The 144,179-nt window shown below is 39.4% G+C and overlaps 3 protein-coding genes and 1 long non-coding RNA gene across 4 annotated transcripts; all 4 read right to left on the bottom strand.

Annotated features, from left to right (window-relative positions):
- Positions 1-8,434: 8,434 nt before the first annotated feature.
- Positions 8,435-46,654, bottom strand: LOC145787483 (activin receptor type-2A-like). The gene is made up of 13 exons (XM_082599233.1): positions 46,514-46,654; positions 46,065-46,122; positions 44,369-44,632; positions 43,832-43,939; positions 43,132-43,195; positions 21,579-21,653; positions 20,433-20,528; positions 19,933-19,982; positions 14,738-14,892; positions 13,643-13,754; positions 13,035-13,177; positions 10,882-11,038; positions 8,435-9,924 (listed from the first exon to the last, which is right to left on the bottom strand). Exons 1-13 carry the CDS (start codon positions 46,643-46,645, stop codon positions 9,608-9,610), a joined length of 1,731 nt encoding a protein of 576 aa, XP_082455359.1. The 5' UTR covers positions 46,646-46,654; the 3' UTR covers positions 8,435-9,607.
- Positions 46,655-53,468: 6,814 nt separating this feature from the next.
- Positions 53,469-70,282, bottom strand: LOC145787567 (uncharacterized). Its single transcript, XM_082599334.1, has 12 exons — positions 70,197-70,282; positions 65,349-65,456; positions 64,765-64,931; positions 63,416-63,999; positions 62,118-62,317; positions 61,493-61,658; positions 60,701-60,900; positions 58,153-58,254; positions 57,601-57,733; positions 57,147-57,336; positions 56,165-56,318; positions 53,469-54,770 (listed from the first exon to the last, which is right to left on the bottom strand). Exons 2-12 carry the CDS (start codon positions 65,370-65,372, stop codon positions 54,546-54,548), a joined length of 2,145 nt encoding a protein of 714 aa, XP_082455460.1. The 5' UTR covers positions 65,373-65,456; positions 70,197-70,282; the 3' UTR covers positions 53,469-54,545.
- A 5,527-nt stretch (positions 70,283-75,809) lies between these two features.
- LOC145787835 (C-type lectin mannose-binding isoform-like) lies at positions 75,810-97,521 on the bottom strand. The gene is made up of 3 exons (XM_082599671.1): positions 97,246-97,521; positions 92,896-93,052; positions 75,810-76,430 (listed from the first exon to the last, which is right to left on the bottom strand). Exons 1-3 carry the CDS (start codon positions 97,505-97,507, stop codon positions 76,175-76,177), a joined length of 675 nt encoding a protein of 224 aa, XP_082455797.1. The 5' UTR covers positions 97,508-97,521; the 3' UTR covers positions 75,810-76,174.
- Positions 97,522-98,802: 1,281 nt separating this feature from the next.
- On the bottom strand, positions 98,803-103,829 carry LOC145787345 (uncharacterized). Its single transcript, XR_014291388.1, has 3 exons — positions 103,723-103,829; positions 100,692-100,813; positions 98,803-98,937 (listed from the first exon to the last, which is right to left on the bottom strand). It is a non-coding gene; the product is annotated as an uncharacterized LOC145787345 (long non-coding RNA).
- Positions 103,830-144,179: the final 40,350 nt, after the last annotated feature.

The following is a 144,179-nucleotide window of genomic DNA, read 5'->3' as shown; positions in this document are numbered from 1 at the left end:
GGTTAATTATGTCTTGACATACGCCTAACCAGGCATTAGCATGAGTACGTCGGTTTATAATAAACTATCGACAGCAGTTGATATAATTCAACTTCTTCTTTATCATTACAACAACTAAAATCAATATTGTAAGCATTCTCCAATTGCGCTATGTGTCTTTGGCGTGGGCAAACAACAGCTGTGATTATTGTCCAACAATAACCGAGAAGACGATCATGGTCATTCAAAGTTATAACCATTCATCTTCTGTGATTAGACACCAATTGAAATAAATATCTTTACATAGACAAACCATAAGACACTTCAGCAGCAATTAAACGCAAACGAGTGTAAAGTTTGTTGGTCAATTTCTGCGCAAGTAGGAATTATAAGAAGTCTAACCAAAGTTTTTAAACATCACAGAGAAACGATGCTTTATGGAGGGAGTCACTGACTTTCTTTTGTTGAAAGGTCGCAGTTATTTGAAGGCTATAATGGTACGCCATTGTACATAAATAAACAATGCATTAAATAAAAAGTTTGTGTGACTTTTGACAAATTTATAGCTCAAGTTTAAAACCACAAGTCAGTACGATTGTTGGTTCGGCAAGTGAGTTATTTTTTTCAACTGAAGAAAAGCAAATAGCAAAATTTTTTCTTACTATCAGCTGGTTTTCTAGAGTTGTACGCAGAAGACATATGCGAAATGCGTATTGTATTCGTATATTTAGTTGCCTGTGGAGCTTTTGGTCAAACAACCCAAAGTTTACAACACAAGAGCAAGATTAATGCGTCACTGACTGGCAATAGAACAGATGTAACAACCGATACCCCTTTTGGTTCCGCAGTTTCTCTTCCTTGTAAATATGCTCCAGGTTTAAAAGTTGGAAACTCATCAGAGGTCCTAAAGTGCTGCGAGTTAGTCGTTAAACAACAAAGAAAAAGATGGTACACAGGGCAAGTATACCTGACGTATTTTCTTGAGACTTTAAAAGGTTGGGAGTGCCCTCAGTTTGAAGAACAATGCACAAACAGAACGTATGACTTCACTCCATTGGACAGTTTGATATATGACCGATTCTGTAACGCAACAAACCTGCTGAAAACTTGCGGACACAGAATTTTGCCTTTTGTCCAAAATTCCAATATTCCTGTTTCAGTTCGCCAAATTGAAGCTGCGTCTGGAGAAATTGAAAGTTCAAATCTATGGAGGAGTTTGACTTTTTCGGCAAATTTTTCTTTCGAAGACCAAACAAGAGATATTTGTGTTCAAGTGGCGTTATACGATAATCGACGCACAGGTTTCGGAAACTATCAAGAAATCATACAAGTTCAAATACCTTTCTGCTCATTCCTCAAATGTGGCTATGGATCAGAAGTTTTGACAGAATGGGAAATTTCGACATGGACTTGTATGCCAATAAGGTAAGTGGTGTTTGACCATCAGGTTGGTTTTAAATCTTTATCCTCGGACTGACAAAGCCTTGATAGGTTATTTTTGGTAGTTTCGCATTCTTGTAGAGGATTTTGATCCAGGGCCGGTTACCGAGATTGGCAAACTAAAGTTTTCCGATTGTTGAAGTGTTGTGGCCGGGGAATTATTCCATTCACTAGGTGTCGTTGAATGGAGACTAGTCCTGAAATGCGTTACTCAAGCGCACACCCCGAGAGTCAAACCAGCGCCTCGTGATCTTGAGCCGGGCGCGTATCCACTAAGCTAACGGGGCGGGAAGCAACTTCATTAAATAACATTTAAAAGTTACGTTTAGTGTAAATGAGAGAAAAGTTCCAATTAACAACTGTAGGTTGTATAAAAACGTAACGTTACTCTTATATTCTCTTGCACGTTTTTGTGAACTGCATGATGTCCATTGTCATAGACAACTTGCCATCGGACTGAGAGAACTTTTTAGAAAATTTCATTTTAGTGGTTTTGTAGAGGGTTTTGTGGCTATAAGTGATTTGCGTACCCAATAGTTTTACTAGAATATCTTTGAATTTTCAACCCATGGCCGCCTAAAGATACGGCCTGATTTGTCACATTTTGCAGAAATTTCTAGGTTTTTCTAACTTAGGACGAACGTTTAAATGATTTTTTTTCTAAAAATTACATTTTTACGCTTTCTTTATTATTTTCTCCAGACGACACAATAGGTTTTAACATTTTCACATGTTGATAAACAAAGAAAATTTGATTTCGAGGATTTTAGTCAGACTGTTAATTTTCAATAACAGTCTGATTTTGCGTTTTTCAACTTACCGTTTCTCATTTGCTACTGCTTCCCCACAGTGGCGCCGGCAGGGGGGGGGCAGGCGGGGCAGCTGCCCCCCCAATGTTTTGGGCATCATCTTTTTTTTTTTTTATTAATAGCCTACATATTAATATTTTTTTTTAATATTTGGATCCCAACCTCAAGTAAGTCAACTCAAGTTCAAAGGGGGGGGGGGGGGGGGGAGGTAAAAGCTCTCTCTTTAAAAAAAAGTATGGAAAACTGTAAAACCTTGATGACTAAATTGTACAGTAGATAAAAAGATTTTCTACAGAAGCAAAGATATAGACTTTTTAAAGTTTTAACTAACATCACATTGATGTAGAAAAATAACAACCTGTTAAATTTTTGATACCTCAAACTCCCATGACTTCTTCCGCGCACATTTTGGCATTGGTTGCTTGCAATGATTCTTTCACTTAAACAAAACGTTTTGTTTCAGCAGTTTTGAGTTGTTCGATTCTTTAGTTGTAAAGGAGACTCAATTTCTCCAATATTTATCATTTATGTTTCTTCTTTAATCTCAGCAGAGTGTAAAACTTGTAAAAGTTTTTCATCCATACGACGTCATGAATGAAATTATATCTCAAATCGGCGTAATGACGTGACATCATCTAAAGATTTTACCGAGTAATAAATTAACAAATTCGATCGTCAAAAGTGGTTTGGTGGTGGTAAATATTACGTAATGAAAAAAATGTGATAAGGTTGGAAGACATTACGTCATGTATTTTCAATACAAATATGAAGTTTAAAATTTATTCTTTTGTTCATAGTCGTAATCCACCTTCAAAGCGGTACTACAAAGAACAATTTTCGATAAGGGGGGCATCAAGAATAAGTCGACATGACTTTTAACCCTTAGAAGGTTGGGCTCCTGGAGTCTTGCTCAGTTTGGGAGGGGGGCTGTCAATTCTTCTTATGCTTTAGGAGTGATATCTCTGTTATTTTGGCACGGTTTCAAAATTTGGGATTCACTTTGTAAAATTATTCACGCTGAGCATATCCGAAAATTAAAACTATGTGAATTTTAGAACTGCTCATATACGTTGAAATGTTGAGGTCACTTATGAGTGTAATTTGTAGCGTGAGTTTACACATTATTTTTTGGTAGAGTAATGAAGAACGTGCATAGTAATGTTGTGATTAATTTTTTTTACATTATTTTACATACAGCCAATGCCCTTTACGCTGTTAAACAGTTAGGATTAACGAGACATGGGCCAAATTAATTACTTTCATCCAGCTGATGGGAAAATGTTTTACAATAGAATATGAAATATTTCAGAGGATGTGCTGAGAAATGCCTTATATCTTTCAATTTATAACCTTTATTCGCTCAAAATTTCAGCTCAATAGAGGTGAATAAAAGTTAGGAAAAGTCAAGAAATCTCGTAGTCGCAGCCTCAGTGGTTTTAGAGATACAACTGTTGATACAAAAAAGTTGAATTGGCAGCCCCCCCCCAACCTTCAAAGGGTTTGCATTGAGTCAACAGATCGATACCTTAAGGTTTACGTCAGCTCCGGAGATCAGTAAAATATAAGGTTGTCATTTTCAGTGCAACAAGACCATTGATTGATTGGTTTAGTGAGGATTCGTAGTCCCATTGCTTTCGTTTTGAGTGATCATACTGATTTTCAATTTATTCCCACAAGACGTTACGTAATGAAAAAATATATAACTAAGGTTGGAAGACATTACGTCATGTCTTTTCAATTCAAAATGAAGTTTAAAATTTATTCTTTTGTTCATAGTCGTAATCCTCCTTCAAAGCGGTAATACAAAGCACAATTTTTGATAAGGGGGCATCAAGAATATGTCGACATGACTTTTAAGGTTTACGTCAGCTCAGGAGATCAGTAAAATATAAGGTTCTCATTATCGTGATTGTAAGCCGCGGGAAATTTTTTCTCTAAAAAACAGATTTCCGGGAAGCTAAATATTTTTTCCAGCCCTGGTAAAAAACAAGAGAAATTAAATAATATACCTCTGTCTTGCACCAGTGGCGTAGCCAAGGGAGGAGGGTTCGGGGGTTTCAACCTTTCAAATTGAATTTACGGATGTTAATACATTGTTTACAAGAAAATTTTTAGCCTATGATGTAATTTCTCGTCAAACTGTGCAAGGATGCAAGCCATCTGCAACTGCTGAGATCGCTTGTTCGATCTAGATTAACATCTAAACAGCTATTCGTTATACAAAACTTGAATATATCAGAAATAGCCTAAAGTAACTTCATTGTCTCAAAGCTTTTTGTTTGACACTCATCAAGATGTATGACCTCTATGACGTTACATTTTCTAAACTTTGGGTTGACTTCAAAGCATAAAAGTTAGTGACTTACCGGAATAAGATCGTTTTTTGAATCAACCAAGGAGAAAATTGATAAATAATAAAACTGTAATAATCTCGCAAAAAAAGCAATCAACCTATGTCTCTAAAACAAAGTTTGCCTAATTTTAAACGAAACTGCATTAAAAGAGCGAGTTTTGCCAATACCAAACATTCAAATATCTCAGTCTGAAATTAGCAACAAGAAAACATAGAGACTTAGCTTTATTTCCGAAAAATGCCGAAGAAAACATGATCTTATCCTTTTGCTATGCCACCGGACAGCACCATTTTACAGAAATATTCATACCCACAATTTTGTTGAAAATGCTCTCAGAATGCACCAAACTGAAAGTAATTTTTCAAAATTTTCTGGGGGAGGCCCCCCAGACCCCCCGCCGCTAAGTGTCGCCTTCGGCGAACACGCCATCAGGCTTCGCCCGCCGGCTGTCAACACCCCCCCTTTCAAAATTTTTGACAATGCTATTGTCTTGCACTGTCAATATTTTGCCCCTCCAATGTTGAAGGTCTGGCGGCGCCACTGCTTCCCCAAGGCAACAAAAAAGTTTTATGTCATTAGGAAACCGCAAAAAGTAAAAACATTTCAAAAAATGTCAGTCAAGCACTAGCAGGAGCTGTAATCAAAATCTGCAAAATGTGACAAATCAGGCCGCATCTCCAGGTGGCCATGTTCAACCCTATTAGTGACTTGACTGGCTGAATAGTGGTTCAAATACTTGTCTGACTGAGCGTTTTCAAAATTAATCAAAGCGATTTGTCATCAATTTGCTAAAGCAGCAGTACAAGTGGCTGCACTATTTGAAAATTTAGATTATTATTAACCAAACTTAGGATACAACCGAAAAAAGAATTTTTTTAAGTATTGCACTAAGTATTTGATACAGAATATTTTTCTCAACTACTTAGTTTAACTTCTTAACTTCTGCAAACTTGTTTCTTTTCGAGCGGTAAGCTCCATAAACAACCTCGGACCTAACCCATGTTTATAAACACCATGGCATTGATGAATGACGATTTAACAAGAAGGCGCTTTGGAAAAATTTTGTTTAGGGTTGAAAAAAATTTGGATACTCTTCTAGTTTTGCCAAGGAGGCCTTGAGTTTGTACTTTTTTAGCTAATTATAAATATAAATTTACAGAATATTCAACAACAGACACATTGTAAAACGTACCTGCACTTAGCCCGGCATGTCACGTTTTCGAAAGTTCCTTTTATCTGATATTACTAAAGTCCTACATTACAGGTGCCGAGTCAACAATCTCATTGCTGCGATTGCCATCGCGTTTTTGAGCATCAGTGTCATCATCTCAAATCTCACCGTTCTTTATGTTCTTGCTACATTTAAGAACCTTCGAAACAGTCAAGCTTACTACAAAGCATCATTAGCATTAGCGGATTTACTGGTCGGAGCAATTGTTCTCCCTTCATTTTTTGTAAACATTGGACGGATATTCTTCACTCGCTACAAATTAGATGAAATAGAAACAGTGCAAGGTTACATGGTCAATGCCACAAATGGCACTGAAGTATGGGAAATTGTCTCTGTTGACGTACGAGGTCCTGGAGCAAGATTTCCAGACCAATTTTCGAACACTTATATAAATATATTGGGGTTTGTGACCACTGTGTCTTTGTTTGTTTCATTGTATACTCTCATGATGGCAAGCTTTGACAGGTTTTGGGCCATTTCAAGACCGATGAAGTTCATTCAAAGCAATTCGAAGCGAGTGGCGAAACAGGTTTGCATTTTCCTGTGGGTCTTAGCCATTGCAATCGCTACTTGTCCATTTTTTATTCCTGGTATGAAATACGGGTTGATATCCTCTGTCATGGTATTTTTTGTTGGGCTTTCGGCTTTGGTACTTTATGCTGTGGTTATTTTAATTCCTCTTCTTGTTGTGTGGGGGACAACAATTGCAATTTTATACATTTGCAAAAAGCAAAGTCTCCGAAGACAACAGATGACAGGTCGGGCAGCTAGTAAATTAATGCACTTGCGTGAATTGCACTTGACCAAGACTCTAACAGTGATGGTAATGGTGTTTTCCCTCAGTCTTTTACCGTGCATCATCGTGCTCGTCCTTCCTCTCTTCACTTACGCTTACAGTTTGGAAGATCTTGATCAAGCGGAATCAGAAGCGTTCATATCTGCCGAATACGCAACAGCTATCATTTTAATGAGCAACAGTTTTTGGAACTGCATAATTTACAGTTTGCGACACAAAGATTTCAACGAGGCTTCAAAGGAATCGTACAGAAAACTGCTTCAAAAACTCGGCTTGCACCATGCATTCAGCAGACTGCACAACTATCAACTCCCGCAAAAATTCAGGCGAACAATCTCCACCACTCCGGTCACCCAAGAAGCATAGAAAATCTGGTATAGGGTTACAGTAAATTGATACAATTTTTAAAATTAAATAAGATCAAGATGTAACCGTGGAAAGAATTAATGGAAATTGGGCGAAAATAACAGACGTTGAAAGAGAACGTATTGCATGAAAATTACGCAAAACGTAAAAGGCAAGAAATAAAGAAAAGCATTTAAAACATTTTGAAGCTTAGGCTACAGCTAATTAGAAAAATTCAATGTTCTTTTTTCATTGTTTCAAAAAGTTTAATCTCTCTTGTCGGTTACTGTCACAAGGATTGTAGCCTACTGATTGTTGTTTACACCGATTGCTAGTGTTATGCTGAATTATAGTTTATGTAGGCCTATACGAAATATAACTTTAGATTTGATCATTTGATTCATTGTCGTACAGTTCTCCTTTCACATTTATGGATTCTCATTGCAACATACCCTACCCAGGACGATTGGTAGGAAAAGGGAAGGCCTTTGCTCAACAGTGGGCTAACACAAGCTAAAAATGATGATGATTGCAACATTCTGTAATTGCTGAGAGGTTGAATGCTTTTCGACCAATAAATCATCAAGCTTTTACACAAAAAGCAACAAAGCGTTTCTACTTATCTCAAAATTTTCTGTATTAAAGCAACTTTCTTATCGTCAAACTGGAATGTCCGTCTCTACTGTATTGCGCAATCAGTTAAACGCTTGATTTTATCAATGAAAAAAGCAGCATAAACAAGAAATTGTAGTTTTATACTCGGGGTCTGCACTTGAGTACGTGCGTAACTCACTTCTAGAACAGATCTCTAGTTAGCGGCACCTAATAGATGGAATCTCACAAACAACAACAAAAGAAAATTCACTCTGTCAATCTGGGTGACTGCGCCTGGGTCAGTGGTTCAAAGCCTCTACAAGTAGGCGGAGCTGCAAGGTTTTAAAATCTATAGAAGCTTATTCTTAGTCCGAGGATAAGATTTCCGCAATAAATACGAAATCATTCCTTACAATGTTTAAACATATCTTCAACTTTCTTATGCTATTTCCTACCACTTAGCATGCGGTAGACTATTGTTGTGTAAGTCTGTTTTTTAGTAAAACTGATTGTTTGAATGCTGCGTTACTTGTGAGTTTATTTTTGTTACCTTAATGTAATTTGTTGTGAGAAAGGTGCAAAATAAAATAATTCTTGTTGTCATTACCAGTCTAACATAACAATGCCATTATGTTCATCTAATATCCATTTAGCAGCGCTGGTTCAACTCTCGTGGTATGCGCTTGAGCAACTCATTTCAAAGAAGTTTTTCACTCGGCTTAACCTAGTCCTAGTGAATGAAATAATATACCGTACAAACCATAAAACTTCGGAACTAAGTTGTTTGTACCGCAAGAAAGCTGATTAAGTAAGATTCCTCGTAATATTTGTAACCTGTGTAGACTACTTGGTAATGGCAAGGGCAGCCATATGTTCTTTACATACGTTCAATTACAAAAAGTTTTACTGTAAAACGTCACACGGAAAATACAGAATTTAAATCAGCCACAATGTAAAAACTACATAGATTACGAGGTTAAATTAAGCTTTCCTAAAACAAAAGAGTTTTCAAACATAATTAACCTACAGCCTACGTTTTAAATTTTTCAACAGCAAAACAAATAGTAGGTTATAAGCTAAGTCTTTGCTTTTAAAGATTAAATCATTCCAAGCACAATAGAATATTTCCAAAGCAAATTAACCTTTCAATTATATCAACTGTAACTCTGATAATCCAGACAAATACAAAAAAAGCTAAATTAGCTTAACAAAACACCTTAAAAAACACCGGGAAAACACGAACAAATAACATTGTTTAAAGAAATATAAAGCCATTTGTCTCTTTAAAAAGAAAAATACAGTAAACTTAGTAGACTACATATCTACATCTGTGAAGTTTGCATTATTATTAGTGTATTATTATCATTAGTGACCCAACTGAAATTTTGAATCAAAGCCAATAGTTTGTTGCCCCTACGGCATGAAATATTGTAACTTTCTTCATGATAATCTTTAAACTCGTGGCTTGTGGTCAGGAACTCCATCCGATCCAGCGTTACGAAAGTCTGCAGCAAGTGCAAGTGGTCAAACGCACCCCTCAAGATTAAGCGGCGCTGACTCTGCTCTTGGAGTGTGCGCTTAAGCAACGCATTTCAAGTACTGTTATGAATTCAGCGCCAAATAGTGGATGGATTAGCTCACCGAAAACAACACTTCAACAACTTTAGAAACTTCACTCTCCTTCTCAGTGACCTGCCCTGCGTCAGTGGTTCAAAGCCTCTACAAGTGTGCGAAACTGCCACAAAATAACCTATCAAAGGCTTTGTCAGTTTGAAGACAAAGATTCAAAATCAACCAAACCATATACAAATCACGTAAACCTATTAGCTTTATATTAGAAACGATAGGCTACAATACTCTACTGTATGGATTGCAAAGTTGAATGAAACAAGTTATTAGAAACAGTTTAAACAGGCAAACGATAGCATTTGGGGATCCTTACGCTGTTGGCTCATGTATCATAAGTCATAACAAACACAATTCGAAGGAATAAATCTGTTTATAAATCTCAGTTATCGAAAGTTTCATGTAGCTATTCTTTGTTTTTAGCAGACAGATATCACGTTATAGTTTGTTCTATAAAAGCTGTTTTCAAGTGTTTTTTTGCTAAAGAAGCAATCCGCTCACAAACGCAGGAAGCCGAAAGCCGTGTATCTTCATCTTTGTCCCAGCATTGTGAAATCACAGTAACAATACTTTGAGTAAATGGGTCATGGGTTTTTGATGCCGGATTGCTAAATTCAGTTTCATTTTCTTCCTCAAGAAAATGAAATTTTGGCCGACGTTTCGCGAAAACGACGTAATCGATGAGTTCTGAAGTGTTGCTGACATTATTTTGGTATGGAAGTGTGTGAGATGGAAGAGTTGTGTTTGAACCTACAATAAAAACAACCTTAAACCTTTAGTATTAATCCAAAACAGTGATGCACCAAAGGGGTAAAAGCTAAAAAATGGCTAATTTTAAAGCTGTAGAGTTAGATGGTTAATATTTATTTAAAACGCTTATCTGTAGAACTTATAGCAGCAGACACCAAATAAAATTTTTCAATAGCCTATGAACCTAGATTAAATAAGATGTTATCCTAATTCAGTCAGTAAGAACTTCAACGCAGGACGTCAAGATGAGAAAAATACCAAGTCTGGCATGCTCACCATCAAGAAACATCTTCGATATGAAAAAGTTTCAAAAAATTTTATCCTGCTGTTTGGTATAGGTTAGGTAGAGATTTATACCTGGTCGAGGTGGAACTAACACGGCGCACATAATTATCCTACAATTCTAACCTGCTTGAATTACAGGTTAATTTTATAGAATAAACATGACGACGTCCGCCCTGTTAGCTTGGTGGTTACCCCCCCCCCCCCCGACTTAAAACCAAGCGGCGCTGGTTCGTCTCTCAGGTGCGCGCTTGAGCAACGCATTTCAAAACTGCTCTCCATTTAGCGGCACTTAGTGGATGGATTAGCTCACCGACAACAACGCTTCAACAATCGGAAAACTTTTTGTTCTGTCAATCTCGGTAACCGGCCCTGCACCAAAGCCACAGGTATGCGAAACTACCAGGAATAACCTATCAAGGCTTTGTCAGTTCGAAGATAAATATTCAAAACCAACCAAACCAGGAGTTCCCAGAAAAAGGTTGCTTGCAGAAGTCGAAGTCGCAACATTATATATTATAATCGCAATATTCCTTATTGACGATTCGCTTTTGTAGCCTAAAAGTCATAAACCATTGTAATTATGCAAGATGCTCGATGACAGGATATTCTGTCCACCATTCGACGTAAAGTAGACCATTCTAGATTCAGACTCAATGCTATAATTTAACTTACGATAAAAATAGGAACATCTACTTGTCATTTCCCACATGACAAGTGACATGGAATAAACATCAGCTTGCTTCAGAGAATTGCTGAGATGATTCAAGTCTATGGATAAGTTTAAGACTTCAGGAGCGATGTAAAATGGAGTACCCACTGCTTTTACATGCTGCAAAAAATAACCACTATAAACACAATGAATGTTACGATCAAAGTACGAGTTTCTATCCAAAGTTACGTAGAGCGAAGACTACTGTAGAAAGCCTTTCATCATCGATTAAGACCTACATCAATCTTCCCTAATTTGTACAACTGTATACCAATGATAGTTCCAGGTATACGTGTCTTATTTTCAAACCTTGTGAAACTATTTTATTTTACTAGATCACTGGATGCTATGGATCGTTAGCCCAAGTCTATTCGCTATGTTAATACAGGTACGTAGCCACGGGGGCCTGGAGAAGAAGTCACCCCAACATATTATCTTGCCTCCCCCCAAAAAATAAGTTTTAATGCTACTACAACGTTTTAATGACATACAAATACAACATAGTATTACATGTTGAATGACGTTTCATAAACGTTTAGCTGCATTCAGTTATAATTTTAAACGAACTCTTTGTTTTAATAATTCAAATGTTTGCTCCCCAACAGTTTTTATGCCCCCTAAAACTTTCTTTGTAGCTACGTCAGTGTCCTATGACGTATTCTACTCAGAAATAGAAAAATCCGGGTTGGGTACCGGTGCTGAGAACTTGGTTTTCACAAAGAAAGTTATTTGCAAGCTTAGGTTCAAGCTCATTAGGGGAAGGGAAGGTAATTTGATACACTTTTAACATTTTTGCCTGTTAACTGAAAATTACGTGTCACAAACTATTGATTTTTAGCTGAAATGAAAGTCTGATCCCTTACACACTTTTTAAAAACATTTTCACTTTTCTATTTTTGTTACTTTTTTTTTAATTTAAATTTTAAAAACGTTACTCAAATGTATCAATTTACCTTCCATGGAAGGTAAATTGATACACCCGGAAGGTAATTTGAGACAGTAAAACTAATACAGAAATCCCCTTTGACAGCAAAGCAATAAATGAAAATTTAAAATGTGGTTGGCGTGCTTGGGTGCAAGGACGACTATTGAGGCCTATGTATGCGGCGAAGCTTCTGCAGCGGGATGGACATGGGAAGGATCATTGGCTGGAGTTCTTATTCAAGGGGGGTGCTTTGCACTTTTCTCATTTTTTGAAAGCAGATAGCGTGTAGGCCTACGAAAGCCCATATAATAGTTGTTTCCCAAAGTAGCAGGTCTTGTTAATGAAGAATAACTTATTTAAATCAACTAGATCAATAACAACATTTATTACAGTCACAAAAAGAATTTACTATACTGTATCAATTTACCTTCTCCACATGTATCAATTTACCTTTTTCAAAAAAAGTTATAAAATTCTGATTTTTGTATGCTTGGATGCACATTGCAGAAAAAACGTGACATGCCCTTGAAGCCTTATCAATGAACTGTCAAATGAGTTAGGTTTTATCTTTCAGGAACTTTTCTTTAATTTTCCAGACGAAAATAACCATGAGTTAAAATTTTTACAAAAATACTCAAAAAACACACTTTTACAATTTTATGCCATAAAAGCACGAGTTAGCTGCATGGTGCAATTTTTGTAGGCATTATTTTCACAGATCTTCCACCTAATGACAATATTTTTGACTAATATTTTTTGTACATTTCTGTAGGGGGGGTGTATCAAATTACCTTCCGTATCAAATTACCTTCCCTTCCCCTATTTATGATTTGTTGCAATTTTGACTTCGGTGATTCAATATTGCTTTCATGAAAGTCCTTTTCATAACAATTTGAAGTTTTGTGACCGGCAATTTTTTCTGCAGTTAAGAATTGTAGCAGTTTTTTTCAGTCTATTATCATTCTAATTCATATATATGAGCTTTTTGACAATGAACTAGTGAAGAGAAAGCAATCTTTTTTTATAAGTGCAAATCAATGGAATTTTTTTCACGTTTAGTAGCAAACAATAAATTTTTCAAATTCAAGCTGGCAGCCCTGGTAGTAATTCCTAGAAAGATTTAAGACGAGTCCAAACTTGGTTGATTATATCCTCGTTATAGTAGGCTAGCCAATACTGTCCATAACCTACCGCAGCGTTTACGTCAGAAATCGTATTCGGTTCGAATAGCATTGTTGAAGTTCCGAAATCGGCTGCAACTAGTGTCAAATCGCCACGAAGCAGCATATTGGCGCTACAGATGTCACGGTGAACAATGCATTCTTTGTAAGGCTCTGAAAAACATATCACAAATGCATTTCAACCAAGAACAAAGGCGACTGCATTGGTATGAAATGGGCCAGCATTTTTTCAAATTGTTACATAGCCCTGCTCTGTTGTAGCTACTAATTGATGTAGAATTTTACTTGAGATTAATCTGTATGGAGGATCATAAACTATAACTTAGTTAAAACAATGCATGCCTATCAAGCTAAACGGCGAGATAGCTAGTAAACTTTCGCAATTTGCAAATTATGATTTCACCTTTTTGGCAGTTCTTTTTTTTTGGTTTTTACAACTTGCATGAAATGGCATACCACTCGTCAAAATTTGTTAGGAAAACTTTGCTAAAAGATGATATACGATTGAAGTAATTAGGGCTTACTGATGATTGAGTAATGAGTAGCCATGTTTTTTATTAGATCCTTACCAAGAGATGTGTAGCCTATAGCGAAAATAGAAGAAAAACGTAATGTTACCTGTTCCATCGAATGAATGCAAAAACGCTATTGCAGAAGCCAGATCTCTTGCGAATGACAGAAACTGCGCTTGATCAAATGTGTTTTGATCCAAATAGTCTCTTAAAGATCCCTAAAATCAATAACACTTTAAGATGTTGCGTACGTTCACAAAGAAATCCTTCTTGTTTGGAATCAAACTTTAAACATCATGACCTAGGCTGCAGTATTATAGGGTTATTGTATAGCCGGGTGGTGAGAGCCATGGTTTGACGTCCGAAAGACACTCGGTTCGACACCGCCAAAAATGATGTAGCTTTGTCTTTGACAAGACAATTTAAAGGCACGTTGTCGATTGTGGAGTGGTGCTCCTTCGACAATATAGCCCTTGATTTTTCTCTCATTATTATGAACAGCACGCTTGTCTAGAGACAATTGCTTAAGACCCTTCTTAAGGCTATGGCCTGCAGAACCGAACAGTAATTTTTATAAAAAAGGTGGACACACTTTTGATGAATCTACAATCTTGCCCATCAACAACTAATCTACGTATTGTTCTGCATCGTTCTGATAATTCACACATTAAATCATTACATTAGCCTACTTAAATTTAGCGAGGAACTTTTAGCAGCAACTAAACGCAATAAAGACCATCTGGTTTGACCCAATTAGATATACTGTAGAACTAACATGACTGAAAACCTGATCCAAAAAGAGGATTAAACCCAATTCCGTCAGCAATGTGGTTCCCATATTTGTTGTGGTGACACATAATTTTTCTAAAAAAAACAACTTTTGTTTAATCTTTATCCTCGGACTGATAAAGCTTTTTTGAGAGTTTAATCCTGGCAGTTTCGCATACTTGTACAGGATTTGAACCACTGACGCAGGCTCGGTCAACGAGAATGACAGAGTGAAGTTTCCGCTTGTTGTTGAAGTGTTGTTGTCGGAGAATTATTTCATCCACTTAGTGCTGCTGAATGGAGAGCAGTCCGGAAATGCGTTGCTCAAGCGCACACCCCGAGAGTCGAACCAGCGCCGCTTAATCTTAAATCGATCGAGTAACCACTGAGCTAACGGGGAGGACAACACAACAAACTTCAAAGTTTAGCTTACATTTGTACAATACTCCATGAAAAATCCAATCGTATTTGGTGTGGTGCTGCTACCAAAGTATTTCACAATGTTGACATGATTTGAGTGAGAAAGCACTTGCAGAATCTTGATTTCATTGTTGATTGCATTTTTGCTTTCGTTGTCTTCTTTTGACACTAAATGAAAACTTTTCATGAAAACCACAACAAAAACAAGTAATAGATTATGCAGAAAAAACATAAAAGTTTACTTTATCTGGAGTAGATCTCCTCCAACTCTAATAGATTAGTACAAAGATTAAAATTAGGTTAAGTGACTGGAGTAACCCGAGTGTGATTGTTTTTTGACGACGTAGTAAGAAAACAATTACGTCTAGTAAGAAAACAATTACGTCTGTGGTATTTACGTCTTGACAACGTCTGGAATTTGTGTTTGGTAGTTACGTCATCTGCTGCTTGATTAAGAAGCGCGATGCCTCTATGTTTGAAACTATATGTTACAGTAGAAGTTTGTGTTGTATGCCTACTACGTTACCTATTGCTATTAGTTTGTCTTTAGTTCTTATTGTTTTGTGTTTCTATATTTCAGTGAATAAAAGCCTCAATTGGTTATTAAATGTTTTATCTCAATTTTATTCACTTGTATTAATGGACAAATTGCTGCGACCCAACAGGCTGGAGATCCTTCCAGAGGATCCCGAAGCAAAGAAAATATACGATCACTGGAAAAAAACTTTTGAAACTTTTCTAACTGCGGTTGAAAGAAACGAAGGAAATCCAGAAAACATCGACAAGCTGGGGTTACTAGCAAACTCACTCTCACATAGAACCTACGCCTTCATCGCAGATACAGGTACCTACGTCGCAGCAAAGACAGCGCTCGACAATGCTTATCATCAAAAGAAAAATGTTGTGTTTGCTAGACATTTGTTAATGACCAGAGTTCAAAATCCTGAAGAGACCATCGATGAATACATTCACGCAATACGTCAACTAGCAAGAGAATGCGAATTTGAAAATGTAGACGCCGAGACCTACAAAGACGAAATTACAAGAGATGCTTTTATTAATGGCATCAACTCCAATACAATTCGACAGAGATTACTTGAAGAGCAAAAATTGGATTTACCAACTGCCATTAGAAAAGCTCAAATGCTGGACCAAGCCAAAAAACACTCAAATTCTTATTTAACTAATTCACCCCAGCGTGCATCATCCATTTCTAACCAATCCAGCAGCGATGTGAAAACGGCAACAATGAAACCTACAGTTTCTAACGGATGCGCAAAGCGCAAGTGTTTTTTTTGTGGAGGTAGTCTCCATGCTGGTGGCAGATACTTCTGTCCAGCGAAAGACAAGCTTTGCAATACTTGTGGCAAGATCGGACATTTTCAACGGGTTTGCCAAAACAACCTTCTGAAAGCAGCCGCAATACCATTTGCAGGCCACAAGTCCCCACTTGACGATGACAAAACAGCTAATGATGATGCTGAAAAATCTCACTTGTATTCTGTTCTTGGTACAGTCCCAGAATGTTTAAACAAAACTACACTACGTACACAAATAAAAGGGGTGGATTTCGATTGCTTGCTGGATACAGGTGCATCCGACAACTTCATGAGTGCCAAAGCTGCAAAATTTATTAAACTGCAACCTCAAGGCAAGCCATCTAAAGTTTCAATGGCTTCGGACCAACTGACTGCACAAGTGCTGGGGACAGTGTGTACAGACGTCAAACTTCAAGACAGAAAGTATGCCAACGTCGTCTTTGGAGTAGTACCAAAACTTTGTGCCGACATTATACTAGGCCAAGGTTTCCTCAACCAGCATGAAGAAGTTGTGTTCAAACTTGATGGATCACAAAGAAAGTTAGTCATCGGAGACACTTACTGCGGAGTATCTGCCTCAAACATGGAATCTCCTCGTTTATTCCAAAGTTTGGAACCTAACTCCAAGCCCATCGCTACTAAGTCTCGGAATTTCAATCAAGAAGATCGTAAATTCATCCGGGAGGAGGTAAGCAAACTTTTGTCCGAGAAAATTATCGAACCTTCGTATTCACTTTGGCGAAAGCAAGTGCTGGTTGCAAGAGATGGACGACATAAACCAAGAATGGTTGTCGACTATTCACAAACTATAAATAGATTTACGTTACTTGATGCTTATCCGCTTCCTAAAATAAGTGAACAAATTGCGAAAATCGCAGAAGGATCTGTGTTTAGCACTTTAGATTTAAAATTCGCCTATTATCAAATTTCGCTTTGTCCTGCTGACCGTCCATTTACGGCTTTTGAAGCCGAAGGAAAATTATTTCAATTCACGCGCTTACCATTTGGTGTTACTAACGGTGTGTCGTTTTTTCAACGAATTGTTGACAAACTGATCGAAAAGCATAATTTGACTGACACCTATGCCCAGGTTTTTTTTTAAGGTTTGGTTTGGGTGACCGCTAAGTAGTTTTAAGAGACCGCAAGTGTTTCATTTAAATACCAAAAAATAGCCATATTTGCTTAAGACATAGCGAGAAACAACCATTACTTTTCTACTGTAGTTGCAAGTCCACATTTTGGAAAACCGCTGGAGAAATTTGGGGGACCGTTTCGGTCCCCCAAAACACCTTAAAAAAACACTGCCTATGCCTATCTTGATAATATAACTGTGTGTGGCAATGATCGAGCAGATCATGACGCGAAATTAAACGCCTTGTTTGCTGCAGCTAAAGCCGAGGGCTTAACTTTTAATGAATCGAAATGTGTTTTTGCTCGTAATGAGATTGACTTACTGGGTTATAGACTTTCACACCGCAAAATCAAACCTGACCCCGAACGCCTTAAACCCTTGCTCGAACTTACCTTGCCGAAATCTAAACCGGAATTACAACGGGTTTGGGGAATGTTTTCTTGCTATGCCAAATGGGTACCTGATTTCTCTGAAAAGGTTAGACCTTTAGTACAATCCAAACTATCATCTTCTTTTCCTCTACCCCCTGACGCTATTAAAAGTTTCGAAACTTTACGTGAGGGTCTTGCATCTGCTTGCCTCACCAGTGTCAAAGAAGGAATTCCATTTGTAGTGGAGTGCGACGCTTCGGAGCATACCTTAGCTGCCACTTTAAATCAGGGAGGGCAACCTGTTGCCTTTCACTATAGAACATTTTCTCGTTGCGAAGCAAACTATTCAACTGTAGAAAAAGAAGCTTCGGCTATCATGGATGCGGTTAGAAAGTGGAGCCATTTATTACATGGCCGCAAGTTTACACTTCTGACAGATCAAAGGGCCGTTTCCTTCATGTTTGACCCAAAACGACTAGGTAAAATTAAAAACAACAAAATCCAGCTGTGGCGTGCCGAATTGGGAAATTTCGATTACGACATCTTGCATCGACCCGGTAAGAGCAATCTAGTTCCAGATGCGTTATCCAGAGCGTGTACACTATCTTCTAACTCGCCCGATCTTACCAAAATCCATGAAAAACTTGGGCACCCTGGCATTTCACGTTTGTCCCATTTCATTCGCACCAAAAATCTGCCCTTTTCTATGGAAGATGTCAAAAATGTTTGTTTGCACTGCAAAGCCTGCGCTGAATTAAAACTTCGATTTTATCGTAAATCACCCGAATTGTTGATTAAATCGATGAGACCATGGGAAAGACTCAGCATTGACTTTAAAGGACCCCTCGATGGCAGGAATAAGTATATGTTGATTGTTGTTGATGAGCATAGTCGCTATCTTTTCGCATTTGCATGTAAAGACATGACTTCGCCCACTGTTATTCGATGCCTTGGTCAACTCTTTTCTTTATTTGGTCATCCCTTGTATATCCACAGCGACCGAGGCTCTTCATTCATGTCTCAAGATCTCAAGCAATATCTTTTAGACAGAGGAATTGCGAGTAGCCGGAGTACACTATACCATCCTACCGGCAACTCTCAATGTGAAAGAATTAATCAAACTGTTTGGAGAACTGTCAAACTCTTTTTAAGAACGTATGGACAGCCCGAGAGCTGCTGGGAGGCAGTCCTACCCGAAGCTCTACGCAGTACGATCGCAGTACGATCTCTCTTATGCACTGCAACCAACACCACACCCCACGAACGATTTCTGGGGTTTAGTCGTCGAAGTATGTTCGGTCAATCTCTTCCTAGCTGGCTTATCCAGCCAGGACCAGTCCTACTCCGACGTTTTGTCCGAAATAAAAGCGATCCGCTTGTGGAAGAGGTCGAGCAATTGGACGCAAACCCAAGTTTCGCCCATGTGCGATTTCCCAACGGTCGAGAATCTTCCGTCTCAACCAACGATCTTGCCCCAACACCTAGAAATGGATCAAACAATGATAACATTTCTACTCCTTCTGAATCTCCCTTTCAAACTCCACTCACACAACAAAATCTTACATCAGAACCTCCATGTACAAAACGAAACCCTTCAACAGAAACCGCAGGTACAGAGCAAAATCTTACACCGGATATTGATACAGATGCTCATACTTCTTAAGAAACTAATCATGAAATGACTGAATCTCCCTTAACCATTTCTACACACCCGAGACGTTCTTCTAGAGTAACTAGACCACCTGAAAGATATGGTCACAATATATACGACGTTTGAGGTGCCTGTAGGTAATGCATTTATTTATCGTGTAAGAAATGTATCTGTTTGTTATTGTATCGTTTTGTTATTGTTTTATTCGAAGATGATGTTCCGAATATGAAGGAGGGAAGAATGTGGTATTTACGTCTTGACAACGTCTGGAATTTGTGTTTGGTAGTTACGTCATCTGCTGCTTGATTAGGAAGCGCGATGCCTCTGGCACCGCAAGCAACCTTTCCTTTCAACTGCTTTGCCAGAGCGTCGCAGTCTTATGTTTGAAACTATATGTTACAGTAGAAGTTTGTGTTGTATGCCTACTACGTTACCTATTGCTATTAGTTTGTCTTTAGTTCTTATTGTTTTGTGTTTCTATATTTCAGTGAACAAAAGCCTCAATTGGTTATTAAATGTTTCATCTCATAACCCGAGTGTGATTGTTTTTTGACGACGTAGTAAGATAACAATTTAAAACACAGGACTATCACAAACTTGAAAGATACTAGCTAATATTTTGTAGTGATTATATCGATAAAAAATGTAGAAATTCCCAATTAAAAAACAAAGTCACTTTCATTATAGGCTGAAAATTAGCAATCTAAAAAAATGTATAAAAATTAGGTCTAATACCTTTCAAGCAAAATCGTCTGGACACCTTGTCTTCTACAGCATATATCAATCTGCAATGTCATACATAAATGGCATAAATAACTGTACCGGTCGTTGAAATCTTATAACGTCATACGGTACGAGAGGTCTACATATAAATAAACATGGATAATGGATATATTGAAGCATCTTCTGTAATGCAATGTTTCATAACTCAGAAGGACTTTACACAACTGCTTTAAAAAAGCTTTTCGAAAATAAAAAAAGCTTCATTTCGTACTTTTTATCTTTGAAATTTTATTTTTATTTTTGAAAATTATTTGAACCACCCTGATTTCTTCGATGTTTTTGCCTAACTAATATTCCACAAAATCTTTTTGCATGATCATTATTATTAACTTTATCGTAGCTTTGCGACATTACACTTTTATCCAACGAAGTAGGCCAGCACTATGTAATTTTTCGGCTGCATTTTTTTCTTGGCGTGCAAGTAAATCAGTTAAAGAATAACTCAAGCTTACCCAAATCTTCCTTTGACTTTCAATTGATTAGCATCGCAGATCAAGTTAAAAATGTCGCTGAAATCTTCGGAAAAGGTGCTTTGTGATCGCTTGTCGCTGCAAAAACAACTGTCGATGAATAAAATTACCACAGAGGTTGAGAGGCTAATTTTGGCCAGGTACCAATAACATTTCCGCCCCTTAATACAGGACACCGCTAAAAAAAAATTTTTAAACAGACGTAAAGGGGAGAATACCAGTAAAATCATCGAAGAAAATGTCAGCTATCTCCACAAAGCAAGAGACACCCCCAAAATAGCACAAACTTGAGAAAATGCATTATAGAAAGCATTAAAACATGTGGTGCTTGTTCATCTTCTAAAGCCTCTTGGAGATGTTCTGGTCCCGAAAGTCATCCTAAGTCCAGAACCAAAAGTAGCCCTGTAACTCTCTGCCTACGTTATTGGAAATAATTGAGATGTTCACGCTTTACCGACCATTTCTTAAGGAAGTAACTTGGATATCAAGTCTCATTATGGTTGACACAGTTCCTGGAAGTTAATTTAGCAAATACAGGCCTACTATTTTTTAATATTAACGATCAGGCTTTAATTCATTAGCACTAAGCGAAGCTTACATCCGAACTGTAGATTTTTAATCATCAATTACGTGATCGGGACGCGAGTAAGCTATCATGCTCTTTCCATCTTGTCATAAGAACCGTTGTTATTAGAAGAAAGCATATCAGTTTGTATACAAAAAGACTTCGGACAACTTTTTCGAGCCCTCTTACTTTATGCAGCTGATTGAGGGACAGGGTTGTTTTACTTGATAAAACAACTTTAGTTCTCAGCAGCTGTTTAAAGGGCTTATGACCAAACTTCTTCACTCTTCCATTAAATCAGCTACTGACTTATAACACACGCACCCTTTTTCCGTTGGTTAGGTTAATGTAAATGTAGTTGAATGCGCAAATCAAACAAGAACATCTTGTCAAAACCGAAAAAAGTGCATTTTTCTCACTTTTGGAAGAGCACATGACCAAGTGCGCCACTAGATCCGTCGCTGATTATGGCAACATTTGGCTACGAAAAATAACAACTCTTCATTTTCTGGAAATATAAATATCCCTTTGGTCTAAAATCACATGGCCATCCACATCCTTACCTGTCACAGTCAGATGAAACACAAAGCAAATCGTGTTCCCTTATTTCATCGGAGTCATGGTAGTCGGCCGGTTTCCTGAATTATAAAGACAAATGCTTTACACGACAACTTACTATTACAAAGTTGGGTTAGTCCTGCATTGAACCAAAATTGTGAAAACTAGAAGCCTACCGGTAGGTTGTAAAACTTTTCGAATTACAATTTTGAAAAAAACAAAAAAAAACATGACAGTATATTTATACAAGCCCATATTTTCAAGTGGCTAACAGCCATAAACGTTGACTTCAACAACGTATTTTTTTTTTCTCGCGCAACGCTCAGAGTTCAAGATGGATACCACTACATCTTGCAGGTTTACAAATTGTCCATATGGAATGGATTTGTTTCCTGTCTCATCATTAGTGCGTCCGCTCCGGGAGCCGTCCACACACCCAAACACTCAGCAGGCACACCATACTTACATGGAAGATACCTACCAGGTAGGAGAGGGACTCACTACGACCGAAGGGACCCACCGCGGTAGATGGTAATCTGTGGATGTAAATGTTTGGTTAGTGGCTGCCTCAAGCTGATCTGCCTGTCTCAACTTTCCTCTTGCTGATCTTGGAGCAGTCTAGGAGATGGCGGGTCAAGCTCAAGAACTAGCGCGTTTTGGTAGAGAGTTAATTTTAATTTTATTTGTAATTGTTTATGTGTGTGTATCTTCTTGTTGCCCGCTTGAAGAAGGGCACCTGCTTGTGGGAAACGGGCCACTGCAGTCTGACACCTCATTTGTCGGAGATGCCAGAGAGGAGCGGCCAGAGAGAGGGTAGCTTTCGCTGACCCCAGAGTCGTCTTGGAATGGGCCGCTGCAATCCTGTCATCCCAGAGCGAGTGGGACAACGGAGAGGGACGGTTAAAGATCTCCCGCTGCAATCACTCTTCCGGCATCAGGCCGTTGTAGATGAGTGAGAGGGACGGGTTAAAGGTGGGTTGTTACGCCCTTGGCTGTCTAAGCTTCTTCAAAGATGATCTACGACCGTACTGTGCTAGTGAGATCCACCGCTGCAATCAGTCATCCCTACCACCAAGGACGACTGAGAGGGCGGTTGAAGAGTGGATCTCGACTGGTTCTTCTGACCGTAGGAGGAGGTTTGGAAGGAGTAGAAATGTCAGATGACAAAGGAATGTTATGCTTTTGTGTTATGTTTTTCGTTTTTGTCATGATGACCCACAGGGCTTGGATGGTGGACCGTTTTGTGTCCTGTATATATGTGTCGCCTATGTCCAGAGATATCTTCTTTTGGATGATGGTGTGCTTGGCGACATTCATCATGGTCAAAAGAATCGGGTTGTTCTTCTGTCCGTCAGGGATTTGGTTGTAGAGGATCATGTCTTTTGTTATCTCCATGTCTTCTTTGGTTAGGCCAAGATATTGTTGTTTCAGGCGCTCCCATATTCCTAGTGCAAAAGAGCATTTGGTGAGGACGTGAGCAACATTGTCTTCTGGTTTTCTGCAGAATTTGCAATTTGTTATTCTGTCAGAATGTGTTGATCTATTAAAGTCTCCCCATTTGTATCCTCCATGTGCAATCCGAAAGGACATGGAGGATAGGTGAGGTGGAAGGAGGAGTTTGATTCCCTTGTTTTTCAAGAGGATCTCATTCCAAGGAATCTTCTTTCCGTTTTGATCAATCTTGTCAATTTTCTTTTCATTTTGCGTTTTCAGATTGATGTAGATATTTTTGTAGGAAGTATTTTCCCAGTCGTGTTTCAAGCCTTTGAGTTTGCAAAAGGACTTGAAGATGTCCGCATACATTTCGTTTGGAATTGGGGCATGCGGAATGCTGTTGGAGAACAGATGAGGATTAATGTGTCTCATTCTGTAACTCAAATTGAACATGGCCCATTCGTGCCAGATTTCGGTGGTGTCTTCTAGTGAGAAGAGGTGACGAATTCTGTCTATGCGACTAGTTTGGAATTTTGATTGGATGTCCACCATGTTGATGCCTCCATCTTTGACAGGAGGAAGTGTTTTGCTTCTCTGGAGCTGTTCGAATGGTGAAGGATACCAGAGGAAGTTGAAAAGGATTTTGTTGAGTTCTTTGATGTGTTGTTGTGTTGGCATCAGGACTCTACTCAGATGCAGAGTGACGGGTACCAAGAGAGTGTTGATGATGGAGATCTTTCCATAGAGGGAGAGTCTTCTTGGTTTGTGGATGTTGGCGATCGTTTGAGTTTTTTTGATGGCGGTCTGCCAGTTCATCTTGTCAAGTTCTGTTTTGTTTGTTCCTAGCCAGATGCCCAGGATCTTGACGTTGTTCAAGATCGCAGCTTCTGGAAAGAGCTGTTGAGCTTTTTGGGCCAGATCAGGTTTGGACGCCAGGATCTGGGTCTTTCCCTGGTTCACTTTCTGGCCGGACATCGTCTGGTAGATGGCTAGTTCTTTGTTGATTTCCTTGAGAGATGGAATGTCTCTTGTGATGAATGTGGTGTCGTCCGCATATTGCTGGATTTTGATTGTCAGCTTAGAAAAGCGAAAACCGTTGATCAGATGGTTTTTCTCTATGCGTCGGGTGAGAACGTCAGCACAGATTATGAAATAGAGCATGCTGAGGGGACAACCCTGTCGTATGCCCCTTTTAACGTTTATTCGTTTTGTTAAAGCTCCATTGATTTCTATCTTGCTTTTTGTTTTGTGGTAAACTAATGACAGGTAATTCATCATTATTGGTTTTACTCCGAGTTTCTTCAAGATTCCATAGAGGAAGGAGTGACTAACTCTATCGAAAGCTTTTTCAAAGTCAGTTATCATGACGTACAAGTCCCTGTGCTGTGTTTGAGAAGCTTCCAGGGCAGCTTGTATATTCATTGTAACATGCTCTATTCTGCGGTTTGGCAGTCCACATTTCTGATTCGGACAAATCAGGTTTGTGATCATGGGTGTGAGTCTGTTGGAGAGGATTTTGCTCAAGATCTTGTAGTCTGTGTTGAGCAGAGAGATCGGTCTCCAATTTTTGAGCTTTTCTTTTTCACCTTTTTTAAAGATTAACTTCACTTTTGCTTCTCTCATTGAGGGAGTCATTGTTTTTCTCAAGTAGCAATTTGTAAGCATCTCTAGAATGTCGTGTTTCAGGAAATGCCAGCATTTTTGGTAGAGTAATGAGCCGAGACCATCTGATCCAGGTGCAGAATCCTTGTTAAGAGAATCGATGGCGGTTTTTACTTCTTTGAGACTGATCAGCTGTTCCGCTTGTTCAGCTGCGTCTTCCTCAATTTTGGCCTCTCCAAGAATGTTTAAATAGTTGTTTTGTTCTTGAGAGTTTATGTTGTCTTTTACACCCCATAGGGAGTGGTAGAAGCTGTGTACTTCTTTGAGAATGTCTTCTTTCTTGGTGAGTGTTGTGTTATTTGCGTCGTGTATCTCAGTGATAGAGCTACTTTTACAATTTTGTTCCTCTGCTTTGAAGAAGCTTTTAGATGGCTCTTCATCGCTAGTTGGGATAGTTCTGGATCTGATTTGCGATCCGACTGCTTTATAATCGTAGAAGTTGTTGATTTTCTCCAAGAATTCCGGGCGACGATCTTCCAGGACGTGGTCTGGATGAGCGTCCAGAGTGTGGAGCATATTTTTCGCTTGATTGTAATCTTCTCTACGCTTGAGTGCGACATCTTGCGAGAGTTCGATCAGTCGATGATGAACTGTTTTATTTTGATCAACGACGCACGAGTACAAAATAATTGACACGGCGAGAAGAACACAATAAACATAGCCAGGTCAGAGACTTTAAAGAACCGGCCTGCCACGCCCCGTGGAGGCGGGGAGCGGCGTGATTATGGGGTGGCGATGCACCCGGAAGGAAAATCCACCAGCTTAGGTCGCGGGGGCCAGGCTGGGGAGTCTAGGTACCTGTGGAAGGAAAGTGTGGATCGAGATTTTTGTGCGACTCGTCCGCAAAAGTTAGAATGGCGGAACGGGCCAGGGAGACGGGATTTGCTTTCTGCAAACGCAAAAAGGTCAGCTCACGACGGGCCGGGCGACAGAAGTTTTATAAAGCCAGGCAGCGCCCACGTCTCCATCACGTGACCGTAACACAGGTACGTTTGACTCCTATACCCGGTCTGCCCGTAGGCAGAGCGGATAAACTTTGGGGTCTCCCACGAGGAAGAGAAGCTTAGCTACAAGGACGATTTGAATACTCGTGGGAGACGAAAATTATTTAAAATCTGGAGCAAAGGCTCAATTAATTGGTGTAAAAAAAAAAAAGATGGTAAGTGGGAATATATTGTATGCTTTACCTACCGAAAAAGTGTTGACGTTGAACCAACGAGCACGGATGTGCACTGGCCAGACGTTGAGGCAGGTTCGCCCAGATGGGTCGGGGGGACTAGCGATCGAAGCGTAGTTATGACTAGGCTACGTTACCAGGAAAAATATAGAATAGTGGGATGAAACTTTGGAGGTTGCATCGAGTTGATCGGGAAATCATGATTATCGATGAGTTAAAAGCAACGCGAGGTTGATCCGAGCGGGAAAGAGCAGCATATCGGGAGAAGGTAGTGTGTGATAATCTAAAATATTGAAATATGAAAATACAGATCCAGTGTTGTTAATGATATTACGTCATTGATGATGATATGAGTCCATTCACGATATGCAATATATACTTAATTCATATATTGCTATTTTATTTTATTGATGATGATTGTATTCTTGATGATGAACTGTTTTATTTTGGTCAACGACGCACGAGTACAAAATAATTGACACGGCGAGAAGAACACAATAAACATAGCCAGGTCAGAGACTTTAAAGAACCGGCCTGCCACGCCCCGTGGAGGCGGGGAGCGGCGTGATTATGGGGTGGCGATGCACCCGGAAGGGAAGTCCACCAGCTTAGGTCGCGGGGGCCAGGCTGGGGAGTCTAGGTACCTGTGGAAGGAAAGTGTGGATCGAGATTTTTGTGCGACTCGTCCGCAAAAGTTAGAATGGCGGAACGGGCCAGGGAGACGGGATTTGCTTTCTGCAAACGCAAAAAGGTCAGCTCACGACGGGCCGGGCGACAGAAGTTTTATAAAGCCAGGCAGCGCCCACGTCTCCATCACGTGACCGTAACACAGGTACGTTTGACTCCTATACCCGGTCTGCCCGTAGGCAGAGCGGATAAACTTTGGGGTCTCCCACGAGGAAGAGAAGCTTAGCTACAAGGACGATTTGAATACTCGTGGGAGACGAAAATTATTTAAAATCTGGAGCAAAGGCTCAATTAATTGGTGTAAAAAAAAAAAAGATGGTAAGTGGGAATATATTGTATGCTTTACCTACCGAAAAAGTGTTGACGTTGAACCAACGAGCACGGATGTGCACTGGCCAGACGTTGAGGCAGGTTCGCCCAGATGGGTCGGGGGGACTAGCGATCGAAGCGTAGTTATGACTAGGCTACGTTACCAGGAAAAATATAGAATAGTGGGATGAAACTTTGGAGGTTGCATCGAGTTGATCGGGAAATCATGATTATCGATGAGTTAAAAGCAACGCGAGGTTGATCCGAGCGGGAAAGAGCAGCATATCGGGAGAAGGTAGTGTGTGATAATCTAAAATATTGAAATATGAAAATACAGATCCAGTGTTGTTAATGATATTACGTCATTGATGATGATATGAGTCCATTCACGATATGCAATATATACTTAATTCATATATTGCTATTTTATTTTATTGATGATGATTGTATTCTTGATGATGAACTGTTTTATTTTGGTCAACGACGCACGAGTACAAAATAATTGACACGGCGAGAAGAACACAATAAACATAGCCAGGTCAGAGACTTTAAAGAACCGGCCTGCCACGCCCCGTGGAGGCGGGGAGCGGCGTGATTATGGGGTGGCGATGCACCCGGAAGGGAAGTCCACCAGCTTAGGTCGCGGGGGCCAGGCTGGGGAGTCTAGGTACCTGTGGAAGGAAAGTGTGGATCGAGATTTTTGTGCGACTCGTCCGCAAAAGTTAGAATGGCGGAACGGGCCAGGGAGACGGGATTTGCTTTCTGCAAACGCAAAAAGGTCAGCTCACGACGGGCCGGGCGACAGAAGTTTTATAAAGCCAGGCAGCGCCCACGTCTCCATCACGTGACCGTAACACAGGTACGTTTGACTCCTATACCCGGTCTGCCCGTAGGCAGAGCGGATAAACTTTGGGGTCTCCCACGAGGAAGAGAAGCTTAGCTACAAGGACGATTTGAATACTCGTGGGAGACGAAAATTATTTAAAATCTGGAGCAAAGGCTCAATTAATTGGTGTAAAAAAAAAGATGGTAAGTGGGAATATATTGTATGCTTTACCTACCGAAAAAGTGTTGACGTTGAACCAACGAGCACGGATGTGCACTGGCCAGACGTTGAGGCAGGTTCGCCCAGATGGGTCGGGGGGACTAGCGATCGAAGCGTAGATATGACTAGGCTACGTTACCAGGAAAAATATATAATAGTGGGATGAAACTTTGGAGGTTGCATCGAGTTGATCGGGAAATCATGATTATCGATGAGTTAAAAGCAACGCGAGGTTGATCCGAGCGGGAAAGAGCAGCATATCGGGAGAAGGTAGTGTGTGATAATCTAAAATATTGAAATATGAAAATACAGATCCAGTGTTGTTAATGATATTACGTCATTGATGATGATATGAGTCCATTCACGATATGCAATATATACTTAATTCATATATTGCTATTTTATTTTATTGATGATGATTGTATTCTTCATTGAGCTGCAGCATGCTGATGAAACGACAATTGTTTACAGGTAAATTGATAATGAAACAATGGATTTAACATACTATGACGTCACACAATTACTGGCGGGTTTTGAGGTTTGCTGTCTTGCGCGCTCGGATGCTTACTGCAGAGCTTCTGCTGTTGGGGAATTGAGCTTCTGATCGCTGGAATCGTCTTTTCTATGACGTAGCCCCTCCACGAGTGAGCCCGGCGTTCCAAGCTTTCCAGACACGGAGGGAACCTTCGATTGAGAGGGAGGCCACTTTTCTAGCCACCTCTGCTACCCCACGAGCAGGAACACCCAAGGCCGCCAAAGCCCGAGAGCTCAACGGAGCATAGCTCCCGAGGGAGCCTACGACGAACGGAAGTGACAGGACGTCCCTGCAAGGGCGCTTCCTGTCTTCCAATATGTTTACACATAACTCGCCGTACTTGTCGTGTTTCCTGTCGGCGGCTTTTCGAAGGGAATCCGCGCCGTAATCGAACGGGCAAGTGACGTCACATACAACCGTGACACCGTCAGGGCGTTGCAGGACAATGTCAGGGCGCAGATCAGCACCGCCCGCTTCCACGTGTTGTGGAACCGTACTATCTATGGTAAGCAAGGGTTGCCATTCGGCAGGTACATGCTTCACGATCTCCCACAATACCGAATTGTGTCGTTCCGTGACAACAGGCATCACGGTAGGGCAGTGATTCAATATATGAGGGAGAGTCTCTTCCGCTTTCCCACACGCGCGACATATGGCAGGTTTATATGGGTGGCCATGGCTTGGTTTTGATTTCAAGGGAAGTAGGTTTAGGCGGGCTTTATAAGCAAATGCACGGTTCGCGTGATCCAGGAGCTCCGGTCGCCGAGTCCAAGAATTCGAAAATCCGGACAGACAGTGGGCACTGACCGTCTTGCCTTGGTCAGGTTTGGATTCCCACTGTCTCCTCCACCACAAGTCATTGTGTTGGTGGAGGGTCGGAACCACTTTTTTTCTTAGGGGAGGGGTGATTTTGGAGCTCCCCGCGGTCAACTCGAGACCGCCATCCGGGCGTGCGGACCAACGTACATTTAGACGACGGGTAGCCGCCGGGACGCGGCCCCACAAGCTTTCGCCTGTTGGGCACGGTCGAGAACGGGCACCTTCAGGTGGGGGGTCCTTATTCAAGTAACTGGCTAGCTGGCACGGGGTAGGATCTGGAGTGCCGAACCTCAGACTGGCACAACGCCTAAGCTGCCCGAAAGCGATGGCAGAGACACGGTCGTCAGGAGACGTCAGCATCTTGAAGGCCTGGGCTATCAAAAGCGTGTCGCTTTCGCGACACAGATTCAACACACCAAAGCCCCCCAATGCAGGCTTACAGTAAAAGAAAGCGCTGCACGCCCACCTGGGAAGACGCCACGCCACCTTCAAACACTGCAATACCAGTCGATCGAGCTTCAGAAGCTCATACTGTCTGAAGCGCCGCACTCGCAGATGGTATGACGCGGACGGAAGAATGATAGAATTAAGTGCCAGAAGTTTCTGGCTTGGAGTAAGGAAAGATTTCATTAAAGAGGAAATGTGTTTCTCCAGGGTGGAGATGAAAGGTTGGGTAAGGGACGCATCCGAGGCGTAACCGGTTCGAGCGCCAAGATATTTGTACGTTTCGCCTTTGGGGATGACTCGGATTTCCTCCCCGGCTAGGGAGAAAGGTTCCGGGTCGACCCGCAGACGAGACGCCGACGCCTTCCTATAGGATAAGGTGCCACACTTGCGTGGGTTGAACCGTAGCCCGGACCAGGAAGAGAAGGGATCAGTAGTAGATAAGAGGGAGATCATCTGCTCGCGATCGGAAGAAACGAGACAGATGTCGTCCGCATATGCCATACAACGTACTTTGACGTCTTCTTTAGCAGGAAGGTTGTAGCCGCAATCCGTTTTGTCACGGACGCCCCTGAGGAGCACCTCGATGACCAAATTGAATAGCAGCCCAGACAATGGGCAGCCCTGACGGACTCCACGCCCCACAGGGATACGGTCGGTTTCACCATTGCCACAGCGGACGGTGCAGGTGTTAGCGACGTATATGTCGGAGATGCACTCAATAAGGTCTGTGGGGGCGTCGAAATGACGCAGGACCTCGGCTATGCATTCGTGCCGGACACTGCCAAAGGCGTTTCGAATGTCCAGAAACGCAACCGACACAGGCCTTTTGCGTGACTGTGCATCCGAGAGGATGGTGTCGAGCATGAACACATGCTCGTAAACGCCCTCCGTGGGCATGAATCCCTTTTGCTCTCGGCTGATAACATTCCCCTCCACCGCCCATCGCTGCAGGCGTCGGGCCAATACGGCGGCGTAAATCTTATATATGTTTCGGCAGATGGAGATGGGCCGCCAGTTGCTGACGTCGTGCAGATCACCCTCAGGGTCTTTGCATATGAGTGTGATCCTGCTGGTTCTCCACTGGTCCGGTACACGACGGTTGATCCGGCAGGTCTCGAAAAGGCTGGCCAAGAGTCCCCCTCTTGGGTCCAGGGTCTTCCAGAAACCGTAGGACAATCCGTCAGAACCAGGGGCGGAACCGACATCAAGCGACTGGAGGACCGCCTCCACCTCCCGGGCCGTAATGGGACCTTCACCGTCATCGATGAGGGAGAGGTTTACATTGCCATACTCGTAACGGTGGGCGTTCATCCACTCAGGCATCTGCGAGCAACTCCCAGCTTTAGGAGCGGCCATGTCACGTCGAAATCTCTCCTCAATTTCTTGAGGGGGAATTTCGCAGTGAAGGTCGCAGTTTTTTCCTTCAACGATCCGACGGACCGTTCCCTTCGCATCCCGCGAGAAGGCGGCTCGCAACTCCACTCCCCTACGATATCGGGCTCCGTTCCCGCGCGAACCCCCGCCGTCCGACCGAGGAGAACCCCCGTTCGAACGACGGCGAGCCGCGCGAGCCCGGGCGCCACGATTGAAGCGTGGTTTGCGAGGACGTGTCCTCTTGGGCGGCGAAGTGCCAGCGGTCCACTCTTCCAATTCAATGCAGAACTGGTCGAAATTTATGCCACCCGCTAAAGTAAGGTTCACTAAACTGCAAAGAGCCCGCCTGGAGCTCTTCGTCTTACTTTCCCTGACCGGTTCAACAGGGTCTTGGATGGATCGTTGAGTGTTGGGTGTGATGGACATCCCTGGGGTAGTCTGTGGGAGTCCGGGGTCATGCATGGCTTGGTTGCATGCCATGGTGTCGCTTCGGGGTCGAGTCAAGGTTTGGGAAGAGATAGTGGAATGGAATTCATTGTGGGTGGTTTGGGTAGGTGGGGTAAAGGGTCGGGCTTCGGCAGACGGCGTCGAGGTACAGGATTGTATAGGGCAGATGGAAACAGGATTAAAAGATAAGGAGGAGTGAGATTGGTAGTGTTGGAGAGACTTGGAAGAAGAGGTCTGCATGGGCGGCTTGGAAGAGCTGATTGAGTCCCCAGCTTCAGCTCCGGTGGTAGCCGTCCGAGGCAGAGAAGATGGGCGCGAAGCCGGCTTGGATAAACCGAGCGAGTCCACTGCCACGGCTCCGGTGGAGGTCGGCTTGCGTAGAGGTGCATATAGAAAAGGATTCGCACTGACAGTAGGGCCGTAACCGTTCGTGGTTGGGCTATCAGGCGAGGAAGTGGAGGAAGAGGAAAGAGATTTGCTGTTCGACGAGTCGGACGAGTCGGAAGAGTCCCCACTTTCCGACCCAGGTCCGGCCGAAGACAGGCGAGGAAGAAACAGCACATCTAGATCAGGCAAGCTGTCAGCATCAGCTGGGCTGAGCGAAGTCTTGCCTGAATGGGATAGAACAGTACGGAAAAGTTCTGGTATAAAGTCAGGTGGGGGGGGCAAAGTGGAAGTGCTTTCCAGGTCTTGGCGCCAGAAGACTTGAGAGCGGATGACAGAGGAAGAGGAAGGAAGGGATGACCCCTCGACCGATGCGCCTGCAGTCGAGGGCCGGCGCCTTTCATGCCTAACAACAGAGGCGTAGGAAGGCCCAGGCTTGGTCATCATAGGGGGCCTGGTTTGGCTCTCCGACGGCGTCGGGTCATTGCTCGGCCAGGGAAGGCAGGTTGGCAATTGAAGGCCCTTGGGGCAGGATCGCCAGTGCTCTAAGGCCCCATCCAGCTTGTAAGCTCGAGGGAGAACACGGCAGCACCTGCTACAGGTGATCAGGAACTCGGCGCGCGAACCATGGAATGCTCGCATATGGTCCTGATACGCCTGCACATCTCGGTAAGGTCGAGATGCCCTCCTGCAAGTGGAGAAAGGACAGAGAAGGGGGAATAGATTGGGGAGGGTGAGGCGAATAGGGCAGACGGACTGCAGTCTATTCGACCTCAGATATAGTGGAGCTGACTCGTGGCATGCGACAGGTAAGCCACTGTGTGGTGTGGGATCACGGATCGGACACTCGTCGCCACGACGAAGCAACGAGTTCGTGAAAGCAATAGAGTCTACCGGTGAGGCTTCACCATCTGGGTTGAGTGGGACTGAGTGCCCACTCACAGGAACCTGCTTCCTCGTCGGCCAGCCTAAACTAGTGGACTCAGCAGACGGGGAGGTAAAATCAACACCGGCCAGGTTATCTTGAAAAGTCTTTGAACCTGTGCGACTTAAATGGCGTGACATATTCAGTAGAAAATGTATAAATATAATATATAAAAAGTTGGTTAAGTTTAAGATGTTTCGGAATTTACAGCGACAGCTCAAAGTTTAGAAATTGAAAGTAACGGATTACAAAAACAAAGAACTACTGGCGGATTACAAGAGGGTTGAATCAGAGGTTACTACTTAAAATTTGATAATTATTTTTTTTTTACATAGACTCAACGTTACTAAATGCAATTAGAATTAGGCTTTGAATATCAGTTAATTACGGTACTGCAAATAAGTTTGATGAGCTAGGAGGTTAAAAAATGCTTTGAGAACAATTGACTAAAAAGTCAATTGTGACGTCACTACTGAAAACTTAAACCAACAAATAGGGTGACCCTTTGATTTGAAGTACGATTAGTTAGGATCGATATAAATAATTGTTCAAAAGACTTTAAAGATAAAGAGAGGATTATTGTTCAAATTATACGGTATAGAATATTAACAAGATAAGGTTATGATTCAAGTGAACACTTCAAGGAGAAAGGAAGTTATGGAAGATGCGTGTTTCAGATGCAAGAAAAGGAAGATTTGGCAGACAACTGGCAACACTAGATTACCAATGCAGGAGTTTGAATGCCGAGATTTCGAAAATTAACTGAACAAGGGTGTTTAAATTGGGTAAAAAAAGGATTTTCGGATGGATTTATTATTGCAATAGAGGCACAAGTCTACGAATTAATTAATTTAAGTAGCAAGATACTAACTGATTAGAATTAAGGTTAAAAATGAAACAACAAAGTGAAATGGAAAAATAGGCTAGGAATTAATTTAAAACTCGATAAAGCTAAATTTAGGTTAAATAATGAACATATAGCAATTACTGTAGTATACAATTAACACGACATCAATAATTACAGTTTTATATGATTCCTTTCTTGTGAAATGTTTTTCCTTTTCTTCTTAAACCTTGTTCTTCGGGGGAAAAGATAGGGATACCAAGCCCGGGCTGGAATTGCAGATCCCAGGGTTTGATTGGGGTGGAAATAGTTAACTAGGATGGGGGTGGGGATAAAAAAAAAAGGGGGGGGTTTTCAGAACAACTCACTTTTTCTTTAAATTCTTTCTTTTCTTGACTGAGATTTGGAACTAAGCATCCGCACGACAGAACGGTGATCTGAATCTAACTTTAAGCTTTCTTTGTAGCCTTTTCTTTATTTATTTCAGCACTTTCGCAATAAATCACCTGGCTCACTTACTAATCTCTTCACTTTTTCTTTAAATTCTTTCTTTAGTCTCCTCAGTTTTCTTCTTTTCTTGACTGAGATTTGGAACTAAGCATCCGCACGACAGAACAGCAAAAGAAGAAAATGTTGTTATGATCCTGATATATTTTGTTACATTTGTGGATGCTTCATGTTGAAGTCTCAACAATGCAATATTACCACGTTTGTAAAAAAGGCATAGGCTATCTTGCTTACTTTAACACTTTGCTCCTCAAAGGGAGGCCAGATTTGGCCCCCCCTCATATTTCCTTTAATTATTTGAAGCACAGTAACGCCATGCACTTGGTTTTTCTTGACTTTTCCTAAAATTGCCAGGCGGATCTGATGATATTAAATTTGATGCTAAAAGTTGTGTAGTTTTCTTGTAAATTCAAGATTTTGGTGAATTTTTGCTATTTCTAGCTAACTTCCAGCAAAGCGTGAAATGGATTACATTGCGATGACAAGCCATAAGCTCATAATTGCTTCGTGCATCGATATGCGCGAGCAGAGAGAAGCATCCTCTTGCTTTCTTTTGTTTGGTTTGACCTCAATAATACAAAGCGCGTTATTTCTTATGCTACAAAGAAAAGCCAGTGATCGCAAAGCTGTTAATTAAAAACAATAATAGCAAACGTTTTTTGCGTTATCAGCTCTACAAAGAAGAATAGCAATCCACGATCAAAATAGTAGGCTATGGAGGCCACAAACTATTCAAAACAGTTGTTTCAAGCAGATAATATTCATTGACGAATAAAAAACGTTACAATAAGAAATCTTCTCTTGGATAAAGACACGAAAACCTGGTTTCGAAATAAACGTTCTATGGAAATGCTCTCATTGACAAAACTTGCAATTGAGGAAATGTATCACTGCAAATGCTTTTGGGAGAAGCCGGAGAAATAGCGTTTTTGCAAATAGTAATTGTGTGATACACTCAAAATTATGAGATAGGCTCCATTTACACGTAGCAGCTAACTCGATGGCGTCCCTTCACTGCTTTATGTCGCCTACTTGTTGTTATGTCTTGTATTTTTGTTTCACAGTGCACTGTGTTTTGTTCCAAAGAGCGCAAAATAAAGATGATAATGCCTCATCTACATTACAAAATATTTTGTAATGTAGGCCTACAAACAAAATGTACAATGTACACAATGTACATTACAAAATATTTTGTACTGTAGACGAGGCATAAAGTTAGGCGTCACATAAGACAAACAACAAATCAACTTTCTTCATCATTGATTCAACATCTGAATACGTTGCGCCAATGTATAAGAGGCCGGCTATTGTGAAAACCCGCCATTTATAAACGATCCGATTATACCAAAAGTGGGACAAACTAGTGGATCAAAGAATGAATAAACAATGCTGAGAAAACTAAATCTAAATGACGAACAATACCGATGTCTTCATTTATCTTGGAAAAATGCTGCCTAAACTCATCAACAAAAAATACCGTAAATAACGGCAAGGATCCCGAAAGCAGAATTTGCTCGACTTTGGCATGAATTTAGTCAGACATCTACAGTAATAATTCCACACATACAATAACGGGCTCTCAACTGCTGTAAGATAACACAATGGTTCTGGGCGATTTGTGTAACAGTTTAGGGGAAGACACTACTTGAAATGATGCACCACACAAAAGATTTTCAATGAAGACTGAGTCTAAAAACCGATGTGGATTGTGCTGCACAATAACTTCAAGTTCAGGACAGACAAGGCACAAAAATATCACGATAAAAATAAAGACCTTGTGGGAAATTTTCGAGAATCATAACACGATGCAAATACCATAAACGCTTAGTTTGCATGCTGCTCTAAGCTGGCCGGCAACCACAAAGGTAGACAATACAGGCAGTTTATAATTCGATAACAGCGCAATAAACATTATAAATACGTAAACCGACAATTTTCTTTTACAAACGTTTTACGTCTAATAGTAAATTTTTCCCCAACAATTTTTTGTGAAGCACTTGCAAACCACGGTTTTGTAAAATAATTCATCATTACTATTTTTTACTTCTCGGATATTGTAAAACGTCATCAGCAAAATCACAAAAAAAATTTCATTACTTCAATGTAGTAGGCCTAAGAATTTTTTATAGAATTGTAGCCACGTTGTTTCAACAAAGAAGCCATTTTTTAGCAATATAAAGTTATAGAAAATAATTTGCAATCATGCAAATGGTTGGAAAGAATCTAGGAAGTCTTCTCACAATCTGGCACAAAATGATTATGTTTATTGTATCTCTGTAAAATGTTTTACGACAAACTTTGAAGCTTCGTTATAATCATTTTTATCTTTGAAGTCAAAAGTTATTTTTTTTTTGGCCAGAAACATAATCACTGCCTTGCTGATGTTGTCGCTTTTACGCGTATTTTTAGTGCTTCAAACAATAAGGACCCAGTCAGCAATCCAGTCCTTTTACATTGATTCAACATTTGTAAACGTTAAATTTATGTAGATTTGCTGACTGTGGGTTATTTTACATTTCCTTTGTTTACGCACGTTCCTCAATTCGCTGTTGCATTATTTCGACGCTGGCGGACTAAAAATGTATTTTCAAATTGATTGACACAATCTTCAATAAAAAGTGAGCTTCGAACTTAGCTTTGTTGATGTAAATGCTGTATTTTTTGTGGATGTAATTTATGAGTCATGTTTATAAACACCCGTAAGCGAAATGACTTATGATGTGGCCTGCATGATATTTGTGATGCGACTTGACACAAATCCACAATTTCAAAAGCACCTAATTTGAACTTAGAGATTTCAGATAATTTCAACAACTTGTTCAATTGTCTTCTCTCTACTAAAAATATTCATACTACAAACTCAATTGTAGACCTAAAATACACAAACGAAGATGTAAACAGCTATTCAAGCAGGCTAAGGTGTTACTTATGAGAAATTTGGTTCCATAAAACTAGAAGCTAGCCATGAGTTTCGGAATGCATTAGTTTAGGATAAAAATGTAAGACAACAAACGCAGTTTTTTTTTTTCAAATTCGTGTAACAATGATACTCTGATTGTAACTATTTTAGAATCAGTGAGTAGCTTACAATAAGATTTGCTCGCAAGTCGTAAATTCTAATCAATGCAATGATTCGGCACACCGCACACACACTTCGTGCGTTCGATCCAGGTCTTTGTTATTTAGAAGTTTGCATGAAATCGGATTAGCACGGTAATTAAGTAGCGGCAAGTTAAATCAAAATTGTCGTTTTTGGGTACCTTTGCAAAAATTGAAATATCAAGTTTAACATATAAAATTTTAAAATAATGACTTTTCAAACTTATAGACAAATGATTTGCTTTCACACCAGTGCAACTTCTGTTGAAATAGCATCAGCGGATAACACGTAACAGCTGATTGAATTTGATCCAAAAACGGCCCCCCCTTGAGCAGTTAACTTCCAAAAAAACGTTGAAAAGCAAAGGGTTAAAGTCAAGTTGGGGGACCAGGACAAAAGCTGGGCTCCTCATAAAGTGTGCAAGACCTGCGCAGCATGCTGATGAAACGACAATTGTTTACAGGTAACATTTTCTTGCCTTGATCCCACCTTATAAGCATGTCTTGTGGTTCTATTTGTGGTACGTTTATAGTCCAATTTTCCCAAGCCGTTTCGAGCTCTGTTATGACGTGAGCATATTCTAATATGCTGTTATTGATTTTGTATGAATATTCACCCCATTTGATGTGTTGTTGATATTGGAGATGAATTATTGGTAATGTGCAGTGGTCTGATGATGTGAAGTATTCATGTTTAATGTTATGATAATTTTCAAGTGTATGTTCATTTATGTATATTCTATCTATCCTGGTCTTACTGTTGTGGTTTTGGCGCGTGAACAGTCTTTTGTATGGATGTTCTTGTCTGAATATGTCTATCAGTTGGTTATGACGTATTAATGTTCTAAGTGCTGTTTTATCCGGTGTAGTGAAGAAAAATTGCGGCTTAGCAGTGTCTAATGGATCAAGTATCACGTTAAAATCACCAAGTAAGACCACATGTTGATGTTCATATTCCAGCATAGCCTCGGAGAGCAGTTCAAAACATGACTTTCTCTCTCCGATGCTCTGCGGAAGGTATGCATTGAATATGTTTATGTTATTTTTACCACATTTGATGTTGAGGTGATGTATTCGATTTTGTACTATGGTGTGATGTGTGATTTCGGACCTGTCGTGTATGTCCTTCTTTACGATGAACATTGTCCCTGCATAGAAGGGGGTTCTATCAGGTTCTATGTTGGTGTATGTTGTATAATTGTTATGTTGTGCCCACGTCTCAAGTTGATCGGTGGGGATTCTGTGTGTTTCTTGTATTGCCAGTACAGAGAGTCTGTGAGATGTAAAGAAGTTTTTGACATCTCGCAATTTCTTGGATATTCCGTTGATGTTCATTGAGCCAACCTTGAGGTTGCCCAGTCCGGCGTCCGAATCGTCACTCTCCGTATCTGCGAACATGATTATAGATAGAAAAAGCAGCAGGTTAAAGTTTAAGAAGTTGGACTAGACCGTGTAGTTGGCTGGGACGCCGTCTGAGTCCGTGAGCTCACCCACCGAACTGAAGACATTTCGATAGGGAGGAGAGGTCCCGGTCAGTTCAGCCCGCGTAGACTCTCTCGAAGAAACGGACTCCGAGTCAGTTGACGAGTTGTCATTGTCAACTGAGACCGGCGCATCCTTGGAGCTGGCGTGGGATGCGTCGTGGTCTCTGGGATTCGTCGTCCTGGGAGATGCTGGTTGGGCAATCGATCTCCGCTTTAGCAAGGGTTCTTTTGGAGTCGATGTCTTGGACTCTGTGTTGGACATGGGCTTATCCACTATCTCAGTATCTGATGAGAAGATGCTGCGCATGGAGGTTTTGGGGTTGTGTTTACCTCCTTTGCCCACGGTGATAAAGCCATCGTCGCTCGTGGGGGGGTTCTTTCTCTTCCTACTCTTTTCCCGGAACTTTTCTCTTGCATTGCAACCAGGTTTGTGTCGGCCTGTTGATCGGCATACATGACAGGCGAGCTGCTGCCTGGTTGGCGACGAATCTGACACATACGTTTTTCTTGGTCTGGATGCAGCAAAACGCGGTCTGGACTTCTCGGCCTGTCTTGCAAGGAAAGCGGCCTCTGATCTTTGGCAGAAGAGTTCGTTGCTTCTGTTTATGGATTCTCTCGAGCGTCCCTGTTTCCTGGGTTGTCTAGGCGCCCGGTCACGGGGTGGATCAGTTTTGGACGCCCCGTCTCGATGTGGATTGGCCTGGGTCTTCTTCGGTTTTGTGGGGTACTTTGATGTTAAATGGCCCCGGGCTTTGCAGATCTGACACAGTGGCAAATGTCCCTCTCCAGGCTTGGTGATGGATATCCACTCACCAAACATCTGCACTTTCTCTGGGATGTTAGCGAGTTTAGTGTTCTGCAGGTACACATGCAGAAACTCGTTGCAGATGGTGGGGTGCTGCCAGGGCCGGATTTACCAATAGGCTAGGCAGGCTGAAGCCTAGGGCCTCAACGTCCAGGGGCCTCAAAATTCGGTTTCGAAGTTTGTAATTCTTTTAAAAACTTGACAAGTTTAAACCCTACCATATAGGCTATATCAAGCTTTTTAGAGTAGAAAATTCTATACACAACTGGTTTGACAGACTTTCTAAGCGAAATTAGAGATGAGTTTGACGAGTTTGATCAGCAAGCAAAAGCAACCTTGCCGAATATTAACTACAGAGCTGTCACTAGGAGACAAAGAAATGCACCTGACACTTTAAGCGAACTCTCTTCAAAGAAAAGATTTAAAATAAATTCGTTTATCCCTATGCTCGACGCACTTGAAGCCAATTTAAGAAGAAGAGCTAATGTGTACAGTGACATTCAGGCCCGTAGCCAGCCGGGGGCCAGGGGGGCCTCGCCCCCCCCCCCCCCTGAAAAAAATTTCGCCCCCCCATGGCAAAATCCCAACATTCTCGAGCAACAGCTACAATTATAATGATTAGCAGATATTGCTACATTTGGATCTAGCACTGCCGTTTGTGAGTGTGGATTCTCAGTATTAACAAGGGTTGACGCTCCCACCAGCGACTAGACGGAGCATGTTACAACCAAGACAGGCAAACTTGGTGCTTATGGCCTTTGAACATTCTGTATCGAAATCTATCGATTTAGACTTGTTTGTGAGACGGTTTGGATCCAAACATCCGCGATTGCAGTAGACTAGCTCACGCAGTGGCGTAGCCAAGGGGGGGAGGGGGGGTTACAACGCTCCCCCTTTGGCAAGCGTGTGACGTCACGATATTTAAAATGATGCTTTCAGTCTCTATGTCTGTAAAACAAAGTTTGCCTAATTTTAAACGAAACTGCACTAAAAGAGCGAGTTTTGCCAATATCAAATATCTCAGCCAAGAATTAGCAACAAGAAAACACAGAGACTTAGCTTTATTACCGAAAAATGCCCAAGAAAACATTATCTTATCCTTTTGCTATGGCACCGGACAGAACCATTTTACAGTAATATTCATACCCAAATTTTTGTTGAAAATGCTCTCAGAATGCATCAAATTCAAAGTAATTTTTCAAAATTTTCTGAGGGGGCCCCCCAGACCCCCCACCGCTGGGTGTCGACGTCGGGCTTCGCCCGCTGGCCGTTAAAACCCCCACCTTTCAAAATTCCAGGCTACGCTACTGAGCTCACGGGTGTATAGGCGGAATGTAATCATATATATCAAAATCCTCGGCACTAGCTTCTTCGAGCCAGTTAAAGTTTTTGCTCATAACAAGCATAGCCTACCACTCTTTATACAACAAGTTACGTTGGTCATTGTAATATGGTTGCCGTCATTTAACCAGCAGATAAAATAAGAGACCAGTGTTGGCCTTAACACTAATCTGATATATTGCAATTTTTGTGGATACCGGTATTCAAGAGTTTAAAATGCTAAAATCATTTAAATTTTTTTGGCCCCCTCTTGCTCTGCGGTCTGGCTACGGCCCTGGTGACATTGCAGAAATGTTCCTCTTTCTTGGTACCGGTAATCAAAAAGCAACTAAGGTAGAAATTGTACGAGGCGTAGAACTTTTAAGGAAGCGTATCCGGAAGATGTTGAACCGAAACTTACTGATGAACTTCTACATTTTCATTTGTACGTGAGACAAACACAAAACCAAGGGCTTACCGGCACAGAAGAGCAATCTATTTCCTTGTCTCATGGAGACCTTTATGAAATTATGTGCAAGGAAAAAATTAACACTGCCTTTTCTAATGTGGAAGCAATATTAAGACTGTCTCTAAGCTTAATGGTCACTAACTGCTCAGGAGAGAGGTCTTTCTCAAGGCTTAAAAGTCAAAAGCATCAAAAATAAACTGAGATCGACAATGTCTCAAGAAAGGTTGTCCGCACTGACCATTTTGTGCATTGAGAGTGACAAACTTAAACAGATAAATTTTGATGAACTTTTGCATGATTTTGCTTTGACGAAAGCTAGAAAAAAAATGTGGTAGGCTAGTCTTACTCTATTTGATGGCTGTAACTATTTCTTATGTCCTCGTAAATAAACTTTACAATTATTGTAACGGTTGTTTGATTAAAGAAATAAAATTAAAAGCAAAACTGCCTTAACTAAATTTTTATTCTTTTAATTAGCCTACAAATTTGCACCCATGAATGCGGAAAATAAAAAGAACGAAGAGTTTAATGCACTCATATTTTTAACATTAAGCGATGACATGTGATGTTGTTTAGAGAGAAATTCTGAGCTCAAAAATAGGAAGGGGCCTCACAAATGGAATAGCCTAGGGCCTCTCATGGTCTAAATCCGGCCCTGGGTGCTGCTTGTGTTTACCTTTAACCATCTGGTAAACATTTCCCCAGTTTGCTTGGCAAGCAAACTCATTAATTAAATCCAGATGCCACTCGTCCGGCACTGGATATAATGTGATCACGTCGCATGGTGGCATAGGGCGCCATACTTTGATCACGTAACCTACTTCCTTGTGTGTATAGGTCACGGGTGACTGATGGTCTAGCGCCAGCTGTTCCATCAGCACGGATTTGGTTTCATTCTCAGAAGCTGAGAATGTAACGGTGAAAATGTGCTGCCGCAGGCTTTTGGCACGCACAGCTTTTAGCTCCTTTCCATACTTTGCAAGGAAGCCATCTTGCATGAAGAAACCAATGAAAGTGCTTACATCAAGCCAGGACTGGCTGGATGCTTGCACAACCAAGGTTCTTTGATATTTAAACTCGTTGGCCTTAGAGTCGCCCATGAGTATAGCTGGTGTTTAGTTTATGTTATTTTAAATATAAAGAATTAACAAAGACTTACCAAAGTCCAAGCTTTTCAAGTTTTAAATTTTCCTTCTGAAGGAAAATTTAGCTAAATTCTGTCTTGACCACACCCTAAAAGATGGTCACGTACTGTCTAGACTCGCTGTAGCTAACTGACTATTCTCACCTGACCTATCTACGTGGCAATCAGCTAATTCCCTTAAGGGGAATGGGCTGACTCCAAAAGAAATCTAGGGAGGGAAAAAAAGCTAACTACTCGCCTAGATCAGTGGTTCCCAGCAAGGGGGGCCACTGATCTAGCTGACTTAGGCTATTTTCTAAACTTTCTAGTTATTTATTTATCTAGCTAACTTTTAAAAAAAATCTAAAAAGGCTAGCAAAAGTAGGGCAGATAGCGCTCTCACTCGCTCGCTCTAGCGAGGAAAGCAAAAAGTATTCGGTTGATCGCTTTTTGGCAGCACTGTTTCCAATGCTACCACGTCACAAAATCGTTCGAACTTTGAATAAGGCTCGTGAGACTTACCTTATTCAAATAGTAGGCCTATAGCCAAAAAATTAAGTAGGTCTATGTGTGAATCAATGGCATTATAATTTTCACCGAGATATTGCCGGTTTACCAGTTTATGGTTGAGTTGTAGCATTACAAACAACGACTAAACTCACTTGCACAAAAAGCGACCAATAAATTTCCGTGGAGAGTTGATGAACAACTGCCGGGCGAAGCGATCTGTGAAGAAATGGAAGTAGACAAGTCAGAACAGAGAAAAGGTAAAAATGTAAAATAACATTTTTTACAGAGTCTTGGCGATACACAGAATCACATGCTTGAAGCCGGACCTGAAGATTGGCTTCTTTGTATTTTGATGTGACCTAGTCTTCCAATGCTAGGCCTACGTACAAACATGGCCACGACATAGCAAATTAGCCTACATTTCAGAACTAAAACGAATTTCTGCGCCTGTTATACATCCCGACCAATTGTTTACAACAACATTTTCATGGAAAAAGCACTTGCGCTTGCGACAAACACACATAAAAAATTACTATTTTGATATGTTTGTAAAATCAACAAACGTTGAAATGATGGAAAAGTTCGACTTTGCTGCCTGGTCCTTATTATGTTTATAAAGATGCCACTAAAAACGTATAACAGAGGCAACGCATAACGAAAGTGTAGTTCACACGGAAACCAAATGCGCATTTTAGTATTTCTTGGTATTTTCAAACGTTATCCGTAAACGTTATCCGGAGTTTGGTGATAATCACAAAAATGTGCCTGTGGCTTGTGGGTTTATGGCCAAACCGCTGTAAAAATACCTTAATTTAGCAAAACAACTCTCTTAACTGAATCTACTTGATTTACCTTTGCACATGCAAAGTATCCCAAATAGAATAATCAAGAAAAGTGTGACACCAAACAGTACGGAGAGAAGAAGTAGAGTTTGATTCAAAGCAAAGTCTGATTCAGTTCCTGAAAAAGAAATTTCAATATTGTCATTAGTTACTCGTCTCATTACCGGTACGGTATAGGGATTCTGGAAAATCCTCAAATCCCAATATAGCAATCATTCTCTTGAATGAATGATCAACTGATATTGATGTCTTTTATCCTTTGTTCTAGCTGCTCGCTTTTGAGAGGGTTGCAGATGATAAATTAGGTTCTAAGATTTGGAAATTATGTGATGCAAGCAAAGAAATGAAAATCCAGAACATAACACAGCCAGGTTCGAAAACAAATAAAAATTAAGTTCTAGAGCTTTCTTCAGTATTCTTTGTTTTGTTCTGCAACACTTTCTTCTGGAACAAAAAAAATTCAGTTGCTTTGTGAACTGTTATATTGTCCAGCATTTATTTCTTATTAAACGAGTATATTAATGTTTAAATTTTTTTTAACAGTTACCTTTTGGTGTTACACTATCGTGGAACAGGAAAGATTCGAGCATTGTCGGTGTGGTACTAGGCTGAGAAACTGAACGCTTTACTTTTGGAATGAGGTTTTCCTTGCCATTGCAAAGGTTTCCAGTGCAGGTACAAAAATTTGTATACATGTGACAGTCTTTTATTTCGAATTTTTCAAGACCCAACACGTTGTGGTAATGTGATTGGCATTTATCCTCCAAAAATTCTTTAGGATCTACGTGTGGTGTCGGAAAGGATTGACATCCTACAAATTCAAAGTAAAAAAAAAACTAGATTAGGTTTAGTATCCAATATCAAGCCAATCAAAATTTTTCCACATGTTTGAGATAAAACAAAAAGTTTTCAGTCAGAATTACAGTTGGCTGATTTACTGAGGTTCATAGTGGGGAACCACAATAATAGTAAATAAATACTCCGGGAGATACTTAGTTTCGAGCCTCCAAAAGACCGAGAAATGGCATGTAGCCGACTTTTTCTCTTTTTGTATAGTTTTTAGTGTCGCTTTGTCCGCCCACTCACATATCGTTGACATAACCAGCTGCATATGGTAGCCTACATCTGTTTTTCAACAGTGGATTTCAAAGATACAAACTTTTTCATGGGCCCCACAAAAATAAAGAAAATATTTCAAATTTTCTAAGTAAACTCATCAATTACTAAACTGGTTGACTACTAAATTAACCTCTTTTAGTGTTAATAGAGGTATGAGGTGAAATGTGCCCTATTGACTACAAGGAAAGATGGAGATATATTGAACAGATTTTAAAAATATTCCTCAAAGATCATTAAAATTTATTTCATTGTTAAAACTCTTCTATTGTCATGAAACAAATCATTTGAAGCTCAACTAAAATTTTAAAGCAAACCTTCCAACTTTAGTTTCCACAGTCCACAGACATATTGGTTTAATATCATTCAGTTAAGTAGCCTAAGTCAAATGCACGAAGTTTGATTTTTTAGCAAAGACATCATTAGACACAAAAAGCAACCAAACCCATGGAAAATGTGCAACAATTTGCAGTTTTCCAAACTAATTGCTTCGAGACTTTAACTTTGGCATTGTTCATTTTCTCTTTAGCTTCGTTAAAACTCTGACCTCCCTTCAATTTGCTTTTCTAGATTTGCTACATGGTGCAGCTAAAAAGTGTTGGCATAATTAAGCAAAGTGTGATTAATTGATTAATTGTGAAAATCTTTATTCGAGAACTGCGAAAGCGTCTTTCTCGAGCTCAACCTAGGCAGTTCCGCATATTTGCAAAGGATTTGAACCACCAGCTCAGGTCTGGTCATCGAGATTGAAAAAGTAAAGTTTCCGCTGTTATTAGAGTGGTGTTGTCTGTGAAGTATTCAATCTACAGTGCTACATAATAAATGGAAAACAGTTTAAATGCGTTTTTCACGCGGACACCCAGAGAGCCAAGTCTGAGCCGCTTGATCTTGCAGTTTCTTCATAGACAAAGTTGGGCGCTTAAAACAATTGAGCTTTTCGGGCGACATTCAATGTGAAACATGAGGTCTATTTTTTCCATTGTGTTACTGAGAACGACACAGACTGAACCTGCTAGTTTAGGGACATTTGTTGGCTTAACTACAGCTATGCTGATGAACCAGTTATGTTAACCGGGTTGTTTGTTTTGATATGTGCTTTAAGATTTTTGTTTCAGAACGTATCTTACCTTGCTCGTAAATATCTGTTATCCTATCCTTTGCAACTTTCCAGCTGGCTATGCAATACTAAAAATAAAAATAAAAGTTGTCGATTAGTTTGTTTTTCTCCATTGCGCCTAGTGGGAGTGGGTTTGATTCCTGGCTTGGCATTAAAAACGGCTTTAAAAATTAGATTGGTCTACCGAATGCCATCCTTTCTAAATAACGCAATGAGTAGGCTAGTCTACAACAGTAGACTAGTAATGGACATATAGGCTACGTCTAATGTAATCATCCAAGCAGCAACATAAAATAAAAAAGAATGGTTTCAAAAAGGCGTTAATGGTTGTTCTAGAATGTAGAGCGACGATCGACAAATGGCATGATTTTATTAAATTTGAATTTTTTAAAAACTTTTCCAAACATTGACTTAGACCTATTATCTAAATTCTAAACCAATTGGGATTCACAATCTTACCTTTTCGTCATCACCACAGGTTACTTTTACTGGATTGCCTCCATATTTTGAATGCCAGCATACGAGGTTCGTGCCATTATTTTTAATTTCTGATCCGTTTTTGCCGAGATCAAGATTGTTATTCTCAGTCATGACGCTTAAGGGGAGAGGGTGCGGCCGGTTTATTGCTCTATGAACTATGATCAGATTTTTAAAAAGAAAAACTAAAATACTGAAAGGGGAAAGAAGAAGTCTAATGAGTATCCATTTTTTAATATTCGTCATGGAAGACAAGCTGTCGTTATAAATTACTGCTGGCAAATGCAATACTTGCAGAGATAGGCAAGATCAGATCAAGATCACCAAGAATACGTGATCGTGAAGATTAAGATCACCCAAAAGTGTAATCTTGAAAATCAAAATCGTGATCTTGAAGATCAAGATCGTGATCTTGAAGATCAAGATCACTTTCAAGATCACTTTTTGGGGTACCGTAGAAAACAAAATTAAAAACAAATTAAAAACTATGCAAAAAGGGATAGCATCTGTTTACACATTTTATGTATTATTTTTTTATTCTTAGCCTATATCTTAAACAATTCTAAGTCTGGTTGGTTCACTGCAGTCTGCAATAAGCCACTTCACATGACCAAAGTCGACTAGAGTCCATTTTTTGGCATCGCCAACCTAAACTTTTCAAACGTTTAATATTGGATCAACGAAAGCGAACAAATTTTTAGAATTCACAAAACAGAAATGTAAACAAATTTTAGTCATTTCTTCTCATGTGTTGATATACAGTCGTATGCTGGTTACCACACAAAGCTTTTTCAATTTTGAAATGGCAACACTAACCAAACTCATTGAGATTTCAAATCAACTTTTATTAGACGCATGAGTCATATTAATAGTGACTAAATGGTAGTAATTACCACTAATTAGGCTACTTTGTACAGTACCAGTTCAAAAAAATGTCTCTATAATATATAGTAGGTCAACTGAAATTCCAAAGTGACTTTGATCTTATTTACTTTCAAGATCAAGATCACACAAAAAAAAGTGATCTTAAATCAAGATCAAGATCACTTGTGATCGTTAAGATCAAGATCACGCCTATCTTTGAATACTTGAATTACCAGTCACAAAGTGCAAAACTTTCCAAGCCTCAGTTTTGTTTTTAGACCAGTCACCTGCAATTAATTGGTTTTCTGGCTCAAAACGTTTTGCTCAACTGAAGTGAAGCGATTTTGAAAGCTTTCGTATAAAATTTCGATGCATTGCAGGTTTTAAATTCAATTGAAATTTCCTTGACCTCAATAAGTAACTTGTAATTTTGTGGCAGATAATTCTGATTCTGTAAATAGGCTTAGGCGAGGCTTACTGTTAGGTCCGGCAGTGCTTTTACAAAAGCATCGATATTTGGAAGTAGGCTACTGCATTTATCAGTGACATCTATTTAATATCTTCGCAAAAGACATTGTAAATCTGACAAAAGTTATGAATGACACACGCCTGACCAACGCATTACCAGTGCTAGGGAAGTTATAGCCTACCTTGCATGCAAAGAATAATCACTGTTGAAAGATAATATTGTTTCGTTGAATAGGAAGAACTTGCCACTTATGAAGTAGGCTAAGAGTGTAGGACTGAATAAAAACCATTCTGGTAGATTATCCCCATTTGGTTGAGCGGCCTCATTTGTGCATAAAGAAATTGAAAGATCAAGCAGCACTCGTTCGACTCTGGGGATGTGCACTGGAACAACTCATTTTAAAAATAGATTTTCATTTAGCGGAACATAGTGGATGGATGAATTCACAGACAACAAGAGGAAACTTCACTCTGTCAATCTTGGTGACCGGCCTTGCGTCAGTGGTTCAAAGCCTCCACAAGTTGGCAAAACCGCCAGGATTAAATTCACAAAGAAGCCAATTTAAGAATAAAAATTTTCACAAATAAAAACTAAAAGCATGAACACTTCCACTAAAAACTTTCCATGCTTTCTGGATTAGCCTAACAAATCAGGTTGCTATTTTTCTCTGTCATCCTTCAATGATCGAGGCATACCAAGAAAAGTGCAAAGTCTTAGGCTTAATTTAACTACGGTATTTTACAACACAATTCATGCAAAATATGCTACTGTCAAAAATAGTAACCCTTGGTTTGTAAGTGAAAAAACAGAAGCTTAATTCTGTTATGGTCTAAGTTATAATACCGCATTGGTGTGCGCAAATGTAATAGAAATATACATTGATTATTTGTCAGATATGGCTATATAAAATTAATCAAATTAGCTTATAGAAAACCTTTGTTTAAAACATGCAATTTATCTGCTGTTCATTCTGGCTAATGGTTGACCCGGTGATTAGAGCTACCGATAGACCGACAGACAGTACTAAGTGCGACTTCTTGATGCAGTGCGAAGCTTATATACCGTCTTTCGATCATGCAGAGAACGACTGATATCCTTATATTTGAATTACGAGCAAGCGCAAAATAATTAAATCGTTGATCGTTGTTTCAGAAAGAAAATCTCTGTTTTTGTTGCAAAAAGAAAGGGCTTGTGGGAAAGCTATTGCTAGTTCGTGCAATAAATGACACCTTGCAAAAATATATCAATACAGGTCATGCGCTTAAGTATGAACGTGACCTTAACACAGACGGTACCAGTCAGAGAAGGATCCAAACTTGAAGTTTTTGCTTACTTGTCCGAAAAACCGCGATATCAAAGAATTCTAAGATTTTCGAATGCTCATCAAAACAGACTCGTGCTCTTTCGAGGTTTCTGATAACGAGTTGCAAATATTTGATATTTATTGCCATTAAACTAATGATGGATAATCTGAACAAGTCCACACTCATTCTGCCAGACTATGTTGACTTTCTTGCAGCAAAATGAGCCAAGAGCAACAAAGTCCAAATTGCAAATCATGCAAGTTGATTGTCAAGCTCAATCGCATCAATTTGCAGCTTGTCGCTTAAACATTAACTAAGTAACAGTGATAGAGATGTACCGATATATCGGTATCGGCATCGGTATCGGTGATATCGGCCATTTTTTGAGTATCGGTATCGGCATCGGTATCGGCAAAATTTGGCCGATACTGTGGCCGATACTAAACATGTAAAAAAAGGCGTTTGCTGCGGATTTTCTGCGGAAGCAAAGATATAGATTTTTTAAAGTAGTAACTAACGTCACATTGAAGTAGAAAAATAACAACTTGTTCAAATTTTTGATACCTCACAGTCCCATGATTCCCATCATGCAGTCCCATCATGCGCGCACCTTTTGGCATTGTTTGCTTACAGTGATTCTTTCACTCAAACAAAACGTTTTGTTTCAGCAGTTTTGCGTTGTTCGATTCTTAAGTTGTGAAGGAGACTCAATTTCTCCAATATTTATCATTTGTGTTTTTTTTTCTTACTTTCAGCAGAGGATAAAACCAGGCCAAGACTACCCAGGTGGCGAGAATGTGTAGTTTTGCATCGTTTTTGCGTTGCTGGACGTTTGAGGGACCCGTGTGGCTTGGTTGTTTTTTGGTGGGCTGGTTCTGTCAGTTTGTGATTTGGTTTCCGCCTTTCGTTGTGGTGAACTCACCAGGCTTGAGCAACGTTGTGGCGGAGTGGGTGGGCTCGGGGTGGGGCGGTGGGACTGCAAATCTTCACTGAACTAATCAATAAGTAGTCTTGTTGCGCCTGGGATGGCGGCCTCATTGTGGGGGGGGGAGTGTCCTTCCCTGCTGTCGGCACGGGGCTGGGCGCTCACTGGTGCGGCGGGCTGTTGCGATTCGCCGGCCATAACGGTGTAGCTTCCACGCTAGCCATTTAGACCATCCAATCAACTATATGTTTCTCGGCAGCCGTTTTGTAACAAGAATTGAAATGGCTAGTGTGGAAGCTGCACCGTTGTGGTTGGCGGGTCGCGGCAGCTCACTGTGCTGGTGAGTGCTCAGCCTTGTGCTGGTGGCCGGGGGGGGACGCTCCTTTCTTCGCAATGAGGTTGTCATCTTGGGCACAACAAGACCATTTTGATTGGTTTGGTGAGGATTCGTGGTCCCATTGCTTTCTTTTTGAGCCTACTTATTCTGCCGTGACATTGTTTTGGCTTGGTGAGTTTATTGCGGCTAAGGGTGGAAGTTGAATCGCCGACTGGTGGAGCCGGCTTGCTGGGAGCAGCCGAGTTGCACGGGTTTTTTGAGCATTTGGCGGGGTGGAAGCGATGCAGAATTGTGCATTTTTGCTACCTGGGTAGTCTTGGCCTGGCAAAAGCTTTTCAACCAAACGACAAGCGCCCTTAGGTTGCACATTACTTGTCGAATAGTTTTTTGTGCGACTACACAAATCACTTGGTTTACATTTTACATCTTATTATTAATTATGATAGCCTATTTGGAGAGTTTGCGCAAACACTTTATTAATTTTTTAGAAACCCCAATTATGATGTAATGTTTCTTTCCTTATACCCCAATCATCAATTACGGTGGCCTTTCATTACTAAAACCTACTATTATGACACAACAATGCGGTTGAGATTGGATTCTTGAATCTTTAATAAATTATGCCAATTCAAAGCTTTTTTTAATAGTTTTATACAAATAAGGTAAAACTTAGCATTTGATATAATTCCTTGCAAATACCAAAATTGCTTCTTTTTGTAACATCAAAGTATCGGCCAAAATATCGGTATCAGTATCGGTATCGGCCTAAAAAAGTGATATCGGTATCGGGATCGGTATCGGCCAAAATATTGGTATCGGTACATCTCTAAACAGTGACATAAAAAATAAAAGCTGTGACTCTTGTAAAGCTTTTCTGTAGCTCAGCTCTTCTGAGGTAAACATGTTAATCTAGATCAGTGGTTCTTAACCTTTACTAACCTGCCGATTGCCGAACCCTTACGCTAATCTGCAAGGTTTCGTCGAACCCCAAATTTTCGCCGAATCACAAAAAAAAAGAATCTACCACATTTAGTAATAAGACTTCTGTTGTTGTTTTCCTGAGACCAATAGTGAGATTCGAGGCTTTGTCTCGGAAACAGCAATTCTCATGTCACTTTCGTATGCAAAGCCGGTTTCGTTTTTCTGTTTTAACATTCACAAGAATAGAAAACGCAAGCTCGCATAAATGAATGGTTACGAATGGCTTGAGAACTTCAAGGGCAACTTTTGTAATAAGAGGATAACTTTCAATTTGTTGGCATCAAAACGTTTAAAGATTTGTTGTATTGAAGTTTCTTTTTTGCACCTCGTTTTCCTTGAAGCTCGATAATGTCAACCAAGTATGGACTGTTTATATCTGCTGTTGCAGTATCATAAGCAAATGGTTGACGTAGGCTTATCCAGTAACCATGCTGGATATCGCGTTTGCTCAGGAAAGTAGTAGTAGTAGGCTATTGAGTTCCATCAATCAATCATTTTATTTTTTGTCATTGACGCGTCCGGAACGAAAACGATACTACTAACTACAATACAATAGTCGATATAGACCTACCAGCACGTTGATAAACGGAAAAGGTGACAAAACCTTGAAAGTTAGCAAAGCCGTAGCCCACAGCACATAATTCATTGATCACTTTCTTTTTTGGCAGACATGTTACGCTAAAGTTAAACAACCGATGAACATAATAAACAACATATTATGCCTGGCGCATGAAATGAATACTGTTAGAAGCGTGCTGTCTTCGTGCTTACTTTTATCATTCTTTGTTATTAAATATGTTACTTTAAAAAAAGTGTGGTAATCATGAGCCTTTCTTTTTTCTAGCATAAATATCTATGTCTTAATACAGTGAAGAAAAAAATGTAGGCCTACCGGTCCGATACTAACTGATGGCTGACTACTGAACACTACCGCCAGTCAATACAAAGCCTTAATCAAACCTGCCTACAAAAAGGCACAAATGCAGTAAAGTAAGCGTAGGCTAAAAAAATTTCTTGGATTTCCTTACAAAAAAGAATTTCCTTAAAAATTGAAAATAGAACTAACATGCAAAAAGCAAACGTGACGAAATTCATGTTTTGAAAAAATCAAGTTTTTCTTACCGATTGTTTTTACAATGTTACGTAATAATATTTGCATTCTGTGTTACATGCAGATGGCACCATTACATCACGCGTCAAACACACAGATGTTTATTAACCATCACGTATACCGTAATACACGTATACCGTATCAAGTTTCGGCTGGACAATATTTTCCAAAAATATTCGCTGATATACCATTCAGTAGGACGTGTGTTAATGTTTCAGAGGACGTTCGCGCCGAACCCCTGAAATAGTTTCGTCGAACCCCAGGGGTTCGATCGAACCCTGGTTAAGAACCACTGATCTAGATCTAGATTACTATTATTGTCGATACGTAACCACCAAACTACAACGCTCTATAAAATACTCTGGCGCAAAATTTTGGAATGATATTTAGGAATAGATATTTGCAAATTCTCCTCCGCAACTTTTAAAAGAATGTACAAAAAGAAAATTATTGACACATATTAGGCAAATGCTAAATTACTAATCAGACTTGCAATTGTAATATAGGCTACGTTGGCCTACCTAAATTTTTAATTTCTTATCCACTTGAACAGCTTCACTGTTATTTATTTATTTTTATACATTTCTCTCAATTAGCCAATTATAATTATTATCATTGATGAGCTTAGGGGTGGCTGCTTGACTTGAAGAGGTCACTTCGCAGCCTCCCGCTGCTGTGATGCTATTATCATTTTCTTTTTTTAATTGTGTATTAAGATGTTGCTATTTTGCTTTCAAGTAGGCTACTATTTTTGACTAGTTTTTTTGCTTTTGACCCTTGCTGACTTCAAATTATCGAACATACTTTTATACATTGATCAATATTGATACATTGATAAATAGTCTTCCACTTATCTAAACCTTTTACCTATCCTCTTTCGACAAAGTCTAGATCTTAATTTACTTAATTCACTTACCAGATTTTCCAAACTGAATTATTAACCTCTGAAATATTTTTTATACAGTCATCATACAGTACAACAGAACGTACAAGGCCGTAGCGATAGCAATGTAGCACAGAGACCTTTACGTTATCACAAGGAGTGAATTGTAATGTAGTCGGCTGATAGACTAAACGAAATAGTTTACAAATTCATTTTCACATAACTGTGCAACAACACATCGCCCATTAATTCACTTTCAACTATCGCCATGAGGCCTACAAGAGATGTTGGTAAACCGATTTGCTGTAGGTTGCAACAAAAATGGCTTACCACACAAGAAAACAAAATTGATTGAAATTAAATGGGCAAAATATATTTTATCAAATTAAAGAAATGAGAAAAATCTACAATATCTACAAAAGCAAAAAAAGAAAGAAATGCCCAGCACTAAGGGTCAGACCTTTACCACAAACATGAAAGACTGACATGCTACCATCTCAGGCGACGTGATTTTAATTGAACGTATACAATGTAAATCCGAAAATGTCAATCCTCGTAAGACTTTTATATACGGTAGCGATATGGCTTCCGTAAAGCCACCTAAATGCACATTTTAAGATAAGGAAATCTGGTGTCGGTAAGGGCCTCTGCTATTTGATAGCTTTCGTAGTTCCAGTATTATTTGTGAAGAAAAGATACGGGTAAGGGCATGCTCGTGATCTGTTGGTAAGTGGCTTTCAAAGCCAGAAAAGTATATTTCCGTATTTAATTTTCAGATTTTAGAGTTTTTTCAGTGAAAATCTTAGCAAAAAGTCAGCCATTTTATCAAAGGATTAAGGCAAACAGTTTCACTGAACAAGTTGGTAAGCAGCCTATCACAGTTCTCTATCCTGGTAGCGAGGTATTTTAGGAAAGTAGCAGCAAGTTTACAACATTTGTCTCAAAACATATCCGCGTATCCAAGTTTTAAACAATCGTGGCCCTCGACCTGAAAAGTTTTCTTACCCCTGGTTAAGGTCGCCTCCTCGGTAGGTTGTCATTTTGTTTGAAGCGTGACAATAATCTTTTAAAGCCCTTAGATAAACTTATGTTTCTCAACTTTTTCAATGCAATGGACAATAACATTAGTTGTACTATAGCTTAATAATTACTGAAATAAAAAAAAACAAACAAACAAGCTGACAATGCATGAAGTGAGAATACATGACAACTGCCACAACCATTTTCTCTATCCCGAGCGTCCGGTTTTGTTTCTTTATTGTCATTCCCAATAGTTTCCACATTGTTCTTGTTCCACGCCTCGTTCTCCCTTGACACTTTCACATTCGGAAACATGGCATTGTATAGTAGGGCCACTATTGCACCCTTGAAAGCATAAAATGAGTTATAAAACTAGTTTTTCTTGCAAAGTATAAGCAGCAACGGCATTCCACCAATGTTTTGCTGAAAGTAAAATATGTACACTCTTTCCAAGCTCTCTTAATTTAAAATTCATAAAAAGCTGTGTTAGGAAGATTCAATCATATTTATGTGCAAGTTTTGCGTGGGAAAATAGAGCTATTAAGTTTTCAGAATATGAAACATGGCTTGAAGTTTTCATTGGTGGTGCAAAAAGATAATAAAGATTCTCTGAAATTTATGGTTTTTTACGAAGCTTAGAAAACAGATCGCGCAACGAAAAAGACACGCTTTTGAAACATATGCCGTAATTTTTTTTACATTTTGTAATAAATTTATTTTAGAAATGAAATTCCTTTTGTTTTAATAGCTTAAAGGCAAAGTGGAAATTATTGATACTAAGATTAAATTCTGCATATTAAACAGCTGCGCGTATCTTCTGTGGTTTGAAATATGGGAGTACATTGCTGCTACAACAGGAAGGCTGTTTATTGCATATATGCCTTTTTGTACTCTAATCATTTTCTCTGGTATTGTTCCAAAGAATAAATATCTTTCTGTTGGTTTTGAAGTAATGACCTTACAAGTTTTGAAACCGCCACTGCGCAGTTCAAGATAAAACTGATATTCAACAGCTGCATCATTATCTGTTTTCCCATGAAACAACTTGCAGAACATGAAACCGTTTATCTTCAAATCGAATAGTTTCATTTCCAAACAAAAAAGAAAATTTCAAATGAGCCAAAAGAGCAGCCGACCGCGTAAGATCAAAATATAAATTTGATTGTTTTCCAGCAAGCCAACGTTCACCAACGTTTAACTTGACTAAAAAGCAAACTTTAAAGCTTCGGTTAAAAAGGCTTGCGTCATTTTATGACAGCACAATGTTGTCGAGCAAATATTCTCCCCTTGGCGAAACTTAAATGAGGTTGATGTTGACTTTCATGTTTGGTTATGTCCTTGAACTTGTTTTAGAATTTAGATAAACACAATCAGCTTGTTTGCGACGCAATATTTGCGACGCAATAGTGGTAGCTGCTGCTGTTGACTTAACAATGCAACAAGCTGTTGTTTGTTTGCTGTCTACTGGGTTGCATCGAAGGCACGTTTAAAAGCCCTCATCAATTTGTTTAATCGTGTCATTGTTTTTCAAGAAAGAAATTCGCTTTTACGATTTCCACTCTCCCTCTAAATTAGCTGACTAGGATAGTCAGTTAAGATTTTATCAAGTTTGTCTTTGAGCAAAAAGTTGACAGTTTTTATCATAAAATTCCTATTAAGCAAAAGAATGTAAAATATATAAAACTAATTAAAATATCCTTTCGTTGAAATGGCTCGCCAGTTTTTTATACTCAGCTAACCTGGAATCCAGCGTTATAATCCATGGCAACCTCTGTTTGCTTGTATAGCTTTCGTATGTCTTTGTATTTGTCCTTCTCGTCTGGCCCCCCCACCAGTGCACCCTCAATAATATGTGGGTTTGGCTTCTCTGAATGCAACAAGTTGGATCCACAGCTAAAACAACAAACAAATAAATAAAAGTCGTAAACGATATTAACTCTTCTTTCCTACTTTTCATTATACTTTTTACATTCTTTGTCTTTGCTAGTCAGCTGAGCCTGACCCACTTACAAAGCAAGGGAAATCGAAGGAATGAACAACAATTATCTAGACTAGACACTAAACAATATTTTGCATAAATTAGAAAAAGTAAAAATTGTGTTGAGAAAACAAAAGCAAAAGTATCAGTTGTCCACTTGTTAGCAAATCTGAAAAAAAAAATGCTGCAACACTACTTTTTTTCATCAAGAACAACCCAGACAGCAAAATCCATCACTTTTACATTGATGTCATGTCTTTAAAAATAGCGGATTTTGCTGTCTGGCGAGGCAATCTCTTGCGTCATTTTCCTAAATCACTTATACGTCTATCTACTTCATGCTGCAACAATTTCAATTGTTTAAGACAAAAATATTTCGTAAATACTTGACGCAAAATGTTTTTTTGGATTTTTTTTTGTGTCCATTAAAAAGGAACGTTTTTTAAATATTTTTGAGTGTTCACAAGAAGAGATTTTAAAATTTTGAAATATTTTGTTTGTCACAAAACTCGTGGTCTTATTTCGTTTCAAATTAGCTCCTTTATGAGTTGGTTTTGTTTCGATTAGAAGAAATACATTTTGAACATCTTTAACAATTATCACCCGGAAGGTATGAACATAACTACAACATCAATGCTTTGTTGGCATTGGCTTTTTTGCCTAGATTTAGCTTATTTTACAACTCATATCTTTATGGCGATACTTCCAATACATATCAAAACTGATGATATAGGGCTACCTACCTCTGTGGCCGTGGAGGACACGAAGCGGCCCGATGATGGGGTTGTTTGGGAAAGTTTTTTCCAAAACCCACGACGTAACTTCTACCGGAATCCCCCAACATGTAGTGTATCTGCCTTTTTGCCCAATTTCTGTTTCTGATGGCATCAATGCCTTGCTCTGCTGCCATCAAGCAAACAAAGGCAGAATTACCTAAAAATAAGTTTTAGGTAAAATGCCACCTGGGATAAGATATTCAAATAGCACAAAAATTTAGTTGTAACTGCATTATCGCAAACAATTGGCATCCCGGAATGTCGAAAGATTTCGTTATAGCGTTTTTCTATTATGCCGTAGAAAGGATTTAGTCACAAAAATGAGCTTTTTTAGTTTATTTCACATTTTTTCATATTTCATGTTTGAAATTTATCATGGTGTTGTAAAAGAGCCAGTATCCCTGGAAGAGCAAGCACTTACTTGCGTAGCGCAAGGGACTCCATTTTGCAAGGTAAACTAGACCACGCGGTGTCCGAGCCACTCTTGAGGATCGAAGTGCATTGCAGTAAGTTTTCACAGTAGCTTTATAACTTCGAGTGTATGTGGTAGATATCTGAAAGATATCTTGTTTAGATTTGTCCATATTTTTGCTGTGATGGTGTATTATTCTTTAGTAGCCTATTTCTTCTAAAAATATTTTTCTTATAGGCTTGAAAAGGGCTGTATGACTAGCCGAAAACGTCAGCTTATTGCTTTTGTTTTTTGTTTTTATAATGTTAAATGTAGTGTTGTTGCTGGGTTATATCTGTTTATATTTAAAAGAGCCGTCAAAAAAGATACCTTCACGAAGTGCTTGCTTTATTTTACCACTAGCCTAAGCTAAGTTAAAAATTAACACGATCGATTGGAAGATATTGAATGCAGTAGCCTATTGCAAAATAGCCAAACCAAACCAGCCACATTGACAAACAAGGATGATTGTAACAGTATTCACTTCGAGAATAAAGATTCAAAACCAACCAACCCACGTACTTGAGCCAACAGCATTTGTAGTCCAGCTCTTTTATCATCCCACGAGAATCTGAGATGCTTCGGGAAAATGAACAATGCCCAGTTTTGATACTGACCTTCTGCCTAAATAATTAACGTCAGCTAATTTGTTGCATTGTTTAGTATTTTATAGTTTGCAATGCGGATGTGGCGCTATAGATATGTTGTTATTATTATCATTTTTATTTTTTCTTAAAAATAATTTTATAATAATAATAATAATGCTTGCTTTTATGTAGCGCTGTATCTATAGAAGAATGCGTTGCTCCTCAGCGCTTTACAAAGCAGGCAGCATCAATGCAGCTGTATAGAGGCACAACTGAGTACATCATGAAAAAAACAACACAGTCTGTAAAAACACAGTCTGTATTGCTAGTTTGATTTTTTTTAAATAATTACTATAATCATAACACAATTTTATTCATCAAGAAAATCAAATAAAAAAACTACGTTCTTCTAATTTTCGTTTTCAACGAGAAGCAATGTTCTCGTTACACAATTGCTGAATGGATGCAGCAAAAAATGTCGATACAGTGCTTTAGCTGCATCCTTGGCGTAATCGAGTAAGAAAATGTGGGCGTGGGTTGTGGGTTGTGCCACTTTGTTAAACCAATGTTGCAAACGTACTTCAATGTTTTGTGTACAATAACTGTGTGAAACCTCTACAGCAGTTGTTCTCAGCCGGGATCCCTGGGACCACGGGGTCCGTGAAAGTTTCCGAGTTTGCAGCATTATTGATAAATTACGAAATTTAAAACTTAGTTGTGCTTTATTTGTGTAGGCCTCCTACAGTTTTTCGCAAACTGTAGCTTGCGTCGCACACACAGGTGCGTTCTTTAAAATTTTAAAGGAAAGGACATTGCGAAAAGGTTTGGTTTCCTAACGAAAATCTTTTTATAAGGCTATGTCAGCTATGTAACTAAGTTCAACTTAATTCTTTGAGACAGCGGATTGTTGATGAATGCTTAACTTTGAAATGCAAACGTTTAGTTTGTCAGCAATCTATCACCACTCACGGTTTTTTTCCATGACTGTGATTACAACGAAATATTGATTACAAATGAAAAAAGGGAAAAGTTCTTTGTAACGGTCGTAAAAATTCTATTAATTTCGATAAAATTTATAGAAAAACAGCAATTCTGTCAATAGATTCCTGATTTTTGATCCTGTGTACCAACATATAGGTCATACCGATCTATATACACAGACCTTGACAACGTGCGAAGTGGAGGCCTGACTGAAGGCCGATGTAATTTCGATTTTGAAATATAAGCTAAATTTACTTTATATGCCTTTGAAATTTTTGACAATCCAGATTGCCAAAGTGTGATAATTGAATTTAAAATCACTACAAAACTCCTAATTTTACGTTAAAAAATGACAACTTTTTTCCAATTACCAGTGTTGCCAGACGTTTTTCGGATTTTCAGCACAATAAGGGCCAAAATTTAGTTCGTTGTTTAAATGGTAAGAATAGCTCAAAAGCAACTCAAAATCACACAAAACATACACAAAGGCTATATTTACTAACTAATACTCAGATTATCGACTTATATTAGCAATTTTGGCTACTAACAGATCGGTCTTCAGTCAAATTTTGAGCTGCACGTTGTCATGGCCTGTGTATAAAGGTCACCATGATATAGGCCTAGCTCATAACATAACGTCGTCAATGTCATCACTTGTCATAAGTGCCTCGTGAGTTTAGCAAATTGTTTTAAGTGTATTGCTTCAAAACTTTTGAAATATTTGATTCGATTATGAGAGACGATACACCAAAGTTTCTGATAATTCTTTTTAGGGATTTGCGATCGCTTTGAAGGCACCAAAAGGGGTCCGCCAAGACAAAAAGGTTAAGAAACACTGCCCTATAGTCTACAAGAGTATTCATATAGCCGTAAAATCTTTGATTAGTTTTGATACTCAAAATGTAATTTTATTTTCTACCGCAGTGGTTGTAACCAGTGAGCTATGGCCCAGCGATGGGCCATGGCGCAATTTCTAGTGGGCCACAAAGCTTGACAGAATGAAAGCAATATAAAGTTTCAATAGAACACTTTAAACTCAAGACGGCTTTAAAAACGAACGTAACATGAAGTGACAGCAGTGCTGGTCGGATCAGGTTATGAAATATCTATCATAGGGGTCACTCCAAAATTCATTTTTGAGTTATTTTATGATAATTGATTAATGTAACATCAAAAATGTTGTTTTAACTTAGCTAGTTTTGGCCAAAAGATGATAGTGAAAATCGAAAAGAAGATGATAGTAGCTTCACGAAATGCCGAGTTAGGCTACTTCATTCAAGGATAAGACAAAAGAGGTCAGTGTGTTATTTGCTGCTGTGATTGGAGCAATGAATCATTACGACCATCCAAATTGAAAAATCATTTAAAAAATCATTCATAACATTAACATGCTCAAGAGCCACCAAGGGCCATTTTGTTTAGTTTTATTGGGTCACAAACAAATATAAGGTAAAAACCACTGTGATGTAATTGCATACTGCTGATCTAAACTTGCAACGTACAGCTTTGATAAATTGCTCTTCGCCTGTTGCTCTGTAAAGCCATGCGGAAGCCCAAGCGATTTCATCTTTGAAACTTGTAGATTTGTAAAATTTTTCAGCTTTCTTGATCGACAAATGATATTTTTGTTGAAAGTTTTTTGCAAAAATGTAAATTTCATTCGCATGTCGAACTAATTCCCCAACATAAGGGGTGACGCGACCTGCAAAATTAGAACAAATTTTAATGCTGTGAGTTAAAATAGAAATACCATCCACGGTACAATACTATTTGAGATTACTTTTAGTAGGTTAGAACGTTGCAACAACTAAACGCAAAACAGGAATGAGAACAAAAAGCATGAAGACGAAGCGTTAAATTCTAAATTGTAACAAGTGAGTTAGTGGTCGATGAGCAAAAATTTAAGCTATCCAGTAACGTAGCTATAACCTGGACAACCACTTTATCTGGCCCAGATCTGGTAAAGATTTGGTCAGACTCGTACCCGATCTGGTAAAGATTTGGACCAGATAAAGTGATTGTCTAGGTAGAAAGCTAAATATACGGGGGCAAAAGCAACTGTTAGAGGTGCGAACATTTTATATTTGAAACAAAGAGTTTGTTTAAACATTTAGTTATTGAAAGCAGCCAAACCCTTATGAAACGTCATTCAACATGTAACGCAAAGTCATTAAAACGTTATAATAGCATTAAACCCATTTTTTTTGGGGGAGGGCAAGATAAAATTTTGGGGGAGGGCGATTGCTCTCACAATCCTCCTACCGTGGCTACAGCCCTGTATCAGCCTACAATACCATTTGCAGCTTTTCGCATAGCAACCGCTACAGCCGATAGAGCAGCTGACGTTTCTCCAGCGAGGTCTGATCCTGGTCGCTTTTTATTGATTGTGTAAGCTGGTCGTCTGTTAAGGATCGCTTCGGGCCTGTCCCATATTCTGTGCTCAGCCTCCGGGTCCCCAACCTTTTCAACAAATATCATTATTGGCAAGGAATTCCAGCCAAAAAAATGGTATCTTTTACATTATGTTCAAAGTTAATGGCAAACATGACAGTACAAAACACCTTTTGAAGTAAACATGACTTAAAAAATGCCTGCTTGTCCTTTCTACACACAGTTCTTCACCAACTTCACATTCCTTAGAATCATTAAGATCACCAGCACATAGCTAGAAAAAAATTTTAAACGGCAAAAGCAACTTTTGAGCGGCAAATGTCATTCAACATGAATTATAATGGTATTAAAACGTGTAGTAGCATTAAACATATTTTTTTGAGGATGACAAGATAAAATTTTGAGGAGATAATTTCCCCCCTTTTAAGCCCTGGATGGAAACATCCCTGCTTCAGCATGCTTGTACTGTATAGATACTAATAAACCCATGAGAACTAAAATAAGTGAAAAATTTGTTTACAAACTAACTTGTCCATAGAGTTCATACGGCGACACATGAGCCTTCATGAAATAGTCTGCCCCCCATCGAAGTGCATCCAAAGCATACGTTAGCTCCCCAGCTGCTTCATATGCATCCCAATATTCCGCAACACCCCATGCTAACATTGTGACACTGAATGCCATGGGGAATCCGAACTTCACGTAGTCTCCAGCATCGTAATAACCTCCTGCAAGTGTACATTGTGGCTGCATAACATGGTTGAGTTTTCTTAGCCGCTCACCCACACAAAATACAGTAATTTGTTGTAAATAGTTGAACTGTTTGAGCCGAAATTGTTATTTGAAACAAAACGAAGGGAATCAAAAATCAAAGTTTTTTTTATGCTCAATGGTTGTAAATCTAAATCAAGAATCTCAAACTCAAATTGCTTTGAGGGCCAAACGAACACTTGCAAATCAAACCGAGGGCCGCAATACACAATAAGAAATCAATCAACAAATAACGCGGTTAGAACGCAATAAAAATGTGGTATATAGTCTAAGAACACACCAAGAACGTTTGATAGCAAATAAAAGGCCTACAGTAGTAAGAACAAAGAGATGGAAAAACACAGTACAAACGCAAAAAAACGCAAACGAAAAAGAAAAACTCAAAAAAACGCCAACGAAACGACGGACCTGGAGAGTAAAAGCCTTGCAGCAAGGAACTTTCAAAAGCACAGAACAAACTAAATCCTCAAAGAACTGACTTCAGCAAATATCAAGATTACTGATGACGACACAATAAGTGATTAGGCAATGTGATTGTGATGTAACAATATGAGTTTCTGGCACGCAATAAAATGGCGCGATAGTGGTGCTAAAAAGTCGTGTGAGGTTTGATGCGCATTTTCAGATTGTTTGAGCAATTTTAGAGTGCATTTTACTTTTCTAAATTTATAAAAACAATATTTAAGTTACTGTAATTGTTAATTATTTCAAAATTTAAAAATGCATCGCGGGCCGCACTAAAAGTTTGAGACCCTCGATCTAATTCATGTTTCTTTTCTTTTTAGAAATGAAACGAAAAAAAACAACTTTGCGTCGAAATGAAGAAAAATATTTCGAAATGTCTTTGTTTCAAACAAGCTTATGGTTGCAATAACAAACCAATCTGAAAGGCCAAAATTAAGGATTAAAGAGACTAAGGAAATCACAAAATTAGACCTATTCCAACACAAAAACCAAATGAATGGCTTTCTACACATAAAGCCTATATAGTATATAATGATGTGGCTGAAATCACTTAGTCTTAAAAGTATTAGTATGTACATTGTACAAGCTACCTGTGAGATCTTCTCCATTTTCTCCTCGATCGTTCAAAGCAGAGCTCACCGTCCATTCAATTCTTTTATTAGAAGGAAGTTTTCCAGACCTTTGTGCTTCGTAAAACAGCAGCGATTTGTGGAGTACAGTTTTATAATCATATTTTGTCGTAACATTTTGTATAGGGATAGGTTTTTTCTTGGTAGTCGTCGGTGGCACACTGGTAGATTTTACATTGACAGTCGGTTTTGAAAAAGGTTTTTGCGTTGAGCTAGTAGATTGTTTAGAAAGTTTCGTGCTTTGATTTATATTATCCATTGCCTCAGAATTATTTTTGTTTGTAGAATTAAAACTGGAATTGCTTCCCTTGTTAAGCATTTCGTTATTGTTGTTGATTTCTTGATTTCTGCGGTTAATCTCTTCATTAGTCATATTCAAGTTGAAATAACTATTCTCTTGACTCCTCGTTTGGTTGCTGATGGTTCCAGGAACTTCTTTGTCATCTTCATCATCTTGATACCCTTCTACTAAGTCATTTGTGAAGTCAATACGATTTGGGATATTTGAATCTGCTGGGCTGACTGGTTGGTTAATTCCTAAAATGCTGGGCAGAAAAAAGATCAACAGTTCTTTATATTGTTTCATGCATCTAAATGTTAGATACAATTTACAGCGTTACACAACACTAGATGTGGTGATGCACACTTTCTTTTACTTCACTTCTTGTTTTCGCCACATCAACTTTCAAAGTTGTGGAGGCAAACTTTTTGGTACTAGTGATTTAGCCTAATAAGCGACAAAAGAATCCAACGAGGCACTCCTTCATAACATGTTTCAGCAATGTCCAGGTTTCAAATGAACTTAATGACCTTTGTAGTGGTGACACAAAGCTTTGCTCGGCTGTTGTTTGATGTTTTGTGTACAACTCAAACCTTCGGGTGTATACGACCCACCAAGAATTAAATATTTCATGTGGAGTAGCGATAACTGTGTTGATAAATTACCATCTTCTACGTTTATAGACAAACCATACAGATGTATTCTTGCCGCGACAACAAATTGATTTTTGACGTAGAATATCGGCTGTAGATCATGTCTCCCTTGCTTTGCGGTTATGACAATAATATTTTAATGCCTTTTATCCATAGCTATAGTAGCTACTGTGATTATGTAAGCAAGTCCATTGCACAACCAACTTAAAGTCCTAGTTAAAGCAAGCACGAGGTAAATCAATGAAACAATAATAACCAACAATAACATCAATAAATTGTGTTTTTGTATCTGCAAGTTGTGCCTGAAGGAATCGAATTTCAGCTTATATTTCATTTCAATACAGCTAAGCAGTTTAGCTTACATATGAAAACAATACCTGTTCAGTACAAACACAATATCTGTGGTAGAGACTGTAACTGGGGGAGAGGTAGGTTTAGCCCGCGGTCGTGGGGGGGTATAGATTAATCTGTTTTGGAAGATGATGGTCACTGGTGGTGGTTTTGGCTTAACGACGTCTGGAAGATAGTGTCCTATAAATTCAAACTGAAAAACATCGGAATTACGTTGTAGCAACATCTTAGCTATAAGATGCATATGCTTGGCCTATGTGTAAAACATATTTTTTTATGCAGTAATCTGAGTTCAATAGAAAATACGTTGTAGGCTTCTTTAGAGATAATGGTCACAATATTTATCCTAATACTATTGCAGTAGGCCTACTTTGGTTATGTTAAGTTGCAGTGATGAGTGACAGTGTTACCTATATAGCTTAGGCTGTCAAGGAAACCACATTAGCCAATTGGTACAGATAATAGAGAATGGTAACTTTTAAGTTATCGCTCGTATTTAAGATAAGCTTAGTGATGACAATATGGAATTAGGCTATATAGGCTTTTTACAATCATATTGCAGGCTACTTATTAATTTCATGTTATAATTATAAACAGTAGGTTACCCCACCTGAAATCTACTGAATTTAAACATTTTTCCGTTGTATGATGTATTAGTTACAATATAATCACTTCGAGACTCGTCTACATCAGTATTTTGCAGAATTCCTGACCAGCACTGAAAAGAAAATTATCATGTCGTCAGCACATTTCAGGGACAGGTAACATTTTTTCAAATAGGGGGTAATCTGGAAAAATAAAAATTTTACAACGATTTGACAGGTTGCAATAACTTGCTACACCCCAATTTATTATGAACGCAATTGATTGAAAGAACAACGAAATCGCAAAACTGGAACAGCCATTACTTTTACAGAGTTTGTTTTGAAATCTACTCAACTTATTTTGGGGATGTCTGTACTGCATACTTTATCAACTGCTGTGCATTGTTTTTATTTGATGCAGTAGGACCTACCCTGGGACTTTCACATTCTTGTAAGTTTAAACTAAAGTTGTTTTGATTATATTTTATTGAATTGCTCACTGTATGTAGGCTGTGCCGGTTTTTGGGGCGTGAAAACCGTGCGATCGCACGGCCCGCAAATTAGGGGGCCCGCAATTTACTCGGGAAATGCAGTAATTTTTGTCTTGCAGTAATATTCATACCCAAAATTTTGTTAAACATGTTCTCAGAATGCACCAAATTCAAAGTAATTTTTCAAAACTTTCTGGGAGAGGCCCCCCACACCCCCGTCGCTGGGTGTCGCCGAATACGCCGTCAGGCTTCGCCCGTCGGCCATCAAACCCCCCCTCCCTTTTCAAAATACCTAGCTACGCTACTGAATTGAATCATTGTCATTGGGGCCCGCAAAGCATATTCCGCACAGGGCCCGAAATACCCTAAGTAAGACCGGCACTAATGTAGGCTATAACCCTACACCACTAAGTATTTTAGCATTTGTAGGCTATGTGTGTTATTACATGTGTGTGTTATGTGTAAAGTGAATGAGATAATAACATTGTTGACTGACAAATTGTAACAGAACTTCCTTTAGCCCGGTTTCGGACACAGAAACAAGGTACGGTGCTTTTTGCATGCCGATAAGTAAAGATGGCAATTTTTCAAAAATAACAACTAAACTTTTCATGTTTACATGTCATTTGATAGTTGGTTCCTATTACTATTGTCAATTGAAGAGAATGAGTTATTTTGAAGAGAAGTTTGCACAATACCCAGACAATGCAAGCATTGCAACAAAGAAAATATATAAGTATACAACCAATGAAACTGGAAACAAAAGGTAGGGACGGTAGATTACGGGACGCGCAACTCCGTTGTTCCTTCAACATTAGAAGGGTCAATTGCCAATTTAACATTTTTTTTACGCTTTATTGCAGGCTTGCTTTCAACTAAAAGCCTTAAATTACTTTAAAACCAACTTAACTCTTCTTATATAACCCATAAAAAGTAAAATATTTTGTAAATTAGAAAAAAACGTAACCCTTCTAGCAGGGGCTCTATCCACTTTTAGAATTCGTGGGGGTGATTTTTGGACAGTGGGCTAAAATCGTCATAGTCATTTCAACTTCTGGGGGGCTGCGCCCCCCAGACCCCCCCATTGCAGCATCAGCTTCTTTCTGATCTAAGCATAGGGTTTCCAAGTAGTTTCACAAAGTATGTTTCGGAAAGGGCATTTGTGGGTAAGCAAACTGGTAGGCACTGCAAATGAAAACTCGAACTAATCATAAACTACGTTTTCCGTGACGTGAAAAAGGGCGAAAAGAAGATGATACAAAGCAAATCAAGTGCTGGATTTTCTATCAGCTGTTTGTTTGTTTGTTTATTTGTTTTTCATATTTTTACCCTGCATTGCGAGAAAGCGGACTTGAACGCTATGCATCTGTGTATGCCTTCTGACGTACACCTGACCCACGCTGCAGCCGACGGCAATGTCCGTTTCCGGTTGTCTACTCTACTTATGACCAGTGACGATCGGTGAGGGAAAGCAAGGAAAGCAGTGCTTACCTGAGCGAAAACTATGCAAAGTAGGCTATAATGACTGAATTCTAGGTTTAACTTCTTATTATTTTTATCATGTCTATTTTAACTTGAAAATTACTGTATTCGTGACTAGAATTACTCGTAACGCTTGTGAGTAGTCTAAATCCTCACCAAACCGCATGTCTTGCCTATAAATGCCAATTAACGCAAACGCTTCTGTCAGAAACAATCACTGAGGCTCTAGGTAAGCAACTATCAAAGTTGCTTACCCAGATTCAAAAATGTCAAAAAACGCCTTCGTTTTATCCAATCATCACTCGTTTTGCCAAACGTCACCAGCTGCTTAGCCAATCAGATGTGTTATGGTGAGACCAGGTGAGTCTTGCTTTCCCAGTGACGTCAATGCATACATTCGCTAGAGCGGCTAGACTAACTCGTCAGAATGGTGCTCGTCACGGTACACAGCACAAGCATCATAATGCCGAAATAATTGTTGCTGTTTTTTGATGTCTCCTCGCCATGTACTGTACTTTAGCCTACTAGCTTTCATAGTCATGCCTTTGCCCTTTTTACAGCGTTGATGTAACGTTACTTCGCCAATGAACGTTCAGGTGCGGATGCAACATTTAGTTTGTTAAGCTTCTATACGCAGGAGGCAAACTTATCCAGCTTTTTGTACAAATTGCTTGCGGTTGTAATGTTTAGACCTAAGTGTTAGTTTTTGTAGTGTAGGCCTAACTGAATATCTCAGAATGAACATTCATGACGAATTAAATATTTAGACAACTATTATTCCATGTCTAACACTGGATTTTGGTCCTGCAACGTTAAAATTAAGATTGTTCATGACTTCTAAACATTAAATGGATGTATGATCACGACATAGGCGAAGCACAATTTGACAGATTTTTATGTTTGATTTTTTTTGAAAATGCTCTCAGAGCGCACCAAATTGGAAGTGTTTTTCAAAAATTTCTGGGGGAGGCCCCCCAGACCCCCCGCTGGAAGTGTTGCCTTCGGCAACACGCCTTCGGGCTTCGCCCGACGGTTACGCCCTTCGTGCCTAGGCCTACTACCTTGCTGCAGCATATTTACAAGTTGCTTTCCCAATGGTTTAAGCCACCGAACGTCACTGCTTATGACTTAAATTTGGTACTACCCATTACTCGAAATCGATCACTGAGTAGCGGCAATTATACTCATAGTGAAGTTTCTTGCCCAGAGAAACAACAGCAAGTGCGGGAGGTTGGAGTCGAACATGCAGGCTCTCGACTGCGAGCCCAACGCGCTAACCACTCGGCCACTGCTGCCGACTAAGTTGGCAGCTGGTTGGCTTTTTAGGGGTTAGGGTTAGAAAGTAGTCATTTCATTGGCGTGGGTTCGATTCTCACAACTGCTATTGCTCTTTTTTCTTCTGTAATTACCAAATAAAGTTCAAAACAAAGATTAACTCTCTGGCTAAGTGCGAGAAAGGTCACAATTGGACGGTAGCCTTATATAACATGTCCTGATTGGTTGGCGGTGTCATTCTAGTCATTTGCAGTGGCAGAATTTATTCTTGTTAAAGTGGCTACCATGCAAACTAAGTTAAAACACAGTGTAAACGCCGGTAGGCACTTTAACATTACCCACTAGTCGAAAAGGTACGCAATCATGCGTGACATGTTCATTCGCGATTCAGCTGATTTCAGTCATGTGACTCGACACGTGATATTCTGATTGAAAATTTTTGATACAAAGAAATTTAACTGAATGCTTCACCACAACCACCGTTGCCTAATGGTTAGGGCAGAGGAGTAGTAATTTCGATTTCGTGGGTTCGATTCCCACCCTCTGCTAATACTATATTTTCTTCTGCAACTGAACTGAGTGCAAGAAGGATCTTAATGACTGCAATCAATGGAGTTTATAAGGAAAATTGTGACTAAAACACAAAGCAATTTCACATTGAAAAGCAGGCACTCTTCGACGAGTGGGTGATGTAAAAGTGCCTATCGTAAACGCCTGGCTCGTAGTTCAGGGTTGCCAAACCAAAAAATCATATTGAAATGAAATGTATATTCATATTGATAAAAAATTCAAAATGTGCTAACAGCGAAAATATATTTTTCAAAATTTGATCAATAAAATATCACAAAACCTTTTCAAAGACAAATGAGTGGGGGGTGATTTTGCATTGATTACCCCCCCACTCCAATTAGTGGGGGGGTGATCACCCCCCTCACCCCCCCCTTGGATAGAGCCCATGCCTTCTAGTATTGCGGATAAGCCAAAAGCGGATGAAGTTTCGCATCCCTATGATCTACAATCCCTAACAAAAGGTCACGGAATGACTTAAAAACAATGCAGATAAATAAAAAAAAACAACCCCTGCATTTATAACTTGTAGTCTGGATAAATTAAAACTTCTAATTAGCGACGAAAGAGACAATTAACATTAATTCGATGTAAAAAATCTTGAGCAATTAGGGCTAAAAAAATATCCAATTCAATTTTTATAAGAAGTTTAGAGATTAGCATGAAGATTTGTCAAAACTTTGAATTTTGGCTTGTGCCACAAAAGCCAGTTTGATATTTTTGCTCTAAAATCTCTCATGAAGTGTTTTGTTTCCATCGGATCTGAAATTCCTTCTATTTAATGTTTTTCATCGTTTGGGTTCAGTTTTACTTTAAAGTGTAACTTTAAAATCCAGCTGTGAGTTGGGAGGGGTCGTAATAGAAGAGGGGTATGCACTAGCATGCAAAACTACTTTAGCGTATAGCGTCAGGAAAATCTTTTTTATAGATAAGATAATAATTAATTATTCCAACTATCGGTTCATCAACCTAGCCTATGTCTCATTCACGAAAGCCTCTACCATTAAGTATAAAAAACAAGTATGGTTTTTATGTAGCCTATTTCCTGTAGATATTTACTTCAAATCTCGCTAAATGTTCTCTGAAACGGAAAGTAAACTTCCAACCGGTGTTGATTCTCTTCAGTACCTTGAAGCGGACCCTTGCCTAAACAAAACAAATAAGTTAACATTAGTCTGAATCATTTCGAACCTGTGTTGTGGAAGAGACCTAAATTCAGGAACTCTTTGGATTATTGTTTTTTAAGATTTGTGTGGATGTAAACGTTAAAAGTGATTGTTGAAACCAGGGTCTCCAAGAGAAATGATGTCTTGTCGGGAAACCATACGAAAAATACCTATCCAAAAAAAAAATTTCAGCAGAAATAAAAGCAGCAAATTTGAATCATACGTTACATGTTTATTTCAAGCTGAACGTAGCTTACTTTCCTCAGAGTGACATTGAATTATTTTAAAGTTTCGGTTTAACAACGTATCTATATGAAAAAAACTTCTTTTGATAAAAAAATCTTCAAAAATTAGTCGATTATACTTGCAGCATAATGCCATTGTAGCTATTTTTTCGAGAAAAAATTGCAAACACTCAATAGGCTACAGCAGTGGTTCTCAAAATTGGGTTTGCGGTCCTTCAGGGGTCTGGGGTGCAATATTATGGGACCGTGAGGCACTTAGAAAAAAAAAACGCTGTAAGAACTTTTGACGTGCTTGCAATATCCATTATCCGCCTTTTTTGTTCACTTTATTACAAAAGATTTAGCAGTGGGCACTGGACAGCCCTTTTGCTGTTATGACATAATATCGATTGAAATCTGCTTTTTATTCTCAAAGACAAGCCACGGCACGTTTTCAATCTTGGGGATGGAGTTTGCCGTTGCCTTCCTAACTTACACGATCTTTAAAATGAATCTTAAAGGTCTTAAAGTGAATCTCGTTTAGGACGCCAGGCTACTTGATACAAAGCAGAAATTCACAGATTAGAAACTGCTGAAGTACTCTAACATTGGCAACTTCCGATCTAGGTCTTGGTTTCAAGTTGCTGCATTTAAGAAAGATCTTAAGAGCTTCAATTGCAAAGGAGTAATGTAAAGACACTGGTTTGATTGCGTGATACTTTTCTCGCCACCACGGATAAAAATCAGATTTTGTCCAAACCTATTAGAAACAGCTATTTACAGTGGGAAAGTTAAAATATTTCACTTTTACAGTAGATCCACTGCAAATTTGGGAAAAGTGAAAGAGCACTTAATTCATTGGAACTATGATGCGTTTATTATTAAGTTGGTAGCCTACATTTTTGTTGTAAAAATAGGCACTCGCAAATGTGAAAAAACAAAAAACTACTTGTTTTTTCTTTACAATGTTATGATACGGAAGAAAGTCACCTTATTACCCCCCCCCCTCTTGGGTCCTCGGTTGAAACCACACTGTAAAGTTAAACTTTTAGCTGATAGCCAAATTTTTAACTAAACTTTAAATAAAACATTTCAATTAATTCAGATTGATTACGACTGAAGTCGCCTACGCATGATATAGTCTAAGGGCAAGTTAGTTGTTAAAAGGAAATAAAATGTTGATTGAATATTGCAGTGAAAAAATAAGAAATATCTTCGAATAAAAGCATCCGTGTTTTAGCAAATTTTTTCTTTGTAAATTTAAATATCCATATTGTGCATAAATATTTACTTTTCACTAAACAAAACGCTCTCAAATTTTAAACCTGAAATGCGGTATCCCAAGCCTTCACCACTTTGTACACAGAACTCTTTTGCTTTGGTTTTTGGGCACTGACGACACAAATATAAATAACAGCAACACATAAAAGACAACGAAGCGTATTACGAGGCATTTCTTAATTTAAAAATTCATAAATCTTTTAGAAAGTTTAAAGTTTTTAAGTTAAAGTTTTCAAAATAACGACAAAAATGCCTGAATAAGAAATAAGGAAAAGCTTTACTAGCAATTGGCCTGTCACATAATCTGTACAATAAAGTAGCTTAGATCCATGACCAAGGAGAGAATTTTTTTTTTATAAACTCTGGTAAAATGTAGGCTAATGTTAATTCGCTAAAATAAACTAAGCTTAAAGCTTTACTGCTATCTGCTACCATTATTATTATTATAATTATTTGCTTCTACTATGGCTACTTTACTTTTATTCGGATTTCCGACAAGCTGATAGTTTACCAGACGCTTTGACAGATCATAATTATGAAATGTTTTGTTTCCAGTAAGGCTTGCTATCATTCTCACTCGTTCGTTCGCTTTTCTTCAGCTGACCGAACAACATGTACCCTGAGGGCTATCGTGAAAACGTCATTTAAAAAGAGTTCATCGGCTTTTAGAGAACTGAACTTGTCTATCTGGTTGACAAACACATCAGTTTTTGCTTTTTTGCTGAAATATAAAACATTTTTTGGCAGTTAGTTTCCGTGTTAATTTATAAAGGATCCTGAAATCATCATAAACTTATAAACAAAGGTACCGAGTTGCTAATTTCATATCTGAAACAAATTGCTCATTTTTGCAAACGTAGGCTACAGTCGTACAGGCCAGGCTAGATTAGTTCAATTCAATTTTGTTGTGTTAGATTGTTATGAAGGTGTTGCGACGGTGCTAAATTATTTAATTAAGCCCGAAAGAACATTAACATTTTGAGCTCCAGATACAATTATTCAATCGGGATGAGCTTCCATAGCGTTTGTAACAATGTAATTTCATCATCCAATGTTGATAAGTGGCGCAAAAATAAGATCCAACTTTCTTTGGTAAAGCTCTTTATTGCTGTTGTTGCAGAGAATTGAACTGTTACATGACAGCAACAAACCAACCTTGTTGCTGCCATGCAGTCGGCCACTGCGCAAGTATTGTTGTCTGATTGCATCATAATGTGTTTGCTCCTTATGGCATCGCAAGATCAAGCAAAAAAAATCACACTGCACTTCTTGGTGTGGGCACTATCATACAAGTTAAATGCAAATCGTGGCTGTAAAGTATAGAAAATCCTTAATCATTGTTTGTTATTTATAATACTTTTTTTCATTTTAAACCATAAGTCAATGTTTTCTTTGTGTGTCCCGAATTTGACACCCTTTCATAGGATATTCCCCGCCGAACATACATGATTCAAGAAAAAAAAAAAAAAAAAAAATTCTAAGGAATGTATTTTTATGTAGCCTACGCTTTTTTGAAGGCATGTTAAGAAAAGAAATTATTATTTTTGTCTTAAGTATAATATTTTTTCTCATTTCAAACACTTGGATTCAGTGACGGCTCGTGTCATGGGGCTGCAGGGCTGCAACTCCACCTGAAAGAAAGAGAAGAGGGAAAATATGTTTTCCTCTGTGACTGTGTTTGTCCGACCCGGTTACTTTTTTCACTTAAGAATTGCGGATCGAAAATCAAAATATGAAAAGTTTCGTTTGGCAACACCGATTTTGGGCAAACTTTGCAGCCCGAGATTCTGGATTTTATGCGCTCTAATTGGCTGAAAATTATCCTTGAAGCTCCACCCCTTTTGGTATGTTACAGCAATTTTTGAATCTGTTGGGGCTGCATGAAAAACAGCCCCACCTGACCGAACAACTTTGCAGACTTTTTAAAGTTAGTTTTTGTTTCGCAGAGTAGCGATGAGCCATGAATGTAGAAGTGTTAGCTTGTAGAGTTGGGTATTCAACAGGTTATAAGAAGTGCTAGGGCATCTCAAAATTACTTGAACCTTGTAGCCTATGCAACGGCTAGGCTAGTCAAGACTAAGCTCAATACTAGTAAAGTTTATCTCCAAAGCAATATTGTTAGTTTTTTTTTAAATTATAGCTTAGGAATACATCAACTTTTCAACAAAGTTTGAATCCATTTTTTCAAAATTTGGGGTGAAAACTTACTCAGAACGCACCAAATTTAATGCAACGTTTCAAATTTTTCTGGGGGAGACCCCCAGACCCTCCGCAAAGTCGTTTGCAGCCCCACTACTCACAAAACCACCAGCCGCCACTGCTTGGCCTTATGCTTCCTTTGTTAGCCTTACCATGAACTTGGCTTCCTGGGAGAGAAATCTCGCATTGAACATGATTTAGAGACAAAAACTATTTAGAGAGGGCATGTAGTTTAATAGACGCTTAATTGAAGGCTTTCTAAAAAGCAAATATTTTAATTGTTTTCAACTCAGGCCACTTGTAATATTTTCCCATTTTCAATCAGGGATAGTTTTCAATCAATGGGTTTACGTTTTCTTCTTATGCCCAATAATAAAATTTACATCTATGGCAAGCAAATTTCAAGTCAAACAATTTCTTATGACTTTGTGTTAGATGACGTTTATTTTATGTATCCTACTTTTATGCTCTTCGGTCTTTTTGCATTGAGTTACGTCATTTTTAAGTAGGCTATGTAGTCTTATTTAAAGGTGTTCACATTTTTTGAATTGCCTTTTCATCAGCAATTTTTCTATTTATTATGTTGTGTATTGGTCTTGTGATCAATCACTTTTTCTTTTTACAAGCTCATTAATACTGTAGATCTTTCCCTTGCTCCTTGTGCTTATAGGTCAAGGTTCATACCCAAGCCAACAGGGTAGTCAACTGGGTGACTTGGCTGCCAGCTGTCCCGCAGGATTCTTTCAAAGTAATTTCTGTTTAATTTTATCATGACCTTTCACGCTTATTAAATAAGCGAGTAGGTTACGTTGCATAATTAGGCGGAAGCTGCAGCTGTACTTAGAAAACCATTTATAATCTCAACGTCATCATCGACCCTGCCCAGTTAAGGTGTTTTAGCTTCCATGGTTCTCCACATTGACCGATCGTCTATTGTTTTCACTAAATTTACGAAATCCTCATTAGTTCATGTTTCTAAAATTTTAAGTTTTTTCAGACATGAACATCCCGGATCAAGAAGTCGTCCCATCATTACAAAACTTTCGATTCCGCTCTTGCGATAGACTTGCTCAATGAATATCATTTTCTATTACACGATAGTTCTCATCAGTAGGTCAGGTTTGCACAGAACTACTCCATACTGCGTCCAGCGACGGATTCAGAAACTTAAGGTTTCACAGAATTCCTGCTGAAGAGCATTAATCTAGACACATATTTTTATTGAAGAAAATTTTTCTTTTTGCTGCCTTTACTAAGTAAAAGAAGGTGAATAAACAGCTCCAACATAAGCAAAGAGTAAACATATCAAAAAAGGTTGAGAATCACTGAGACAGCGGCTTATGACTGTTCTTTCATAGGCTTTGTGCGTTCTCAAAATCTGATTGGCAAGTATTTACAAACAGTCTGCCCGGTAGCTCACTCGATTAAATTACCAACTTTGTAAGTGAATAAACCTCACGATCAAGCGGCGCTGGTTTAATTCTCGGGGTGTGCGCTTGAGCAATGCATTTTAAAGACTGCTTTCCATTTAGCGGCACTTAATAGATGAAATAATTCATCATCAACAACATTTCAATAAGCAGAAGCTTGTCTTTGTCAAACTCGGTGACCGAGCCTGCGTCTAGGTTCAATACCTCCATTAGTAAGTAAAGTTGTTTAAGCTCTTAAAGAAGTTTTCTTAATCCGAAAATAAATTCCTATAACCAAGAGATGTTAATTCATCTGATGTAATATCTACGTAAAAGTAATGTTATAACAACTAGGTTTGCTGCAATTATGTATTTTAATGAGGATATGCAGCAATGTTTCTTAATTCTATTGTACTTTCTGTGAGCTTCAGTGTAACTTACACAAGTTCAAAACAATTAAAGTGGTGTCCATCGTTTGTTCACTGTACGATATTAAGTTCAAATGACTACGAAAAAGCTATGCATAAAGGTCACAAACTTTACGAAACCGTTAAGTTTTTTAGCCATTGAATTGAGCAAAATCTAAAACGTACAACACCAGTAGCTTACTTTCTTCCGTTTAAACTTTTAACATTATCGAAACATATGTTTTTAATGTTAAAAATTACACCTCAGAGAACGCATTTTGATTAATATCAATAAACATTTAGACGACAGAACATGTCTAAATGAAAGGGTTTTGAAATTAGATTTAAGTTCTACCCAAGTCTCTTCTCGCACAGAGCGTAGATGGAGTGCACACAAGACCTATCATTAGATTTGTAATTAACGCTTGCGCCCCACAAGTGCCCACAATCTTCACCATTTCCTGCGTTGTCCGGCTGTCCTCGACCCCAATGGATATTTTCAGGAGTTGCAGTCACCCCATCGATCCACACGAAGGTTCCTTCAGTTGTGATGTCATTCAGACCAATCCAAGGTGCATCACCGTGCCGAATGGAACTAGCTATGATGCTAAATACAAGTTATCATTAGTGAACTTGTAAATGTGGTAACCGTGGCCTATACGGTGGTAACACAATGCAAAGCCACTCATGCACGTTCATGTATCTTTGATGTAGGCTAAGGTCGCTGATGATTGACATTTACGAGGAAACCCATTAAATGATGTTTTCAATGTAAACGTTCAATGAAAGCCACAGTTCATGTAACTACTGTTAGTTTAACTCTCATCGGACTGCTATCTTGGCGTGGTAAGACAATTTCCGTGCCTCGGTGACCTTTACCGCGGAGATAACTTCTCCCAGAGGGCCAACCATGCTAGAAAGGACGAAAGGTTTAAGCCAAACAAAACGTAGTCTAAGTATTCAAGTCTTCATCGACGGAACAAGCGGATGAAGTCAATCATAAGAACGTCTGTGAAAGCGGATGAAGGCTGCAGCGTGTCTCCAGTTCCAATCGTCTTAGCTTGCTTTGCCATTGGACGAAACTGGTGGTCCTGTCAAGTTGATGTGTGACCGTTGAGTGAGCGGCCTCAAATCTACGTTAATCGACCTGCGAAAGTGAAAGCTGGAAGTTTCTAGTTCGGAATCGACACGTTAGTGGTGGTAACGTGATTTAGTCGCTCTGTCTTTCTGGAGAAACGGAAAAGATATTCGGCAGCAGTTATTGCGACTGAGTCTTCCTAAAGATTCACTCTGCTCACCGTGAACAGGGAAAAGGCTAAGAAAAGTAACTTAAACACAATCTGCTTCAACGCAATCTGTCTAGAACAGTGGTTCTCAACCGTTTTGTTGTCACGGACCCTTTTAGACAAATTATTAATTCTGCGGGCCCCTACCTAAATTTTGCCTGAAACTCAATTAACATACTATTGTATTGTAATTGTAAGACTATTGTAATAAGTACGCTACTCAACTACTGTACTGTGTCATATTGCATTGCCTCTATGACTCCTGCGGCAAATATCAGGTTAAACAGTTGCTCAAATAAGAAAATGAATGAATTGTTCAAGAAATGTCAGCAGTATTTGAATATTAAGGTGACCCAAAGTGCCATGCCGAAATTTTTTCAACGTAAGCAAATTTAATGAGGGCTGTAGTTGTTGCCTTTCCTGAACTAAACGACTGAACTGTGGTTAAGTTTTTGACAATGCAACACGCATGTCATCTTCAACGTCCAGGCTGTAATGTTTCGCGGATCCCTTAACGTCTAACTATTTCGGACAAGCTCTCGTAGACAGGCAGATAACTTTATTTGAATCTCAACATGTACTCAGACTTCAACATAAACTAGCAACGTAAACGCCCACATAGCTGCGGCACTAAAACGATTGAACTTATTATTGGAACTCAAAATGGAATAATAATAATGTTATGGTTTTATTTATTGTCGCTCTACAACAGCTAAGGTCTTTTAGCGACAGGGCTCATTTTTAATTTGTATCAGGTTTACGATGTTATCACATTATTACCCGACTCATTCTCACTGCGCTATGCAAGAAAGAACACAATCGGTACCGTTTTTAAAGTCTTCGGTTTGACCCGACCTGGAATCGATCTCAGATCTACCAGCACCAGAGCCGAAGGCGAAACCACTCGACCACTGAGCTGGTCAAAATGGAATAATAATAATGTTATGGTTTTATTTATTGTCGCTCTACAACAGCTAAGGTCTTTTAGCGACAGGGCTCATTTTCAATTTATATCAGGTTTACGATGTTATCACATTATTACCCGACTCATTCTCACTGCGCTATGCAGGATGGAACACAATCGGTACCGTTTTTAAAGTCTTTGGTTTGACCCGACCTGGAATCGATCTCAGATCTACCAGCACCAGAGGCGAAGGCGAAACCACTCGGCCACTGAGCTGGTCAAAATGGAATAATAATAATAATAATGTTATGGTTTTATTTATTGTTGCTCTACAACAGCTAAGGTCTTTTAGCGACAGGGCTCATTTTTCATGTATATCAGGTCAGTGCCGGTCTTTGGGGTGTGCAAACCGTGCGATCGCACAGGGCCCGCAAATTAGGGGGCCCGCAATTTACTCAGAAAATGCAGTAATTTTGTCATTTCCAATGGAAAAATTCAACAAGTGAATTCAACAAAGGAATTAGCAACAAGAAAGACTCAATGGGTGCAACCTATTTCGTTCTCTGAAAAGATCGAGAAAAAAAAACAACATAGCCGAAGTTGCTGATCGGAGTTGCCGCAAACATTTCAAATTTCTCTCGATCTTTTTAGGGGACGAAATTTGATTTTGTTACTCCGATTTCAGGGTACGAAATCGGGGTACGAATTTTGCAGGGGACGAAATATGTTGCATCTAGACTCAACATAGCTTTATTTCCGAAAAATGCCCAAGAATGCATGATCTTATCCTTTTGCCATGCCACCGAACAGCACCATTTTACAGTAGCCTAATATTCCTACCCAAATTTTGAACATGCTCTCAGAATGCCTCAAATTCAAAGTAATTTTTCAAAATTTTCTGGGGGAGGTCCCCCACACCCCCCGCCGCTGGGTGCCGTCTTCGGCGATCACGCAGTCAGGCTTCGCTAATTCCCTAAGACCTGGCACTGATCAGGTTTACGATGTTATCACATTATTACCCGACTCATTCTCACTGCGCTATGCAATTGCAAGATAGAACACAATCGGTACCGTTTTTTAAAGTCTTCGGTTTGACCTGACCTGGAATCGATCTCAGATCTACCAGCACCAGAGCCGAAGGCGAAACCACTCGGCCACTGAGCTGGTTCGAAATGGAATAATAATAATGTTATGGTTTTATTTATTGTCGCTCTACAACAGCTAAGGTCTTTTAGCGACAGGGCTCATTTTCAATTTATATCAGGTTTACGATGTTATCACATTATTACCCGACTCACTCTCACTGCGCTATGCAGGATAGAACGCAATCGGTACCGTTTTTAAAGTCTTCGGTTTGACCCGACCTGGAATCGATCTCAGATCTACCAGCACCAGAGCCGAAGGCGAAACCACTCGGCCACTGAGCTGGTAAACCGAAATGGAATAAAAAACAACGCTGTCAGGAAAGCGTATTTAACAGCGGCCAATCAAGAGGTCATGGAAAACGCGCAAGGCAAAATGCGAAACACAAGGTACAATCTTAAAAGGCAAGTTCTCAAATAAATTAAAAGTTTAAAGGCACGTTTCCAATATTACATCTTCCTTTGGCTGAAGAAAAAGAAAACTATTTAACGATACACTAATAAATTAAACTTATGAAGAGTGGTACACTGCCAAATACACATGAAATAACGGTGTTACATTCAGGGCCTATGAGAGGGGGTGCGGAGGGTACGGCGTACCCTTGAGGGCCCAGGCCTGTGATTGTTGGGGGCCCGGAATTGTGATTTTATAGTTGACGCGCAAAAATATTCGGTTAAAAACCATCCTAAACGACTAAATTCAAGCATAAAAGTTGTTATTTAGTCCTGGGGGGGGGGGGGCGTAATGTAGCAAGAGGGCCCAGAAAGGTAACTAAGTGCATTGTGCGCAAATTAGGGGCCCAAAGTGGTGATTTAATGCTTTACGTTAAAAATTTTCTGTTAAAAGCACCCTAAATTAAATCATAAAAGTTGGTTATTCTCCTGTCCTGTCATAGCGTAGCAAAAGCAAGGTTGAGATTGCCTAACCGCCAGATTATTTTTTAAAAGCCCAGGTGTTTTTGTGTTTTTTAAAAACTATTTAAAGGTAGTTTCACGCTTGTTTTACTTCAAAATGAATTTAAGAGTCTGTTACATCCAAATGCCTTGGAGAAAAAAAACTGACCAGAGTGTTGGTCCATTACATCAGAGTTCTACAGTAATAGCACATTATACTGTTATGTAGGCTAGTACAAATTATCCTCTTTGTACAATACTAGCCTACTGGCTGTATGTGAGTCCACATCTTTTAGGTACAGACAATTAGGCGCCGGTCAAATAGCCGCGCACACTATGATGTCAGGATATTTAGGTGCGGAGCATTGTGGCGCCCGGTCATTTAGGTGCTATTCTTAGTAAAGTCTACATTGTGTTTTTTAGGTAGGTTATTTCATTATTTGCAGTGTTTAATTGCGCATTTTCCATATTTATTAATTGTTTAATAAAAATCTTCATCCTTACACCTCATGTACCTTTTCAAACAAAAGAGCCTGCTACTTAGTGGGTTCTTTGCTGTACTTGCATTATTGCATACGTAGTCAGTAGTCAGGCACTGCACACCAAAATTTTTACCACCCGCTTGAATATAGGCTACGGTATGTTTTTTTTACTTATGTTTGGTGGAGTTATTATTTGACTTAACTAAAAGTGAACTCAGTCATGTTCGGAAACTTGAATAATTTATTGATAAAGCCTTCGCCGGCGCAACCTGGACTAACAACAAATAAATGCTGAACTCACAAAAAACAGTAGGCTATATTTTTTCTGTTCAATGTAACATTTTGTGTGAAAAGCATTGCCCTACCTGCCAAACTGATATAACCTGCAGTGCAGACTTTACTAGGAAAGCACCTATATGACCGTGCGCCACAGTGCTCCGCACCTAAATATCCTGACGCCACAGTGTGCGCGCCTATTTGACCGGCTCTTAACTGTCTGCATCTAAAATACATGCTCCCCTGTATGCAGAGATTAGAGGCCAAAGAAACTTTACTTGCTTGCCACTTGTCCCACTCAAGATTGACCAATCACCATCCAGTGTTGAAGTTAGTTGTAACATCACAATATTCAGTATATATATATTATATAGTATTATTGTATTCAAGAACCTCTGTTTTAAGTTACATTATGTGGTACAGTAATTACTTTACTGTCCAATACTCATTCCTAAGTCCTACCTACATTGTGTGCAGTGTAAATGTTTTTCTACACTGTTTAGCTGTACTTGCAGAATGTCTTGTATATATTGAGTTTTGGTCTTCATCTTTTGCTATTTTATTTAATATACAAGTGCATTTTTCTGCTTTTGTCTTCAACAGGTGCATCTTCTTTTTTTGAATTTAAGTAAGAGGAGACATGATTCACATCAGGTCATTTTTCTCAGTTGGTGTAGCACAGCAATGTTGTCCTAGTTTCACACTTGATTCAAATTTTTGGTATTTCTACTCATTTTATCAGCACTGTGTTGCTTACTGTGTAGTGTGTATTTACAACCTATGATATTCTTTCTTTTCCATGCTTGGCATTTCTGTAGTGTAAGAACAATTTCAAGTTAACCTAAACCTTATATTATGTCATTATTCAGATGCATAGGAACAGAATTTAATTTAGAATAGGCCAATCCCATTCTCTGTTCCTCTAAACTTGTATTTTATGATGCTCAGTCTTATCTTATCTGGCAGCAGGGCAGGGTAGGCCTTATTTTATTTGGAATTGGCCCTTAGGCCTTTTCTATTTGGAATTGCCCATAGCCTATTGAAATTAAATAATAGTTTTATTGCAGCCTGATACTATTATATCGCACAAATGTCTAATTCTGCAGTAAAATGTTGTATGGTGTGCAATGCGCCTAAGCAAACATCATGCGCTTTACCCAAGACGAAGGGGGCCCGGAGTGAGAGGGGGGGCCCGGAATGACTCCTCGTACCCTTGGTGAAAACTTCTCTCAGAGGCCCTGGTTACATTTACTACACAATTTATGTTTCAAAAGCTTAGGTGAACAGCAAGTGTTAACTTAGGCTATAGCACGTAGCCTATACTTTCGACTCTCGTTGTTAGCATTTCATTTAACTCAAACAAAGCACTTTTGCTGTTGATTCTACTTTTATAGTGGAATTTAACTAAAAATGAATTTGTCTTTGAAGCAGTGGCGTAGCCAAGGGGGGGTTTTGGGGGTTACAACCCCCCCCCCTTTGACACGCGTGTGACGTCACGATAGAGAATGATGCTTTCAGTCTAAAAAAAATTGCTTAATTTTAAACAAAATTGCGTTAAACGAGCGAGTTTTGCCAATACCAAACATCTCGGCCAGGAATTAGCAACAAGAAAAGACCGAGACTTAGCTTTACTTCCAAAAAATGCTGAAGAAAACATGATCTTATCCTTTTGCTATGCTACCGGACAGCACCATTTTACAGGAATATTTGTACCCACATTTTTGTTGAAAATGCTCTCAGAATGCACCAAATTCAAAGTAATTTTTCAAAATTTTCTGGAGGAGGTCCCCCAGACCCCCCGCCGCTGGGTGGTCAAAACCCCCCCTTTTAACATTCCTGGCTACGCTACTGCTTTCAAGCAATGATTTTACCAAGATAAGGGGATTACATTGTTTTCTGCAATCAAAACAATACATTATAACATATTGCAAAACAAAAATAGCACGTTAAAAGCTTTCACAACAAACAACACAAAAGCAAGTCAACTTTCATTTAACTTTCCATCAGCATCAATTTCTTTTGTAACTTCTTCATCGGCATCAATTTCTTTTATCAGCTGCAAGTAGCTGCATTTCTCTACATTTGACTGCGGGTGTAATGGGCTGCTAGACGTTCGCTGATTAGTTTTCCAATTCCAACTATCACAAAAATTTGCAAATTTGAACGTTAACTCGACCATCCTCCTGACCTCCTCCACTTTTTAAAATTTTCTGCAACTTTTCCTTGTTGGAAGTTCACTTCTGTCTTTGTTGCTTGCATCGAATCCACTTCTTACACCATGTAATGTTACACTTCGTACACCATGTAATGTTACACTTCTGACACCATGTAATGTTTCGCAGACTCCTTTCCATTTTTTGAACAAACATATAACTTTTTTTAAATCTCAAACATAAACTAGCAACGTGAACGCCCACATAGCTGCGGCACTAAAACGATTGAATTTATTATTGGAACTCGAAATGGAATAATAATAATAATGTTATGGTTTTATTTATTGTCGCTCTACAACAGCTAAGGTCTTTTAGCGACAGGGCTCATTTTTCATTTATATCAGGTTTACGATGTTATCACATTATTACCCGACTCATTCTCACTGCGCTATGCAATTGCAAGATAGAACACAATCGGTACCGTTTTTAAAGTCTTCGGTTTGACCCGACCTGGAATCGATCTCAGATCTATCAGCACCAGAGCCGAAGGCGAAACCACTCGGCCACTGAGCTGGTTCGAAATGGAATAAAAAACAACGCTGTCAGGAAAGCGTATTTAACAGCGGCCAACCAAGAGGTTATGGAAAACGCGCAAGGCAAAATGCGAAACACAAGGTACAATCTTAAAAGTTTAAAGGCACGTTTGTATCGACTGCTGTCTCGTATTCGTCATCAACCAATATTCTGCAGTGCAATCCAACGTTCTCATAATTCTACTGTTTAGCCTACTTTCAAGTTTTAATATTATTAGCATAATTCAACTGTTTCAAGTTTTATTAATTCAATAGCATTGGGCCTGGCAGCACTCGAGCGGATGAATATTTTCGTGATAAAAGGACTAGCGTGGCAAGATTCGTTCCTTTTCCTTCCTTTTCAAATTGACACAACTTGGCGTGACCTGTTTTTGTCTCGGCTATCTGATGACATCGACTTGTATGCTGGGTAATCAATAAAGAAGACCTTTGAGAAGCAACTGTAGTGCTTGATCTATGTATACAGAATGTTAGCTTAACCACTTCTGTCACAATGACATCTTCCCTCATCACATCTGTTACAATGGTGACCCCGAGTAAATTTTCAGAACTCACGACCTGCAACAAAGACATCAACGCCACCTGGTAATGTACCACATTTTTGCAAATTTTTTTAACTTTTGTAATTATCTTCTACTGTAGTCTATATGCATAGTTTCTAACTTCTATTTTCAAGGTACCTTATCCTTATGGTTGCAACAGAAACCACTGCATGCAAAAAAAAAAAATTTTTTTTTAAAATATCTCTAATCATCTAGCAGCCTACTGCAGCCTGTATTAATCATTTTCAACCACTTATAAATAATTGCTATTCCATGGTACCTAATCCTTGTAGTTGCTATAGAATCCACTGCATAAATTTTTTTTTTAACTTGTCGCAAGTAACTAGTACGGTACCGTAGCCTACAGGTAATTGCCAGCCATACTCATTATCAATCTCCCCCATTATGCATCGATTTCCTAACAACTGCAACGTTTATAACACGTCATGATGTCTCTCTGCGCTCACGTCACTTTGTACACTTTTTTACTTAAGCCTACTGCCACCTTGTGTTATACTTAACGTCATCTTGCCGCAACTCGTGTTGCTGTTTTGTATTTTATTTTGCCTAAGCAGGCCTATCTAAGCTTACGCCATGACAACGTCATGTAGGCCTGCTCTCTGTGCTCACGTCACTTTGTACACTCTTTTACTTAAGCCTACTGCCACCTTGTGTTATACTTACCATCATCTGCTTGCGGAGCTTGCTTATTTGCTTGTGGAGCTTCTTACCTTTTAACAGTTTTTTGATTGAATTATCACGTCTTGTGCTTTTCGCATTACTTTGTTTTGTGCCACTATCTCTTGTGCTTCTGTCTTTCTCGCGTAATCTGCCTGAGTCCTTGTCTGAACAATCAATTAATTTTACCTCTGAAATACTTGACTCGTTGTGCTGTGTAATTTTCAGTTATCATTTTGTTTGAGCGAGGCAGTTTCTCAAATGTTTAGATTTGACCATATTTTTGCTGTGATACTATATGATTCTTTAGCATTTCTTTTAATAATGTATTTTTTCTTATAGGCTTGAAAAGGGCTATATGACTAGCCGAAAACGTTCGCTTGTTGTTTTTTGTTTTTATAATGTTAAATGTAGTGTTGTTGCTTAGTTATGTTTGTTTATGGTTTAAAAGAGTTTAAAAAAGCCTTAGAAAAAAGTCTATGGTTTAAAAAAGTAGGCCTATCTAAGCTTACGCCATGACAACGTCATGTACTTTCTGTGTATACTATGCCACAACAAACTCAACTATATGCCTAACGACTGAATTCTACTCTAATTTACCGTCCTGGGCAAGACGTCAAAACTGCATCCCTTCAGTAGCTTACGTCCTGGACAAGACGTCAAAACTGCATCCATTCTTCCATTCTATAGTCACCCGTTTAACCACAGTCACGTGACGTTGCAACAACTTTTTGTACTCATATTTGTCGCTACTTTTTTTAAAAGTGACCCATCATCAGCCGGCAGTTGCCGCCATGACCACGTCATGCTACGTATGTTCATTTATTGCTAGTTTTTTTTAATGTATCCTATCTCAGCCGGCATTTGCCGCCATGACCATGTCATGCTACGTCATTGCAACAATTTTTTTTTCTGCTCGTGTTTGTCGCTTTTTTTTTAATGAGTGCTGAGCCTACTCAGTACCTATACTACGACTCTCATAGTTTCTTGTCTCGTTTCCTACCTATCATCAGCCGGCATTGCCTTGCCAATTTAATAACTTGTGTGCCTACATGTATCGCCATTTTTTTTGTAAAGTGTCTGAACTGCTTATGTGTCATTTTTTTAGCGGTCGCTACTCTGTCTCAATTTTATTTCAGACGCGCCCATCAACACGGTTGCTGCGAGACTTGATGCGCGACTTCAAGGGACTTCAATACAGCACCACGATGATGTCACGACAAGCTCACTGATGAGACCACTTCAACATGGCACCACAGCATCCCATGTTCTCCACGACTTGCACTGAGTTGAACAGTCCCTCATGACATACCTCACCACGAGATGCCTCCACGGAGATGACTTTCAATACGGCTATACACAGCCGGCGACCCAACCAATATGGTCAACCCCATATCTGTCGCTACTCCCTGCGACACACCTTCGACGTGCAATTGCTGCATCGTTCATCATTCAAGCCTTCTCTGCGTCAGAAGCACACCGCGACGTTTCAAGCCTTCTCCACGTCAGAAGCACACCGCCGACGCAACCAATATGGTCAACCTCATATCTGTCGCTACTCCCTGCGACACACCTTCGACGTGCAATTGCTGCATCGTTCATCATTCAAGCCTTCTCTGCGTCAGAAGCACACCGCGACGTTTCAAGCCTTCTCTGCGTCAGAAGCACACCGCGACGTTTCAAGCCTTCTCTACGTCAGAAGCACACCGCGACGTCAACCAAACCAGTGCCGCTATTTGCTCCACTTTCGACATGCAATGGCTGCATCGTCACACAGCTTGCAATTATACAAGCTGGCCTCTTTCGTGTCATATTCGGCACACATCAACGGACTCACAACTCAACAGCTGTCGTGCTCGTCATCCATCAATGGACTACTAACTGAACTGCTTATCACCTGCTATCGTGCTCATCATATGTCATCGAACTTCCACATCAACTGCTGTCTCGTCCTCCCTCATCAAAATACTCGAACTAAAAGTATGACTTTAGAACATCCTGTCTCGTACAACCGAGCGCGCAACGTTAGGCTATATACATTTTTTTTACCTTTCTGGTTTGCTTCCATGGGTGTCAGGTCCTATCTCTTCGGAGGCAGGACATGGACAGCCATGGACGCTTACCTGTTTGTATATATGCTTAATTTTTCTCTAAAAAAAACGCTTGTAAATTTTTTTCTCTCATGGCTGATTTTACAGTTGCGCCCCGGAAGCCACTTTAACAAGTCGAAATTCTGCCACTGAAATTGATTAGAATGCAACCGCCAACCAATCAGAACATGTTATAAGAGGCTACCGTCCAATTGTGATCCTTCTCGCACTCATCCAGAGAGTTAATGCTTGTTTTGAACTTTATTTGGTAATTACAGAAGAAAAAGAGCAATAGCAGTAGTGGGAATCGAACCCGCGTCAATGAAATGACTACTTTCTAGCCCTAACCTTAACCCCTAAGCCAACCAGCTGACAAAAAATCCATCACTTAATTTCCTTTTTATCATCTTCTTTTCGCCATTTTTTACGTCACTTAAACCGTAGCTTGTGATTGGTTGGCGGTTTCATTCTAATCAATTTCAGTGGCAGAATTTCGACTTGTTAAAATGGCTACCTTGCGCCCCAGTATTCAATTTCAGTTTCTAACCCTCAATCATAACTTACTGTTTTCGTCATTCACGACATCTCTCCTATGTTTCAATGTCGTTTTGACTGGGGCCAACGTATGTATCGACTGCTGTCTCGTATTCGTCATCAACCAATATTCTGCAGTGCAATCCAACGTTCTCATAATTCTACTGTTTAGCCTACTTTCAAGTTTTAATATTATTAGCATAATTCAACTGTTTCAAGTTTTATTAATTCAATAGCATTGGGCCTGGCAGCACTCGAGCGGATGAATATTTTCGTGATAAAAGGACTAGCGTGGCAAGATTCGTTCCTTTTCCTTCCTTTTCAAATTGACACAACTTGGCGTGACCTGTTTTTGTCTCGGCTATCTGATGACATCGACTTGTATGCTGGGTAATCAATAAAGAAGACCTTTGAGAAGCAACTGTAGTGCTTGATCTATGTATACAGAATGTTAGCTTAACCACTTCTGTCACAACGACATCTGCTTTCATCTCTTCTGTTACACGTTTTCAATCTTACACAGGCAATTTCGATGTTTAGTGTTTATTGTAACAAGAGCTGTAACAAGATCTAAGGAAGCATTCACCTATATGCTTACCGGTAGCCTACATATCTACTACTTGTGATAGATGACAGGTGTAGTTTAAGCTGTTCAAGGTCAACCGTCAATGTAGGCTACGCACTGTAGGCAGCAGCATAGATTTATTTTAATGCATACCGGTACAGTTTATTCTCGCGGGCTTGAGCTTGACACATTTGCATTCAAAGAGAGAAATGAAAGTAAAAAGATTGCTTTTCGTTTTTTTTCCAAAATTCATCAAGGTAATCACGGACCCCAGGTTGGGAACCACTGCGGTCTAGAAAGCCGTTTTCTAGTCCTTCGGTTGAAAAACAAAGTATGTAACCATGACAGAGATAGCATACTTCCTAACATTTCTAACAATCCTAACATTAGCCTACTTCCTAATTCCTAACATTTCTACTCATGTGATTTAAATTTGGAATTTGGGAAAGTGCATATTCGTCTAGAGATGAAACACACTCAGAAACAAAGGCACGACATGATTGGTGAGAAGAAACTAAACTACCTCATCTTTCAAAGCTTGTTTTGCTTCCACAATATCTTTACCTGATGAATGTGTAGCCTATGTTCATTGACTTTCTTTAAAATTTGAATATTATCAATATGCGAGTTCGTGTGTAATCTTGTTTTGCAACTTGCAGATTTTCTTTCACTGCACTCCCAATAAATCGTAGTGCCACCTTTATTCGTCCTATTCCGATGATAGCAGGGATGGAGGAACCACGTGGGCCTCGTGGGCCTGGACCCACCTACTTTATTTTCTGGGTGGGCCTGGCCCACCCACTTTTGAAAGCCAAATTTCTTTGAAAAAGTAGTGAAAACGGCAAATTAGAGAAGGAGTTCCAAAAAAAAGCTCTTCTCTCATTTGATACACACTAGTTTGATTACAGAAGCCAACAAAAAAATTTTGACACAAAAGGTGAGAGTCATTTTAGAGTAGGCTATTTCAGGGCCCCTGATTCCAAAAATGCACTTAGTTTTTCGAATTTTCGAAACTACCAGGAATTGAATTTCGAACCAAGATTAGGCCACATTCTTCTGTAACAAAGATAAAATTTTAAGCAGCTACTTTATTGATACAAATGGCCTTCGTACCTTGATGGGTGTTGCTCAGTAGGCCTATAGTAAGCCTACCATAATAAAGAATTGCGTTTGTTCCTCGATGGCTTTGTTTTGCTTATTCGTCTAGTTTGTTAAGCAAAACAATGTAGCCTATGTATTTTATTTGTACTTAGTAGCTTAGTTAGTAAGTCTGATATTGTTGAAGTCAACAAAATAATATATTAAGGTGATTGATTTCAAATGGCGTTTATACAACTCAGAAATGTGCCTAGGATTACTTTCAGTTTTGTCTATGTAATAAACGACACGATGTTAAATCTAAGTTATAGGGGCTCAAAATTGCAAAAAAAAATGTTTTTGCTGTAAGCTAGCTTAAAAACTACAGCCAATTCGAAAAAAGTGCACTTTCGGAATCAGGGGCCTCGAAATACCCTAAAATGACTCACACATGCCGTGCCTTTAAAAAAAAGTTTTGTTTGCTGTGTTATCTTTGATAGCTCAATGATGAAATCTAATCTTCAAACTTTTCTGTTGAGCCCACTGTTGATGGGAAGCACGTGTGAGTGTGGTTGCGTGTGATTGGTGGAGTAATCTATAAATCAATCTAATTGTTCTCCAGGTTAAAACAATGATATCATTATATACATACTATGCAGTGCATGCACGTAGGCCTACTGTATAATGCTGCAGATTATTTCTCCCAGGTTGGTATTATAACTGTGTGTGTATATTGCCTTTTTATTTGTGTATACATCGCCATATTTTGTACAGCGCTATAGAGCAATTTAATAATTTTGTAATTTGTTTGGCCAAATCGGACCCAAAAACGGAAATTTTTTGCTGGTTGGCACAAAAGGAAATCATGAAAACACGATGTATAAGCGATTTGAAGTATTAGGTATGCAGCAATGTTATGGGGGGTCTGGGGGGCTTCGCCCCCCAGAAGTTTGATTAACTTTGACTGCTACGCCTTTGGGCCCACCTACTTTTAAAATGGTTCCTCCATCCCTGGATGATAGCCTACATAAATTGCAATTCATCTACAAGAATGTCTTTTTCTCGCTCACTTTTTATAACGGTCACCATTTTGGGGTGACAAAATTTGAAACAATAGCGGAATCTGAAAAAAGACTGTCCTCAGAACTCAGTGTAAAGCTGTATACGTTTGTAGGTATGAGATAGGGAGTTGATATTTATATTCCCCAGAAGCATTTTTTCATTTAGTTTGGCATTTGCAGATTAAAATTTATCACGCCTTTTATCACAGCTGGGTGCTAAGTTTAAACTATTAGAGCAGCGTTTCTTAACCTGGAGTGCTAGCACCCCTTGGGGGTGCTGGAATAGACTGTAGGGGGTGCTAAATGCATGCGGTATAATATCAAAAAATTGCCATTTTACTTTTCTGTATTTTTTCATCTTTCTGCCAGTATCAGCAGTTGTCATACCAATGATTGCTGTTTCGAAGTAGCCAACCTGATTTTCTGTTATTGTAGTCATCTTCCAGTCAAGTACGCAAATTGATCCTGAGTAGATTGAACGAACTTATCTGGTGGGTGGTTTGTTATAATATTGTTGCTCACCTCTCGCTTCTAGAAACCACCATGGCAAAATACATTCCCACAAATCACTCGTATACCGAGTGGATACAGCAGCCCTTCTTGGCAGACATGAGTGATGATAATAGACTAAAGGAGAAGTTGATTGACATGCAGGTGAATCAGAGTTGTTGGACAAAATTTCGTCCTTCCGCTTGCTGATTTCTGGTGTGATCAGTTGACAGCATATCCTGCATTGGCACGAGCAACACTGGAATTGATCGTTCCATTTCTGATTACTTACCTGTGTGAAATGGCGTTTTCCACCATGCTCCAAATAAAAACAAAGGAATCGCCTTCAACATTGGTTGCTCCACGATATGAGAGTGGCTTTGACCAACACGAAGCCTCGAATAGAGAAATTGGTCACACATAAGCAACAACAGAAATCCCATTGATACATGTGTAACTAGTTACCCAGCTGGGTAACTTAAGTAGCCTATGCTTAAGTTTGTCCATGTTCTTTCACTATTCTCGGGTTTTCCTATTTCTTTTGTCACCAATGACGACAGTCGATTTGAAGAATAAACAAAATGATCAATTTGTTCATCGCTTTCCTTTCAATGGTGCAGGCCAAAGTTTAATGGCGGCGCCGAAATTTTGACATGCTTTTTTATCGCTGGCGGTATTTTTGTATTTTTTTGTCGTCTAACAAACTGTGCTGTTGTTTTAAGAGAATTGATTCACTTACGTATGATTATAATTGAATTTCTGTTGGTAAATGAAAGTCAAATACCAAATCCTGAATCAACTTCGTTAAAACAACTGCACAATTTGTTAAACAACAAGAGACTTTAATACAAAATATATCGCCAACGATCTGAAGGCGTCAAAATTTCGGCCTCTACTAAACTTTTGGTCGGCACAGGAATAGTCGCTTGTCAACAATAGGGAGGGGGTGCTAGACTGATCTGGCCTGTTTACACGAGTGCTAGAGTCAGAAAAGGTTAAGAAACGCTGTATTAGAGGAACAATGGTTCAATACAGACTCACAGCTGGACTTTTTCGCAGCTATTTCTTCCTCAAAGACGGGAAATTTTCCGACTGGCAATTTTCTCGACGGAAATGTTCCCACACGGCCAGTTTTCTAGCTGACAATATTCTCACACGGGCAATTATCCGACGGGCAATTTTCCTAGTGCCGTAGACTAAACTACAACATGTCGATGTCGAACCGTAGTTCTTAATGAGGCCTGGAGATTTAGGAAGATAAACTAAGAGAAGCATGTGGTCAGTGGCGTACGCAGGATTTTCTCAAGGGGGGGGCCATTGAGAGTAGCGTAGCCAGGAATTTTGAAAGGGGGGTTTTGACGACCGGCGGGCGAAGCTCGACGGCGTTTTCGCTTAAGACGACACCCAGCGGCGGGGGGTCTGGGGGGCCTCCCCCAGAAAATTTTGAAAAATTACTTTGAATTTGGTGCATTCTGAGAGCATTTTCAACAAAAATGTGGGTATGAATATTCCTGTAAAATGGTTCTGTCAGGTGGCATAGCAAAAGGATAAGATCATGTTTTCTTCGGCATTTTTCGGAAATAAAGCTATAAGTCTCTATGTTTTCTTGTTGTTAATTCCTGGCTGAGATGTTTGGTATTGGCAAAAGTCGCTCTTTAATGCAGTTTTGTTTAAAATTAGGCAAGTTTTTTTTAGACTGAAACCATCATTCCCAAGCATAAAGAAACTGAAAGCATCATTCTCAATATCGTGACGTCACACGCGTGCCAAAGTGGGGTTGTAACCCCCAAAGCCCACCCCCCCCCCCTTTGGCTATGCCACTGGCCATTGATATCCCAGACGTCTTCATGATATCCCAGTATGGTTTTAGTTCAGACTTTATCCATTTCTCTCTCACTAATCACTATAGCCTAATAGGCTTACAGAACACTATGCTACATTGGCATACCTGGGGTGGGGTAGGTGGATTGGGCCATGTATTTCGTATTGGCTTAGTCTATAAAACAACATTGTTACAGTAATTGCTTTGACAGAGCAATGCAAAACATATTAAATGCCTTAATCTACGTCGTTAACTACTAAAACATTTTTAAGGGGGGGGGGGGGGCCATGGCCCAATGGCCCCCCCCCTGCGTACGCCACTGCATGTGGTAATTTAGCTTTCTTCTGGAGGTTGTAATCTTCTATATCTGAATTAACCTCGACATCATTTAGCCTACTAATTCCATTGCAAAAGCCTTTGCATTGAAACCAATAGTTCACATTAAACTCTTTAGCTTATAAAGTGTATTTATTTCTACTCTTACAATCGTGTATCATAATTTCGCACTCCAAACGTTGCTAGATCTCCTTCCATGCTTTGACACAGTGTTCGACTGTCCTGCCAGTTTTGTCTGGATTGCGTCACCAGATATTGGTAACCATTTCCAGGTGCAAACCAACCTTCCTCTGGTAAAAGCTGATCTGAGAAACGAAATATTTAGTGTTATAAACGCTTAAGTTAAATTATACTTATGTAATGAAGCTGAGATGAAGAATAGGCTAAAATGCTGCAAAACTTATTGTTATTGACAACAAGCAGTGCCGGTCTTTGGGATGTGCAAACCGTACGATCGCACAGGGCCAGCAAATTAGGGGGGCCGCAATTTACTCAGAAAATGCAGTAGAATGCAGTAATCCGAAAAATGCCAAAGAAAACATGATCTTATCCTTTTGCTATGCCACCGGACAGAACTATTTTACAGTAAGTTATTAGTGATTTTCCTAACCACGAATTTTTTTCATAAACACGAAATATTTTTCTTCATCCACTCTTTAAATCTGAATATATATATTTTTGGTGGTAATCGCTTCTAGCTACTTGCGTCTACTTTAGAAAAAAATAATTTCAGCGGAAAACTACAACAACTTTAAACATACCGACGAAAATCGTGATTGAGAGCAAGGATTTTGCGGTTTAGGGAAAAATCCCTAATCCGTAATTGCACAGTTGGGGAAATTCGTGGATACTACAAATCTTTCAATAGCATATTTATTTTGGAATAAATTTAATTACATTTGACATGGTTAGCTCCTGCATACCTACTGATTATTATTTTCAGATAGTTTCATCTGAAAAAAAAAACACCAAACCTGAGCGTAATGGATCCCAAAAACGATGTTGGTCCATAGGACAAAATGAATTACCATGGGATCCGCAATTTTTCTAATTCTTATTTATTTAGTGCAGAAATATCAATCCAGACATTTTAAAGACTTGGAAACACAATACCGGTAGTCGACATACGACGTTTTTTAATCAAATTATAATCAACAACACAGCAGAAGAAACACGAAAACAATACTGAAAAGATCTTCAAATATCTTGATTCGCTCTGCGTGGCTAAAACTCTATCAAACTAACTATAACTCTATCAGGCTTAAACAACCATAGATGTGAAGTCAGGTCTTGCATGCCAAATTTGAAAAAGCTAACCAGTAACCACTCGCCTACCTCTCTTGCTAACGAATTTACACCAGCTTGCAACATTCAGACATTTGTAAATTTGCCTCCGGCTCTGAACACTCCCACACTAGCCTGTATAACTTAATATACATGTTTAGATAAGTTTCTACATTCTCCAATGCATATACCAGAATTATATCTGCATCCTATAGGCAAAAGGTACTCTTCATTACACTTCCTTACCTTTTCCATGACCAGATCAAACTCGATATGCCAATGGCATGGTTGTCTTGCGCAATCTTAAAATTTCCCAAACCGAAAAACTTACTATCTCCATCTAGCGGTTGCTGTTTTGAACTTTTATTTGTCACATGGCGTTAGAGTAGCCTATTACTTCCCAATTCCATTGATGTTTCACTGGTCATTCTAGGCTCACTAGAAGAGAATTTACAGCAAAGTTCTAAAGTGCAGACGGTCAGAAAGTTTTCAATTTGATTTGAGAAAGGTTTTTGGGCCTAGGTCAAACATTTGCTGATTGTTAAAATCTGAAAAGCGATTTAGGTCTAATTTTTAGTGCAGAAATAGTGATAGCAATTTCTTACCTGTGCCATTTCACTTTTTGAGTTTAAACAAACATTAGCCTGTTTATTTTGAAATTCGTGTTTCGGGTTATTTCACTAAATATTCGTGGTTAGGGAAATCACATATAATATTCATACACAAATTTTTGTTGAACAAGCTCTCAGAATGCACCAAATTCAAAGCAATTTTTCAAAAATTTGTGGGGAGGCTCCTCAAACCCCCCGCCGCTTTGTGTCGTCCGTCGGCCGTCAAAATCCTCCTCTCCTTTCAAAATACCTAGCTACGCTACTGAATTGGATCATTATCATCAGTGGTGCCGAAGTAGGGGGATGGGGGGGATATATCCCCCCAATATTTTGGCAGCATCCCCCACAATAATTCAGAAAAAATTAGTTGCTATGAAGTTGTACTTCGATTTAGTTGTTTGCAAGCATCTCGAATTGCTGTTGTTTTTCTTTTATTGATGCTTGATCACAGTTCTAAATTGTCTTGGATTTGACGATAGACAATGAAGGACCTTCATTGAAGGTATTAAGGACGAGTTGGACCAGGCCACTGGCCACGGCACTACAGTAATGAAGAAACTGCAGAAACGTATTTGGGACTGGTGCTGATTTTGAAGCCTTTGGCACTTATAGAGCAATTTAGTATCACGTTGCAAGGAGAAAAGCTTGACATTGACTCTTGCGAAGAGCTGTTTCAGACCGTGAAAATCACTCGAGAGAAATATCGTGATTTGGAGTTTGAGAACAATAATTACAAAAATGCAGTTTCACTTCCGGAAAAATTTGCTGCTAATTTTATCACGCCTTTGCAAGCACCACGGCAAAGAAGAGTCCCTGAAAGAATGGGTGGAGGCTCGATGGCAGCTACTGCAGACACTCAACTGCATTAAGTTATAAAATACTTTGCAATCAGTTCATGGACAGAGTTATGTGTGAACTGACCGAACGGTTTGAATGTAGCCTGAATTCCGATTCGGCAAAATATAAAGAAACTTGCACGAATTTTCAAGACCGGCTTATATAGTTCCTGAAATGGTCAAAAATTATCCAGAGCTGAATAGACAATCGATGAGTTATCAAATTGATTCATTTAGCAAGGCAACAGGAACAAAATCTCTGTGCGATGCTTAAAGAGCTTACCAGGCATTGTCCGAGTTGGAAAAATTTCTCTATTCTCAAATAGGCCTACTCCAGCTGATTAAGATCCTCTTTTTGCCCGGTAAGCTCTGCTGCTTATGAGAGGTCGTTTTCCAATCTTCGTATATTGAAAACCTGACTGAGAAATACTTTGGGACAGGAAAGGTTAAATGTTAGCATTGTTTGCAACATTCACGAAAATATTCTTAATGACATCAGCATAAATGACAGTGCTAATGTATTTTAAATGCGCACTACCGCAAGACGCAATTCGGTTGTAACAAGTTCTTGTGATGTGTTTGAAAGTTAGCATTTTTGTCATAAATTTACAGATGTTCTTTTGTAGCTTCGATTGTTTTCAGTCGCCTGACTAGTGACTTTGTCCTATAGCGCACTAAGTGTAGTGATTCTAGTGAAGGAGAGGGCAAGAAGAAAAGTAGCCTATAAATTCTGTTGTTGTTTTTAGAAAAACTAAGTATTTATTGGAAGGAAGGTCATAAGTATTTATTGGAAGGTTCGAATCCCGCTGGAGGTACCAATTTTTCTTTGCTTGTTTTTTAATCTTGCAGCAAACAGCAAATCTTGTAGTTTAACAAATCTAATACCAGAACCACTAAAATTGTATATAAAAGTATGCACCCCCCCCCCCCCCCAATGTTCAAAATTTTCTAAAATTTGATAAAATTTTGATTTGTCTCCCCCAATCCTCAACTAACCTCGGCACCACTGATTGCCATTGGGGCCCGCAAAGCATATTCCGCACAGGGCCCGAAATACCCTAAGACCGGCACTGCAACAAGCCTTTATTGTGTTATTTAGCTGCATCTTTGGACCAGTGAATACAAAACAGCAAGTGAAATAAAGGATCACAATCAACGAGATAACAACAAACATTTAAGGAATCAATTGTGAGGATCAAACTGCAGAACACAACGTGACTCTACCATTTAAGTTCTATCAAATGAAGCGGAAGATCTCCGTGTTTTCGATGATGAGCAGGGCCATTGAATAAACGATTTGGACCCGATGCCAATGGAAATCCCGGGACCACCAAACAAGACACGGTTAAAAAAAACAATAGAACACCAAAGAATAGTCTGTGTGGTGTTTTTTGTTCTTCTCTTTTCTGGAAAGTTCCCACGTCCATAGAATTATCTTGGGCCCTGGTCTGAAAGTGCTCTCTGAAACTCCTGGTCAATGCTACTGACATGGCGGATGAAAGATGATTTGGGCCTGGTACCAATAAGATTTTTGGTCCCCGAATCGAAGCACATTTAAGAAAAACACACTTTATCCAAAGAATACGAGATCGTTTTTCAAGTTTCCCCGTCTTTTGACAGGTTACGGGCCCCTAATATCATTCTGGAACAGGCCCACAAGTACCCATTAACGGCAGCCTACTGCACGCTTCTGCTCATTTTGTATTATCTCATAAGTTTAATAATACACAATAAGGCCACTATTAGATAAAAGATTATTATCTTTACTTCTGAGTGCTTGAATTTGTTGTTTTAGCTCCATCACTTCAGATAGATCACAAACGCATCTTCCAACATCTCCTTTTTCTCCTTTTGCTCCAACAGGTCCGATAGGTCCAGCCACACCCTGCTTCCCAGGGCGTCCTTGGGTGATGACTGCATCATTAGGGACACGTTTCACAGCCAAATAGACTTCATCTGATTCTCCAATGGAGGATGCAAAAGCAAAAATCGAAAAAGACAAAATCGCGAAGAAAATGCTAGCTTTCATTTTTATCAACACTTATTGCTGTAAAAATAGTAACAATTAAGATAAGTGAGGCTTCTCTGGTTCGACTCTCGGGGTGTGCGCTTGAGCAACGCATTCTAAGAACTGCTCTCCATTCAGCAGCACCTAATGGATGAAATAATTCCCCGGCAACAACACTTCAACAATCGAAAATTTCACTCTGTTAATCTCAGTAACCGGCCCTGCGTCAAAAGCCTCAAGTATGCGAAACTACCAGGAATAACCTATCAAGGCTTTGTCAGTCCGAGGCTTTGTCAGTAAAGGCTTTGTCAGTAAAGATTCCAACAAACAAACAAATAATGGAAAAGCTGATAACTCATAGCCTAACTTATCACATCCCATAATGTGTAACTTGTTTTACAATAAACAGACATAACTCAGCAACAACACTACATTTAACATTATAAAAACAAAAACAATAAGCGAACGTTTTCGGCTAGTCATACAGCGCTTTTCAAGCCTATAAGAAAAATATTTTAAAAGAAATGCTAAAAAGTCATACAGTATCACAGCATCAGTATCACATATTTTTTGCTGTGATGCTGTATGATTCTTTAGTATTTCTTTTAAAATATTTTTCTTGTAGGCTTAAAAAGAGCTGTAGCCTATATGACAGCCGAAAACGTTCGCTTCTTGTTTTTTGGTTGTGTTTTTATAATGTTAAGTGTAGTGTTGTTGCTGAGTAATGTCTGTTTATGGTTTCAAAAAGTTACCTGTCTACCCAAATTGTCTTATTTAACAAGTTACTTAACCAACTGAGCAATCAGGTTTGTCGATACCCTTTGTCCGCCCAATCGCTCAGTTGATTAATCACCAGAGTTTGGGAAACAAGAAATATCAAGATCAAGCGGCGCTAGTTCGACTCTCAGGGTGTGCGCTTGAAGAATGCATTTTAAGGACCGCTTTCAATTCAGCGGCGCCTAGTGGATGGAACAAGTCACGGACAACACCATTTAAATCATCAGAAACTTCCCTCTGCCAATTTCGATAACCGGGCCTGCATCAGTGGTTCAAAGCCTTTACAAATAAGCGAAACTGCCAGGCATAACATATTCAAGGCATTTTACAGGACGTAAAAAACATATCCTATTTCGACCACGAAAAGGAATGCATAAGTGTCTTCTGTAGGTTAGTCTTGGTGAGAAAGCCACAAACATAACAAAGTGAATCAGGCTGATTTTGCATTTGTCAAGAAAATGTTTATGATTGAAGGAACGTTTATTGACGTTTTGTTTGCTTTACACACACATAAAGAATGAAACTTCAAAGTTCCAGTTAAGGCTTTTCTTGCAGACGAGTGTAAAATACTGGCAGTCAACCATACTGTAGACAATTACGTAGCCTACTCACGCAAATGGCCTAACTTTGAAATCAAGGCAGCACTGCAACATCCTGTTGAGTAATCACGTCATCTGCAAAAATATTTTTCCATCACGTGAAAAGTCAGTCAACTGTGTTTAGATGTTCACGGTGGTTGAAATAATGTATGCAAAAAGACAAACGGTTAAGTGTATGATAGTATTGGGCGCAGGTTAAAATCATGCATGAAAGATACTAAGTCAATGCTACGAATAGATAAAAATTAAATTCCCAAATGCACAAAAACTAAAGCTTGCGTTAATAAGAACTGATTGTGGATTTGAAGCCAAAATCCTAAAATTGTGTGGAATTAGTTAAAACGTTATGGCCTACAATATGAAATGACAAAACAATTGCTGATCAGTGTCATCATGCTTTTCACACGATTTGTTCTATTGCAGCTGAATCAAGTGGAAGAATATAGTTGTACACCGCAATCCACGATGGTAGATTTTTATACTAAAGCAATCCAATGTGAGACTAAATAAAAAGCACATTCTTTCACTAGCAACCAGGGATGTATCCACGGTATGGAGGAAAGCTTTTGGTGGGGCAATCGCCCCACCAAACAGGTGTGTTTTAATACTATTGCAATTTATGTCGAATAAAATTTGCCCCCCAATATATGTTTTTGCTTCCTAAAATTTTCTTTCTAGTGACGTCACTGCTAACAATTTGTGCCACAGAACATGTATTCTACTGCTATGTGAGTATTTTGATCAACGAGGATTGTAAACGGTCACCATTAATTGTGGTTGCAAACGCGCCAAATGAGTCAGAGACACAATCTGTGTCCTACTCAAGAAAAGGCTTCCATCCTAAGCCTAGATTGCTTTATCTAGAGCAGGGGTCACCAAACTTTTTTCTCTGAGGGCTGGATTGCTGCGAGATTGCTGCGGGCCGGATTGCTGCGGGCCGGATTGCAAATTGCGAAAAGATATACAACTATTTAGAATCTTCATTGACTTGAATTTAGCACAATAAATAACAAAGCCAGCGGTGGAATAGCAAAGTTGTGATGAAAATCGGAGGGTTGCTGGAAAAGTTATCCCCTGCTGTGATACACTACAGGGCATCGTGATCTTGAAAAAAAATTACATCTTTCCAAATTTGGCCTGGGCTGTCCCCATTTGTGGTGGCCTAATGATACAAACAGAACACTAACATGTAGGCTTATATATCAGGCAACTAGCTGTACCATTATTGGATTCCACAAAAAATACTGTTCTTCCCATTTTTCTTTAAGCACCCGACACTCAGAATCTACTTTTCTTTTTTTAGTAGTCATTTTAAAGAGTAAAGTATAGGCTACAACACAACCTAAAAGTTTATTATTTAGCACTGGTACTGTCCAAATCTTTCTTTCTGCTTATGATATCTAGTCGGGCTGGTATGATTTGCCTAAACAGAGATATCGCACTGACAAAACATTGGTGTTTTGAACAACAAAGTTTGTGATGTCATAAGAAGAAACAATATGGAAAAATCATTTGCAGGTTGCGTGTAGCTCAACAGCAACGCCAGTCCTTTACTAAATGTTTGGTAACTTTTTTCCTTAACAGTTGTAGTGCAGCTGTTATTTCCGCAGCACGTGGCGGGCCGGATGAAATCAGTTCGCGGGCCGGTTCTGGCCCGCGGGCCGTAGTTTGGTGACCCCTGATCTAGAACATAATAATTCATCAAAAATAGCAATTTTTCAAGTAACAATTGTGATGATAGTTGCACAACCAGCCAAATGACGCTGCATACATTTCATTTCATTGAAAGTATTGTTTCCTCTTTCGGTGTTTGCTCAAAACGAACAAACCTTGAACTGGTTAAAGAAATGCAGAACACTTCCTTCAATGACTTTTCTTTGATCACGTTTTCATTTGTTTCTGTCCACATTGGTTTCGTCAATAGTAAACAAGTCTTCACAGAACAACAAAACTGGAATGATATTAGAAAACATTAAGAAAAACAATAAAAACAAACTTACCAACGTAAGCTATACAAACACGCGGTGGCGCTAACAACTTTTTTTTGAAGCTTCGTCACCATATGGGTTTGTAGATTTGCTTGGTTGTTGATTTTCAGTTAGGCTTAGTTCCACTATCACCTTTGTTGAGCAAAATTTAGTTTTTGTAAGTTGCTAAACAATGACATTTGTGGCTTTGATTATATTTTTATACAAAGAAGTTTTCAAAAAAAAAATTGAACAGATTGGTTTCTTTAAAATAATATCAAACATTTAACAAAAGCCTAACAGGTTAGCTACATTGCGTAAACAAAGAAATAGTAGATTATTATAAAACTATGATACAATTCTTGAGGTGTACATTTGAACAATGCTTTTCAAGAACAGCTCTTCACTCGTTGGCATCCAGTGAGTGGAGTAGGCCTACTGTAATTTAGCGGCAACTGTACTTCAAGGGCAATCGGAACCTTTGCTTTACAAACTTGACTAGTTCTGAGTCAGTGGGTGAAAGCCTCTATAAAGCCGTGTGAGAACAGTAACAAAGCGTCACAAATTGAATTCTTAATCTGACAAAGTGTTCAATCAAAACAGTATTAAAAAACAACTAAACCATCGACACCCTTGCCTTTTCAAATTTTAAAATATGTTCACATTTTTCTAGGAGCAAGCTCTCAGATCCCAGATTATTGTCCTGTGATCTCACCATCATTAAGCTCCTTCCACTCATAAAAATTTGGAGGCAATAAAGAGCCAAGTTTCTTTGTTGTGAGATTTTTCTTTTGCAGTTTTATAATCAGGTTCTGACCAGTCTTTAATTACATTAGTCCAAATTCCTGGTGGTCTGCCCCTATTTTGTTTCCATTCATTTTTCCTTCTAGTAGTTGTCTGTGAATAGAATAATTGCGAAAGATACGGCCAAAATATTTCAATTTTCTTGTTTGAATTGTTTGTAGAATTTTCGTGTTGGTTTATATTCGACATTTTCGTTTGTGATGTTCCCCTTTCAAAATTTTTTAAGCATTTTTCTAGAAATTCACATTTCAAATGCCTCAAGTAGTTTTACCGCTTGTGATGACAATATCCATGTTTCTGCATTGTAAAGTAATTTAGTCCAGATATAGCGTTTCATAATTCGTTTTCAAGTGTTGGTGTTAATTTTGCGTGTTGTCAATGTCTTTTTCATTCTTACGCAGTTCTTTCTTTCTATTTGTCTTCCTTTTAATGTATCCCTATCGCATGTGCCATTTTCAGTTATTGTGTGTCCCAGACGGTAGCGCACCCAGAAAAAAATTTAAGGGGGGGCTAATTCAGAAATGTCGGCTGAGTGATTTGCAACAATAGTGACAGCAATGGCGTATCCAGGTGGGTTGAGCAAGGGAAGCAATAAAAGTCGTGGGGGTGAAAGCGTGCAGAAGCCACGCGTATTCTAGGGGGGTTCGGGGGTATGCCCCCCCCCGGAAATTTTTTGCAAAATTGCACCCAAATAATGGATTATAGTGCTTTCTGGAAACATTTTTAGGGTAATATCTGTATGAAATTTATTAGCAAATAAACAGCTATTAACTTATGAAAGGTAGCTCTTACACAAACGGTCAAAAACTGAGGCTCAAATTAGAGAACACCAAAAATTCAGCTTAACTGGTCAGTTACATCTACCTACTGCTGTAGTAGCCAGGACAACAACGTAAATCTAACATTAGGCTCAAACTTTTCCTTGCGAGGCAGATATAATCGCAAAGCCTTAGATTTTCTCATTACGCAGCAGCGGAATAATACCCAACAGGAAGCAATTTTGAGATTGCTTCCACAGATTAGTTAAAAGAAACGTAAATCGCATAAACTTTGCTCTGCTTTTTTCGTTTGTTTCTCGCCTTGTTTCTTCGTATTGCAAAAACGGGGACATGAGTTAGAAATTGTTCTAATTCGTATTCAGGTAAAGAAATTACGAAATAGTTTTATCGTACTGAAAAATATTATCTTCTTTTTTTTCAATTTTTGTAGGGGAAGCAATGCTTCCCTTATTGCTTCCATTGAAGATACGCCCCTGAGTGACAGTGACAACAGGCCAATGCCCATCTCTTTGATTAATATTTAAGACACTCAGGCCCCACAACCCGCCAGTTGCCGATAGGCTACATCAGGATTTGTTCTCTCAATCAAATTACAAGTTGGCCTAGTGAACCCCATGCTACCAGCACAATCAGCATCCTCATTTCTACGTCTACTGTCGCAATCTTTTATAAATCTTGACTTTTTCCTCATGTATGACAAAATAAAAATAGCTTTCTGTTTGCCAATATAAATAAGTGCGAAAACAACAACTAGCACGAAAATAGTTTGAAACAAAACACTAATTTTGTAAACATTAAATTTGACGTAGACGTTTTTCTTACTTACAAAACATTCAAAATTAGTTTGTATTTTCAACTAAAGTCCTAGACGCCTTCGTCTCTCTGCTCAAATTTCGTATACAGTTTTACATGTGGTTCAGCATTGACGTAGGGTCAGGGCCGGATTTAGACCATGAGAGGCCCTAGGCTATTCCATTTGTGAGGCCCCTCCCAATTTTTTAGCTCAGAATTTCTCTCTAAACAACATCACATGTCATTGCTTAATGTTAAAATATGAATGCATTAAACTCTTCGTTTTTTTCATTTTCCATATTCATGGGTGCAGATTTTTATTTAAAAGAATAAACATTTAGTTAAGGCAGTTTTGCTTTTAATTTCTTTGATCAAACAACCGTTACAATGATTGTAAAGTTTATTTACGAGGACGTATGAAATAGTTACAGCCATTAAAATAGAGTAAGACTACGCTACCAAATTTTTTTTCTAGCTTTCGTCAAAGCAAAGTCATGCAAAAGTTCATCAAAATTTACCTGTTTAAGTTTGTCACTCTCAATGCACAGAATGCTCAGTGCGGACAACCTTTCTTGAGACATTGTCGATCTCAGTTTATTTTTGATGCTTTTGAGCCTTGAGAAAGATTTTGCAGAGAAGACTACGGTACTTTAACCTATGCTTTAACATAGAAGCTTCCAGCAGAATGCGCGTAATAATTGCCTTCATTATGATGCAAACGACGTAATAATGACTGTTTACAACGTTGAAACCAGTTGTGTATAGAATTTTCTACTCTGAAAAGCTTGATATAATCAGAGATTTACGTATACGCCGTAAATTCTACGCCGCATGCTTGCGGCGTAGACTTTTTGTTTACGCTAACGCATGCGGCCACATTTTTTTGGATAGTTAGCGCTTGAGGCTACGCCGTAAAGTTTTTGCGGTTTTTTAGTGCATGGCGTCAACGCATACTTTTTAATGTATTTTTTTCGCTACAACACGCCAATACCTCCAGCGCTGCAGTTGAAAGAATATTTTCAATGGGCAAAGACATATTGGATTATTGGAACCAAAACACGGCAAAATGTCAGATGAACACTTTCAGATGCTTGTGTTTCTTCGTGGAAATTCAAAATAAAACTTGTTTGTTTCGAGTGGTTTATACCGTGTGAATGTTTGGCACCTAGCAAACAAAATTAGTTTACGCTAGTGTATGCGCTGACGCTGACGCCGCCAACTTTTTTTTACAAGTTACGTTGACGCATACGGCGTATGGTTTTTCGAACGTTTGCGTTTACGCTGACGGCGTCAATATTTTTTGTATGCGCGTACATCACTGGATATAATTATATATACTTTATAGTTAGGGTTTAAACTTGTCAAGTTTTTAAAAGAATTACAAACTTCGAAACCGAATTTCGAGGCCCCTGGACGTTGAGGTCCTATGCTTCAGCCTGCCTAGCCTATTGGTAAATCCGGCCCTGCGTAGGGTACATCGTAGGCTATGTCCACCAGACATTTGACGACGAGAGCATCTAAACTTTAAAAGTGCCATCAAATACCATATCATGGAGTGTTCTTTTTGTACAGATCGAAAATTCTCTGCTGACTCATTTAAAATTTTACGCAAAGGCAAATCCCAATTTGACATCAAAATTCAGGAAGCAGTGTTAAAAGCTACAACACAAATTTAAACAAACAATTAACTTATTTGCTGGAGGCGCGTCTATTCTCCTCAACATTTACTTGATGTAGGTATCACGTTCCCTGTGCTGCAAATTTTTTTGTAGTTATTCATGTAGTTGCCTTTTCCTAATGTAACTTTACCTTCAAGAAGTTGAAATTTATTATATTTTTACAAATATTTTCAGGTTCCTGATGAGGGCTACAGTTAAGCCGAAAACGTTCTAGTGTTGTAAATATGTAAATATGTAAATATTGTAAATATGTAAAATATATTGTTATAATGCTCAGCCCTGTTGTATTGTTGTGTCTTATTCATATCTAACATGTAAGCAAAAGGTATAAATAGGAAACATACAAAAACGTCATTTTTGGTGGCGGGTTTGGGGGAGCTTGAGCCCCCTTAGCCCCATGCTGGGTGCGCTACAGGTCCCAGATAAGTGAAGAAAAGTTTTATTCAATTTATCTTGCAATGTTTATTTTTTAACGGAACTCGGTGCCCCAACTTTTATTTTGGATCCGCTACAGAGTGATGGTCAAATCTGTTTGACTAAAAAAGCATCAGAAATAATTTAATACATGACGACAGTGAAATGAAAAGTATGTGATCACCGGAAAAGCGCGAAAGCGAATTGCTGTTTGTATTAATTAATGTTTGTATTGTATTAACACTTTGCTCCTCAAAGGGAGGCCAGATTTGGCCCCCCCCTCATATTTCCTTTAATTATTTGAAGCACAGTAACGCCATGCACTTGGTTTTTCTTGACTTTTCCTAAAATTGCCAGGCGGATCTGATGATATTAAATTTGATGCTAAAAGTTGTGTAGTTTTCTTGTAAATTCAAGATTTTGGTGAATTTTTGCTATTTCTAGCTAACTTCCAGCAAAGCGTGAAATGGATTACATTGCGATGACAAGCCATAAGCTCATAATTGCTTCGTGCATCGATATGCGCGAGCAGAGAGAAGCATCCTCTTGCTTTCTTTTGTTTGGTTTGACCTCAATAATACAAAGCGCGTTATTTCTTATGCTACAAAGAAAAGCCAGTGATCGCAAAGCTGTTAATTAGAAACAATAATAGCAAGCTTTTTTGCGTTATCAGCTCTACAAAGAAGAATAGCAATCCACGATCAAAATAGTAGGCTATGGAGGCCACAAACTATTCAAAACAGTTGTTTCAAGCAGATAATATTCATTGACGAATAAAAAACGTTACAATAAGAAATCTTTTCTTGGATAAAGACACGAAAACCTGGTTTCGAAATAAACGTTCTATGGAAATGCTCTCATTGACAAAACTTGCAATTGAGGAAATGTATCACTGCAAATGCTTTTGGGAGAAGCCGGAGAAATAGCGTTTTTGCAAACAGTAATTGTGAGATACACTCAAAATTATGAGATAGGCTCCATTTGCACGTAGCAGCTAACTCGATGGCGTCCCTTCACTGCTTTATGTCGCCTACTTGTTGTTATGTCCTGTATTTTTGTTTCACAGTGCACTGTGTTTTGTTCCAAAAAGCGCAAAATAAAGATGATAATGCCTCATCTACATTACAAAATATTTTGTAATGTAGGCCTACAAACAAAATGTACAATGTACACAATGTACATTACAAAATATTTTGTACTGTAGACGAGGCATAAATTTAGGCGTCACATAAGACAAACAACAAATCAGCTTTCTTCATCATTGATTCAACATCTGAATACGTTGCGCCAATGTATAAGAGGCCGGCTATTGTGAAGACCCGCCATTTATAAACGATCCGATTATACCAAAAGTGGGACAAACTAGTGGATCAAAGAATGAATAAATAATGCTGAGAAAACTAAATCTAAGTGACGAACAATACCGATGTCTTCATTTATCTTGGAAAAATGCTGCCTAAACTTATCAACAAAAAATACAGTAAATAACGGCAAGGATCCCGAAAGCAGAATTTGCTCGACTTTGGCATGAATTTAGTCAGACATCTAATAATTCCACACATACAATAACGGGCTCTCAACTGCTGTAAGATACATAATAATCAACCTGGTTCTGGGCGATTTGTGTAACAGTTTAGGGAAAGACACTATTTGAAATGATGCACCACACAAAAGATTTTCAATGAAGACTGAGTCTAAAAACCGATGTGGATAGTGCTGCACAATAACTTCAAGTTTAGGACAGAAGAGGCACAAAATATCACGATAAAAATAAAGACCTTGTGGGAAATTTTCGAGAATCATAACACGATGCAAATACCATAAACGCTTAGTTTGCATGCTGCTCTAAGCTGGCCGGCAACCACAAAGGTAGACAATAGCCTACAGGCAGTTTATAATTCGATAACAGCGCAATAAACATTATAAATACGTAAACCGACAAATTTCTTTTACAAACGTTTTACGTCTAATAGTAAATTTTCCCCCAACAATTTTTTGTGAAGCACTTGCAAACCACGGTTTTGTAAAATAATTCATCATTATTATTTTTTACTTCTCGGATATTGTAAAACGTCATCAGCAAAATCACAAAAAAAATTTCATTACTTCAATGTAGTAGGCCTAAGAATTTTTTATAGAATTGTAGCCACGTTGTTTCAACAAAGAAGCCATTTTTTAGCAATGTAAAGTTATAGAAAATAATTTGCAATCATGCAAATGGTTGGAAAGAATCTAGGAAGTCTTCTCACAATCTGGCACAAAATGATTATGTTTATTGTATCTCAGTAAAATGTTTTACGACAAACTTTGAAGCTTCGTTATAATCATTTTTATCTTTGAAGTCAAACGTTATTTTTTTTTTGGCCAGAAACATAATCACTGCCTTGCTGACGTTGTCGCTTTTACGCGTATTTTTAGTGCTTCAAACAATAAGGACCCAGTCAGCAATCCAGTCCTTTTACATTGATTCAACATTTGTAAACGTTAAATTTATGTAGATTTGCTGACTGTGGGTTATTTCACATTTCCTTTGTTTACGCATGTTCCTCAATTCGCTGTTGCATTATTTCGACGCTGGCGGACTAAAAATGTATTTTCAAATTGATTGACACAATCTTCAATAAAAAGTGAGCTTCGAACTTAGCTTTGTTGATGTAAATGCTGTATTTTTTGTGGATGTAATTTATGAGTCATGTTTATAAACACTCGTAAGCGAAATGACTTATGATGTGGCCTGCATGATATTTGTGATGCGACTTGACACAAATCCACAATTTCAAAAGCACCTAATTTGAACTTAGAAATTTCAGATTATTTCAACAACTTGTTCAATTGTCTTCTCTCTACTAAAAATATTCATACTACAAACTCAATTGTAGACCTAAAATACACAAACGAAGATGTAAACAGCTATTCAAGCAGGCTAAGGTGTTACTTATGAGAAATTTGGTTCCATAAAACTAGAAGCTAGCCATGAGTTTCGGAATGCATTAGTTTAGGACAAAAATGTAAGACAACAAACGCAGTTTTGTTTTTTTCAAATTCGTGTAACAATATTACTCTGATTGTATCTATTTTAGAATCAGTGAGTACTGAGTAGCTTACAATAAGATTTGCTCGCAAGTCGTAAATTCTAATCAATGCAATGATTCGGCACACCGCACACACACTTCGTGCGTTCGATCGAGCTCTTTGTTATTTAGAAGTTTGCATGAAATCGGATTAGCACGGTTAATTAAAGGCGGCAAGTTAAATCAAAATTGTCGTTTTTAGGTACCTTTGCAAAAATTGAAATATCAAGTTTAACATATAAAATTTTAAAATAATGAGTTTTCAAACTTATGGACAAATGATTTGCTTTCACACCAGTGCAACTTCTGTTGAAATAGCATCAGCGGATAACTCGTAACAGCTGATTGAATTTGATCCAAAAATGGCCCCCCCTTGAGCAGTTAACTTCCAAAAAAACGTTGAAAAGCAAAGGGTTAAGTTTGCAATTTGTTCGTGCTCTTTGATACTTCAGGCCACTTCTAGCCATTCACTTGCAACTTTGCAAACGCAGCCTTAAAATATTAATGCTCATTGAAAAAATTACTGTGCGCTGGAAAATTTCTTAGAAGGAACACTGGTCGAGAAGCCTTAGTTTTTACTACCCTCGAGCAGTGGACATGACTTGGATTAAATGTTTTGAAGGGTGTCATCTAGTTTACGCAAACCAATTGGCGCATGATAGATGGCGCGATTGCAGATAGAGTGGTCTGTGGTATCAGTGCCGGTCTTAGGGTATTTTGGGCCCTGTGCGGGAATATGCTTTGCGGGCCCCAATGACAATGATCCAATTCAGTAGCGTAGCTAGGTATTTTGAAAGGGGAGGGAGGGTGGTTTGATGGTCGGCGGGCGAAGCCTGACGGTGTGATTGCCGAAGGCGATACCCAGCGGCAGGGGGTCTGGGGGCCTCCCCCAGACATTTATGAAAAATTATTTGAATTTGGGGCATTCTGAGAGCATATTCAACAAAAATTTGGGTATGAATATTAGGCCTACTGTAAAATGGTGCTGTCCGGTGGCATAGCAAAAGGATAAGGACAGTGTATATCCAATTATCCATTCACTAACAAACCTACACGCATAATCAACAGAATGAAATGCTATTAGATCACAATGAACTTAAACACTACATTTTTCCAGGTTTGATAGTATCAGATGTGGGCATCCCTTACTATGAAAGCAGCGCGATATCGTTACAATATGTCAAAACAGCGGCGCTACCGCTACCAGTTGATGAAAAGTAGCCTAACGTGCTACCGCTATTCGAACTAAAACTATCGCGCACTACCACTACTTTTGTCTCAAACCGACTCTCGAAAGCTATATTCAAGTAGGCCTTGTGAAGTCAAAATGACCTTGAAAACGAATGGCATCACATTTCAATAACCTACCACATTTGTTTAGGCTACACTGCCATTTCAAGGTCGTTATGGAAAACAAGTTTTAGATGAAAATATGTTCTTATTCTCCGGTGTTTCCATCAAAAATCTCTAAATAACCTACAATCCATTTTGCCACTTTAAATAGAAAAGTAGCGGTTAACGGAAGTAAGCCTACGACTGAAACAAATGTATCGCCTTTCCGCTACCTTAGAAAAGAAGTATAGCGTCGCTACGTCTCATGTCTGGTTACTACCCACGATATCAGTAATCGTTATCCAGCCTATCTTTTAAATTACAAAAAAGAGCTTATGCACATGGAGATGCAACACGCGGGCAGCTCTTGTCGATGAGGATGTGAGGAGTGAGGACACAAATATAAGGGAACCGGTTCACCAGGATGTTTATGTCAAGAGGCACACAGCATGAATTAACAGCTCGGCGACCTGACGAGGGGCAATATAACCCCCACGCTGAGCAGCTGCGTTGGAACAATGCGATTGCAGTACTGTAGTCACTTTATTGTAGCGAATGCTATACAAAAACACAGGAATCGAAACATGCTCTCTGCAATTTTCATATTCTGTTGTAATAACCTTATATTTTTAGGATCATTTGTTACTTAGTTTATAAAAGTGAACCCTGACTCTGATATAGATGTCAGTTATGAAGATTTTGCTGAACCTGCTCCTTACCTTTTTGAGCCAGAGTATTTAAAAGAAGAAATCTTGATACATAATACCGTGCAGGTAGCTATCATATCCTACCAAACACTTTGAAAAGCTATTAGGCTACCACTGTGACATGTGTTACGGACAATCGTTCCCCAAATCAAACGTCACATAAAACCGTTAAGGTCTTCTTAACCTGGCGTCTTACAACATGGAATATTGCTAAAAAATGAGCAGAGATTGCAACATACTTCGTAACACCTGTAAAACATTGCACAATCCTTTTGAACACCTGTAAAATTGCTTAACAATGCTTATTACTGTTACGTCACAGTATGCAAGTTATGTGGTTTGAAATATCTCAAGTCAGTTTTGTCATTTTAGAATTGCCGTTGAAAAGTTTTCAAATATTAAAACTATTTTGCTTGTGCTTACCAACTAGACGAAATTTCCGTCTTTTATCCTGAGTAATCTGTATTGTGGTGACAATTTTCAGTGCGTACGTGTTGCGTCCTCTTTTCGACAGCCTGTGGCTATTTTTTCTTAAAATACAATTCGTGAAAAGACGTTTTCAGAAGAGTATTTTTTCGGTGTCATCGCATACCGACAAAAGGATTCGGGAATTTTATGATACAACTTTCCCACGAAGATATTATGGTTTTCCACTGTGACCAACATGTTTGAATAAGTGATAGCCTACCGGTAGTTTTGTTTGTAGAGTCACCACCAACCCGATTTGGATCTTCCCAGCAATGAGTGGCGTGCTGGGAACTGTAGATGGTGTGTTTGCCACAAGTGTGAGTCTATGCCCCAGCCCTATGAATGTGTATGTTGCCATGAAGTGCCACAGACGAAAGAACTTTTGAAGAAAGGCGCATCTAGTTGTGTTACAAATTTGACCGATTTTGAGGTACGCTTAGGCTACAACTTGCAGTTTTGAGGATTTTTTTATGAAGAGCCAGAAGAACTGGAGAAAAAGTAATAAACCGAAAGGAGAAAACAGAAACCTATCAAACGAATAAGGATGCTACAATTGCTACATTAGGCTAAAAATACCTTAAACGCTAAAGAATGCACAATAAAAGAAGTGAATTTATTTCCTTGCAGGCAGTATCGGTTATAGTTACCTACAGGCATGTATTGGAGTGGCTACTACAAAGTGATGCTCTTGGAAGAAACAGTCGGATTGTGCTGCCGTCATGCATTGTTACACGAATCTGAAACAACTTTCCAAGTCCAGATGGCCGTTAGGCTACACCGGATTTCAATGGCCAACTGAAGGCACATTATGAATAGTGATTATGAATTATGGTTCGTAGGATACGATTTCTACATTTTTCACTTCATGTAGGTCTAAGTTATATTTTAGGTTTTGTAGGAATGTATCCAGTACAGTTATATTAAACTGAAAAGCAACCGCTTGTTGTACCTGGTCACAGAGGTAAACCATAATCTCTTCGTGGGAAAATTGTAACATAAAGTTCCCGGATCCGTTCGTCTGTATGTAATGACCGAAAAAGAAACACTCCTTCGAAACGTCTTTTCAAAATTGTATTTCTGTAAAAATAACCTCAAAGCTGTCGAAAATGGGACGCAACACCGTAGGCCTCTAAAAACTGTCACTACAATACAAACTACTTAGATAAAAGACGGAAAATTTGTCCAGCTAGCAAGCACCAAGCAAACAGTTAAACTTGCGACTGACTTCCAACAAACAATTTTACGAATGACCAGAATAGATAGCAATATCTCAAATGCACGTACGCAGTACTGTGACGCAATAGTGAAAGACATTGTCACGCAATTCAAACCGGTGTTCAAAGGTAGTGATGCAATATTTCATCAGGTCTTACGACCGATGGTGCAATATTTGGACATTTTCTAGCAATTTCCATGACGTAAGATGCCAGCTAGGTTAAGTAGACCATAACGGTTTTTATATGACGTTTGATTAGGTGAACAATTGTCTGGAACATAGCGGCCCCTAGTTATGACAGTCTGACATGGCATAACTAAAAAAGAATTGACGACAATTGTGAGCCAATGAATAAAAACACATAATACACAAATTGTTTGAATCACTCACTTTTAAGTTAATACGTAAATACAAAGGGCATGCAAAGAATGAACAACAATACGGGATAATACACGACGATACATGAAATTGGTACCATAGGTACACGCTAAAATGACGCTATATACAATGGTTGCGATAATAACCGACTGTTCTGGGCTCAGACAAGGGTCGGCCACCGCAGACAAAACCAGGCTCAAACCGTAACACTTAGGTGTTCTTTACGGGGGCGAGGCACGAAATATCCCTCAACACGTAGTCTACTTTCACTTTCCCCGTACTCTCATCATAGTTGCAGACGGCAACTTTAGCTCTACGAACCACAGGTTTCCCTTTCCTAATTTGTGGAACCACCTCATGCACCCTCCCAAGTTGATACTTCCCACGTTTACCAATGTCTTGGAGAGAACCTACCACTACAAGTTGACCAGGCTCCAAATTGTCGGCCATTTTTAACCATTTTTTCCGGCCCTGAAGCCCTGGCAAGTAAAAATCGATCCATTTGCTCCAAAACTGCTGAGAAAGTGACAAATTGAACCGATAATCCCTTCTTAGTTGGTCACGATCATGTGGTTGCCCAACAGCACAGTATGGGTCTAAGTATGGGGTCAAAAGTGAGGCAGGGGTGATGACAGTAAAATCCCTAGGGTCGTCACTCAAAGGTACCAAAGGGCGTTCGTTCACGATCCGAACGGCACTGCCTGTGTACGTAAGCAGTTCAATGAAATTTGGCTTGCGTATTGAAGAGTCCAGAATGTGAAAAAATGCAATTTTAAATTGTTTTACCATTGCCTACCAAGCGCCACCTTGCGCTGGAGCATACGGAGGTATAAATTCCCAGTTTATCTCCTTATGTTTCAGGGCGTTGTGAAATTCAGCTGATTTTATCAACTCGGGTAACTTCTTAGATGCTGCCTGAAAGGTGCTTCCATTATCGGAATAGATTGCATTAACCTGCCCACGTAAATCTGTAAACCTAGTAAAGGCAAGTAAAAAATCACTCAGCGACAATGACGTAACCAGCTCAACATGAATAGCGCGAGATGCCATACATGTGAACAAGAGTCCCCAAGCTTTTTTGTGACTCCTACCTTCAACAAAGGTTAAAGGTCCAAGACAGTCTAAGCCGCAATCAAAGAAGGGTTTCCTATGCGCAGTTGTGCGAGACAAAGGTAAATCAGACATCAGCTGCCTTATAGGCCTCGCGTTCTCAATCGCACATACACCACAATCATTAAGATACCTCTTCATGGAGGCATTACCATTAGCGATCCAAAACTTCTGTCGCGTGGACAACAAAGTGTACTGTACTCCACAGTGCGCATTTCCATTATGATGCGACAGTACAACAAGCCTAGTGAAAGGGTGTTTCGAAGGCAAAACAATCGGATGCTTTGCTTCAAGAGAGAACTCGGGAGAATTACTTAAGCGCCCTTCAATGCGGATTACACCAGCATCATCTACACAAGGTCTGTACTTTTTAAGTGAACGCAATTCTTTCAAGCGTTCCTTCTCACGTTGCGAAGCACCAACACTACCCCGCTTTATCACTTCCTCAAGGGCATCCGGCGATCGCTTGGTCATTAAACGCACCACATCGCCATACACGCTCTTTTGAACAAACTTCACAGTCAACTCTAAAGCACTGTTAAGATAAAATGCATCCAGTTTTGGCTTCACAAAGCTACGCTTTCTCGTTTTACAGCACAAAAATTCAACAAAAGCAACCAAATAAGCGATTCTCTTTTTCATAACATACAAAGAAGGTGCGGCCTCGATCAATCTGTGAAGACCACCCTGTCCAACGTCAAGCGACTCCTCTTCGTCACGAAGATATAGGCTATGGACAGGTACTGGAGTGGCATTTTCTACAGATGGAATTTCTTCACACTGATAGAGAAGACTAGAACCGTTCAACCACAACTCTCGAAATTCTTTCTTAGTAATAAGATTTGGCCGTGTGCCAACATCAGCTGGGTTCATATCGGTAGGGCAAAAACGTCAATCCTGGGCTCCAGACAACAATAAAATATGCTCAACTCGACGCGTAATAAACTTATTCAAACGTAAATCAGGGTTTTTAACCCACTGTAACACGGTCCGAGAATCACACCAAAAATATTTAATGCAGTCAGGCATCTTCAATGCCTCGTAGGCCTGCTTCACGAGTCTTGCTGTATTCAAAGCGGCAACAAGCTCTTTCCTAACTATTTGCCAAGAAAACTGATTTTTTACAACAATGGTAGATTTACCCAAAACGAAAGACACACTCGGAACTCCGTTAACCAATCTACGTAAGTAAACAACAGAAGAGAAAGCTTGATTCGAAGCATCACTAAACCCATGCAATTGATATGAAACAATATCACCCGGACTGCACACACCAGAGTTTGCAAAATACCATCTCGGTAACGAAAAATCCTTAAGCAGGTCCAAAGAGCGAAGCCACGACTCCCACTCTTTAACAAAGCTATCAGGGACCTCGGTGTCCCAATCAAACTTATCCATTGCCAATTGCTGAAGTATCAGGCGTGCTTTTAGAAAAAATGGCGCTCCAAAGCCTAGCGGATCAAAATTTTGTCCAAGCTGACTGAGCATACTTCGGCGCGTGTGTTTAGCTAAGGGCTTTCAGGAACATGCGATACGCATCTCGAAAGATTCGGTTTGCCACACACAACCCAATGTCTTCGCTGATGGCAAAGTCATATCATCAGTCTGAAAGTCCACATCACGAATCAAAGGTGAGAGCATCTCATTATCCATATTTGGCAAGACAATCATAGCCTCCTTGTTAGCACTCCACTTAACAAGTTTAAACCCACGGCTATCAAACAAAGCAATTGATTCATGAGTGATTTGCTGAGCTTCCTCTAAGCTATCAGCCGAAAATATAAAATCATCCATGTACATATTATTTGCAATATTGCAGAGAGTTAGTTCACCAGCACCGCTGGGATTCTGCTCGATCATTTTCTTTATAGCCAAGCAAGCGATATATGGGCTACTCTTTATTCCCCAAGGGTGTACACAAAAACAAAAGGGTACCATTCTACCATTTTCAAGGTCATCATCTTCAAACCACAATATACGAAACAAATCCCTCTGCGACTCAGGTAACTTTATTTGAAAGAAGCATTTAGTCACATCAGCCATGAGACCAAATCTACCAAGCCGAAATCTAGCCAAGACATCTACCAGAGGGTTCAACAAGTCAGGACCCGAAAACATTACATCATTAACACAAGTTCCTCGAAATTCAGACTTGCCATCGTAAACAATGCGCTTTTTTAATTGTGACGTCACAAAGTATGGTAAATACCACTGAAAGCCCTTTACATTTCCTGCTTCACCAGCACGCTCAATATAACTATTAGATTTAAGATCTTTCATGGTGTCGGTAAAAAAATCAATAAGTTCGGGTTGTTTTAAAGCCTTCTTCCTTAAAGCAGCCGCTCTATCTGACGCCAACACAAAATTGTTAGGTAGATCAATATCTTCCTTCAACGGAACAGGTATCTCAAATCGACCATCTTTCAACTCAATATTCGGTTCGACAAGTTCTCTAGCCAAAATATCATTGCGAGACAATTCACAGGTTTCATTTTGCAAGGTCAAATCCTGAATGACTTTATTCAAGTCTGCTATTTCCATATCACGAGACTCAATTTTACGCTGAAAGCCAGAGATGATGACATCCGACTCTGAAGACGTTTGCACTCTGCACACGTTAGCAACGCTTTCATCTAAGGGTGACTTACCACCACAAGCCAACCAACCGAGAGGAGTGAGCAAAGCATGTGGTTCACTACGACTCTCACCAACACGCTCTTCTTTAGCACACATCAAATAAGCGTTGTCGTTTCCAATCAGTACATCTACAGTACTACAATCATTCAAATGAAACATATTCACGTCATGAAAATGACGGAAACTACTTAAATCCTGCTTATGGGGTAAAGTTTTAACATCGTCAGCCCAAGCTGGGTTAACCACCGAAGTTATATCACAAAACAGTTCATTCGTCTCTAACGACTGGATGTTGAGTTTAACAAGGTCAGCACAAGTAGGTTTCTGACCAGCCAGGGTATCCATTTTAAACGACGCTTTGTCATACGGTTTAACGTCAAGTTCGCAGACCAAATCACTCGAAACAAATGTCAACTGCGAACCAGGATCATGCTGACAATACACCAACTTCGATTTGCCAGTCATTGGATTCAAAACACGAGCAGCAGTAATGCGGTTAAAAGCTGCTTTAACATTTCCAATCTTAACATTACGCACAGGAACTCTGGCACGAGCATCATCTTTCCCAACTGAATCCAGAGAATCACGTGACGTCACATAAAAATCATGCAGAAGAAAATAGTGCTTCCTATCGTTGTTAGGGCCACATTGACGACAGTTGTTTGCATGAACGCAATCCCTAACCATATGCTGGCGCAAACAATTCAAGCATTTGCCAGCTTTCACAATGACATCTCTCCGATCTTTAGGTGTCAAGCGCAAAATTCTTTACAATTAGACAAAAAATGATATTCAACTTGACCACGTGACGAACAATAAATGCATGCCGGTAAGTTTTTACGTCTGGCTTCACCACCGCGCGGTGCGCCAACAGCAGTCGAGTACTGCGAACTCCCTGACATCACATCATCATGGGGTTTTACCGACGTCTGCCTAACCGGACAAGAAGACAATTTTCCTTTGCCAAACTTTTTAAAATGCTGCGACTCACCAGAATCGCCCATTAGCATAATGCTAAAATCAGTCGACTTGCGCGTTTCCTCCCGTACTACAAATTCAAACAAACTCTGAAAAGTAGGCTCATCAGTACCACCATACTGATCACCTAAAAAGTCAAGATAACGCTGCTTAGCGTCAAACGGGAGTCGCTTAGCCAAATCCAAAACAAAACGTCCTTCCAATTTATCACGCTGACCATAAGCTTACGCGTAAAGCAAACACTGTGACAATTCATCTTTAAACTCTTTCAAATCACTGGAAAAAATCGAAGTCAATTTGCTACCATAGCGATACTTTCTAATTTCCGGTTCGGCGAAAAGACCTCCACGAACCCCAAAACGCTGGGACAAGCGAGCTAACGACATTTCTATCCTGTCTTCCTCTGACAAGCCAGGAGTGTCGGCAACCAAATTAGCAATCGTTTGTGCAGCTGTTCTAACACAAGCTGCTTGTAACAAAGTCAATCGAGTTCCCTTAAAGGGCGAAGCTGCCATTAAGGCCGTAATACGATTTTTAAGGAAGATAAATGGCATATTATTACCATCGTAACCAATCAAGGCCGCCTTATCGAAAAACGTCCTACTATTTTGGTATTCAAAAAAGCAATCCTGTTGTTGAGAACTCGATTTAGCGAGAGAAGACAAGCTATATCCCTTAAGGGGCTGGTGGGGCTCAGTCACATGCACAGCCCGATCACGATCCTCACAAACGTTAAAATCAGGAGACGCGACACGCCTCTCACAATCACCCAAATTACATGTAGCTGGGCGATCAAAAACTGGCGGCGCAGAAAACTGTGAAGGGGGCAAGACATTACTTCTGATAGCGGCCCCGTGACCTGTACGCCCTGGATGGGAGTTAGGTTATAATTCACAGGCCTTGGCTCTACAGCCTTCGGAAGAACCTTAGCCGCGGCCCCGAGACCTCCTGAAACAGCTTGAAAACGTGTGGATTGCACTGGTCCACTCACGGACTGAACAGGCGCCTGGAAAAGGTTATGTAAATTAAATTGCGATTGATGTTCACTTCTGGAATGGCTAGAAGAGCCTTTCTTAGAACTACGCCGGGAGCCCAACTCCGATCTATATTCAGCTAAAACTACCTCTTTACGTTGTTCAGCCTTCAACTGTGCGTCTTTGAGTGCGAACTCAGCAGCTCTCGCTTCGGCTTTCGCGGCGGCCTCAGCAGCTCTCGCTTCGGCCTCAGCTTTCGCGGCGGCCTCTGCTCGTACAGCCTCAGCTCTTATGGCCTCAGCTCTCGCCATGGCCTCAGCAGCTCTTGCTTCGGCCTCAGCTTGTATCTGGAGCTCCTCTCGTCTTAGCTATAGGTTAATTTGTGCCACTATCCGAGACGAACTCGTAGACATCCTAGTGCTTACATTTGAGGCGCTATCCTCAGGATGTATGTCAGCTTCCAACATATCTGAGAACTTACTTACTTTTTGTTCAAAGTTATTTTTTAACGAGTTAAATTCGGTGTCTACCCTATCACGAAGTTCTGCCAAGATTGCAGAGTTAACAATTTTAGTCAAAAGAGCATGGAAATGCCGTAAATCCTCTTCCAAAGTAGAGAACTTAGATCTAAAAATTAACAGTTCCTGCTTATCACTCAAAGAACCTAGGGCTACAGAAAGTTCCCCAATTTGAGTCAAAATATCTCTTCTAAGATGCCGGGCCTCTCGAACTGACTTAGCCTCATCGTTAATGGGTCCCTCCCCAGAATGGCCTGCCCGACCGCAAAGAACATCATCAGGCTTAAACTCAGTCGAGTCTACGGCGGTCGAGTCCCTGTCGCCACCGAGTGTAGACATATTAAATGTTGGGGCTTAATTTAACAATTAAAAAATTAAGTTACACAAACACACAAAGTTAAGTTATAAAAAACTTAACTGCAAAGACCGTAAAAATACAAAAAGAATTTAAATGCACAATACCGTAGTTGTACGGGTATATGAAGTCCTAGAGTTCCACAAAACTTGCTTGGATTCGTTCACTTGAATCTTCAAGCACAGATCGATTGTCTTTAATCTTTTTTCTTCAAATGAATATCAATGTTGTTTTTTCTTCAGAACCAACAAAGAAACGCCTTTAATTTTTAACTTGAAGTTCTTCAGTACCAACTTAAAAGAAATGTCTTTAATTTTCTTTGCTTCTGTAGACTACCAACCAACAAGATCTTCTTTTATTATTTCTTTGCTTCAGTACCAAACACTAGACAGAGCCACGTCTTTTATTATTCATGGTCACAGCGGTAAACCATAATCTCTTCGTGGGAAAATTGTAACATAAAGTTCCCGGATCCGTTCGTCTGTATGTAATGACCGAAAAAGAAACATTCCTTCGAAACGTCTTTTCAAAATTGTATTTCTGTAAAAATAGCCTCAAAGCTGTCGAAAATGGGACGCAACACCGTACGCCTCTAAAAACTGTCACTACAATACAAACTACTTAGATAAAAGACGGAAAATTTGTCCAGCTAGCAAGCACCAAGCAAAAAGTTAAACTTGCGACTGACTTCCAACAAACAATTTTACGAATGACCAGAATAGATAGCAATATCTCAAATGCACGTACGCAGTACTGTGACGCAATAGTGAAAGACATTGTCACGCAATTCAAACCGGTGTTCAAAGGTAGTGATGCAATATTTCATCAGGTCTTACGACCGATGGTGCAATATTTGGACATTTTCTAGCAATTTCCATGACGTAAGATGCCAGCTAGGTTAAGTAGACCATAACGGTTTTTATATGACGTTTGATTAGGTGAACAATTGTCTGGAACAGTACCAACTCCGACCAAACCGTGATCCACCAATTACATGTAGCCTACTCGAAACATTTGTTTCATCCATCGTTAATGACGCATTGACGGTCACCCAGTATGACGTAACACTACTAAAGTCGTCCCAGAGCAATGAAATATGGAGTTTCGCCCTTGGTGACGCTGCGGAGCAGTCGCATGATATAAATTTCGCCCTAACTAGTCGAGATTCGAGGTTAAATTAAAAAACTTCGCTGAGCATAATTCTGCGCTAGGAAATGCTTTAAAAAAGTTACTACACTTGGATCCAACCTATCAGGGGCATTTTAAGTAAGTTTATGTAGTCTTATTTAAAGGTGTTCACATTTTTTTGAATTGCCTTTTCATCAACATTTTCTCTAGTTTTTATGTTGTGTTACGGTCTTGTGATAAACCACTTGTTCTTTTTACAAGCTCACTAATGCTGTAGCCTAGGTCTTTCTCTTGTGTCTATAGGTCAAGGTTCATACCCAAACCGGGTAGTCCACTGGGTGACTTGGCTGCCAGCTGTCCGCAGGTTTCTTTCAAAGTAATTTATGTTTAATTTTATCATATTCGTTCACGCTTGTAGGCTATTAAATAAGCGAGTAGGTTACGCTGCATAATTAGGCTGAAGCTGCTGTGCTTAAAAAAAAACAATGAAAAACATTTATATTCTCATCATCATCATCGACCCTGCCCAGTTAAGGTGTTTTAGCTTCCATGGTTCTCCACATTGACCGATCGTCCATTGTTTTCACTAAATTTACGAAATCCTCATTACTTCATGTTTCTAAAATTTTAAGTTTTTTTCAGACATAAACACCCCGGATCAAGAAGTCGTCCCATCATTATAAAACTTTCGCCCTTGCGATAGACTTGCTCAGTGAATATCATTTGCTTTTACATGATAGTTCTCATCAGTAGGTCAGGTTTGCACAGAACTACTCCGTAGCCTACTGCGTCCAGCGACGGATGCAGAAAACAATGTGGGTAAGGAACCTTAAGGTTTCACAGAACTCCTGCTGAAGAGCATTAATCTAGACACATATTTTTATTAAAGAAGAAAATTTTTCTTTTTGCTGCCTTTACTAAGTAAAAGAAGAGGTACCCGGACATTTTGCCGAAAGACATTTTGCCGAATGGACATTTTGCCGAAAGGACTAATTGCCGAAAGGACTAAATGCCGAATGGACAAATTGCCGAAATTATACAAATGCATTTTATGTATTATCATAACCTAATAAGGATGCAACCTAGTTCGTACCCTGAACAGTTCGGACCCTCACTTCGTACCCTGAAAAGATCGAGAGAAAAAATTAAAAAAAGCGGAAGTCGTTGATCGCAGTTTCCGCTAACCCTAACTCTAACCATAGACTAATCTATGCTCTAACCCTAACCCACGCTGATCGCAGTTTCCGCAAACATTTATCCGTAGTTTCCGCTAACCGCAGTTTGCGCTAACCTTTACCCTAACTCTAACCATAAAGTAATCTATACTCTAACTGTAACCCTCGCTGATCGAAGTTTCCGCCAAACATTTTTCCGCAGTTTCCGCTAACCTTTACCCTAACCCTAACTATAGAGCAATCTATGCTCTAACCCTAACCCTTGCTGATCGCAGTTTCCGCAAACATTTTTTCGCAGTTTTTGCTAACTGCAGTTTCGGCTTACCCTAACCCTAATTCTAACCATCGAGTAATCTATGCTCTCTAACTCTCGCTGATCGCAGTTTCTGCAAATATTTTTTCCGCAGTTTCCGCTAACTGCGTTTTCCGTTAACCCTAACCCTCGAGTTTGTTTGTGGAAACTCCGATCAGCGACTTCGGCTTTGTGCCATTAAACTGCGATCAGCGACTTCGGCTTTTTTAATTTTTTCTCTCGATCTTTTCAGGGTACGAACTGAGGGTCCGAAGTGTTCAGGGTACGAACTAGGTTGCACCCACCTAATAACTCATAAATGTCATTCACAAACAGATTTCACTCACAAATTATGTGCGACAGCGCGTAAGTATCCGACAGAAGTGTTATATGTATAAGCGAACGTCTAATACTGATCTCCAAAACCTGTGGAGACTGCACAGCCTAATAGCCTATACTTATAGATGAGACTTGGTGTCACTTCAAACTAATACTGATTTCCAAAAACTGTGGATACTGTATATAAAGCAATTTTTAGGCAAACAACAGTAGCAAAGTAATTACCACAGTATTTCAAAGCCACTGCTTGCATGGTAACGAAACTTGGTGTCACTTCAAAATAATTATCAGTTCAAAGGCATTGCTTGCATAGCAATAAGACTTGCGACTTGGTGTCACTTCAAAATAATTACCAGTTCAAAGGCACTGCTTGCATAGTAACGAGACTTGGTGTTGCTTCAAAGTAATTTTTAGACAAACAAACAGTAGCAAAGTGATTCTATTTCAAAAGCACTGCTTGCATAGTAACGAGACTTGGTGTTGCTTCAAAGTAATTTTTAGACAAACAAACAGTAGCAAAGTGATTCTATTTCAAAGGCACTGCTTGCATAGTAACGAGACTTGGTGTTGCTTCAAAGTAATTTTTAGACAAACAAACAGTAGCAAAGTGATTCTATTTCAAAAGCACTGCTTGCATAGTAACGAGACTTTGTGTCACTTCAAAGTAATTTTTAGACAAACAAACAGTAGCAAAGTGATTCTATTTCAAAAGCACTGCTTGCATAGTAACGAGACTTGGTGTTGCTTCAAAGTAATTTTTAGACAAACAAACAGTAGCAAAGTGATTCTATTTCAAAAGCACTGCTTGCATAGTAACGAGACTTTGTGTCACTTCAAAGTAATTTTTTTCCAAATTGTTTCGGCAATTTGTCCATTCGGCAATTAGTCCTTTCGGCAATTAGTCCGTTCGGCAATTAGTCCTTTAGGCAATTTGTCCATTCGGCAAAATGTCCTTCGGCATAATGTCCTTTCGGCAAAATGTCTTTCGGCAAAATGGGTTTCGGCAAAATGTCTTTCGGCAAAATGTCCGCGCACGAAAGAAGATGAATAAACAGCTCCAACATAAGCAAAGAGTAAACATATCAAAAAAGGTTGAGAATCACTGAGACAGCGGCTTATGACTGTTCTTTCATAGGCTTTGTGCGTTCTCAAAATCTGATTGGCAAGTATTTACAAACAGTCTGCCCGGTAGCTCACTCGATTAAATTACCAACTTTGTAAGTGAATAAACCTCACGATCAAGCGGCGCTGGTTTAATTCTCGGGGTGTGCGCTTGAGCAATGCATTTTAAAGACTGCTTTCCATTTAGCGGCACTTAATAGATGAAATAATTCATCATCAACAACATTTCCATAAGCAGAAGCTTGTCTTTGTCAAACTCGGTGACCGAGCCTGCGTCCAGGTTCTCAATACCTCCATTAGTACGTGAAGCTGTTTAAGCTCTTAAAGAAGTTTTTTTAATCTGAGAATAAATTCCTATAACCAAGAGATGTTAATTCATCTGATGTAATATCTACGTAAAACTAATGTTATAACAACTAGGCTTGCTGCAATTATGTATTTTAATGAGGATACGCAGCAATGTTGCATAATTCTATTGTCAATTAAAGTGGTGTCCATCATTTGTTTACTGTACGATATTAAGTTCAAATGACTACGAAAAAGCTATGCGCAAAGACCACAAACTTTTAAGAAACCGTTAAGTTTTTCAGCCATTGAATTGAGCAAAATGTACAACACAAGTAGTTCACTTTCTTCTGTTTTAAAGCTTCATTTATCACTATGTAACACAAAATTTGTCCTTGGGTTAAAACTATTATTTTCTGATTTAATATGGCCTAAATCAACAGAAATGAGCATTCATAAAGTTGAAACTTCGGTTTTGACTTTATGAGATTAATTTATTGGATTTTCTGGCTAATTGTGCCTTTTTAATGCATTGGCTCCCACTATATCTTTTTAAATCAATATAAAAAAGTTAAATCTAAGACTACTTATTGTTGTCTGTGTTGTCATTATAAAATAATGACAATGAACGTTGTTTCAGAGATTCTTTAAATACATAAACAAGACAAAAACATGTATAGAACGCGATTTTAATTTAGGCTACAAACACGATAGAAGACCTAAAGGCCTGAATACTCTGCTACAGGCTTTTGGTCAAAATTATTACTCAGCAAACTTATACATCATCACGTAAAGCACTTACAACTTATAACATAATTACAAAGAAATGTTTTTTTTTTAGATTGGCGATGATATATCAGTTTTCTTTAACGTAAACGGTTCATATGTAGTCCTCCATCATACTTTCATTGTAGGCCAACTGGCCTTTATATAGCGTTTCCCAAAAACCTGATATCTTGAAAAAATCTTTCACCTTGTTTCTCTGAGGAGTCGCCTTTTTTTTATCTTTGAATTGATCAAGGTGAGCATGTACAGTAGTGCGTGTAGTTTCAGTGACATCCTGCATCCCATTTTCTAACACGCATCTCTGAGTTGATCAAAAAGCACCCTGTAATTCTCTGTCTTGTGATTGCCCAAAAATCTGTTAACTACAGACATGAAACAGGTCCAAGCTGTCTGTTAAACTTCAGACACCAGAGGTTGTTGTTTTACATTATAAGGTCCAATCTCATAGCTGGTTCTTGGAGGCCAATTCCTCTTCTTGTAGTAAAAAACTGTGTTTCTGCTATCCCAGAGACAAAGACAGCATTGAAACTTGATAGAACCACCCTGAAGCGCCATTATGAAGGCCACTATCTTGAAATCACCAACAACCTCCCAATTGTAAAGGTCCTACTTCAATGCACTCATCACGATTTTGATGTTTTAATATTCTTCCTTCATATAAACTGAGTAGGCCGGAAGAATGGAGGGACACTTGTCTGCGGTACTCAACAATACAGCTGTGAAACTTCTAGATGAGCTGTCGGTGAAGAGCTTCCACTCGAGGATTGCAGGAAATGCCTATTTAGCCTGAAAAAGTTTTTCAATATCATGGCAGTAGCATAAACTGTCTTTAAATGTGTAGAACACTGAAAAACTTCTTTGTGAAATACGTTGAACACTGTCATCCAATTAAGTTCCATTGCTCTATTGTAGAAATGAGTAACTCAGCAGTGGACTTATAAAGATAGTACTTGTTTTGATTTGTATGTCAACGACAATTTGCCGACACTATCGTTTATATCGGTAGTAAGGACGCTTTTCACCAGTAACTCGGAGTTGAAGACAAGACAAACACACCGTGTAGGGTTGCATCTCGCAAAGCAGTAAATGTTAATAAATTGCTCAAGAAAAGTATGCGACCAGGGATGCCAGCGACAAATTTCCAATAAACTTAGATTGTGTGCTAAAAAAACCCAAATGAGGCAAAAAAAACCCAGGTCCAGAAAATATGTAATAAAGCGGTTAAAAAAACCTGCGTGTGCTTTTAGCACCATTTTAAATCATTACACAGAAGCCTCAGTAAGCTACAAATAGTAACACATATATATAATTGTGACGAAAGGGGCGTTCTTCCCGGCTATCAGCACAAGGCTGAGCACTCACTAGTACAGCGAGCGGTTGCGATTCGCTAACCATAACGGTATAGCTTCCACGCTAGCCATTCAGACCATCCAATCAACAATATGTTTCTCGGCTGCCGAGAAACACATATATATAATTATACAATATACATGCTTATGTTGGTATGGTAGTTAATATATTATATATGGAATATAACTATATACAAAAACAAGAGCTTGGTAGCGTGTGTTTAACCAAAATTACCAAAACTGACAAGATGTATGAGTGTATAGGCTAGCCATTAAGGTTAGTTTTAACTTTTGAACTAAACATTTTGCTGTGTGAGTTGTAGACTGCGGCTGAGGAGAATCATTATGCCTGCTCCGTGCTCAGTGCTTACAGTTTGGTGTACAACTACGGTAACTTGGTTCTTAGCAATAAACCCTGCTTAGCCTTTTTCATTTGAACATCATGTTGAAAAGAATAACTCAAGTGCACAATAAATAGATGTTCAGTAACTAACACAAATAGTTGTACTACTCCAATTTTTAGTCATCCACATTTTCATAAAGTTGGATCATTTCTTCAGCATCCTGTACCTCACTGACTGCAGTGTAGCTGATGCAAAAACATTACCTTATCATTTTTGTGTTGCAGTGTGGACCATTTATCGAGGATCCCAGTGCCTTAATACCGTGCAAGCTTTGTACAAAGTTAAAAACCAAAAAACCTAGATTTACCTAAATTTGAAAAAAAAACACTTAAAACCCAGATGAGGTCAAAAAAACCCAGATCTAGGTGGAAAACCCAAGCTCTGGCATCCTGGTATGCGACTGCAAAAATGCTCAGCCTTTTTTGTTTCATCACAAAACCAAAACCTTGCAAGACTTTGTGTGCAAACAGAATCCAAATGTTACTTAATTATACCCATTATTAGGTATATAACTATTGCTGGAAGCAGTTGACAGTAAATTTTCAACGTTATGTATATGCCTATTTTCATGAGAAATGAGAAAAAATTCAAACTAATCTGAGGAACACAAACCTGAAGTTATTGTGGTACAATAAAGATTTTTTGTATTTTTTAGGCAAAAGCAAACAGAAAATAGCAATCATTTCCCAAGGACAAAAATTTTTTCTTTTTTTGTTACATAGTGTTATCTAAATGTATGTTTTTAATGTTAAAAATTACAGCTCAGAGAACGCATTTTGATTATTCTCAATAAACATTTAAACGACAGAACATGTCTAAATGAAAGGGTTTAGATTTAAGTTCTACCCAAGTCTCTTCTCGCACAGAGCGTAGATGGACTGCACACAAGGCCTATCATTAGACCTGTAATTAACTCTTGCGCCCCACAAGTGCCCACAGTCTTCACTATTTCCTACGTTGTCTGGCTGTCCTCGAGCCCAATGGATATTTTCAGGAGTTGCAGTCACCCCATCGATCCACAAGAAGGTTCCTTCAGTTGTGATGTCATTCAGACCAATCCAAGGTGAACCACCGTTCCTAATGGAACTAGCTATGATGCTAAACACAATTTATCATTAGTCAACAAGTAAATGTGCTAACACAATGCAAAGTCACTCGTGTACGTTTATGTATCTTTGATGTAAGGTCGATGATGATTGACATTTACGAGAAAACCTATTAAATTATGTGTTCAATCTCAATGTAAACGTCCAATGAAAGCCACAGTTCATGTAGCTACTGCTGGACTCTCATCGGACTACAATCTTAACGTGGTAAGACAGTTTTGGTGCTTCGGTGACCTTTACCGCGGAGATAACTTTTCCCAGAAGGGCCACCCATGTTAAGTGGGTCGAAAGCCAAAACAAAACGTAGTCTAAGTAAAGGCCAAACAAAACGTAATCTAAGTATCCAAGTCTTCATCGACGGAAGAAGCGGATAAAGTCAATCATAGGAACATCTGTGAAAGCGGATGAAGGCTGCAGCGTGTCTCCAGCTCCAATCTTGGCTTGCTTTACCATTGGACAAAACTGGTGGCCCTGTCGCGTTGATGTGTGATCATTGAGCGTGCGGCCTCACGTCTTGTCACAATCAATGTGCAAGGCGTCGCGTCGGGCTACTCTGCGTCTTGACAGAATGTGCTGTTTTCATTATGGAATTTTGAGCGATGCGTTATTATCGGGTATTGACCTGAAGTAGCCTTTGAATGAGAAATCTGTATTATGTAACGCATTTCCAGAATCGTCTGTAAGCATGCAAATCTGGAATGTTCTGTTGTTTTTCATAATTTCTGAGCGTCGTTTGACATGACGTCATAAGGATGTTTACCAGTAGATGTCCGATTGCGAAATATTTATTATGTAAGAATCTTCTACTCCTACGTGACATTCCTTAAACTTCTTTGGGCTTCTGCTTGTTTACATTAATGCAACTTGACAGAACAATGTGACATTACGTAACCTTCTCGAAGTTACTAGACCGAAACAACCTTCTATAAATAGTGGTGTAATTTGTGTAATCATTTATCATTATTGAGTTGATTATGTGATTATGGGAGTTGTATTATTATGAGTTGATTATGAGAGTTGTGTTATGGGTTGTGGATTGGTAGTTGGTGCAGAAATTATTGTTGATTGAGAGTTGAAGTAATCGAATACAAGTAGATGAGAATTGGTGCTGATATAAATTGTGTTCGAAATTAGAGTTATTTGAGAAGCCGTTCGTTAAAGTCCTTCAAGAAGTTAGATTATCATTTCACTAGTGGAACCATTCGACATTTACTTGACTGCTTTTCGGTTTGACCCATTAAACTACGTCATTGAACCTTTCCAAGTCTTTTTCCTGGTAAGAGATAGAAAGAAATCGTGACATTCTGGGGGCTCGTCCGGGATTAACCGAAAAAAGGAAACAACCGATAAACCGAATACCGAAAAATACCGAAAGATTTATTGCGGGAATAATAGATTAACAACAAGCTGTCAAAATGGCGGATACCGTCAAACATGAGATGATTGAAGACTTACAGAGCATGGCTGAACGAATGGGGCTGAGTAACAATGAGAAGTCTCAGTTTGTGATGGAAGAGTATCTCACAAGATAGTGGCTCAAAAAGCTCAGCGAGAAGCTGACGAAAGAGAAGAAAGAAGAGCTGTTCGTGAAATAAGGAAAGCAGAACTTGAAGCTGAGGAGAAGCGAGCACAACTTGAAGCTGAGGAGAAGCGAGCACAACTTGAAGCTGAAGAGAAGCGGGCGCAGCGCGAAGCAGAAGTTGAAGAGAAGCGAGCACAACTTGAAGCTGAAGAGAAGCGGGCGCAGCGCGAAGCAGAAGCTGAAGAGAAGCGAGCACAACGCGAAGCAGAAGCTGAAGAAAAACGGGCACAACGGCAGTACGAAGCAGAAGCTGAAGAAAGAAGAGCGCAATATGAATTGGAAAAGATAAGACTTGATTTAGAAAGACAAAAGCTGGACATTGGTGAGCGATCTAATTCTACTAATGATAATGCTCGAGATGTTATTGTGGCACAAGTTAGACGTCCAGATTTGCCATCATTTGTTGAAGAAAAAGATGAATTAGATACCGGTAATTATTTGTTAAGATTTGAAAGATATGCTACAATAGCCAAATTGGAGAAGTCGACGTGGGCTACCCAGCTAAGCATGTTATTATCGGGACAAGCTCTTGATGTATATTCAAGACTTTCGCAAGAAGAAGCGATGAACTATGACAGGTTGAAGTCAGCTCTGTTAAAGCGATACAATTTCACCGAGCATGGATACCGTCAAAGATTCCGTGAGGCAAAGCCTGAACGACACGAAAGCCCAGGTCAATTTATTGAACGTTTAAGAAAGCTTTTGTTAAAATGGTTTGAACTTTCGGAGGTCGAACAATCATTGGACGGATTGGCAAACCTTATAGTTAAGGAACAATTCACAGATTCATGTTCAAAAGATCTGTCTGTTTATTTAATGGAGAGAAGTCCAAAGACTCTAGAAGACATAGCCAGTGTGGCGGAACAGTATTTAGTTGCCCATGATGAGAAGTTGTCGACCGAAGAGATGTTGTCATTTGATGATGACGAGGAGCAAACAAATAATTTTAAGGGAGGTGCTGTTCCAAGATAAGTACGTTGTTTTAATTGTAATGGCTTAGGTCATAAGACTGTTAACTGCCGGAAGAAGACTAACAGAAATCATCAGGAATCAAGGAAGTGGTGCAATCGTTGCAATAGGCAAGAACACGAAGCGAAGGAATGCAAGGACAAGTCGTTTTCCCTATCCAATCGGTACCCGGACATTTTGCCGAAAGACATTTTGCCGAAACCCATTTTGTCGAAACCCATTTTGCCGAAAGACATTTTGCCGAATGGACATTTTGCCGAAACTCATTTTGCCGAAAGGACTAATTGCCGAAAGGACTAAATGCCGAATGGACAAATTGCCGAAATTATACAAATGCATTATGATGTATTATCATAACCTAATAACACATAAATGTCATTCACAAACAGATTTCACTCACAAATTATGTGCGACAGCGCGTAAGTATCCGACAGAAGTGTTATATAAGCGAACGTCTAATACTGATCTCCAAAACCTGTGGAGACTGCATATATACTTATAGATGGGACTTGGTGTCACTTAAACTAATACTGATTTCCAAAACTGTGGGGACTGTATATAAAGCAATTTTTAGGCAAACAACAGTAGCGAAGTAATTACCACAGTATTTCAAAGCCACTGCTTGCATGGTAACGAGACTTGGTGTCACTTCAAAATAATTACCAGTTCAAAGGCACTGCTTGCATAGCAATGAGACTTGCGACTTGGTGTCACTTCAAAATAATTACCAGCTCAAAGGCACTGCTTGCATAGTAACGAGACTTGGTGTTGCTTCAAAGTAATTTTTAAGCAAACAACAGTAGCAAAATAATTCTATTTCAAAAGCACTGCTTGCATAGTAACGAGACTTTGTGTCACTTCAAAGTAATTTTTTTCCAAATTGTTTCGGCAATTTGTCCATTCGGCAATTAGTCCTTTCGGCAATTAGTCCGTTCGGCAATTAGTCCTTTAGGCAATTTGTCCATTCGGCAAAATGTCTTTCGGCATAATGTCCTTTCGGCAAAATGTCTTTCGGCAAAATGGGTTTTGGCAAAATGTCTTTCGGCAAAATGTCCGCGCACGATCCAATCAGTCTGGAAAAGATAAAGACACGGACGTTTATCGTTGCGGTTGTGCGTTAATGATTCACAAACTCACGCTTGGGAATGAGAGATCGGATGAAGATGATCAGTTGGAGAAGAGAACTGGAAAGAAGACAAAAAAAATGCTTACGAAGAAGTAATAGCTGAAGATTACCTGCCAGTTAGGGTGGATCAAAAGTGGCAAAAAAAAATTTTTTTCTTAATTTTAATTAGCTAGATATGGCAAAAGTTGCCAATATATCACCATAACACAATGTAAAAAATTGAAGAAGTTTCAACAAGTTTTTGATCTCCCCCCGCGACATACAAATTTAGGCACTTATACATACAAGAACTGCATGGCAAATTTTTTTCGATTTTAACTCGCTATGCAGACATGGCAAAAGGTTCTAATATAACACCAAGTACAATGAAAATGTGTGTACTTAAGAGTTTTGACTTCACCCTCTTTCAGCATATTGATTTTAAAGTGACTTGGCGGATGCACCACCCGTGGTTCCAACAGGTAAACGCCTATTAACCATCACCATCAGATGGCCGAGTATTGACTCACAAGCTTAAACTTTATATGACTGGGTTGACAGGTGGCCCATTGACAAAGTCACTTCCTATTAATTTATGCGCTCATGCATACAAAGACTGCAAGCAATATAATAAACAGTTACAAATTGAAGTGAGTAAAATCACGTTTAGGCTTAAATGTTGGCATAAACTGACGAGAAGCAATTCGGGCACGAATGAAGCCGTCTCGATATTTCGGTCCACAAACTGCTTTAGATGCATCGGTAACCAGCTTCACGAGCCTTTCTACAACCTGCGTGTGACATGGAAATTTGGGAAAAAATACAGTGGGAGTCACATCTATCATGATGAATTGCAGGAGCTCAGCATCCGTCATTGTTTTAATTACAGGAGGCTCCGTGATAGGAGGATCTGTCCAGTTAATCAATTTGAAGTATTTCACTGCATCAAAATTAAGCTTTGAGGGAACTTTAAATTTTTGTATTTTTCCGCTGGGTTTTGCAGCTCTAGCTTTCATCACTCCACGCAGGTCTAGTTCTCGAGTATGTGGTCGATGGTAAGTTATCATAGCCAAAATTATATTTTCCGGATGAGCAAAGTATGAGTTGCGGTGCACTGCATAACTGGGTCGATAATTTTCTTGTGCTTCTGACTAAGATATCGTTATGTGGCTATCATGTGATGAATGTGTCTAGCTCCATCTTTGCAAGATGAGTGTGATTTTATTGTGAACCACATTGGAGCATAAACACGGATAGTGAACATAACCAATGCTTGCCGTCTCCCATACGGATTGTTATTGCTGACATATAATCTAAGGGTTCTATTAATTAGCTGTAGTCAGCTATTGTGAGTGTCTGAGTGATTCAAGCATCCTGGGTTTCGCATCGCCAGATCAATGCTACATTCACCAGTGCAGTCAAACTGGTACGCTGAATGGTGAAGGGAGTACCAAGTAATAATAAAACTAGGCCATCGCCCAGAAGGGTTACCCGTACTAGTCTAAGTGAACTGCCTTTCAATCTGTAAGAAGCGCATATAACTTTTATTAAACTTTGTGGAACCTGCAGTGCAAGCAAATTCCAATAATTGTACTATAAAGCTTCTTTTATATCTAGAATTCTTTTGAAGAATCAAATACTGCATCAGCTAATTGTTGAGATACCCAACCAAGTATTTTAGCAATGGTGATAAAACGGTCAATTGAAGCCTATCTGTTTAAACACAAGTCGCTTGTTATGACATCATAAAGCGCATAAGTGAGTCACACAGTATTTATGCTTTTGACCAATTTTGTGGGAGACTTTCTCCAACCCGATATTAGGAAAATAAAACCTTGCGGGGGCCGATCAAAAAATTGTCAAAACCAAAAAAAAATTTGCATGTATGTTATTATGGGTATTTCGCACCTTTTTGACATACTAGCTTAGAAAAATAAAAATTTTGGATTTTTCGATCCACCCTACTGCCAGTACTGGATGGAAAAGTTGGAAACAAAAAGGTAAAAGTTTTACGTGATTCTGGTTCTACGGGTATAATGGTGAGGAGAGATTTGGTTAAAGACAGTCAGTTAACGGGAAAAACTGGAATTGTGATGTCGATAAATAACACTTCAATCCAAGGACCGTTAGCGAAGATATATATCGAAACTCCGTATTGTAGTGGGACTGTGAAAGCGTTATGTTTACAAAACTCTTTAGTTGATCTTATAATCGGAAATGTTATTGAGAGAAATTCTGAAGTTACTTGTTATTCTTGTGGCAAGAATGGTCACTTTGCTCGAGATTGTTCTGCAGATAATCAGCGACGATCTCACGGTCACGGATACAACGAGCGCGAAGAACCGAGGGGAAGAGGCAGGCGACGACCATTTGGAGTTTGCTATAGATGCGGTAGACGCGGACACTTCGCCAGGGAGTGCGTTGCTGACGGCGGACATTCGGAAAACAGACGTTGCCGTGACAACCACTGCTACCGATGTGGGGAGATTAGACACATAGCCAGGAGCTGCCCTTTTGATGAAAAGGCTTGTTACAACTGTCATAAAGAAGGTCATCTGGCCAAGGACTGTCCGGAGAGGAAGTGTTTCCGATGTAGGAAGATGGGTCATCTCGCTCGCCGATGCACTGAAGTTGTTGAGGACGTTGAAAACTTTCGCAGAAAACGTGACTATTGTTTTGCGAAAAGCTATCGTTGGTAGATCATGCAACGATGGACTTATGAGAATTGATTTATTGGGTAATTAATTGTTTTTGTAATATGTTTTGTATTGATTGTGTTGTTATATTGTTTGCAACAATATTCTAAGGGGGGCGGGCGTATGTCACAATCAATGTGCAAGGCGTCGCGTCGGGCTACTCTGCGTCTTGACAGAATGTGCTGTTTTCATTATGGAATTTTGAGCGATGCGTTATTATCGGGTATTGACCTGAAGTAGCCTTTGAATGAGAAATCTGTATTATGTAACGCATTTCCAGAATCGTCTGTAAGCATGCAAATCTGGAATGTTCTGTTGTTTTTCATAATTTCTGAGCGTCGTTTGACATGACGTCATAAGGATGTTTACCAGTAGATGTCCGATTGCGAAATATTTATTATGTAAGAATCTTCTACTCCTACGTGACATTCCTTAAACTTCTTTGGGCTTCTGCTTGTTTACATTAATGCAACTTGACAGAACAATGTGACATTACGTAACCTTCTCGAAGTTACTAGACCGAAACAACCTTCTATAAATAGTGGTGTAATTTGTGTAATCATTTATCATTATTGAGTTGATTATGTGATTATGGGAGTTGTATTATTATGAGTTGATTATGAGAGTTGTGTTATGGGTTGTGGATTGGTAGTTGGTGCAGAAATTATTGTTGATTGAGAGTTGAAGTAATCGAATACAAGTAGATGAGAATTGGTGCTGATATAAATTGTGTTCGAAATTAGAGTTATTTGAGAAGCCGTTCGTTAAAGTCCTTCAAGAAGTTAGATTATCATTTCACTAGTGGAACCATTCGACATTTACTTGACTGCTTTTCGGTTTGACCCATTAAACTACGTCATTGAACCTTTCCAAGTCTTTTTCCTGGTAAGAGATAGAAAGAAATCGTGACACGTCTGCATCGACTTACGCACAGCCGTTTGCGTAAGCCATCCAATGCATAGCGAGAACAAGCAAGTGAAAGCTGGAAGTTTCTAGTGCGGAATCGCCACGTTATAGTGGTGGTATGGATGCGAAACTATAGATCATAGGATGCGAAACTACTTCCGCTTTTGGCTTATCCGCGCAACACTAAAAGGGTTACGTTTTTTTGTAATTAACAAAATAATGTACTTTTTATGGGTTATACAAGAATGAGTGAAGTTGGTTTTAAAGTAATTTAAGGTTTTTAGTTGAATGCAAGCCAGCAGTAAAGCGTAAAAAATGTCAAATTGGCAATTGAACCTTCTAATGTTGGCGGAACAACGGAGTTGCGCGTCCCGTAATGTACTGTCCCTATAGTGATGGTAACGTGATTCAGTTGTTCTATCTTTCGGGAGAAGCGGGAAAGATGTTCGGCAGCAGTTATCGCCATTGAGTCTTCTTAAAGATTCACTCTGCTCACCGTGAACAGGAAAGTGGCTAAAAAAGTAACTTAAACACAATATGTTTCAACGCAATCAGCCTAGAAAGCCGTGTCTAAAAGGTTCTCTTGACCTTCGGTTGAAAAACAAAGTATACTATGTAGCCTAACCATGACATTTTGAACTTGGAAAATTTGGACGTTATTGGATAATTTCATTTGTACAATGTGCATGTTTACGCCAGCAGCAAAAAATAAACATTGAATTGAATTGAAAAAGTTGAATCCAGCTCAGACAGATAGGAAAAACAAACTGCAATCGTTGCTTGTAAAATACAACCTGTCGATGTTGAACCGTAGTTCTTAACGAGAACTGGAGATTTAGGAAGATAAACTAAGGGAAGCATATGGTAATTTAGCTTTCTTCTGGAGGGTTTTAATCTTCTATATCTGAATTAACCTAGACAACCTTTACTCATTCCTTCAGAAAAGCCTTTACACTTAACCCAATAGTTCACATTAAGCTCTCTAGCTTATAAAGTGTATTTATTTCTACTCTTACAATCGTGTATCGTAATTTCGCACTCCAAACGTTGCGAGATCTCCTCCCATGCTTTGACACAGTGTTCGACTGTCCTGCCAGTTTTGTCTGGATTGCGGCACCAGATATTGGTAACCGTTTCCAGGTGCAAACCAACCTTCCTCTGGTAAAAGCTGATCTGAGAAAAGAAATATTTAGTGTTATAAACCGCCTAAGCTTAATTATCCCTATGTAATGAAGCTGAGATGAAAGATAGGCCAAACTGCTGCAAAACTTGTTGTTAATGACAACAAGCCTTTATTGTGTTATTTAGCTGCATCCTTTGGACCAGTGAATACAAAACAGCAAGTGAAATAAAGGATCACAATCAACGAGATAACAACAAACAATTAAGGAACAAATTGTGAGGATCAAACTGCAGAACACAACACGACTCTACCATTTAAGTTCTATCAAATGGAGCAAAAGATCTCCTTATTTTCGATGATGAGCAGGGGCCATTGAGTAAACGATTTGGGCCCGGTGCCAAATAAAAACAATGGAACACCAAAGAATAGTCTGTGTGGTGTTTTTTGTTCTTCTCTTTTCTGGAAAGTTCCCACGTCCATAGAATTATCTTGGGCCCTGGTCTGAAAGTACTCTCTGAAACTCCTGGTCAATGCTACTGACAGGGCAGATGAAAGATGATCTGGGCCTGGTACCAATGAGATTTTTGGTTCCCAAATCGAAAAACACTTAAGAAAAACATATTTATCCAAAGAATACAAGGCAGTTCCTTCAAGTTTACCGGCCACTTGGCAAATAAGTTATTATTTCGGACCTGGCCCACAAGTACCTCCTGGACTCCTTGTTAATGGTAGCCTACTGCATGCTTCTGCTCATTTCGTATTATCTCATAAGTTTAATAATACTTCATAAAGCCACTATTAGATTATTATCCTTACTTCTCAGTGCATGAATTTGTTGTTTCAGCTCCATCACTTCAGATAGATCACAAACGCATCTTCCAACATCTCCTTTTTCTCCTTTTGCTCCAACAGGTCCGATAGGTCCAGCCACACCCTGCTTCCCAGGGCGTCCTTGGGTGATGACTGCATCATTAGGGACACGTTTCACAGCCAAATAGACTTCATCTGATTCTCCAATGGAGGATGCAAAAGCAAAAATCGAAAAAGACAAAATCGCAAAGGAAATACTAGCTTTCATTTTTATCAACACTTATTGCTGTAAAAATAGTAACAATTAAGATAAGTGAGGCTTTCAAAAAGGTCTTCTTCTTTCAAATTGATCCTAGTTATCTATATATGTATTTCGAATGCTAGAGAGGGTAAAACAGTCAAAATAATAATAATAATAATAATGGTGTTGCAAGCACAGTAAGTACTGCTTTTTCACCTTCATGATAACTTACGTAGCAATATTTACGCAGTCATAGAATATTTTGCTCAATATTTTTTTAAAAGCATTTTGCCTCCAATCCTAATCGGCGTGCTTGAAATTTTAGGACAAAACTATCTATCCATTTTTAAACTCTTTTTGAATAGTCTAATTTGAACTTAAAATGATTTCTTCAAAAATATAACGTTTTAAAAATCTCAAATAAATACAAAATGCTGTCATTCAAACGTAAACCGAAGCTGAATTTTTTACACTGTTATAGCTTTAAATGACGTTTGGACAGAGGTGTCCAAATTCCGGCCCGTGGGTCAAATCTGGTCCGCGATACATTTTTTATGGCCTGCGCCTGTTGTTTCACAATGTGTTATTTTTGGCCCGCAGGCACACAGAAATCATATCAATTCAATATGCATTTAAAAATAATGACTCGGGCAGCATTTTCTCACAGTCAAAAGCCGGCAACAAATGTTAAAATTATTATTGCGTCATAGATGCGAGATTATTATGGTGCTGAATGGTACTCATTCATTTTTTTGCTAGCGAATTCTACTACCGCTTTCAATCAATGAATAGTTTATTTGTCAATAACAGAAACATAGCAGGCTACATGTTTGAAATATGCAAGTAATATACACAATGCAAAAGTTACAGAAGTTCCCATGCCGACAGGGAGACAACGAGACGACCATACGTTCCACTAGTCAATTGCCACCCTGCGGAAATGACGATTTTGCCATTTAAAATACAAGAGAAAAAATAAATAAAACGTTAAAACGTTCCCGCGCTTCAACATAAGCAGTAAAAAAAGGATAATTATTTAAGATAACGTAAACACAAAATTCCAACAAGCAAGTAAAGATTACTCAAGTTTCCGACTGAACATGTTATATTGCATATGAAACTGACAAGTTGATTTCTATAACATATCACTTACAATGCACTGTAGCTTTGTAAAATTAACGTTTTGATCTCTTTTTTGAAACAATGAAATGATAAGTTTTTCAGGCTACTTGGAACTTCTGACCAGACCATTGGTCCCTATACCTGCATGGACTTTTTGCCAAATTCTGTGTTGGATCTATTTATAAAATGGTTGTTGCTTGTTTGATATCTTGTGTTATGCTGATGAATGGATGAAGCATTTGTAAATAAATCACAATATGTAAACGGATACTGATTACTGATTCATATGAACTTTGTACATATGTTTTTTTATTTCAATGTTATTTATGTCTTTTAGTTTCAAAATGTTCATTTTGAAAAATAAAAAAATAGTGTGCGCATAGTAATTTCGTTTCGTAATAACCTTTTTTGTAATTTTATTAATGAATCCAGTACACTGTCACAGGCCTTTCCCCAACTTGATATACAATATGTAAATGTCAATAAATCAAAGCGTAATACACATCTTTTAAAGTGTCTGTGTTGACATAATTTCTGAGTTTTAGCAACGCCCATGAACCTTTTGCTACTTTTCATCAAATTTTATCTATGTGATATTTCGATGTTAATTGTTGTCTATGTAAACGCCAAGGTATTTTATTTGATGTTTTTGTTGAATGCTTGTGTTACCAATGTTAATGTTGAAATTTTTTATGTATTTTTTATTAGCATGTATTTATTTTTTTTTAAATTTAACGATAATCTAAGTTATTATGCTTCAACCAGTTGTAAACTTTTTGCATTTCGGTATTCACATTCTCCTGCAAATTTATTTCACATTTGTCGCTCATCGTAAGATTGGTGTAAGCCTGCAAATAGCCTGCATCGTAAGATTGGTGTCGCCTGCAAATAGTTTAACATTCATGTTTGTTGAATTTGGTAAGTCATTTATATAAAGTGAGAAAAGAAGGGTTCCAATGTCGAGCCTTGGGGCACACCGCAGGTAACCTGTCTTGAGTTTGAAGACATTCCATTGACGACCGTGTGCTGTAGGCGATTGCTGATATAGCTTATTAACAATTGTAATGGAAGGCCCCGAAAACCTTTACGTTTGCAGTTTCTGTATGAGAATAGTGTGATCAACTGTGTCGAAGGCTTTAGCTAAATAAAGAAATAGAGAACAAGTTGTATTTTTGTTATCTAGATTAGTTAAAATGTTATCACAAACGTTTGACACAGCTAACGAAGTGGAATATTGTGGTATAAATCGATACTGATGTGGTGTGATCAGGTCTTTTCTTGTTAGATAATTTATTGTACATTTGTTCATAGAGGCATTTTTCGAAAAAAAGAATCTTTCGGGATATTGGTGCAGTTGAAAAGGACATGTTGCTATTCACTTCTTTCTGCGTAACCCTAATGAGGCTCTGGCTCACCTGCAGCTTATTGAGCTTCATTGCAATGCCGAGTGACAAAGCGACGGCAACATCTTTCCTTTGTGCTTTTTTACCAGCAGCTGGATGAAAACAAATTGAGAAATGTGAACGTTGAGCTTGTTGGCTCAACATACTTGTATACTTGTGGAAGCAGACGTTCTCGGTTATGAATTTAAACAAGAACTGCTTGAGATCAAAACTGAGCGACTCTAGCAAACGTGATATTTTATGCTTGTCTATCGCAAACCTCGATCAAATTGGACCTGGGCAGTGGCGTACGCAGGATTTTCTCGAGGGGGCATTTGAATCTTTTTTAGAATAGATACAAAAACGAAACAAAAAATGCCCATTTGCTAAAAATAACCGGTATGCTATGTTTAGGCCTACTATCATGCTTTTCATGTTCACATAGGCCTGTATGACAATTCAATCCAAAAGTACAGTGACATACGCAAAGACCGTGAGAGTTAATATTTCACCAATAGATAGCCTCTACTACCTTAAACCCTGGTCAGACAATGAAGTAGCATTAGGCTACTTTTAATAAAGAACAGTCAAATTACAGTGGGCTATATCGAACGCTCCCCTCCCCTAGTAACGAAATCTTGTGTACACCACTGAACGTACCCTCAACACACGTGTTTCATTGGGTTGAGTAAGCTAATTAGGCCTACGTCATCTACGCAAAACATTACTGTATAGTGTATATAGTACTGTACAGTAGGCTATGCGACGTCAAGAGTAGCCTATATCACATTTTTTTTGTTTTTAACAGAAAATTTATCCAAATAAGTAAGGTAAACTAGTTTCTGCAAACGAAAAGTTATCGTCAATGCAAGCTGAGTAATGAGTATGGTAAGCTAATATTAACTTTATTAAGTCAATGGAAGAAACACGGGAAGAAGCTGACTCGATAACTAATATAGTCTTTCGCTACTTCCTGTCTGTTGTAGATTCTAGTTATGGTGCTATTTTATATGCATTGTCTATATTTTGTACAGTATACTTTTCTCGTAACAGACAAAATAAAAGGTTTCTCTCTCTCTCTCATTGTAAAAAGGGAATAACGCTTTGGTAGCAATACAATTGTGAGTCACAAATGGTTTTTTGGTCAACAATCCTGGGTCAGCAGTGATCCGGAAGTAGCAACAAGTGCAATCATTAACAATGTTGCCAGATGGGTTAATGAGCTGAAAACTTCTTATTAAAAATCCTCTGCAACAAAGAGAGTTGGTGACGTAAAGTGGTGACAAGGGAATTTTCAAAGCGTTTATCCGATAGATTCATTCAGAAGCATTGGCAACACTGCCAATCAGCCGTTTTTTTAGATTCGCTTTTGTTCGTAATTTTCTGTATCTTACTCATGACACGATATCTGCACAAATGCCTGCAGTTAGCATGCTTCCTTGATTACTTCTGCACTCCTTTTGTCACGTGTACTCCGCGAGGCAGTACTCTGTTTTATTCGTATCATTTCATTCTGGCAGGCTAGCGAACAACAGCTTCTTTTGTTCTAGTTCTAGTGTTGAGTTTAACAATCTTACGTTGTGTATTTTGTTGCAGAAATTGCGGTTCGATCATTTTTCTTTTGTTAATACATTCAAGAAAAATAACCGTCTTTGTTCATGATCGAATCGCAATAGGATAAGGTTAATTTAAAGAAATTTGTGGAATGGTGGTGATAACATGCGCCTTTCCCAACTGTAATTTTGAAACAGCCGACGTGCCCGAAGCGGTTGCTTGTGTGGTGCTGCAAAGTCACACGTACAGTCATGCTGCTACGACGCGCAACGCTCCAGCGCCCGTAAACCTTGGCCCGAAGCTAAATCGACCTACTGTAGATATTGGAGTTTCTCCAGAAGAATGGAGCGTGTTCACCAGAAGATGGAAGGCTTTTAAAGAAGGTTGCAGCATTCCTGATGAAGCAGCTTCAGTCCAGTTATTTCAATGTACCGGCCAAGCCCTAGGGGACAGCCTTCTCCAAGCTGACGCTGAGACAGTGAGCAAACCTGTAGATGAACTTTTGCTTGCAATGCGACAACTGGCCGTTATACCTGTCGCCACAGGGGTGTTACGGTCAGAGTTTATGGCGATGCACCAAATGCGCGACGAAAAATTTCGCGCTTTTGCAGCTCGTGCTCGAGGAAAAGCGGATATATGTGCGTTCACTACGAAATGTTCCTGCGGGCTGAAAGTTAGTTATACAGATCACATGATCCGCGACACACTACTCAGTGGAATTTCGGACAGTGAGATTCGTCGCGAAATGATGGGAATGGACAAAGTATTGTCGATTCCCATCAACGATATCATCGCCCTTGTCGAGATTAAAGAAATGGCTCGCAATGCGGTACCATCTCATGACGTTTCGGCAGTGTCGACGTTCAAGCGCAAGAAAAGCCAAAGCCCTATTCCAAGAGACCGTGGACACATCCAGGCAGCACCTTCCTCTCCCAATTGGTCACAAAAAACTCACTGCCCTAAATGCAATAGATTATTCAATCGTTACAGAGAAGGCCCCAGAGGTTGGAACACTACGCCTTATTCCCTTTGTCTCGAATGCTTTCGGTCATCTCGTCATAAAAACAAATGGGGCGCTCCTCCTAAAGATGCATCAGTCGGAGCACTCTGTGTAGCACCTACTGTACCTCAAATAGGCACATTTGCCTCAACACAAACTGACATCGCAGCCCGAGACCCAATGTTCTCAACAATTCGTGGTCCTCACCACACATTCCAAAAAGGGCATTGGACACCATCCCGCATGCGAGAACATCCCACAGTTCGGGTAGACATATCTATGGATGACTCATGTCATCAAGGCAGGTACACTAGCGTGATAGCACAAGTAACAGCAATCGCAGATACTGGTGCCCAAATAAATGTATGGTCACTGAAGAACTTTGTGCAATCCGGCTTTGGACAAGAGACCCTTGTACCCGCACCAAACCTAATAGCTGCAAATCGCTCTACTATTTCCATTACAGGAGCATTTCGTGCCATCATTCGGGGTACAGCGCACGGCTGCAATGTTGAACGTCGGTGCATGATTTACATCAGTCCAGACGTTGACAAGTTATACTTATCTCATGACACACTATTGCATTTAGGTGCCCTATCCCCGAAGTTCCCAACTCTAGGGGAACATCAGATCAAGCAAGAAATGGCGCACAATCTTATCGAACCAGAAATCAACGTCGTCAGACTTGTCAACGGTGGATGCACAGTACCCAGCAAGCAACTGGAGTCGTGCACTTGCCCTCAACGTGGTGCAGTTCCAGCTCCCCCAACCAAGCTTCCGTTCCCATGCACACCTGAAAACAATGACAAGATGGCAAACTGGCTACTCCAGAGGTACGCCGCATCCACTTTCAACACTTGCCCGCACCGCGCGCTACATTGTATGGCTGGTCCTCCCATAGAAATACATGTTGACCCCAACGCGAAACCAGTGGCCGTTCATACACCAGCGTCTATCCCCTTGCATTGGCAAGAAAAAGTACACGCTGATCTCCTCCGCGACGAGGCTCTGGGAATCCTTGAAAAAGTCCCCCACGGCGAACCCACCACATGGTGTCATCGCATGGTTATCACACGCAAAAATGATGGCTCACCACGCCGTACTGTCGACCTGTCCCCCTTAAACAAATTCTGCCAGAGAGAAACCTTCGCCTCCGAAGCTCCATTCCAGCTGTCCCGTCGTGTCCCCGGAAACACTTGGAAATCGGTGACTGACGCATGGAACGGCTATCACAGTGTTCCACTGCGTCCTTCTGATCGGCATCTCACAACTTTCATCACTCCCTTTGGAAGATGGCGCTACACTAGGGCACCGCAAGGATTCCTATCCTCTGGGGATGGCTACAATCGCCGTTTCAATACCATATTAACCGATTTTGTGCGCAAAGAACGCTGTGTCGACGACACAGTGTTCTATGATAGCCAACTGGAGGAACATTGGTGGCGAACCATAAAATTCCTCACTTTAGTGGGACGGGCGGGCATTGTCCTTAACCCTGACAAGTTTCAATTTGCCCAACGCACCGTAGATTTCGCTGGATTCCGTATCTCAGAAGCAATGGTCGAGCCCCTCCCTAAATACTTGCTCGCCATCCAAGAATTTCCAGTCCCGAATAATATCACAGACATACGCAGCTGGTTCGGATTAATCAACCAAGTAGGAAACTATGCTCAACTGCGTGACCTAATGGCACCGTTCAAGCCGTTCCTTAGCCCAAAGCATAAGTTCGAATGGTCTCAGGAGCTGGATTCCGCATTTGCCGCCTCCAAATCGGCAATCGTTGATGCTATTCGCCATGGGGTAGAAATCTTTGACCCCTGCCGTCGAACATGTTTGCGCCCTGACTGGTCCAACAAAGGCATCGGATATTTCCTTCTCCAAAAACATTGCGTATGTGCTTCCACTATACCGGACTGCTGCTCATCAGGTTGGAAAGTGACTCTTGCAGGATCCCGATTCCTCTCATCGGCCGAACGACGTTATGCTCCCATAGAAGGCGAAGCCCTAGCAGTTGCGTGGGGCCTAGAACAGACAAAGTATTTTACGCAAGGCTGTGATAATTTGGTTATTGTAACGGATCATAAGCCATTGGTAAAAATATTCGGTGACCGTACGTTGGACGAAATCACTAACACTCGCCTGTTTCGTTTAAAACAGCGTACACTAATGTGGCGCTTTGATATCGCACACTTACCTGGCACAACCAACTGCGCAGCCGATGCTGCCTCACGTCACCCAGTATCATGCGATCTCATTGCTGTAGCGTCGTGTGCAGAAAATAATGTAGCAGAAATGGCGCTGGTTACTGCCATACAGGCAGATGCCGCCCATGCCTTTTGCTTGCAATGGCCTGAAATCGTTCGGGAAACAGCCGCCGATCCAAACCTTAGCAAGTTAATGGTAGCTATTGAAACGGGATTCACCTTTCCCAACACCGGCGACATTCGCCCATATCTCCCCTATCGTGACGGGTTCTTTGTTGAAGACGACGTTATTCTATATCATGATCGTATTGTTGTACCACCATCGCTTAGGCCTAGAGTACTCTCAACGTTGCATGCTGGTCATCAAGGTGTGTCTGCCATGGAACGCCGGGCACGTGCTATAGTATTTTGGCCCGGTATGACTAATGATATCCATGCTATTCGTGACTCGTGTACTT

This window comes from Aplidium turbinatum, chromosome 18, assembly GCF_918807975.1.
Source record: "Aplidium turbinatum chromosome 18, kaAplTurb1.1, whole genome shotgun sequence".
Lineage (NCBI taxonomy): Eukaryota > Metazoa > Chordata > Ascidiacea > Aplousobranchia > Polyclinidae > Aplidium > Aplidium turbinatum.
This window is presented reverse-complemented; position numbering and strand designations above follow the sequence as displayed.

Bases quoted from the DNA above. Each gene is read 5' to 3' on its own strand.
- LOC145787567 (XM_082599334.1), bottom strand. From the start codon at position 65,372: ATGTTTAAATTCAGTAGATTTCAG. The intron at 61,659-62,117 runs GTTAGTTTGTAA...TTTGTTGAAAAG, and splicing joins CGTATGAACTCTATGGACAA to GTTGGGGACCCGGAGGCTGA. The intron at 57,734-58,152 runs GTACGTGGGTTG...GATATCTTTCAG, and splicing joins TACAAATGCTGTTGGCTCAA to ATATCTACCACATACACTCG.
- LOC145787483 (XM_082599233.1), bottom strand. From the start codon at position 46,645: ATGACTGAGAATAACAATCTTGATCTCGGCAAAAACGGATCAGAAATT. The intron at 19,983-20,432 runs GTAAGCTTGAGT...ATGACATTGCAG, and splicing joins AAAGTCAAAGGAAGATTTGG to ATTGATATATGCTGTAGAAG. The intron at 13,178-13,642 runs GTAACATTACGT...TATGTTTTTCAG, and splicing joins GCATTCATTCGATGGAACAG to AGCCTTACAAAGAATGCATT.
- LOC145787835 (XM_082599671.1), bottom strand. From the start codon at position 97,507: ATGAAAGCTAGCATTTTCTTCGCGATTTTGTCTTTTTCGATTTTTGCT. The intron at 93,053-97,245 runs GTAAAGATAATA...TTCGTTTCTCAG, and splicing joins ACAAATTCAAGCACTCAGAA to ATCAGCTTTTACCAGAGGAA. The intron at 76,431-92,895 runs GTAAGAGTAGAA...ACTTGTATTTAG, and splicing joins CGAAATTATGATACACGATT to CATCATAGCTAGTTCCATTC.